The following is a 144,179-nucleotide window of genomic DNA, read 5'->3' as shown; positions in this document are numbered from 1 at the left end:
AAGGAAAGAATATTTCAGAACAATACACATTTAGCTATTTCTGGCTAAATCATAGAAACTAAAACCATATACTTTTATGCTACATATTTAAGTATGTAAATACTGAAACAGAGGTCTTGAAGAACAATAAGCCAGCTTTTTACAGTGATTCCCTGTGAAAAGGAAAATACATATTTGTACCTTCTTCTTAATTTTGTTGTAAACTAAAACTGCTCTAAAAAAATAGTCTGAAAAATAAAGAGAACATTGCAACTAGAGGTAAGAAGAGGTGTATCTATGTATTTTTTTTACTTACTATATGTTTTGATAATTTGAATGTTTACCATGAGAATATATTCACATATTTAGTTTAATTAATAAATGTATTTATTATTTATTAGATCAAATGTTTTAGTGCCAGCTAGAGACCCTCCACTTTTCCTTTGAGGCACTTACCTAAACTATAGTACTTGAAATAACTCAAGAAACTCTCATTTAATTTCTACAATCCCCTTGGCCCTTTCCTTGTGGTGACTTGAAAAGCTCCAAGCATTGTATCTGTGTTTAAGGGAAGAAGAAAGTAAGAAGGAATGGTGCTGGCTGTATCTGTCTCTTATTAATAAGGACATAGGAATTCCCAGAAGCCCACCAAGAAACTACTGCTTACAACTCACTCTATATAACTATGTTACACGGACAAGTCTAGCTGTAGAGAAGGGCTACGGAAATTAGTATTTCATTTTCCAGTCTTTATACTTCTATGGAAGGGGGAAAAATGTGAAGGGCTGTTGGGTCAGCATCAATCATATCAGACTTTGAAATTTTTACCTGATAATTTAAATTTTATCTAAATTCTGTTGATTTCATTTAACTGATAGCATAAGATATCTGTACTTTAAATCCTTGCCAGATAATATAATTTCTACCTCACTGCCTCTAATTAAGTATGCATGATTATACATAACTGGGGCCAAGAGAACCATTGTTTAGGAAAGATTTACTGGAGGATATAGCCTGTCTATTCCAAATACTTAAAGTTCTACTGTGTAAGTAAGCCACGTAGCTCAACACCATGGACTCTCCTACTTTGATCCTTTTGCTTTCAAATGTCTTTAAATCATTTTTCTCAAATTTATCTTGGCATTGATACCATCATCCATTCATGAAGAATATTATAAGAAACTACCCTGTGAAACTAATTACTATGTTTTCTTACATATTATATATCTATAGTGTTGCAGAATTTAAAACTCTATCAATTACACAATTGCTGTATTTTGAATTTTTTTTAATTTAAGGATAAACACTAAGTATATATTTTTTTTCTGTGAGATCGTGTAGTTTTCAACAACATGACTTTTAATGTCTGTGGGGTTTTCTTTGTTGTTGTATGGTTGTGGCATATGCCTCATTTAGCTAATTCTCCCTTGATCGCCATACGGCAGTTTCCAGTGTTGTTGCCATTATAAGTTTCAATGAACATGCTTGTCACTAAATATTTTTGACCCTCATTAACTATTTCCAGAAATGGATCAATGAATAAGGATGTGTTTAAGTCTTTTAATTTGCAATCAAGTGGTATCTTAAGAGAAGTGAGTGACACGAACTGGTAAAAAGGTGGCTAGGGAATATTTTATTTGAAGGAACTGCAATGATTAAAGAAACAGCAGTAAGTCTAATTTGGCATAGCAAACATATTGATTTGGTAGGAGTGATGATAATGTTGGAGAGTTGAGGATTGAAATGCATTCATAAAACATACTGACAAGCAAGAAGACAGGTGTGACAGAGGTGATAAACAAAATCTTCCATCATAGTTTGAATGAATTGGACTGGATTTGCAGATGGTATACCACATTTGATGCCATTTGAGTAGAAGGATGATAATGCAAACACAGGTTTGGAGGAAGTTTAAATTCACCACAAGGCATGCAGTGAAATTAAGTTATATGAAGAGCAACTGGAAGACTAGAAGCATTATGTGGTCATTACTGGGATTTGTATTAAATTGCATGTTAATGCTGTCTTTTTTTTCCTTTTAAATTTTTAGCCTTTTACTTTACATCAGGAAGACATGTATGAACAAAGCATATATGAATGCAAAAAGTGATTATATATTTGTATCTTTATCATAGTATTTTCTTTGACTCCCCCTTCTTAATTCATACTATAGTATATTTTTTCTTCATATGTAAATAATCCTACCTATCTCTAAATGTACACAAAACCATGAATGTATACTCAAAGACAAACTTCAAATACATATACATATACAATACATGTCAAGGTTTTTTTTAATGGGTTTTAGAAAGGAGATCAGTTTTACATAAATATTTGAAACTTGGTTTTCTCATTCAGTAGTACCTCATACAAACCACCTGAGTCATCTGGAATATTTCTAATTCTTTTTTGTTTTTTCAACTGTACAAATTTTCTCATTATATGAATATGCCAGAATTTATTCAACCATCCTTTCTGAGCACTGGCTTTATTTCCTTCCCCCCACCCCATTACTAACAATAGTGCCTCAAGCATTCTTGCTCATGTCCACCCCAGACCTAATATATATGACTCTGTAAACTTCCTAAGCCCCACTTGCACTCCCCATTCCCCAAACTGGCTTTTTGCTCCAGGGAAAGTCAAATGACCACCATTACTTCATATCTTCATTATAGATTCTTGAAGCATCCTTTGAGGGTTAGGGTGGGTTTCCATCACACCTGCCATGAAAGAAGAACTGATGTCCAATGTTGTAACTTTCATTAAGAGCTCCCAGAGGAAGAGTTCAGAATACACATGTGGATGGATGGCATGGGGTGCATGCAGACAGGAGAACTGGATGGAAAATTCATCACTTTTCCTTACTTTCATCCATGACTATTCAGAAGACAGTAGTTTTATAGAACCTCTAAATAGATGTCGCTTGTGATTGAGTAAAGGACTATGTTTCCCATGAGCCTGTAGCTAGCTTGATAACACAACACTTTACATACACTTTCCCTTCTTCCCTGACTCTTACTGCTCTGGATTATACCTTCACCAACCTGTTAAAACTGTGCCATGGCTTCTCCTTTGGTGGAGGGATTGAGCTAAGGCAATGTCTTTGCATTTTATTTAATATAAAATTTTATTTATGTGTGAAATATTTGTATGTATATATGTTTTCAAATTACTTTCAAAAATTACTTTATGTTTTCACCGTCAATGCATGGGTCCTTTTTATTCCACATTGCTATGATGGGGTATTGTAGCTATTTTAATATTTTGCTGGGCAGTTTATTTGTTTTTTGTTTGTTTGCTCATTTGTTTGTTTTAAAACATTAAAAATAATTCCAGTATAGTTAATATACAGTGTAATATTAGTTTCAGGTGTACAATATAGTAATTCAGCAATTCCATTTTGTTGGAATGGACACCCACAACAAGTGCACTCCCTAATTCCCATCACCTATTTCACTGATACCCCACCAAGGACCACCTCCTCTCTGGTAACCATCAGTTTCTTAGTTTCTCTCTCTCTCTCTCCCATTTTCCTTTGCTTATTTTTTGTTTTGTCTTAAATCACACATGCGAGTGAAATCGTATGCTATTTGTCTTCCTCTGACTTATTTTGCTTAGCATTACATTCTCTAGCTCCATCCATGTCATTGCAAATGGCAAGATTTTATTCTTTTTTTATGGCTGAGCAATATTCCATTGTGTGTATATGCCACATCTTCATCCATTCTTCTACTGGTGGACACTTAGGCTGCTTCCATTTTTAACTGTTGTAAATAATGCTGCTATAAACATAGGTGTGTGTGTATCCCTTTGTATTAAAATTCACTCATTTTAAGTGTACAGTTCAATGATCTTAGTAAATTTATAGAGTTGTACACCACCAACATAATCCAATTTTAAGACATTTTCATCCCATCAGTAAGCTACCTTGTGCCCATAAGCAGTCACTCTCAAACCCTTCCCTGACTTCCAGACCCAGGCAACCAGTACACTAATTCTTTCTCTATAGAATTATTTATTCTGTCATGGCATATAAATGAAGTCTTAACAATATGCCCTACTATCTGACTGGCCCAATTACTTAGCAAAATGTTTTCAAGAGTCATCCTGTTGTTTTAAGTATTCATAACTTGTTCCTTTTATTAGAAAATGTTGTATTTTATGGACATACCATATTTGTTTAGATATTTGTCAGTTTGTGGTTGCCAATGTTGTTCTTACTTTTTGGCTATTATGAATAATGCTACTATGAACATTTACACCAAGTCTTTGTGTGGATGTATGTTCATCTCCCTTGTTTAGATATTTAAGACTGGAAATTTTAGGTCAAGGGATAAATTTATGTTTAACTTTTTAAAAAAATATTTATTTATTTATTTGAGAGAGAAAAAGAGGGAGTGACACATAGTGGAGAAGGGAACAGAGAGAGAGGGAGTAGAAGAGTAGCAGATTCCCTGCTAAATGTGGAGCCTGATGTGGGGCTCTATCTCACAACCCTGAAATCATGACCTGAGCCCAAATTAAGAGTTGGATGCTAAACCAACCAACTAAGCCCCCCAAGGACCCCTATTCAAAATTTTATGAAACTATTAAGCTTTTCTTTTTTTTAAGTGGTTGTGCCATTTTATGTTCCCCCCAACAATGAATGAGGTTCCTGTTTCTGTACATCCTTACAAACACTTGTTACCACCTATCTAACTTTATTAAAGCTATTCTTGTGCATGCTGACTGATGTCTCACTGTGGTATTAATTTGCATTTTCCTACCAACTAATAATGTTGAGCATCTTTTCATGTGTTTATGCTCATTCATACATGTGCTCTAATGAAACGACTTTTGGAATATCTGTACATTTCAATGGGTTTTTAATGTTACTAACTTGTAAATTTTTTCCCCCTTTTTTTCTAATAATCTGGATACAAATTCTCTATTAGAAATATGTTTTACAAATACTTTCTCCCTTTCAGCTGCTGGTCATTTCACTTTCTTAGTGGTAGTTTTGGAAGTGCAAATTTGAAGTCAAATTTTAATTTTGATAAAATCTAATTTGTTATTTTTTTCTCTTATAATTTTTGCTTTTGGTATTATATCTTAAGAAATCTAAATCAGGTATGTAGAAAATAAGTAAGGATATAGAAACAAAAACTATTAACCAAATTGACCTAATTGAAAAATATAGAATGTTCCAGTCAACACCAACATAAAATACATTCTTTTTAAGTACACACAAAATATTTATCAATTTAAACATATTCAAGACCATAAAACAAATCTCCATAAATTTAAAGTAATTTAAATCATAAAAATATAGATTCCTTGGTTGAAATGGAATTGTTAGAAGTCAACAACAAAAAAATCCATAAAATCCCAAATATGTGGAAGCTAAATAATATACTCCCAATTAGTCCATGAATCAAAGAAAAAATTAGAAAGGAAATTATATAGTTTTGTGAATTAACTGGAAATGAAAATAACAACATATCAAAATTTGTGGCATGTTGATGGAGCTGTACTTAGAAGGAAACTTAAAATATTGAATGCCTTTATTAGAAAATAGAAGTTTTAAGGCAATTATTTCTTCCACTTTTTAAGAAGCTAGAAAAAAGAAAAGCAAATAAACCCAAAGTAAGTAAAATAAATAACATAGTGAAGACCAACATGCAAATCATTGAATTCCAAATCAGAAACACAATAAAAGTAAATTAAGAAACTAAAGATTGAGGAGATCAATAAAATTGATAGACCTGTATATAGATCGTTTGACAAATTGATCAGGAAAAAATGGAAAACACGTACTTTCTTAATATCAGGAATGAGAAAGGTGACATCACTAAAATTTACATATATTAAAATGACAATAGGGGAATATTATGAACAATGTCTAATTAATAAATTTACAACTTAGATGAAATGGATGAATTTCTTCAGCAACACAAGCTTACCAAAGCTCACAGTAAAAATGGATAAATGCAATTATAACTATTAAAGAAACCAGAACACTCCCCAGATAACTCTGGGCCAAGATGGCTTCACTGGGGAATTCCACCAAACAATTAAGGAAGGAAAAAAACCAAACAATTCTAAGTAAACTTTTTCATAAAATTTCACAGGAGGTAATATTTCTCAATCCATTCAATAAGGCCAGCATTACTATGCTACCAAAAGCTGATAAAGACATTATGAGAAACAAAAATAATAGAACAATTACTTCATGAACATTGATGCCAAATTCTTAAAATTTTCACAAATCTAATGCAACATTTTATGAAAAAGATAATACATGATGATCAAGCAGTATTTATCTGGGAATACAAATGTTATTTGACATTTTAAAATCGACGAATTCTCCTTTCCTTAAGTATGGGCTGTGCACAATGACTTCCTTCCAAAGAATACAATATGAAAAGGAGGGATAAAAATGTAACTTCACAGTAGAGAAATCTGACAAACACAACCTCAGTCAGGCGAGTAAGGTCAAGATCAAGTCATAAGTCATACTGATGACATGTATCCTGATATGATATGGTGAAAATGGCAATTTATCTCCCTGATTGTGTGCCAAAAGCCCGTAATCCCAATCTAATCATGAGAAAAATTGCACATGAATTTCAGTAGTGGGGCCTACTAATGAAATACCTGACCACTACTCCTCAAAATTGTTAAATATATAAAAAGTCAAGTAAGAGAAACCGTCACAGCAAAGAAGGACTCTCAGGTAACATAGTCTATGCTATAGAATGCATGTTTGTGTCCTCTCAAATTTCATATATTGAAACCAGATCCCCAATGTGATAGGATTTGGAGGTAGGGCTTTTGGGAGCTGACTAGGTCATGAGAGTAGAGCCCTCAAGAATGAGATCGGTGTTCTTATAGAGAACTTCCTTGCCACTTCTACCATGAAAGTTATAGCAAGAAGACTCATTTATGAACCAGAAAGCAGGCTCTTAGCAGAAACTATATCTTCCTATGCCTTGGTTTTGGACTTCCCAGCCTCTACACTGTGAAAAATAAATTTGTTGTGTATAAGCCACCAAATCTGTGATATTTTTGTTATAATAGCCGAAATAAACTATGACAATCACCAAATGTAATGTCATGTCCTGGATGGGCTCTTGGAACAAAAAAAGACATTAGGTAAAAACAAGGGAAACCTGAGTAAGCTATGATTTTAGCTAATAATATGTCAGTATTTCCAGTAATTATGACAAATGTATCATACTATTGTAAGATTTTACAAAAAAGAGGAAATTGGGTGGGGAATATGTGCAAACTCTTTGTAGTATATTTTCATATTTTCTGTAAATCTAAAACTATTCTAAAAATAAAGTCAATCTATGCAATTCACTGTATAAATATACTTAAAATGAAAAACCAGATGGTCATCTCATTAGATGCAGAAAACATTTGACAAAAATCCATCATCTATCCCGAGTAAAACTCTTAGCTAATCAGAAATATAAGGAGACTTCCTCATGCTGATAAAGGGTGTCTATGAAAAACAGCTAACATCATATTTAGAAATGAATTAATGCTTTTTACATAAGTAAGGCAAATATGTCCTCTCTCACCACTTCTTTCATATTGTCCTGGATATCCTAACCAGTGTCTTATGGTAAGAAAAAAAGAAAAGGATCTCAATTGGAAAGAAGAAATAACACTACCTTATTCACAGAAGATATGTAAAACAAACAAAACAAGAAACAGAATAACAAAAACAAAAAAAAAACACACTAAAAAGAAAACCTAAAAACAAAGAAATACAGTAGAATCAAGTAACTATACCAAAATATGGTTATATAAAATTCTGTTGTATTCCTATACCAGTAACAAACAATGGGAAATTGGAATTAAATAATCATTTCTGATGATATAGAAAATATAAAATATTTAGGATAAATATGACCAAAGATATGTAATACTAATGCATCAAAATTTATAAAACATTGCTGAGAGAAATTAAAGAATTAAATAAATGGAATGATATACTGTGTTAACAGATGAGATGATTCTATATTTTTTAAGCCAGTTATTCCCATAATGATATATTGATTCATCCCAACCCCAATCAATATTCAAGTAGAGTTTATATAAAATTGATGAACTAAATTTCTAAATTAATTTCTAAAATTCATATGGGAATACAAAGGATCTAAACAAAACAGGATTGAAAAAGATCAATGTTGGAGGATTCACACTTTAAATATTATTTCAAAGGTTCATTGATAAAGGCTACAGTAGAAAGGTAGACAAATAGTTTAATGGAAGAGAAAACAAAGCCCAGAAGCATACCCTTCCTTAAATGGTCAATATATTTTTAACAAAAGTTTAAAGGAAATTCAAGGGAGAAGGGATAATCTTTTCAACAAATAGTGCTTGGACAATAGTGTCTATCCTCCTGAAGAAAAAAAAAAAAAGAAGAAGCCACTTCCATCCAAACTTTGCATCATATGCATACAATAACTCTAAATGAATCATAAACATAAACATAATGTATTAAAATTATAAAGCTTCTACAAGAAAATATAAAATAAAATGTTTATGATCTTGGTTTAAGCAAAGGTTTATTTGGTACAACAAGAAAAGTCCAGTCTTCGATTGGTTGATTCATTGATTTGTTTTTGGACTTTAAATTAACAACTAGTTAAAAAAAAAAAGAAAAAAGAATTAAAAGGTGAAAAGATAAGCCACGAACTTGGACTTGTATCCAGAATGTATAAAATACTCTGAAAACTCAACAATAACAAACCAAACAAATCAATTATAAAAACAGGTATGGATATTGAACAGACACTTTTTCATTTTCAAAGGTATTTGACTGGAAAATAAATATCTTCAATGATGCTCAGAATAATAGTCCTCAGGGAAATAAAAATTAAAATCACAGTGAAATAACTCAAAGCACCCATTTGAATGTCTAAAATTGTTAGAAGTGACCATACTCAATATTACCAAGGAAGTAAAGCAACTGGTAAGCCTGTATGCTGCTGGTGGGAATATAAAATTGTGCAACCACTTGGGAAGATATTAATCATATGACCAAGCGGTCCTACCCTTGGGCATTTACCAAATGAATATATGTGTCAACACTACACTTATACACCAATATTAAGAGAAGGGTCATTTGTCATTTAATTGAAAAGCTGAAAATTTTCCAGATATCCTTCAGTAGGTGAATGGATGAACAAAATGTGGTAGATACAATAGAACATTACTTAGCATTAAAAAGAAAAAGTAACGAACAATGACTATTGATGCACACTGCAACATGGATGGATCTAAAAATAATTATGCTGAATTCAAGAGCCAGGGAAAAGTACATAATATATGATTACATATGCTGTTGATTGTTGAACAATGGGGAAGTTAGGAGCAATACCCTAACCCAGTCAAAAATCTATATATAACTTTGAACATCCCTGAAACTTAACTACTAATAACCTACTGTTGACTGGAAGTGTTACCAATAACATAAACAGCCGATTAACACATATTTTGTGTGTTATAGGTGTTATATACTGTTTTTTTACAATAATATCTAACTTTTTCTTAATTTTTTTGGTTTTACCATGAAGTTTTTTTTTCAAATTATCACAGATCTCCAAAAATTTTTTCCAATATATTTATCAAAAAATATGTTTATAAGTTGACCTGCACAGTTCACATTCATGTTGTTCAAGAGTCAACTGTATATAAAATCCTGTAACTAAACTATAAAAACTATATAATGTATACTATAGTATACTATAAAACTCTATACTATATACTATAAACTAAACTATATAAAATCCTGTAAACTAAATCTATAGTGATTCTCAAGATTCTGTAATCTTTAATTAATTTTTTTTATATTTTATTTATTTATTTGTCAGAGTGAGAGAGAGGGAGAGAGAGCGAGCGAGCACAGGCAGACAGAGTGGCAGGCAGAGGCAGAGGGAGAAGCAGGCTCCCTGCTGAGCAAGGAGCCCGATGTGGGACTCGATCCCAGGATGCTAGGATCATGACCTGAGCCGAAGGCAGCCACTTAACCAACTGAGCCACCCAGGCGTCCCCTCAAGATTCTGTAATCTATAGAAAACAGATCAGTGGTTTTCTGGGAATGGAGAGTGGAGGGGGCAGTGTTTGATAAGGATAGGGCATGGTGATTACCAAGGGGCATGAGGAAACTGAGGAATAATGCTTATGTTTATTTACAGGCTTTTGGTGATGGATCCCCTGGTGTATACTTAACTAATCATAAAATTTTAAATATATGCAGTTTATTATATATAATTTACATTTCAATGATTCTATTAAAAAATTAAAGACAGACTGGGGGATGAGAAAAGAAAAGGTTGAAGGGGTGTGTGTGAGTGTGTGGCTATCTTGCACTTTAATCTTAAAGTATTCTTCATATATACCTTTGTTTTTGTTTCTCTTATTGTTGTTTTCATTAGGTGTTTATCTTGTTCCTGTAGCAGTTCTGTTTCACTAAGTATTGTGATTACTCTACCTGATTTTGATCTTGCTGTTAGGACCCCTGATATAGGATGGTATTGTTCACTTCTTCATTGGGCTCAGCCCCTAATATAATATAGGGAGTGTCCTATATAGGTATCCTGTGGATGGTGGATGCTAAAAGATCTTTTAGGATCAAGTTTTATAGGGAAGCTATCATATCCTAGAATGGCACCTTCCTGGCCTCCAAGAGGAGGAGACCTAACAGTTTTTAACTTTGGGGGCTCAAGGAGATCCTTGATAATTTTAGATTAAAGTTCAGACATATTCACAAATGCTTAATGGTGACCATTCTGCAAGAGGTTCACAGTTTTCTAAATTGAAACTTTTACCTGAATGCACTGTCTTCTTGTCCCTCATCTGATGGTCCCCTCATCTCGCTCAAGCACTTTTGGGAGGAAATCTCTTTATCATATCTCTGACAATATCCCAGCAGAGCCCAAGACATCACCACACCCAGTTAACTGCATGTCCAAATAGTTGGTTGGCCCTGGAGTATGTTAGAGTTAGACGTGCAGATAGGGGCAATGTTGCCATAATTTCTCAAGTGTTTCAAAAGATATGTTTTCAAATAAAAACAACGGCCGTGGTCTAAATGGTTTACAAACTTCTCCTGGGAGTACAGCTTGGACTGCAGACTGAGACATGCTGCCCATGAGAATGAGAAGTCTTAAGACTTCTCATTAGAGCCTTATTTTAAAAAATAATTGGCCCTTTTAATCTATAACAGAACATGGACTCACAGGGTGTCAGCGATAAAAATTAAACCTTATTTGTCTTTAACATAGTACTATATTCTTGTGTAATTGAGTAGGAATTCATGCCAGTTGTGTGATGGACAGTAAGCTTATCTAACATGACGGAGACAGATTTCTAAGAAGACGGCTTCGGTGTTTTTGTGTACAAAGGGGATGAGTAGACCATATCAGCGGCATTTAATTATTCTGTATGTAATTATTCATTTGAGGAACACAACTTTTCAGAGAAAAAGAAAAGAAGACAGACGAATACAATTACTATTTGCCTAAGTACACTGTTTGGTAGGAAATTGTAATTAGTTTTTCATTAAATTTGCCTGAAGTGATTTTTTAAAAAAATAGCAGGAGGAGTTAAATGCATGTATCTAAGAACAGAAAGTTTAGATATGAGTTAACCTTATACTATGAGCTGGCTTTTGGGGCAGAGGTACAACAAGTGTTAATTTCTCAGATTTAAATTAAAAGCTAATGAGTTTTAAAAAGAAAGTCACTTAAAATGTAAAGTTTTATGAAATATATTCTAAAAAACCAGTAGGAAATTTCATTATGGATACTTTCTAGTCTTGTGGGCTAAATTTTGTTTGTACATGTGACTTTATGAAGGCTCAGTTTCTTTTTTTCTTTTTTTTTTTTAAGATTTTATTTATTTATTGTACAGGGAGAGAGAGAGAGAGTGAGAACAGGAAAACAAGCAGGGGGAGTGGGAGAGGAAGAAGAGGTTTCCCACCCAGCAGGAGCCCAATGTGGGACTCAATCCCAGGACCCTGGGATCATGACCTGAGCCTAAGGCAGACGCTTAACGACAGAGCCGCCCAGGTGCCCTGAAAGCTCAGTTTCCATATTTAATATTGTGTCTCTAGAACATTATGTAATTGTATTTTGTTTGCTAAACCAAGTTTATTAATGTCCTCCTACCAGTATTAACGGAGAAGCATTATTTGTGAAACGTATGAGCTACACCCAAAACCTGTGCCCTTAAGTAGAAAGATTGCCACTATTTAATTTTAAAAAGCAGAGAATCTTTTCCAAAACGTAGATTGAATAATTGAAATTGGAAGATGGATTACTCCACTCATACATCTCAATTTTGTCTTGAATTAGCTTCTTTCTAGGTGAACATTATTGTATTTCTCATCATTAATAATTTTTAAAGACTTCACATCACAGACCAAAGGCCATTCTCTTTGGATCACACAGATGCTGTTACTCTCTAATACTCACCTGGCAAAACCATAACTTTTTAAGTGCAACTAGCTAACAATACCACACCCAAACCTACACAATTGAACACAGGTGGAAACTCACATGGCTGCTGGCTGCTCTCCCACCTTCCCAACTGTCTTAAATCTCTTATTTTCTCAAACCTCAATTCTTGCTTCCAAAACAAGTAGTCAGAAGAGCATTTCTACAGCTCTCACTACCATACATCCTGAACTACCTTCGTTAGTGCCAATATTCTGCCTTCTGTGAATGAACAGTGATCGCAGCTAAGGCCAAAGTGTTTACTTGTGCATAGGATCCTTCCTCCTCTTGCATATGTGAGTATGGATGTCTCCTCCAGCATTGCTGCTCTTTGTCCTATATTATCATTTTTCCCTTTTAAGAAAAATTATAGAAACTTGGAAATTAAGTAAGATTATGTTTTCCTAAACTTACACTAGACCATTTTCTAATAATCTTGCTTAAGAATCACCTAACTGTTGGGGATGTATTTTTCCTATGAAAGTTTTAAAAATTATAATATTGCAATTAGAGGAATTTTGCCATGAGTAAAATATACTTTCCTGTACCTACTTTACCACATATTACTCCACCAGTTTACCCCACTTTTGTTGATGCAGGTGAGCAAAGCTTTTCATTTTTTCTAAAAGAAAGAGTTTTGTTTGAGCCCAAGGTAGGACAGGTGCCCGGTTTACACAATCTTCACGAAGAGAGTGCTCCCGATAAGGAATGTTTGATACAGGGTTATATATATTTTTTACATCAAGAATTACAAATCATCGGGACACCTGGGTGGCTCAGTGGGTTAAGGCCGCTGCCTTCGGTTCAGGTCATGGTCCCAGCGTCCTGGGATCGAGCCCCGCATCGGGCTCTCTGCTCAGCAGGGAGCCTGCTTCCTCCCTTCTCTCTCTGCCTGCCTCTCTGCCTGCTTGTGACCGGTCTGTCAAATAAATAAATAAAATCTTTAAAAAAAAAAAAAAAGAATTACAAATCATCATGACATAAGACACTCCAGAAAATTACAAACTTTATCTTAGCTTTTAGATTGTGCAAGGTTGAAAGCTTCAGAGGCAGGGGAATTTAGGGAGATTCTTATTTTTATGTTTGAAATGGTTCTTTTTTTTTTTTTTAAGGTTATTTGCTAACAAAGCAGAAGTACAATATGTGCTTCGGGCAGAAATATAGCCCATGCTTTGAAGTTTGGTCAAGTCATTTTGACCTTGGTAAAAGTTAAAAATGCAGTTTCCCTGAGAGCCCAGAAGCAGAGCCCACATTGAAAGTTGAAATTTTCTTTGTCACTATCTATCCATTTATTGATCTTATCTTTAGTGCATTTTAAAATATTAAAAAGGTACAATTTTGTTTGATGTACTATTTACAATTGATTATGGCCCCAAACCTGTAAACTTTGATGTTAACTTGTAGAATTGATAAACTGCAAACCATTTCCATCTGGAAACATTCAAATGTTTTTCTGTCCTACAGCTTAAAAAAAAAATTATATATATATATATATATATATATATATATGTATGTATACACACATGCACACACACATATATATATATTCCTGTAAGATATTAATTTGCTTTATGTAAAACTGTGCATGCAATCTTACCCTACATTCTCTTTTTCCAAGCTCTCCTTTTTCTGAATTATCTCTACCATTATGCTGGTTCTCTCATTAATAAGTTAAATAGAATTGATAATCACTATATATTTATATGAGACTAATATTTTTTAACTTTTTTATTTGTATTTTCATAGTCTCAATCAAAAACATTTTTTAACTTTTTTATTTGATTTTCATAGTCTCAATCAATTTCATAGTATCAAATCTTTCCTATTACACATAAATATGTTATTATTTCCTCTCTAAATAGCCTTCTCTTGATCCCATGTCCCTTTTTAAATATCACTCCATTTATTTCCATTTTAGAGCAAAATTCATCCAAAGATTTAATGTTCTCATACAGTCTAGAACTCACATTAATTAGGCTATTTCCCTCAACTGTTTATCAAATCAAACTATCTTATCAAGATTATCAATCCTCTCCACAATAGTGAATACAGTTTTCCCATTCCACGTATTACTTGTCAGTAACATTTCTCACCATTTGTCTTTGACTGCCAGCATACCATTTTCTTTTGGTATTCTTCCTCTCTCATTGGATGCTTTTCTTAATTTCTTTGGCTGGTTTCAATGGATTTTAATGGATTTTGCATGTGCTATACCTTAAATCTGCATGTAATCAAATATGATGATGCTTTTTTTTTTTTTTAACTCTCAACTGGCTACTAGCAATTTTAGAAATATGTTGTTGATTTCTTGCATTCTCTGTGTGTATAGATCTCTATAAAAACCTTAGTTTTTGTAGAGCAAACTATAAATACAGCAAACTTAAATTAATTATATGAATCCAGAGATATATTTATTATACTGCAACTTCTAATATAACTGAATACTGGTCTACCGTATTTAGAAATAAACTTGAACTTTTATTTTATCTTTATCTTCCTCCATTATCCTCACAAATAACAGACTATTAGAATTTGCTCTGTTGTTTTGTAATCTGAGACTAAATAATCACAATAATGTTTTCTTCAAAACAGTCTTTTTTATTGTACTTTTAAACATCTAGTAATTTCAACAAAAATTATCCTTTAATATATATTCTTTAAAAAGATCAGAAAATTTATTTCAACATTCATTAGGAGGACTTTTACATAGTCTTGGAAATTCCTTGGAAAACCAAAAGGGCAATTTAATTGTGATTTTTAATTCTGTGACTTCCTTACATCACAATTATAAACTATAGTGCCATTTTGCATTTGAATCCCTACTTAAAGTCTCTAATCCTTTTAACTAAACTCTAATTACTGTGTTTTTGATTATAGATGGGGGACTTCAAGTAGACAGAATAGTCCTACTGTGGCCATTTTAACCAGAGTCCTAATTCCCTCAGGAAATATCTGGGTTGTTTTGGGAGCACAGAGCTTCTTAGAGATCAGAATTTTCTTAATAACTTCAACATAAGTAGTGGAAGGTTCTATTTCATCACACTCATGTGATAACACCTTAGACTTCATGAACATTTGTCCATGTAACTCTAAACTAATGAGGGATTAATAATCCTTATATTTGAATATGTATGTACAAATGAAGAGTATGCTTCCAAAGGATAAAAATAAGGTTTAGACATTTTCTGGTTTTGTTGCCATTATCTCATTCATTTATTAAATTCTTGAGCAGTTGTCTCTGACTTATTTATGAGCTTAAATAAAAATCTCATTGCAGATAATATAACTTTATTCTATTTCTTTTAACCTCAGCCATATTTCATGTCTTCTAAATTACTCACCTTTTAGTTCTGGATAACTAAACTATTTGTGTAAAATGAAATACTTAAGGACAAATACTTAGAAAACTTAAAACATTTAAATATGTACTGTGAAGGTTATTCCCTAGGAAAGATGACAAATGTATTTTGAGCAAAGACAACATCATTGAAAAGACAAACGTATTTTGAGCAAAGACAACATCATTGGAAAGTCTCTCAATATACCTCTTAATACATTGATATACTTAGATTTCTTATTTCTGGTGTATTTGTTCTAAGAGTAATCATTTCTCATATCTACTCAAAAGAAGTGTTGTGCATCTAAATTTAAGATTATGTTCTTCAAATATATTAACACACTCTTAGAATTTGGAGACTGGATGATGGGCTCATTTTCCATTAAATCATTTCTAGGCCAAGGAAAAACTTAATACACTGGTTGAGTAAAGCCAACCACCTAATTCAGTCATTGGGTTGAGGGCTTCTAGATCAAAAATGTTCTCATTTTTTTTTTTAAAGATTTTATTTATTTATTTGACAGACAGAGATCACAAGTAGGTAGAGAGGCAGGCAGAGAGAGGAGGGGAAGCAGGCTCCCTGCAGAGCTCAGGACCCTGGGGTCATGACCTGAGCCGAAGGCAGAGGTTTTAACACCCAGGCGCCCCAAAAATGTTCTCATTTTTATTCCTACAAGAAACCCACTGCAAACCCAGTTTGCAAACCCTGAAATGAACACATCACTGCAATGCATAATGGAAAGTGAACATTATGAAATGTATGACTTAATTTCAGTGAAACTTCGTTGGAACCTATTGATCAGGCCACTAGTTCTCTCACTGACAAAAATACCACATTTAGCAGAATACATCTTAAAACACCAGTATTGTGGATTTTGTTTTAATATGAGAGAATTACCTTTCCTGGCACCAAGTACAAGAAATATTTCATTACAATAGCCCCTGAGAATCTTTTAAACACATTTTATATTTACACATATTTTATCTTTCTTTTTCAGTAATTAGATCATATATAATCAAAACAAAATTTTTTAAAAAAATATTTCAGTCCAGAATTCATATATTTTTAAATAGAAATCATAATAGTAATAACCCATTGATTTAACATGAACATTCAGACGATGAAGGGCCATAGAGTCAGGGGAAAAACCTTAATAATTTATTCTTGTGTTTTGGGAGTTGATTTTAAGTAGATTTTGATTTGTTTGGTTTAGGTTGAAAACTCAAAACTGAACTATATTTTCAAAAGTAAATTTTCCTGTGAGTGCCAGTTATTCGATAATTTAACTGCATGGGCAGAGGGGCAGAGGATGGAGGCTCTGGGTGGAAACTGATAGAAGTTTTGTAGTATATTAGCTTTTCCTCCTCTTATCCATGGGGATGTGTTCTAAGACCTCCAGTGCATGTCTACAACTGCACATAGTACCAAACTCTATGTTTTCTTTTTCCTGTACCTACATACTTATGATAAAATTTAATTCACTAATTTGGCACAGTAAGTGATTAACAATAACTAATAATAGAAGAATTATAACAATGCACCATAGTAAACATTATGTGAATTAGTCTCCTTAGTCTCTCTCCCAAAATAGCTTCTTGTTCTGTACTCACCCTTCTTCTTGTGTTGATGTGAGATGATAAAATGGCTCTGCGATGAGATGAAGTGAGGTGAATAATGTAGGCATTGTGATGTAGTGTTAAACTACTGTTGGCTTTCTGACCATTTGTCAGAAGGAGGATCATCTGCTTCTGATTGTGGTTGACTATGGGTAACTGAAACCACAGAACTCAAAACTGCTGATTGGGAGGGACTACTGCAAAATAAGAATACTGTAATCAGCATGTGGGTGACTATTTTTAAAGTCAGTAGTCAATGAAATGAAAAATGGAAAAAAAAATCCCAGGTATCTGATGAATTACCAAAAATCTGAATTCAAATTCAGAAAACTATTTTAGCCTCTCCACAATCATTTGCCCAACAACAAAATGGGTGAAAGCTGGGCAACCGCCTTTTTTAAATTATCACATTTTTTTTTGTGAGCAATAACATGTGGTGCTGCTTTTTTGTGATACAGTCATTGCATCTGTAAATATCAATTTGTAGATTTTTTTCAGTGGTAGGAAGGTTTTGTTTTGTTTTGTTTTTGCTTTTTCCCCTTCCAAAGAGGGTTTTTAAAAACTAATAGTGGAATATGCAACCTGTATTATCAGAGGTTATTTCTTAAATATTCATATTCCCTACTCAGGTATGATCCACTAGCTGGTGCCAATCTAAGAACTATTTATTGCTGATCTGTAATGAGATGATCAGAAGTTAAGAACATCCATTTAGAACATTTTATAGCATTTTGGCATTATTGTGGTATTCATGTGCATGATCATTTTAGTGGCAATTTACTTATTTACAAAAATATCAGTATGCAACTGACAGAAAACTAAAAAAAAAAAAAAGCTGGTACTTTTTCACAAGGTCTGAGAACCACTGTTACATAGGTTTTGAATGTTGTTATGCATTACAGAGTCTGGTCCTCATGTAGAGACTATTTAGGCCACTGCATCTTTTTGCTTGTCTTCTGCTTTGTCCCTCACTCTAACCCCAATAGTACTGGGACAAGGACAAAGCAGAATAAAGTGAAAGGAAAGGGAAAAATAGTGTTCTTTCAATTTTAGTTAATAATTACATTATTATCAACTACATCCTCTACTTAAAAATCATAACTTTTAATCCTCCTAATTATTGTTCTCTCGGGATCCCCACAGGAAGAGAGCTCAGTTTGTTAGATTACACTTTTTTTCCGAAGTGGTCACTCAATGAACCAGTGTCATGTAACATTTGAAATTAAAATCCCTTAAGTACTTAATGTACATTTATTGGAATAGCTATATATTTGAGAATATTTGTTAAAATATAAAATGTGTTAGGTTCTAATAAATACCATGCTTGTTATTTTCTGACTCCACTGGAAGGAGGCCTCTGAATTCAATCAGCTGATCTCTTTGGCATGAAGGGATGCCATAGTGAATGCAAGTGTAAAACTAAACAACCTACTAGGAAGAAAGAAAGAAAGAGTTCAATAAGCATCTTAAAACTCAGTTTCAATGAAAGAAAATAAGGAAGAAAGATCCCTGATAGCATCATCTCTGGGGAAATGAGAATATTGCACAGATCAAATTTTATACCAGTCCCACCCTCTGTGTTTCTCCAAACTCTACACAGGTAAAATCACATGAAAATGCAAATGGTGTCATGTTCCAAAGGTAGCCAAGGGACATGGAACAGAAGAGTAATTGGACTTTGGCGATTTTAGGGAGGTGAATTAAGATTGATGGATTGTAATATGTTATAGCCACTCATTCCACCTATAATAATTTTTAAACTAATCCAGAGGATAAATAAATGTTTAGATACAACAATTTCCAAAAAAGTTGCATGTGGCTTTCTGCATGTCCTTGTTGTATTATAATGGTACAAATTAAGCCACCTCAAATACACTTTTGGAAAATAAAAGAGAGAATGAACAACATAATAAAATGTCCATTGTTAACGTGAAACTGTTTCCAATTCTCTCTCTCAAAATGTATGTTTAGTATTATACCACTATTTAATATCTATGATTTACTTTATAACTTCATAAATGAATACCACCTCCAAACTTAAATTCAATAAAGAAAAATATCCTTAGTCATAATCGTACAAAGGTACCCGGGGCATGTCACCATCATCACCATATGAATGAAAACATGATCTGTAGATCAGCCTATCTAGGTAATAACATTGAGGAGTTCTTTGGCCTGGAAGGCTCATATTTACTTAGAAATTATACAATTCTCTAAGGAATACCTGAAAGATTATATTCAGTTAATTCCACTGTTCACTTTTTAATATACTCAGTGTGGTAACTTAACGAAGTTTGCTAATGTTGGGGACCATTATCAAAGGAACGAGACTGAGACAAAGTGAAAGTTATGCAAAGCTTTATTCTATGCCAAGCATTAGAAGTCAGATTGACCGGCCAAGGCTGCCTCCGAAGAGAGCGACCCCGTCCCGATCTCACAGGCTGGTTTTATAGAGCATAACCGCAGACCTCAAGGTACGTGACTTCTGTTGTTAGGGCGTTTACTCCCGGAATCGATACCCGGAACCAATACCAGGAACTACTGGGGCATTTATTTCCGGAATGAAGTCCATGGATATAAACAACAATATGGCTACCTAGGCAAAATGGAGTCACTCTGGCTAAGCAGGCCCTAATAGTTAAACAGGTTTTAACATTAAATCGGCCCTAACAGCTAAGACCCAATCTCCTTTGAGAGTAACCTAACAAATTTTTAGAAGTTTCAAGTAGCTACCTATAGATCACAAAAGCAGTATTATAATAATAGTGAACTCAGTTAATATCAACTCAGATAATATCAACAGCTATTGTATTTTGAACATTTATTGTAAGTCAGCTACCTTTTTAGGAATAAGAGTAGTTCTTTGATCATAGGATTGTCAAAAGGATTAAATGAGATTCCATGTTCAAAGAACTACTTTTATTCCTATTTTATAGATGAGGATGCAATGGCAAAGAAAAATTAAATATCTTGTTGAAAATCAAAAAGATAGCAAAAAGGAAAAACTAGGAGGGTGCTGAGTTTGGGCCAAAGCTGGGTCATATTTTTCTCTATTTAGCAGAGGAAGGAGGATAGATTTTCAAAGAGATTCTAAGAGAAAATAAAAAGAACTAAGCCCTAGAAGAAGAAGGAAAGAAAGGTGGGAGGGAAGGAGAAAGAAAGGCACTTTTATTATTTATAATGTCTTAAAATTTGTCAGGATTAAATGTGACATTTAAGGAATAGTTTGCTAGTAAATGATTTAGTTTGTTACATCCCACTTTCTTGACACCATACCTTTGTTTGAATTATCATTATTCCATTTGCTTTAACAGAGTTCTGTTTGAAATGTTTTAATCATTTCATCACATGTTCAATGCTTATCAACTTTTTAGGTATAGTCACCAAGGGGGATTAAATATTGTGCATTTAAGGCTATTTTGTTAAACTTGTTGCATTTTGCTAACATTTATTTAAAAGGGGAAGTATACTATTAGCTATGATACCAATTAAAAACAAAAGTAAATCCACAGTATCTTTATACAGGTTGAGTTAATTAAAGCAAGATAAGAGACGTCATAGTGAATTAATTGTCCAAACTGTGGATGAAATCAACCTACTATGGTAAACATAGTTTACAAATTTTAAATGAGTACAAATATTTTTCTACAACAAATATTTTTTTTTTAAGATTTTATTTATTTGTTTGACAGAGAGAGAGAGAGAGATCACAAGTAGGCAGAGAGGGGTGGGGAGGAAGCAGGCTGCCTGCTCAGCAGAGAGCCCGATGTGGGGCTCGATCCCAGGACCCTGAGATCATGACCTGAGCTAAAGGCAGAGGCTTAACCCACTGAGCCACCCAGGCGCCCCTACAACAAATATTTTAATATTTGTTTGATGTTGTTTCTTATAACAAATATTCAGACTCACCTATGAAGAATAAAACAAAAACAAGAACAAAACACACACACTTCCAATATTTAAACAAAATGTTGTCCTGCTAAACAAGCAAACTTTTACAGAACTTAATTTCATAATAAAATAATACATTGTAAGAGCAGACTTCACCTACATTGTACAGTAATTGGTATGTGAGTATTTGCTGATCCCTTTTCTCCTTTTAATCTCTCTAATATGCTATAATGTGTATCTCAAGCTTTTCCAACTCAAAACACTATGTCAACAAATACCTATCCTTTTAATGTTATCTATTACTCCTGAGATCAATTTGTTCTTGTTTCAGTTACTTTGTAGCCAGTGTCCTCCCAGTCAACTTCCCATGTGTCTTTGTTCATATGAAATACTACAATCATATTTTTCTGATATTTCCATTTTTAAAAACGTACCCTGTTTTATTGATTAATGATAGATAATTATTTTTAGCCAGCTGGGGTTTAAGTTTAAAAAACAATTGCTGGGATACAGCACCATCTTAAACTCTATTGAAGTGTTCTTGCAAATTGCTACTGAATGTATGTGTGTGTGTGTGTATATGTGTGTGTGTGTATATATATATATATGTATATATATATATAATCAGTCTATATATTTGGCTTATATATTTGACTTGTATTTATATTGTGTATATTGGTTTGTTCTATTCAATGTTTAAAAAATTAATTCATTGTCAACATTTAAAATGTAGCTCATTTATATAAAATGAGAATATCCATATTCTCTTAAGGAATCTGAAGATGTGGTCCAACTGGGCCTGCATTCAATTTCAATGTGGCAAATATTGACCAGAATTACATTGTAGCATCTTCCTTTAAATGGATGGAGGGACCTTCTACTTCATTCCTTTTCCCATCTCTCCCCCATAGCAATTGTAAATCTCTCCCCCATAGCCTTTGTAAAAATTTGGGCTTGTAATCCCCCTTTTTTTAAAAAAATAACATTTAATATGTTTTCTCAAAAAACAATGAAGTATGTGAATAATACACCAGTGATGTTACACTTTATTCACAGAGAAATAATGAGAAACTTAGAAAGTACTCTGTGGAATAAAGCTATTCTATGATAGGTATAACTTCTGTGAACCACTTAAGACCTTCCCAAGTATAAGTCTCCAAAGAATAATAATATCCAAAACAGGAAGGAAAACAATAAGCCCATTTGTGAATTCTTGGTTTTAATATTATTTTTTCAGGTATAATTTGTTAAATTGAGACTTCTCTTTATCACAGGTTTCAGTATATCAGCCTTTCTACATGCTAAGCTCTGAAAAATTTCTGAAAGGTATACCTCTGGAATGCAAATTAATGGTCATTCATTGTTAAGCAATAATAAAGATAGGAAGTGATAATAAACAGTTAAATATAAAATGAGGAAATGAAATAAACACAAGATTAAACTTGCTAAATTGTTTATTTATTCATTTATTTTTGTATTTTTTTCTATTCTAAATTTTGGCCAACTTCACAGTTGCATAGTCACAAGTCTATAAGTATGTATATGACCCATAATATAGCATCTTACTGCTCTTTAAGAATGACTGTTTGTACAATGAATTGAGCACCCTATCTGCATTTTTAAAATACAGACCAAGGATTCTGTTCTAAATTTAATGCTAACATTAAAGGCTGTAACATCAGCCTCCAGTGTTGTAAAATTGCTGAAGACTAAACTTCTTGATTATGAATTGTATCATGTTCCAAGTGACTGAAAAACTTGAAATGATAAAACAATATTAAGTATAAAAATAAATTTGCAATATTGATGAAACATGCAGTAAGAAGAATTATGGTGTGATTTCTGCATAAAATCAACAAGGATGTAGAACAATAAACATAACTCTCTTTTCTAGTTAGTAATTTCCTTTATTTACATTATTACCCATCAGGAGAAATATTTTGTTCTTTCCTTTATATTTAATGCTTAATTAATTTACTCCATTTAAAAATAAAAATTATTGCAGCTTTTCCTTTATTACAGCTTTTCTTTATTTTACAAATAAGCAGTTCAGCATATCACTTGAGAGAACAAAGAACACATGAGTTGCAACCCAACTAAATAACAGTGTAAACTTGGACAAATTAATTCATTTCCCTGGATGTCAATTCTTTACCTCTTGGGATAATGTATATAATGCGTTTGGCTTGGCTTCTTTTAGATTTACATATTTATAACTGTGTCTCTGTTTGCATATCTAAAACTATTCTTTAAAAAGCACTATAGGGACGCCTGGGTGGCTCAGTTGGTTAAGCAGCTGCCTTCGGCTCAGGTCATGATCCCAGCGTCCTGGGATCGAGTCCCACATCGGGCTCCTTGCTCGGCAGGGAGCCTGCTTCTCCCTCTGCCTCTGCCTGCCACTCTGTCTACTTGTGCTCACTCTCGCTCCTCTCTCTCTCTGACAAATAAATAAAAAAAAAAAAATAAAGAAAACCTTAAAAAAAAAAAAAAAAGCACTATATACATATATGCTGTTTTTGTAATCTAATTAAGTTCTGGGAATTACAAAAATTTTTTTTGTTGTTTTTTGTTTTTTGTTTTTTCTTTTGCAAAATATTTTTATCCAACATGCTTTTGGTAGTTGACTGTTCTTTCATTTATATGAACTTATCACAATTTTTTTGAATCTCCTGTTGTTAAATGGTTAGGCCATTCCTAGTATTTTGTTATTATAAACAAAACTGGGATGAACTTTCTTTTGAATATATTTCTGTGTAAATTTGATGTAAAAATGACATTTAATACTGGATCATGCTTATAGGTATTACAGGATATAATGTATGTTAAAATTATACATATGCACACATACATAAGTGTATATATATACATATATATACACTAATACAGAGAGATATAAACAGTATATGCACAAAGTATGAAAGTGTGTATAATATATAGTGTATTATATTTGCATTTTCTTTTCCATGAAGTAGATCTTAAAAAGTTAGAAAAGAGTTCTCAAAGAGAGAAATAAGATACTTTAAGAAATGTCATTTTTATAAAGAAAATATATTATTCTCCTACCTTTTAATTAGTAGATTTATTTTTTTATGAAGACAACAGTTGGTTCAGTGTGATTAGGCTGCTAAAATGTTTAATTATATTATACCAGTTGAAGTGATAGTGATTTTGTATTAATGTATAGGACCACAACTCATTTATCCTCAAGAAATGCAGTCATTGTTGTTTTTGTGAGAATCTATTTTATAAGCTATCTCTACAACATTAATGTACTGGTAGAATTTTTAGAGTACTGTATTTCAAAATACTGAAGGAAATACTCTTTTATATAGAGAAAACACTTTTTGTGGAGAGCAACTGACATAGCAGTTTTATATTTTAGCATTATATCATGCATTAGAAAAAATATGGAAATCCCTGCACAGTTTTAAATAGGGCATGTCAAACTTATCAGTTATTTGAGAACAAGAAACTAACCAAGCATGGGGGAAAATATCAGAAATTGAATCTCAAATCGGAAAAAATTATAAAGGCTCCACACAAGTGTTGACGGTTCAAAGAGAAATATAAAGTGATTAATTGTATGATCCAAGGAAACTTTTTAGTACATACATTCATTAATAAAAATGTAAATGTATTGGCACTTATTGTTAATAATGATTACAACAGAGAAGTTTTAAATAGCATGAAGAATGACAAAATAAACATATATTCTAGCATTGCATGATTTTGGGTTTTGAAATAAATGAGTCCATAGTTGTGGAACTGTAGTCCATTAACACTAAGATGTCTGGATATACACCTCAGAGTAGTTCTCTTTTTAAATTTGTGTCAACATTAACAGCTGACTTCAGTAGTAATTATAAAGAGAAAAATACCTCTAACCTGAAAATATTTAAAGAAGCTAAAAGTAAATACAATGCCCTATAATAGCAAATACTCATATAGCACTTACATATACCAGGTGTATATTCTTAGCACAGGAACTAACTAATGAATTTTGTTTAATCTACAAAACAGCTCTATGAGATGGGTAGTATAATGGGATCAAACACTCTCTCCATTTAACAGATAAGGAAATTGAGGGGCAGAGAGAATAGATCACCCAGCCCAAGGAGTGACAGATAGGAAGTAGAAGAGCTGGAATCTGAACCCAAGCAGCATGATTCCAAAATTTATACTCTCACAAGTAAGCTGTACAGTATTTTCCAACAAGTCACCATATTGAGCCACATGAAACTATTGATGCTAAACACTAAATTATTAAGCTGTGCTCTAGTGAGGGGAATTGAGGTGAAATAAGCTTATGAAATGCAACATTCTCAACTCCTGTTTGGAAATTCCCATTTTGAATATTTATCTACTCAAAAACAACAATGACAACAAAATATTCTTGATGCCATACAGCCACAAGTACTTGATTTCATCCAGAAATAATCAATCTTTTTGAATGCATTGACTGAAATTGATTGACTGAAACTAGCTATTTAAAGATTCTATGTAGTTACTTACTTGAGAGACAGAGTGACAAAGAAAGAGAGTGGGGGAGGTGCAAAGGAAGAAGGACAAGCCAACAAATAGACTTCATGCTAAGCAGAGAGCCTGATGGAATGCTCTATCCCAGGACCCAGAGATCATGACCTGAGCTGAAATCAAGAGTTGGTTGCTTAACTGACTGAGCCACCTAGATGCCCCTAAACTAGTTGTTTAATCAAGAGACTGAACATGTCATTAAATCAGTGGGGGGATTTATTACGTTTTTTCCTTAGGTGATGGCTGATGTGTCTTGGCTCAGTCAATAAGATGCACAACCGCCGTTAATCTGAGGACACATACAACAAGATGCAATCTAGTTCAGGTTTCATATTCTCTCCTTCAAGTGTCTGTGGGAAAGGAGAATATGGATATGAACAAAGGAGATTACTGAAACTACAGAAATAGTAATTATATATTCTCAGTCATTGGGGGTGTTTCAAAAGAATTAGAAAATGACAAAACATGTCAAGCTTTAGGGTCTCTGACTCTTTAGCCCATGTACTTATTCTAAATTGTGTGATTAGCAGCATATTTACAGTTTCACTTCTGATTTTCTCATTCTTCCCTTAAGTTTTCAATCTTCTAGTGACATAAATTATGGCCAGAAAGTTATTCCAAAGTGAAATAGGAAAAAAATGAATATGAGATTTTTAATAGTATAAAATAAAATATTGTTCCATTAATCTTCTAGGTCAGATACACTTAACTTGTGATCCATGGATATTTTAAAAAATAATGTGGTGTACACATATAGATGTGTGGTGCATGCTATTTTCCAGGGGAAAAAAAATCTGTAGTTTTCATGAGAGTTTTCTATTTCCTGTCATCTTCAAAATATTTGCTACTCCATATATTGAAGAGAAAATGTAATCTAAATTAGATGGACAACATTTTTTTTAATTTTTAATTTTTTTTAGTATTTTAAAGAAGATATCTAAACTTGGGACGAAATAGAATAAAAGCACATTTAAGAGAGAATAAATTTAAAAAATAGCACATATTTTTGCTCAGAAATGTATTTCTTTTATTTAGGATAATGCCTTCTTAGGCAGATCTTATGAACTAGATTGTTCTATATATTATGAAAAAATATAAAACTAATAATATATTTAGGTTTTTATGTATTAAGTATTTTTAATTAATATGTAATATATAAAAGGTGTCACAGGTTTGTTTTATTCACTGTAATTATAGACATAGTAGTTCATTATAAAGCTGTTTTTTAAATATGTGGTTACTTTATTTTTAGCGTTTTCTGTGTATTTGAACATATAGGACTACTTTGATGTTATCCTTGATTTGGTAACAAAATAAAATCTTGCTAATACAGAATTTACTCTAACCTGCATACATACTTTATAAAGTCCACATGCAAAACCATCTGGACAAGTGGACCTAGCAGTTTAATGATGTTGTATAAACTCAGCATTTATATTAAGGTAGCATGATCTCATTCTAAGAATTTTTGTAGTCATTACGAGGATAAAATGCTCAAGAAGGTGAAGAAGAGAGGATGTTTTCATTATGAAGGAGTACTTAACAGCTCTTGCTTAAGCACATTACTAGACATTTTAAAAGTTCATTTGTCTGTCCAGAGCAAGTGAACATAGAACCTAAGTCATTTCAAATCACCAGGCTTGTGAAAGCACGATTGTTCTAAGAAGGATCTTATATAAAACCCTACCAGATTAAGGCCTCATTCCTTGGGCATGCTTTGGTTTTTCAACAAGTAATAGAACTTCCTGAGATGCTGGTTAAATATTGTGTTTATGAAGTTTAATTTTTATCAGCACTAATAGGTCTTACAGTTTTGAAATGATCAGTTCACTTTTCTAAACTCTTAATCTTTAATTAAATCTTTTTTTATATGATTCTTTCCTTTTTTTCTCTAACAAAAATGATTGAAATACTAATAAGACTTAACAGCATTCTACGAAAGGTTAGTGTAATCATTAGGTGAGGAGTTATATTAATGCAGGGAAAACACTGTTGTCTCAATATCTTTTGATTCTCTTAATATTTTTCTTTTCAAGTAAATATTAAATAACCACATTTAATTAGAAAAAGGAATCTTGTAGAGAACAATTGAAAAATCAAACAAGAACAGCAAACTGATGTGATAAGCAAAATACTCTTGAATTCCAGAAAGCTGAGTAAAATAAGAAAACAGGAGACAAATAATATTCAGGAAGATAGGTGCTGAATACTGTCACATATCTTGGAATGATTTAGTCAATGTTATGACCGGTAGTGACACTCATAGAACAGATTTCAGCTTTAAAATGTAACTTTGTATTTGATGTTATTATGACACTTTTTCTAAGACTCTTTAGTCTTTCGAAGACTCCTTCATGCCAAGAGACTGGAAATCAGTAGCATGAATAATACTTATGTTCCAAAATAAAATAATTTTTATTTTAATTTTTTAATTTGAGTATAGTTGGTACAGTATGTTCCCTTAGTTTTGTGCTGTTAAGCTATATTCACCACAAGTGTAGCTAAAATCTGCTACCATACAATGCTACTACAGTATAATTGACTATATTCCCTATGCTGTACCTTTCAAAATAAAATTTTAAGATGTCAAAAAATAAAACAATAAAAAAAAAAAACTTCTGAATAGTTATCAGGTCATTTACCTTGTTTAAATTAATAGTCCCCAAACTGGATTTTTGAGACATCATTTCTTTCACCATACTCTCTTTGAATTTATACTGAGAAATTGAAAGTCACTGTTTTTTTTTAAATTTTTTATTTATTATCATTATTTTTTATAAACATATAATGTATTTTTATCCCCAGGGGTACAGGTCTGTGAATCACCGGGTTTACACACTTCACAGCACTCACCATAGTACATGCCCTCCCCAATGTCCATAACCCCACCCCCCTCTCCCTCCCCCCCTCCCCCCAGCAACCCTCAGTTTGTTTTGTGAGATTAAGAGTCAATTATGGTTTGTCTCCCTCCTGATCCCATCTTGTTTCATTTATTCTTCTCCTACCCCCCCAACCCCCCATGTTGCATCTCCACTTCCTCATATCAGGGAGATCATGTGATAGTTGTCTTTCTCTGATTGGCTTATTTCACTAAGCATGATACCCTCTAGTTCCATCCATGCCATGGCAAATGGCAAGATTTCATTTCTTTTGATGGCTGCATAGTATTCCATTGTGTATATATACCACATCTTCTTTATCCATTCATCTCTTGATGGACATCTAGGTTCTTTCCATAGTTTGGCTATTGTAGACATTGCTAATATAAACATTCAGGTGCACGTGCCCCTTCGGATCACTACGTTTGTATCTTTAGGGTAAATACCCAGTAGTGCAATTGCTGGATCCTAGGGTAGTTCTATTTTCAACTTTTTGAAAAACCTCCATGCTGTTGTCCAGAGTGATTGCACCAGCTTGCGTTCCCACCAACAGTGTAGGAGGGTTCCCCTCTCTCCGCATCCTTGCCAGCATCTGTCATTTCCTGACTTGTTAATTTTAGCCATTCTGACTGGTGTGACATGATATCTCATTGTGGTTTTGATTTGTATTTCCCTGATGCTGAGTGATGTGGAGCACTTTTTCGTGTGTCTGTTGGCCATCTGGATGTCTTCTTTGCAGAAATGTCTGTTCATGTCTTCTGTCCATTTCTTGATTGGATTATTTGTTCTTTGGGTGTTGAGTTTGCTAAGTTCTTTATAGATTTTGGACACTAGCCCTTTATCTGATATGTCATTTGCAAATATTTTCTCCCATTCTGTCAATTGTCTTTTGGTTTTGTTAATTGTTTCCTTTGCTGTGCAAAAGCTTTTGATCTTGATGAAATCCAAATAGTTCATTTTTCCCTTGCTTTCCTTGCCTTTGATGATGTTCCCAGGAAGACGTTGCTGCGGCTGAGGTCGAAGAAGTTGCTGCCTGTGTTCTCCTCAAGGATTTTGATGGATTCCTTTCTCACATTGAGGTCTTTCATCCATTTGGAGTCTGTTTTTGTGTGTGGTATTAGGAAATGGTCCAATTTCATTTTTCTGCATGTGGCCGTCCAATTCTCCCAACACCATTTGTTGAAGAGGCTGTCTTTTTTCCATTGGACATTCTTTACTGCTTTGTCGAAGATTAGTTGACCATAGAGTTGAGGGTCTATTTCTGGGCTCTCTATTCTGTTCCACTGATCTATGTGTTTTTTTGTGCCAGTACCAGCTCCAATCCAGGAGCATGAAACATTTTTCCATTTCTTTGTGTCTTCCTCAATTTCTTTCATGAGTACTTTATAGTTTTCTGAGTTAGATTCTTGCCTCTTTGGTTAGGTTTATTCCTAGGTATCTTATGGTTTGGGGTGCAATTGTAAATGGGATTGACTCCTTAATTTCTCTTTCTTCTGTCTTGTTGTTGGTGTAGAGAAATGCAACTGATTTCTGTACATTGACTTTATATCCTGACACTTTACTGAATTCCTGTACAAGTTCTAGCAGTTTTGGAGTGGAGTCTTTTGGGTTTTCCATATATAGTATAATATCATCTGCGAAGAGTGATAGTTTGACTTCTTCTTTGCTGATTTGGATGCCTTTAATTTCTTGTTGTGGTCTGATTGCTGAGGCTAGGACTTCTAGTACTATGTTGAATAGTGGTGGTGATAATGGACATCCCTGTCGTGTTTCTGACCTTAGCAGAAAAGCTTTCAGTTCTTCTCCATTGAGAGTGATATTTGCGGTGGGTTTTTCATAGATGGCTTTGATAATATTGAGGTATGTGCCCTCTATCCCTATACTTTGAAGAGTTTTGATCAAGAAGGGATGCTGTACTTTGTCAAATGCTTTTTCAGCACCTATTGAGAGTATCATATGGTTCTTGTTCTTTCTTTTATTAATGCGTTGTATCACATTGATTTGCAGATGTTGAACCAACCTTGCAGCCCTGGAATAAATCCCACTTGGTCGTGGTGAATAATCCTTTTAATGTACTGTTGAATCCTATTGGCTAGTATTTTGGTGAGAATTTTCGCATCTGTGTTCATCAATGGTATTGGTCTGTAATTCTCTTTTTTGATGGGATCCTTGTCTGGTTTTTGGATCAAGTTGTTGCTGCCCTCATAAAATGAGTTTGGAAGTTTTCCTTCCATTTCTATTTTTTGGAACAGTTTCAGGAGAATAGGAATTAGTTCTTCTTTAAATGTTTGGTAGAATTCCCCTGGGAAGCCATCTGGCCCTAGGCTTTTGTTTGTTTGGAGATTTTTGATGACTGTTTCAATCTCCTTACTGGTTATGGGTCTGTTCAGGTTTTCTATTACTTCCTGGTTCAGTTGTGGTAGTTTATATGTCCCTAGGAATGCATCCATTTCTTCCAGATTGTCAAATTTGTTGGCGTGGAGTTGCTCATAGTATGTTCTTATAATTGTTTGTATTTCTTTGGTGTTGATTGTGATCTCTCCTCTTTCATTCATGATTTTATTTATTTGCATCCTTTTGCTTTTCTTTTTGATAAGTCTGGCCAGAGGTTTATCAATCTTATTAATTCTTTCAAAGAACCAGCTCCTGGTTTCGTTGATTTGTTCTATTGGTTTTTTTTGTTTGTTTGTTTCTATTTCATTGATTTCTGCTCTGATCTTTATGATTTCTCTTCTCCTGCTGGGTTTAGGCTTTCTTTCTTGTTCTTTCTCCAGCTCCTTTAGGTGTAGGGTTAGGTTGTGTTTGAGACCTTTCTTGTTTCTTGAGAAAGGCTTATACAGCTATATATTCTCCTCTCAGGACTGCCTTTGCTGTGTCCCACAGATTTTGAACCATTGTGTTTTCATCATCATTTGTTTCCATGAATTTTTTCAATTCTTCTTTAATTTCCTGGTTGACCCATTCATTCTTTAGAAGGATGCTGTTTAGTCTCCATGTATTTGTGTTCTTTCCAAATTAACTTTTGTGATTGAATTCTAGCTTCAGAGCATTGTGGTCTGAAAATATGCAGGGAATGATCCCAATCTTTTGATACCGGTTGAGACCTGATTTATGACCCAGGATGTGGTCTATTCTGGAGAATGTTCCATGTGCACTAGAGAAGAATGTGTATTCTGTTGCTTTGGGATGAAATGTTCTGAATATATCTGTAATGTCCATCTGGTCCAGTGTGTCATTTAAGGCCTTCATTTCCTTGTTGATCTTTTGCTTGGATGATCTGTCCATTTCAGTGAGGGAGGTGTTAAAGTACCCTACTATTATTGTATTATTGTTGTTGTGTTTCTTTGATTTTGTTATTAATTGGTTTATATAGTTGGCTGCTCCCATGTTAGGGGCATAGATATTTAAAATTGTTAGATCTTCTTGTTGAATAGAGCCTTTGAGTATGATATAGTGTCCTTCCTCATCTCTTATTATAGTCTTTGGCTTAATATCTAATTGATCTAATATAAGGATTGCCATCCCAGCTTTCTTCTGATGTCCATTAGCATGGTAAATTGTTTTCCACCCCCTCACTTTAAATCTGGAGGTGTCTTTGGGTCTAAAATGAGTTTCTTTTAGGCAACATATTGATGGGTTTTGTTTTTTTATCCATTCTGATACCCTGTGTCTTTTGATTGGGGCTTTTAGCCCATTAATATTCAGGGTAACTATTGAGAGATATGAATTTAGTGCCATTGTATTGCCTGTAAGGTGACTGTTACTGTATATTGTCTCTGTTCCTTTCTGATCTACTACTTTTAGGCTCTCTCTTTGCTTAGAGGACCCCTTTCAATATTGCCTGTAGGGCTGGTTTGGTGTTTGCAAATTCTTTTAATTTTTGTTTGTCCTGGAAGCTTTTTATCTCTCTTTCTGTTTCAATGATAGCCTAGCTGGATATAGTATTCTTGGCTGCATGTTTTTCTGTTTATTGCTCTGAATATATCATGCCAGTTCTTTCTGGCCTGCCAGGTCTCTGTGGATAAGTCTGCTGCCAATCTAATATTTTTACCATTGTATGTTACAGACTTCTTTTCCTGGGCTGCTTTCAGGATTTTCTCTTTGTCTCTAAGACTTGTAAATTTTACTATTAGGTGACGAGGTGTGGACCTATTCTTGTTGATTTTGAGGTGGGTTCTCTGCACCTCCTGGATTTTGATGCTTGTTCCCTTTGCCATATTAGGGAAATTCTCTCCAATAATTCTTTCCAATATACCTTCTACTCCTCTCTTTCTTCTTCTTCTGGAATCCCAATTATTCTAATGTTGTTTCATATTATGGTGTCACTTATCTCTTGAATTCTCCCCTCATGGTCCAGTAGCTGTTTGTCCCTCTTTTGCTCAGCTTCTTTATTCTCTGTCATTTGTTCTTCTATATCACTAATTCTCTCTTCTGCCTCATTTATCCTAGCAGTAAGAGCCTCCATTTTTGATTGCACCTCATTAATAGCTTTTTTTAATTTCAACTTGGTTAGATTTTACTTATTTTATTTCTCCAGAAAGGGCTTTTATCTCTCCAGAGAGGGTTTCTCTAATATCTTCCATGCCTTTTTTGAGCCCAGCTAGAACCTTGAGAATCGTCATTCTGAACTCTAGATCTGACATATTACCAATGTCATATTGATTAGGTCCCTAGCCTTTGGTACTGCCTCTTGTTCTTTTTTTTTTTTTGTGGTGAGTTTTTCTGCCTTGTCATTTTGTCCAGATAAGAGTATATGAAGGAGCAAATAAAATACTAAAAGGGTGGCAAAGACCCCAGGAAAATGCACTTTAACCAAATCAGAAGAGACCCCAAATCGTGGGGGGGAGAAGGGGGATAAAAAGAAGTTCAGAAAAAAAAAAATTAAAAAAGAAAACAAATAGAGAAAAATATAAAAAAGAATATATATATATATATATATATATATATATATATTAGATAAACTAGTTAAAATGTTAAAAATGGAAAGGGTAAAAGTTAAAAAAAATTAGCAGAAGAAAAAAAATAAAAAAAAATTAAATTAACTGCAAGACTAAAGAATCATGGGGAGAAAGCCATGAATTCCATGCTTTGCTTTCTCCTCCTCTGGAATTCTGCTGCTCTCCTTGGTAAGTGAACTTGGTCTTGGCTGGATTTCTTGTTGATCTTCTGGGGGAGGGGCCTTGTTGTAGTGATTCTCAAGTGTCTTTGCCCGAGACGGAATTGCACCGCCCTTACCAGGGGCCGGGCTAAGTAATCCGCTCGGGTTCATTTTCGGGAGCTTTTGTCCCCTGAGCGCTTTCCGTAGAATTCTGGAGGATGGGAATGAAAATGGCGGCCTCCCAGTCTCCGGCCCGGAGGAGCCGAGAGCTCAGGGCCCCACTCCTCAGTGAGCCCTCAGTGAAAAGAGCCCAATCTCTCCCGTCTCCCTGGCCTCTGGCCACGCTCCAATCTCACCCAGCCTTCGACCAGTTCAAGGTGACCCCGAGCTGAGAGCTCACTCCTCGGCTCTGTCTCTGTAGCTGGCTGCCCCACTCTAATACCTGCGAGCTCTGCGACACTCAGACACCCCCGATCCTTCCGTGACCCCGCCAGACCTGGGGCCACACTGGCCCCGCGTGGGCTTCCCCCCAGTTTAGCCTCTGGAGCGATGTCCCTCAGTGGACCAGAGTTTTAAAAGTCCTGATTTAGTGCTCCGTTGCTCTGCCACTTGCCGGGAGCTGGCCCCTCCCCCCACGGTCTATCTTCCTGTCGCTTTGGATTCTCTTCTCCGCCAGTCCTACCCTTCAGAAAGTGGTTGATTTTCTGTTTCTGGAATTGCTGTTCTTCTTGTCTTCGATCTACCATTGGATTTGTAGGTGTTTGCAGTGGTTCGATAAGCTATCTAGCTGATCTCCTGCTACCTGATGTAGTCTCAGCCTGCTACTTCTCTGCCATCTTGACTCCCCTGAAAGTCACTGTTTTAAGCAAATAGTTGAAAATAGCTTGACACTTTCAGTGATGCATAATTTTTGAAGGTTTAATACTGCATTATTCGATGGCAAATTTAATATATTGTAATGACTGGCCAATGTTGAAAAACTGATTAGAAAATTACTCAACTGTTGTTCCATGGACCATTCTTTTATGGAAATTAAAGGATATTTATGTGGTATATCCAATAAGTAGATGTTTCCTTAAAAAAAGCTTATAAACATTTGTAGTTACCATCTACCAATTTATCAAAGAATTAAGGTTGCTACCATAATGGAAACAAAAATGTTTTATTTTTGAAGGACTATTCTTTGTGAAATGGGGGCCAGGAATTGGATTCAAGGTCTTATTACTGAGCAGTAGCAATCCTATGTGGATGGCTTCTGGTTGGGAGGTGGGGGAGGAGGGTTTGACAGGCAGCAACAGAGAAAATGAGTCCAAAGAAGAAAATCTGTGTGTAGTTTCTGGGAAGAAAAACAGGGACTATTTATTAAGGGCTTATTTTGTTAACCCAACATGGTTCCATCAACCAGAAAGTGGGTTATAAGTAAATATCGCAGCCATTTTTTTCTCAGTGACTTTGTAAAAACAGATGCCTAGGCTGAGATATTTTGGAGCCCAGAAGTTAATAATAGAGTTACAGGAATGGACAAGTGCCCCATACTTCATCCCCTCTCTTCTGTGGACTATACCATGATTCCTTCTCTGGAAAAATGAGAGGAAAACAATACCTTTTGTCAGTTTAAGGAAAGCATGGATATGCAGTAGGTATCATGGTATTAAAGAGAACAAAATTGTATTTCTAAATAGCACAAGAAATATAGTCATCGATTATAAACATTGATCACTTTTTCAATATAAACATGTGCCAGTGGTGGTGCATATGTTGAAGTTTTTATATTCAAAGGAGTGAAGGCTGAATTTCCTACTGTCCTTATGTAGAAGAAATTGGTTTTTGCTTGAATAAAGATCAAACAAACCCTCTTTTGGCACAACAGCACAAGTTCTGTAGTGGGTAAAGAGAATCAGTAAAACACCTCCCTTTAAAATGTGATAAGGTTTTCAATAAATCAGCTATTTTATTAGACTTACTGTGTCATTCACAATGAAATAGCATAGCTGTATGTCCCCACCAATATTTCATAGTTTTATTTTTAAAAAGTATGATCTCTAGTGTTCTGCCAGTATTGTATGATTTACTGTTCTATACTCAATTCTGAAATATCCATCTGCATCTCAGCTATTCTCTTTTTGGCACCAGGAAAGATTTTGTTTCAGGTTTTATTTATTCAGAGCCTGTTAATGTTGTAATTTTTATATCACTGTCATGTCATTTTGCAACTAATGTCATATATCTGATAAAAGAGCATAGGGAGAGGAGCTGTGTACTTATTAATTAGAGAGGTCTGAAAAATGGATTATCTTATTTAGTAAGGAAGTCCTTGACAAGCAGGTGAATACAGATAGGCATATTAATGCTGGTTTCCTGATTTACTGCTGTGCTAACCTGACTTTTATTTACTTATTTTTGGGGGTAAATTTCTGAACATCTTCCTGAAACTTGCCTTAACAAATATAAAGTTATTGAGTGATGACCATGAATTATTGTATATGCTATATTCACACAAATTATTTCATTTGACTATTTTAATTGGCCCTATAAGGGGTGACCTGTTATTACAATCCCCATTTTACAGATGGGGAAACAGACAAAGCAAGGTTCTAGGAATATAAGATTTCATGGCTAATAAAGGTAGAGTTGCAATGAGCCCTGGTAATTTTCTTTGAAGATGCTTTCTTTCTTTCTTTTTTTTTTTCTTTTTTTAAGATTTTATTTACTTATTTGTCAGAAACAGAGCACAAGCAGGGACAGGGGCAGGCAGAGGGAGAAGCAGGCTCCCTGCTGAGCAAGGAGCCTGATGCAGAGCTTGATCCCAGAACTGAAGGCAGATGTTTAACCTACTGAGCCACCTGGTTGTTCCTGAAGATATTTTCTTGCCCTACTTACTGCCTTTGATAATGTTTACCTCCTATAATTTCTCATTCTGACCTTTTGGCAAATATATAAATATTTAAATTAAATATAAATTTTGGTAATATATATATTTAGGCTTTCATGTGGATTTTGCTCTTATATTATTCATTGCTCAATGATGAACTATGCAGATTTTTGCTTCTATTCTGTAGCATAATGCTAGCTTGCTTACTGTGTATTTGATAGAGATTCCAACTAACGGTGTACTTTAATATATAAGAGAATGTTATCAAGATTTACCTTTTTTTGTATGGAAAAATGTGATTTCCATTCAGTGCTGTAATTCAAATAATTTCTATTTGAAGATGATCCATTTTCTTCCTGCAATCCTCTTTATTTTCTGTTGGCCCATTCACTGACAAGCTGCTCACCCAGGAAGTACATAGGAATAATTAGTATCTTACCCCTATATTACAGCTCTTCTATTTTGATATGTAGCTGCTGGAACCTCCCTTAAAACACATACTCATGCTCACACAAACACACACACACACTCACGTGTGCACGTACACACACACACACAGACACACACACATACACATACACCATTGGGTGTTAAGCATTCATTTTAGGAAAATACATGTAAAATAGCAGAAAAGTATGACAATCCTTGGGTAAATATTGTATTTGTGTGTAAAACCTATTCAAGAGGAATTTCAAGAAGAAGGACATGTTTATTTTGAAAGCAGGATGAGATACAACTGTAATCATTTCTAGGTGAAGCTCAGTTGTGTTCCTGGCTGTTGAGTGATTCTCATTCATCTGGTCACATCCTAATCACTGCCACATCTTCATGTCAAGGATGTCGAGATTCATAGCATGTTAGTGTCAACCCCTGTCCAACTGTGACCAATTTGGATTCCATGATACTTTATTCTGAAAAGCTCAGCCACATTCCCCAGTCTCTCAGAGAAGTTGCCACAGCTCATAAAAATGGTCAGAACAGAAGTGCATTAGGCTTTCATAGGCCTAGCCCTTTAAGTTCCTCTGACTTGTTACTTCTATTTATTTGTGTGACTACTCTTCTACTTCATTTTCCTAACTCCCAAGGGACTTCAGTCCCCCTCAAAGCCATAACCACTTTGGTAGGGACCTAACAATGGCCAATAAATTCTTGGGTCCTTCTCCCTATTTTTCCCATTGCTTGCTGTAACTCTGCTCATCCTAGCAGGTTGATTTACTGAGAGACTCAGGGCTATATTGCTTTGATGTTGAGTATTATCACTTACAAAAACCCTTGCTATCCTCTCTACTAGCTTACAACCTGGTGGACATGGTCACTGGCCTAGATGAAATCTGAATGGGCTAACTTCCTAGAGGTAAATATTATCTGTTAGAGCATTACTAATGGAGCTCAGCACTCAGGATAATTTGTTTATCTGCTACTATCTATCTCAGCTTCCTCCCCTTCCCTGTCAGCTCAGTCCACCAAGTTCCCAGCATGTCTATGAACTGAGTCCATCCAAGGAACAAAAATGAATATGTAGCTTTTCTTCTCCAGGAACTCTGGCTGATATAAGATGTCATACTAAGTGTCAAATCACAGTTCCAATAAACAATACCCATCTAGAACTTCCAAAAGCCTGGAAATGAAAAGAGGAGAGATTGCCTTTGCCCAGGGCCTGGCTCTACTAGGGATTAGCTCAGGTTTGAATCTGTTTCATTGTGATTTGGCATTTTGTACATTGTCTTCCTGCCTCTTACATTGCAGAACTTTAAGTGTGTATCTTAAATATTTTCACATTTCCATCCAAACTTTATGAGAAATAGATTTCTCCACCATCCAAGTTTTACTGAAGAAAGCCTTTTAGAAATTCTTGTAGAGGATAAAAAGCCATACTTTCATTGCCATAAGCACTTCTTTCATAATTTTCTTTTTTGCTTTTCTTTGCTTTATTACAAATATACATATTGGGAATCTCTCTACTCAACAAAGCCAAAAAAACAAAAAAACAAAAAAACAAAGCAAAAACCCACCCCTTTTAAAAAATTATTTACAGGGACTCTCTTTTATTCCTTCAAGTTGTACAGGCTTGGACATATGGTAGATAGAAATATTCTGAGGTAAATACTTAGAATTCGGAATTATTTTGTGTAATAACAAAGTGTCCCAACAGTTTCTTACAGATTCAGCTGACTAATTACTAGAGATTTGGTTGCAACCCAAGTCACTTTAGTACCTTACAAAAACTGAGGTGCTTCAGGCAAGATTATCAGCATGAGAATAAATGAGTTAGCAAGCATTAATAAACCTGGAGAACCACAGTGTTAAATGTTTTATGCATCATTTGAGTATGTGCCACTGCAGAAAATTGAATGAACAGCTTTTTCGTTATGAATACTGGAAGTAAATTTTTTAGCATTGTTTTGCATTTCTTTTAGCGAGAGACTTATCAAAATGAACATTTTCTGATAGAGAATGCCTTGTAGGCATTCTCTCTCTTAGAGTTTAGCAGTGTGTGTTAAAACTCCAGTCAGTCACCCTTTGTATTTATCTTTCTTCTCTCATGATGAACCATTCACCCGCTGAGCACTTACTGAATGTGGATTCTGTATTGGAGATAGGGTTACATTGTGCTCACACTTAGGACTACAACAATGAAGGAGAATTATGCCATATACTCTAAAAGGTCACCAAGAACACTGTTGGTTCTGAGACCATTTTTAGCATTCAAATTTTATTGGATTACTGAACTATGAATGATAGCATGATATAAATAATTTTCTTAACAGCAAAGAATTGCTGAATAACTATCATGTGCATAATGCTCTGCATATCAGATATAAATGGCAAATGCACAATTCCCACCCTTAGAAATGGCATTCTAGTTAGTTTACATACAGATTTTTTCTCCTTCCACACAGTTCCAGTCATATAAGAGGAGAAGGAGGAAAAGCAAGAGCAGAAGTGGAAGGAGGAACTGGGAGAGGGATCGTTAACAATGTGTGTGTATATAAGAGAGAGAGAATCTAATGTGCGCTAAGAATTGTTTAAATTTCAAATGAAGTATAATGTGAACTCTTAGAAATTACTCCAAGCTGGAATGAAACTATTTACTGTGTTTTTCCTATGTGTTTATTATTATAAAAATAATAGCATGTATTGAGAAGAAACTAAGTGCTTTACAAGGATTATCTTTACAAGGATTATTGTATCTGATCCTTTATATTATTTTCCAAACCTCTTTTACATATGTCATTTTATCTAATCATCTCCAAAGCCGTATGAGGTGTTTGTCCCCCTTTTAAAGATGAGGAAACCCAGACACGGAGAGACTGATAAAGTGCCCAGATTCACATAGCTGACAAGATAGGGAGCCAGGATTTAAATTCAAGCAGAGAAAGATTTTCCATGAAACTAATAAAATTTAAGATTCAAGAACACTCACTTTTACAGGCTCCTTCCAAGGATTTATATTTAAATTGTATTTATAATTTTGCATTTTTTATCATAAAAGGGACCCTAAAAAGTTTATAAGCTTCAGGCCTCAGGCATTTGGACTTTATATGCAACTTCAGCTTCCTGTTAAATAAGTATAACCCTATCAGCTTCTTGAGCTGTCTTTTCCTTTCCTCCTCTGACTATGGGGGAAGTGTGCTGCCTGGAAACAAAGGGCAGTCTGTCTATCTCTCCTCTGGAGTTTCTTTTCTCTCCATTTCACAGACACTATTATCTGTTCAGTTATATTTATTTTAATTCTCTCTCCTTAAATCTCTGTTATCATTCTATTTCTCTCTACTGTATTGGCCTCATCAGTATTCAAACTGCTCTAGTTTCACCATTAAAAAGAAAGATTTAGAAAAAGGAAAAAACAAAAACAAAAACAAAAAAATGCTCAAGTCTCCCATTTCCATTCTAGCTATTTCCATACCATTCTACTCCCTTTACCAACTACCAAAAGACCTGTTGAACACAGTCTATCTTCACTACACTCATTCTTTCATTTACTTAACAAATGTTTATTGATATCCACTAGATGTCAGGCATTGTGCCAAACCACAGGATTAAAACAAAGAACACAGGCTTCACAGATATACTTACTTATAATAGGAGTTTATATCTTATATGTCCTATTGTCTGAGATGCACTCAAGAGATAATAATAAGGATCTTCATTTTCTGGTGACTTATCTCTTAGCAAATAGGTCCATGTTTTAAAGTCTTGGTGTGCCCATATGCAGATAACCACCAATGCTTTTTTTTCTTTTTAAAATTCAAATGTTTATTTTATTTATTTCTTATTTCATATGTTATAGTCTTATATATTTATTATTACTTGTATTTATTTTTACCCTATGTATAAAATGTATGTTGGATATACTATTATATATTCTTTTTTCTTTTTGTAATTATTTTTATTAACATATAATATATTTTTATTAACATACAATGTATTATTTGGCCCAGGGGTATAGGTCTCTGAATCATCAGACTTACACATTTCACATCACTCACCATAGCCCATACCCTCCCCAATGTCCAAACCCAACCACCCTATCCCTACCTCACCCCCAGCAACCCTCAGTTTGTTTTGTGAGATTAAGAGTCTCTTATGGTTTGTCTCCCTCCCAATCCCATCTTGCTTCATTTTTTCCTTCCCTAACCCCACAAACCCCCCACCCTGCCTCACCTATCCCTGTATCAGAGAGATCATATTATAATTTTCTTTCTTTGATTGACTTATTTCGCTCAGCATAATACCCTCTAGTTCTATCCACGTCATTGCAAATGGCAAGATTTCATTTCTTTTGATGGCTGCATAGTATTCCTATATATATATATATATATATATATATATATATATATATATATACACACATACTACTTCTTCTTTATCCATTCATCTGTTGATGGACATCTAGGTTCTTTCCATAGTTTGGCTATTGTGGACATTGCTGCTATAAACATTCGGTTGCATGTGCCTTTTTGGATCACTACATTTGTATCTTTAGGGTAAATACCCAGTAGTGCTATTGCTGGGCCGAAGGGTAGCTCAATTTTAAACTTTTTGAAAAACCTCCATGCTGTTTTCCAGAGTGATTACACTAGCTTGCATTCCCACCAACAGTGTAGGAGGGTTCCCCCTTCTCCATATCCTTGCCAACATCCGTCATTTCCTGACTTGTTAATTTTAGCCATTCTAACTGGTATGGGTGGTATCTCATTGTGGTTTTGATTTGTATTTCCCTGATACCAAGTGATATGGAGCACTTTTTCATGTGTCTGTTGGCCATCTGGATGTCTTCTTTGCAGAAATGTCTGTTCATGTCCTCTGACCATTTCTTGATTGGATTATTTGTTCTTTGGGTGTTGAGTTTGATAAGTTCTTTATAGATTTTGGATACTAACCCTTGATCTGGTATGTCATTTGTGAATATCTTCTCCCATTCTGTCAGTTGTCTTTTGGTTTTGTTGACTGTTTCCTTTGCTGGGCAAAAGCTTTTGATCTTGATGAAGTCCCACTAGTTCATTTTTGCCCTTCCTTCCCTTACCTTTGACAATGTCTTTAGGAAGAAGTTGCTGAAGCTGAGGTCAAAGAGTTTGCTGCCTGTGTTCTCCTCAAGGATTTTGATGGATTCCTGTCTCACATTGAGGTCCTTCATCCATTTGGAGTCTATTTTTGTGTGTGGTGTAAGGGAATGGTCCAGTTTGATTCTTCTGCATGTGGTTGTTAATTTTCCCAACACCATTTGTTGAAGAGACTGTCTTTTTTCCACTGGACATTCTTTCCTGTTTTGTTGAAGATTGTTGACCATAGAGTTGAGGGTCTATTTTTGGACTCTCTAATCTCTTCCATTGCTCTATGTGTCTGTTTTTGTGCCAGTACAATACTGTCATAATGACCACAGCTTTATAATAGAGCTTGAAGTCTGGGATTGTGATGCCACCAAATTTGGCTTTCTTTTTCAACATTCCTCTGGCTATTTGGGGTCTTTTCTGGTTCCATATAAATTTTAAGATTATTTGTTCCATTTCTTTGAAAGAAAATTGATGGTATTTTGATAAGGATTGCATTAAATGTGTAGATTGCTTTGGGTAGCATAGATATTTTCACAATATTTGTTCTTCCAATCCATAAGTATGGAACATTTTTCCATTTCTTTGTGTTTTCCTCAATTTCTTTCATGAGTACTTTATAGTTTTCTGAGTACAGTTTCTTTGCCTCTTTAGTTAGATTTATTCCTAGGTATCTTATGGTTTTGGATGCAATTATAAATGGGGTTGACTCCTTAATTTCTTTTTCTTCTGTCTTGCTATTGGTGTACAGAAATGCAACTGATTTCTAAGGTTTGATTTTATATCCTGATAGTGTACTGAATTCCTGTATGAATTCTAGCAGTTTTGGAATGGAATCTTTTCAGTTTTCCACATAAAGTATCATATCAGCTGCAAAGAGTGAGAGTCTGACTTCTTTGCAGACTCGAATGCCTTTTATTTCTTTTGGTTGTCTGAATGCTGAGGCTAGAACTTCAAGTACTATGTTGAATAGCAGTGGTGATAGTGGACTTCCCTACCATGTTCCTGACCTTAGGAGAAAAGCTGTCAGTTTTTCCCCATTGAGAATGATATTTGCTGTGGGTTTTTCATAGACTGCTTTGATGCTATTTAGGTATGTACCCTCTATGCCTACACTGTGAGGAATTTTGTTCAAGAAAGGGTGCTGTACTTTTTCAAATGCTTTTTCAGCATCTATTGAGAATATCATATGGTTCTTGTTCTTTCTTTTATTAATGTATTGTATCACATTGATTGATTTGCGGATGTTGAACCAACCTTGCAGCCCAGGAATAAATCCCAGTTGCTTGTGGTGAATAATCCTTTTAATGTACTGTTGAATCCTATTGGCTAGTATTTTGGTGAGAATTTTGCATCTGTGTACATCAAAGTTATTGTTGTGTAATTCTCCTTTTTGATGGAGTCTTTATCTGGTCTTGGGATTAAGGTAATACAGGCCTCATACAATGAGTTTGGAAGTTTTCCTCCCATTACTATTTTTTGGAACAGTTTCAGGAGAATAGGTATTAATTTTTCTTTAAATGTTTGGTAGAATTCCCCTGGGAAGCCATCTGGCCCTGGGCTCTTGTTTATTGGGAGATTTTTGATGACTGCTTCAATGTCCTTACTAGTTATGGGTCTGTTCAGGTTTTCTATTTCTTCCTGGCTCAGTTTTAGTAGTTTATATGTCTCTAGGAATGCATCCATTTCTTCCAGATTGTTGAATTTGCTGGCGTATAGTTGCTCATAATATGTTCTTATAATTGTTTGTATTTCTTGGTGTTGGTTGTGATCTCTCCTCTTTCATTCATGATTATATTTATTTGGGTCCTTTCTCTTTTCTTGTTGATAAATCTGGCCAGGGGTTTATCAGTCTTCTTAATTCTTTCAAAGAACCAGCTCCTAGTTTCATTGATTTGTTCTACTGTTCTTTTGGCTTCTATTTCATCAATTTCTGCTCTTATCTTTATGATTTCTTTTCTGCTGGGTTTAGGCTTTCTTTGCCATTCTTTTTCCAGCTCCTTTAGGTGTAGGGTTAGGTTGCATACTTTTTTTTTTTTTTTAATCCATTCTGATACGCTGTGTCTTTTGATTGGGACATTTAGCCCATTTACATTCAGGGTAACTATTGAAAGATATAAATTCAGTACCATTGTATTGCCTGTAAGGAGACTGTTACCATATATTGTCTCTGTTCCTTTCTGGTCTACTACTTTTAGGCTCTCTCTTTGCTTAGAGGACCCCTTTCGATATTTCCTGTAGGGCTGGTTTGGTGTTTGCAAATTCTTCTAATTTTTGTTTGTCATAGAAGCTTTTTATCTGTCCTTCTATTTTCAGTGATAGCTTACTTGGATATAATATTCTTGGATGCATATTTTTCTCATTCAGTGCTCTGAATATATCATGCCAGTCCTTTCTGGCCTGCCAGGTCTCTGTGGATAGGTCTGCTGTCAGTCTAATATTTCTGCCATTGTATGTTACAGACTTCTTGTCCCAAGCTGCTTTCAGGATTTTCTCTTTGTCACTAAGACTTGTAAGTTTTACTATTAAATGATGGGGTGTGGACCTATTATTTTAATTTTGAGGGGGTTTCTCTGTGCCTCCTGGGTTTTGATGCTTGTTCCCTTTGCCATATTATGGAGGTTTTCTACTATAATTTTTCCAATATATCTTCTGCCCCCCCTTTCTCTTTCTTCTTCTTCTGGGTTCCTAATTATTCTAATATTGTTTCATCTTAGGGTATCACTTATCTCTCAAATTCTCCCCTTATGGTCCATTAATTGTCTCTGTTTTGCTCTGCTTCTTATTCTCCATCATTTGGTCTTCTATATCATTAATTCTCTCTTTTGCCTCTTTTATCCTAGCAGTAAGAGCCTCCATTTTTTATTACATCTCATTAATAGCTTTTTTGATATCAACTTGGGTAGATTTTAGTTCTTTTATTTCTCCAGACAGGGATTCTCTAATGCCTTCCATGCATTTTTCGAGCCCAGTTAGCACCTTGATAATCATCATTCTGAAGTCTAGTTCTGACATATTACCAATGCCCCTATTGATTAGGTCCCTACCATTGGTACTACCTCTGTTCTTCTTTTGTGTGTGTGTTGAGTTTTTCCACCTTGTCATTTTATCCAGGTAAGAATATATGAATGAAGGGGCCTGAGTGGCTCAGTGGGTTAAGCCTCTGCTTTCAGCTCAGGTCATGATCCCAGGGTCCTGGGATCAATGCCCACATCGGGCTCTCTTCTCGGCAGGGAGCCTGCTTCCTCCTTTCTCTCTGCCTGCCTCTCTGCCTACTCGTGATCTCTCTCTCTCTCTGTCAAATAAATAAAATCTTTAAAAATAAATAAAAAAATAAATAAAAAATAAAAAAAGAATATATGAATGAGAGAATAAAATACTTAAAGAGTGGCAAAGACTCCTGAAAAATATATGCTAACCAAATCAGAAGAGACTTGAAACCAGGGGGAGAAGATGGGGGGGATTAAAATATATATATATATATATATATATATATATATATATATATATACATACACACACACACTATATACACACATATATATATATGTGTGTATATATATATATATATATATATATTAGACTGGTGAGCAGAAGAGAGCCACCCACTCAATTTTGGGTGTATTCTGGTCTCTTAGAAGAAACTACCTCCCAAAATTTTAAAGAAAGAATAGCATATATATATATATATATATATATATATATATATATACAAAAAAAAAAAAAATAAGGGTAAACACAATGACTGGATGGACTCTGACTGTGAAGATGAAAATTTTAAAAGATTCTAAAAAAGGAATTGGTAAGTGTGTTGGAAAAAGAAAAAAAAAGGAGAAAATGTGATCAGGCTGGAGCTAGAGTTAGGATATATTTTAATTAGAAGAAATTATACCCCGAATTTTTAAAGGAAAAAAAAAAAAATATATATATATATATATACACAAAAAATAAGGTTAAATACAATGAAGGGATAAAATATGCCTGTAAGTATGAAAATTTAAATTTTTTTAAAAAGGTATTGATAAGATAAAACAGGTAAAAAACATTAAAAGAGGGAAGAGGAAAAGTTAAAAAAGAGAATAAAAAAATGAAATTAAATTTAACTTTGTTAGACTATGAGGATCGTGGGGAAAAAAGTCCATGAATTCTATGTATTGCTTTCCCCTAGCTCTGGAGTTCTGCAGGTCTTGTTGATAGGTGAACGATGGTCTTGGCTGGATGTTCTTGCTGATCTTCTGGGGGAGGGGCCTCTTGCAATGATTCTCAGGTGTCTTTGTCTGAGGTGTAATTCCACCACCCTTGCCAGGGACCAGGCTAAGTAATCTGCTTGGGTCCACGTTCAGTAGCTTTTGTTCCCTGAGCACTTTCCATTGAGCTCTGGAGGACAGGAATGAAAATGTCAGCCTCCCAATCTCTGGCCCAGAGGAGCCAAGAGCTTGGGGCCTCACTCCTCAGTGTGCGCTCAGAGAAAAGCAGTCAATCCCTCCTTTGTTCCTGGTCTCCGGCCATGCTCTGTGCTCATCTGGCCTGTGAACGAGTGGTTCTGTTTCTGGTGCACAGCCCTGTTTGGAGTCTCCAAACCCAGCAGATTCTTGCCACACTCTCCCACACCACTCCTCCAGAGGAGGGAGGAGGGGATCTCTCCAGATCTTCCACTTGTGGGGTCCCTGCTCAAAGAGTAGTCATCTGACTGTGCCTTGGATCATGGTTTAAGGTAACCCAGAGCTGAGAGCCCCCACGTCAGCTCTCTCTCTCTCACCGGCTTCCTTGCTCCAATACCTAGCAGCTCTGCCACACTCAGACCCCCCCCCTGTCTTTCTGTGACCCCATGGGTCATGAGACCACACTATCCCCACGAGGGCTCCACCCCACTTAGCCTCTGAAGTGATGTCCCTCAGTGGAGCAGACTTGTTAAAGTTCTGTTTTTGTGCTCTGCTGCCAGCCCTCCCCCAGCAGTCTATCTTCCTATAGCTTCAGAGTCACTTCTCTGCATGTCCTACCTTCTGGAAAGTGGTTGATTTTCTGTTCCTAGAATTGCTGCTCTTTTTCTATCTCCTGTTGAGTTTGTAGGTGTTCAGAATGGTTTGATAACTATCTAGATAAACTCCCGGGACCTAATGCTATTTCAGTTTCCTACTCCTCCACCATTTTGCATCCTCCCCACCAATGCTTTTTTTTTTTTTTTTAAATACTATAAAATGTTGTGGAACTTTTAGGTTCCAAATTTGGCATTTGTATCTGAAGCTATCTAGCTCTACTGTCAACTAAGGATGATTTATTTTAAGATGTTAGCTTCACCTAATTATTTAGATATTTGGGTGACTAAAGTGAATAACAGTTATCATTACCAGGTGCCCAAACAAGGTGGCATTGCCCCACAAAGTGGTATTTCTCTGGACATTTCTATTAATATGGGTATGTTTCATGGATCCCCATTTCATGGATAATATAAGTGAGCAATGAGGTAATGAATAAACTTTGAAATCTCATTCACCAAAGTATATTCAAAAACAAGATTTGAATATAGTTCCCTTTGTAAAGTCTAGGATCTTTCAAATATATTTTGCAAATGCACCAAAATCAAGAGACATAGGATAGGTGAAATTGAATGGGGGCAAAAGGATCACAAAGGGGAGTATAATATGGAGCATGACAAGGAAAGGAATGGAAAGGAAGAATGGGGACAAAAGGGAGACAAAAGTGTCACAAAGGGGAGTATAATACAGAGCATGCCAAAGGAAGACAAGGGAAACAGCTGTATGAAACTTTAGGTAGAAAATATATAGTCATTTATGTATGAGTAGGACAGAAAACCCAGAATAGGAGTGTCAGTAGACTAACTTTGTGTCTGTTGAAATCTTTGTCTTCCCCTTCCATAGGTATGGAAGACAGATATTTTAAAAATTTCATCAAAGAGACCTCAATTGTTTAGGTGGCTTCTTGAACTATTGATAAATTGTATGCTTTGTTGTCATTTTCCATGTTAGCAGATTCATAGTGTTTTGTTTGTAGAATACTTACAAGCTCTTGCCTTTTTTTTTTTTTCTATCAAACTATTGGATTCTTTTGTTACAGGAGGAACATTTTAAAGGGAGGATTTGTTACTAGTTTCCTTTAGCTGAATTTAAGTTTATATGAAATTTTGTGTGATTTAGTGTTCTGCAGAGAGTTTTGTTGTGGGTTTTTTTTTTCTCCCTTTAATTTTAACTTGAACAGCTTGATGAGAGTTTAATAGAATTTGTTTTAAAGTTATTGCTGACCTTGAATTAAGTGGAAGCCAATATATCCCCATGCAGGTGTGGGCTTCAATTTATGGCAAATATGTTTGTCTTTACAGTTATACATAATTTCCAAATTCTAGAAATTACTTCTGTTTTATAGCTATACCTTCTAAACCCATCATAAGGAGGGCTCTGTCAGCATTTCTATTACATTCTTTACAGAGGTTTATAACATGGTCATAAAACTCACTCCAGGATTAGTTTTGGCAGATAAACTCTCATCTAGGCAAGAAAGGTGTTATTTTTTTACCAACTGTTTAAAAAGAATATGCTGGCTTGTCTCCTCTCATAGAGTTCATAGACTCCTTTCTTCCTGCAAAACCTCTTTCTCTAATAAAAGGATCTCTTAATTAGCCTTTTTATATTATATTTGTGTGTTAGAACTTCTCCTTTTTCCTCAAAAGGAAGAGCTACATAGCTTTAAAAAAATAGCTTGCTTGAATGCTGGAGTTCAACAGACATGAGTTCAAATCCCAATTCTATGACTTAACGGGAGATTGTGAATGAGCTACTTACTGAATATAATAAGCACTTAATAAGGGGTAGCTGTAGAGGTATATACTGTTCATTTTCTTAAGTCTTTTTATCATTTAGGAACTTAATGAGCTCCTTAATCAGATGCATATCTCTAAGTAATGAATTAAATTTGTTCCTTCATTTACTCATTCAATATTTATTGAGCATCAGACCGGATACTAGAGATACAAAGGCAATATAACACAGCCCTGACCTCAAGGGATGTGTATCTCAGTAGGTAAGAGTCAGACTTCTAAGGAGACAAAGTATAGAATATTTAATGCTTCCCTAGAGTCTTGGACATCTTAGAGCAAAGTCATTTTATTCAGAGTAGGGCATCATTGAAGGTTTTGTTAGGACGTAGAAGGGCAGGTATTTCTGTACTGAATACTAAAGGATAGTTAGGAGAGATAGGCATCCTTGTGTCATGGGAACAACAAGTGCAAAACATAAAGAGGAAAAACATGGCATAAACTAGGAAATATAATGTGACTGCAGTTAAAAGTATAGAGGGATATGATGGTGGCAAAAGGTAAAATGGAAAACTATTTTTAGTTCTTCTCCATCATGGTAAACCTACTAGGCTCTCTCTTGAGTCAGAGATCCTGCATGACTTATAATATTCTATTTCAGTTTACACCCTTATTTTGATGAAGCATTTTCTTCAGTAATGTTAAAAAAAAAAAGTGTAAGAGGTATAATTTTTTAAATCTCTTTTTTGACTTAAACTTACTTTATATCACCTTCTCCTTAGACATATACTTTAGCTCAGTATAGTATTTTAAGTAGGAAATTATTTCCTTCAAAATTTTGAAATATCGTTTCATTGTCTTCAAGCATTGAATAGTTCTACTGGGAAATCTCAAGCCCTTTTGATTTCTAATGTTTGCCTATGGCTTATACTTTCCCTTTTAGAAGATTTTAGAATATTTTTTTGTCCCTGTTTTTCTGGAATATCATCTTTCTTTTTTTTTTTTTTTATTTCACCTGTTTTTACTAATTGTTCTGGCCAGTCTATTGGACATTTAATCCAAAACCTCACATCCTTTAAAGCTGAAAATTTTCTCAATACATTATTTTATTATTTTTCACCTTTTTTCAGTGTTTTAGAACTCCTCTTATTCACATGTGAGATAATATTGGTATGTGCTCTAATTTTCATATCCTTTCTCTCATCTTCCATTATTGCATCCTTTTGACATGTTTTCTAGTTGTTTCCTTAATTGTATCTTTGAATACTGCTATTGATTCACTTTTAAAAATTTTTTCATTATGTTTTTCATTATCTAGAACCACTTTTTTCTGTAAGTAATTCTTCAAAAACAATAATATAATTTTGCCATTTTGAGAGGATGTTCTCTCTTATTAATCTGAAGATAATGATGATAGTTTTCTTTTCTGAATAATTTCTGTTTCATCCATGTTTCATTATATTGACTATTTGTTTTTGGTCTCTATCTTTCATATTAGGAGATTTCTTCAGATGTTTTATAATCCTCATTGTTCATGATTAAATTTGGAAACTTAACAGTAATTTGAAGCTATGAATATTTAGGTGATATTTTTTGACTTTCATCTTCACTGTGTACTTCACTGGGAAAGGCATTTTTGGGAACTTACTTAGATCAGCATTTTTTAGTATTTCTTCTTAGATTGGTCAGATTTCCCAGAGAAAGCTCTTTCAAATTTTTACTAGAGAGTAGAGGTCTAGGTGCTGGTATTATGGGAGCTAGCATTCTGGATAAAGTGTTGTGATTCTTTGATATAAGCATTCCAAATACAAACATTCACCAATCTGAGGTATGTATAAATCAGGTTGGTTTCTGAAATTTTCCCTGCCAGCGTGCAATTCTTCTGTCTAAGGCCGGGTAATTTTTTTTTTTTTTTTCTACTCGTTTATCAGATTTCCAGCTTCCACAGTGTTGCTGGTTTCTTTACTCCTGCTCTTTCCATTTTATGGGTTTATGTCTAAACAGCAAGCAAATGAACAGACACTCTGTTATAGTTGTAGTGGTGTTTGGGAGGAAGAAAATTTGTGTGCATGGGTTCAGTCTACATTTCTTTCTTTTTTTTTTTTTAAGATTTTATTTATTTATTTGACAGACTGAGATCACAAGTAGGCAGAGAGAGAGAGAGTGGGGGGGGAAGCAGGCTTCCTGCTGAAGCAGAGAGCCTGAAGCAGGACTTGATCCCACGACCCTGGGATTATGACCTGAGCCAAAAGCAGAGGCTTTAACCCACTGAGCCACCCAGGTGCCCCACAGTCTACATTATTTTTTTTTTTAAGATTATTTATTTATTTATTTATTTGACAGACAGAGATCACAAGTAGTCAGAGAGGCAGGCAGAGAGAGAGAGAGGAGGAAGCAGGCTCCCTGCTAAGCAGAGAACCTGATGTGGGGCTGGATCCCAGGTCCCTGGGATCATGACCTGAGCCAAAAGCAGAGGCTTTAACCCACTGAGCCACCCAGGAGCCCCCTCAGTCTACGTTCTTAACTTGAGATCACTCCTTTCTTGAACACACATCATTCCAACTTTTCCCTCCAGAGGCGTGATAAGCTGTATTTGTTGAGGTCACTAATGAATCTACATTGCTAAACCCAGTGTTTTTGTGGGTTTTTTTGTTTTGTTTTTTTCTTCTCATTCTCATACTTGGCCAGTTAGCAGCTGTGACAGGTGAACAGTGTCCTCCTTAATATACTTTCTAAAACTGGCATTTAGGAAAACATAGTCTCTTGGTTTTACTTCTAATTCTGTGACTGCTTAGTCTTTCACATTTTCAGATTTCTTATCTTTTCATCCTCTCAACAGTAGAATCTCCCAGGACTTAGTCCTCAGATCTCTTTACTTTTTTTTTTCCCCCCAATCTCTGTCTCTTCATGTTCTTATCTAGTGTCATGACTGTAAGTACCATTTATATGATGATGACTCATAAACTTTTACTTACAATCTGGATATCTCTCCTGAACATCAAACTCAAATATTCAATGTCTGCTCCTGGATATATAAAGTTATCTCAAACTTAGCATCAACCAAATTGAGTTCTTCATCTCCTTCCCCAAATCAGTTTGTCTTTCCTGGAATGTTCCTCATTGTTGTATATAGTAAATGTGTTCTGCCAATCACCCAGCTCAAAGTTTGAGTTGTCCTTGACTTCTCTTCCTCATACACTTCTAATATTAGGCATCTGCTTACTTCTCATTATTGCTATTGCTATCACTCTCATTTAAACTACCATTTGGTTTCTCTTGATTATTATAATAGCTTACCAAGTGCTTTCCCAGCTACTTCTTTTGCCTTCCTCCCAACACAGAGGTTTAACTGGTATGTTAAAGCACTCCAGTGTGTTCCCATTTCACTCAGTGTAATAATAAAAATCTTTGTTAAGGCTAATAAAGCCTTGCATGACCTCTTTCCTTTACCTCCCGTCCCACATTACCTTTCTGGCCTTCTTTTCTATTTATTCCTGTTTTGCATCATTCCAACCATTGTTTTCTTATATTTCCTTGAACATGCTCTCTTGCCTCCATCTGAGCACCTCTGTACTTGCTGTTCTCTCTGCCTGGAACATCCTCCATTCCCACCCCTACTCTTTACCAATGGTTACACCTTCTTCAAATCTCTGATTAAATGGCACCTTCTCAAGAAAGCACACCCTATCTAAAACTGCAACTCTCTTTTTAAAATAGCAACTCTCCTCACCCACTCATTATTCTATGTATAATTTGCTTTCACCTTTCATCAAGAACTAACATAGTACGTGTTTGTTTGTTTAATAACCACTAGATTATAAGACCTGTGTAAGAATTTTCATCTCTTTTGCTCACTGATATACCTCCAGTGCTTACAACATAGCCTGACACAGAATATGATCTTGATAAATAAGTGTTGGGTACATAATTGAATGAGGTATTTTAGTTTCATTATCATTTTGCACTTGAGGAGATTAAAACTCAGGATTAAGTAACTTGCCCAAGGCCTCAAAATTCCCTAATGTGTGAGACACAATTTAATTCAGATCTCTCTGGCTTCAGTGCCTATGCATTATCTAAAGAGTAAACTGCAACTGATAAGTAAGTAAGATAAAGATTAGAAATTGTCTGGTAGACTTAAAAACAAAGAAATTTTCTGGTGGGCTTGTCAGCAGCAATCCTAGGAAAGTAATGAGATAGGAGCCATAATGTAATAGGTTTAGGAATGAATGGAGACAAGTTTAACTGCTTCTTCAAGGCCGTAGAAAAGGGAAAGGGGTACATAGGGAGTTTCTTTCTTTCTCTTTCTTTCTTTCTCTCTTTCTTCCTTTCTCTTTCTCTTTCTTTCTTTCAGAGGGAAGAATCATGAGTGCGTTGAAGTACAAAAGATAATGAAAGCTAGTAGGGAGTGGATAAGGTAAGAAGGAGGGAAGAAAAATGATGAAGAAAAACCACTGGGTGAATGGGAGAGAATATGACAGGAAACATAGACAGAAAGGTTTATTTGTTTAAACAATTTTCATAGTGCTGTTATTGTATCCATTCACTTAATCTTCCAATAAATATCAACATACAAGGCCTTATGCACTGTTATAGGTCCTGAGCACAGGGTGTTAAATAATAATAACATTACTGAGACTTTTGCATTATTTCATCCTATCATTACAACAACCTTATGAGATATATGGTGTTTTTAATCCCCCCCCTTTTTTTTTCAGTGCAGGAGATGCTGAATTTAAGCAGAAGGATTTGCCCAAAGTAATTCATGTAGGAATCATTAGTGTCTGAATTACAATCACAGCATTCTGACTTACAACCCATGCCTTTACTCACTTTTTTCCCACTACTTAAGAAAACAAAATTTATATTCTGGTGAGGGAGAGAGAAACAAACAAGAAATCATTAAATACCCTACAGAGACAATTTTTCATTTTACAGTGAGATTTAACATAACATTTATAAGATAGTGTCTGGGTAGCTACTTGGGTGATCAGAGGACATTTCTCTGAGAAGATGATATTTAGGCTAAGATTGGCATATAATAGCCACGAAAAGACTTGGGGGAAGAATATTTATTTTTTTGGAGTTCGGGGAAGAATATTTCAAGCCCATAGGAGAGCTAGTTTCAGGGTATTTGTGGATTTAAGCTTTGTATAATTAAGAATGTTAAGAACATTAGTGTGTACCTGGAGAATGGGGAGTGAAGATGGAAAATGTTCACATCTCTGGTAAGTGTCAAGAGGTATGTAGGGCCGAGATTAAGTGGGAGTTTGTGATCCTGTGGAGTTTAGATTTTATACTAAGTACATTGATGTGCCACTGGAAAGTTTTAAGTATATATTTAGTGTGATGTAGTTTATGTTATTGAATGATTATTCTGATTTTAGAGGGCCCTACTGATCAGATATCTTAATGGGTAATGTATATTAGAAATTGAAGTTAGTTTCTGTTTTAAGCATGTCTTCCAACCTACTGGTTTATTTACTGCAAAAATAGAGCATATAAAGCCATATTTATCCTTTCACTTGATGCCTATAAAGATGTTCACATCTTCTTCCTAGTTATTGGAAATGGCAAATGGCTAAAAATGCTGGAAGAGAATATTGGTTGGGAAAGTAAATCCATCCTTAATTTTGCCAGTACTCACTAACTACTTACTGAACTCCATACTAAGTGCTGGAGAAAGGAGAGCCCTAGGGAAAAAAAAAAAAAAAAAAAAAAAAAAAACGTGGCATGTGCCCACATGGGGATGAAAATGGCCCTCTGAATGGACAGTAAAATAGTAACCAAATGTTGATATTGTAACCACTCACTGTATTTACCAACTGAATTAGAGATGTAAGTTGAACAAACTAATAAAAAGGAATTTAATTGGTTAAACCAAAGGATCTTGACTGACCATCTTATTAATACTTACTTCATACAGACCAAGTAAAGAAAATAAATTTCCACGAAGGATGAAAATATCATCAGTGTGGTCCCAAGATGTAGTCAGTCAATATGATAGTCTAAGCAGAGCACACACACACACACACACAAAAGAAACAAAGTAATATAGAACAAACAAAATAATGAGATTTAGGAGCTAGGATGACGAATGAGAGAATTAAGTGCTTAAAAGAGTGCCATTTAAAAGTATAGTTCAAAAAGATGAAATGCAACAATGATTATATTAAAGGTACAATTTGTTTAAAGTCTTTGTTTTGGAGACATTTTGCTATTTGCAAGTTTTTTTCCCCCGAGGAAGCTAGGCAGCTCTCTCCTTCAGAACAAAGAACATTGCCATGGGAAGTAGTGTGGCTTGTTGATTAGGAGCATGGGCTCTGGTCGCATTAAACAATAAGCAACAACAACAACAATCTGGATTCAAATCCTGCCTCTACAGTTTATGATTTATGTGAACTTGAAGAAGATAATCACAACAGAGTGACCCCCTTTCCAAAAGAAAGATAAAGATTTCAGAGCTAGAAAGCAACTTGAGGTCATTTACTTCAATCCTCTTATTTTACTGATAAGAAAATGTTTGGTAAATTATTCGTCTAAGGTCACATAAACTGCTAATATTCAGAGCTCCACAATCACAGACATTCTGAGGACACATTCCCTTTGAGAACAGAGATGACAGCCCTACTGATGTCTGGAGTGCTTAGAAAACTTTCAAGTATCCCAATGAAAATTAAAGCACATCCACAGAAAAACCCCAGATGTTGCATTTGATTAGTTTTCCTTTCAGGTCTTGGCCTTGCCAGTTCTTGAGTGTTTCTTTCTTCAGTTCCCTGCCTGAAATATAACTTATTTGTGACTTTTTTCAACAGGCCTGCAAACTTACTGAAGTACACTCTATTTTATTTCTGTCTGCATTTCCTATTGTTCCCTTCCATCCCTTATAGTTGCATATAGAGGTGGGAAAAACTAAATCTATATCTCCAGTTAGCCTACTGCCAAGTATATGTAGAACCCTAATGAGATAAATCAGTGATCCACAACACAAGATCCATGTCAGTCTGATTCATTTGAATATCCTTCATATTTATTTGCTTCAAGAGAATACTTGAGTTTAGATGGGAATGGATGCAAGTGATTAAGCTAGAGTCAAAGTTTGGGGTTCTCTGATCCTCAAACATCAATACTGGCTTCATACTCCAGTGACGTTTCTTGGAACACAGATATGCAGAAAGGTACACTATAAATAGCAAAACATCCTTCTTCCTGCTCTGTGGTAAAACCGCAAATGTATTGGCCTTGTTTTTGTCATATCAAGCTTTAGTGCCAAAACATGAAGTCTATTAAAGACACTTGCCATATCCATAGAGTGATTTGAACCCTTTTTAAATTTGCTCATCACTGACTTAATGCATAGTAACTAGCCAATTAAAATGATTTTAGAATTGGCATATAAAATATGTGGCCATTACAGCCATCTTTTCAGAAGAGGGAAAAACTCCTGCTGAAGCTACAGCTGAAAAATAATTTGCTGAAAAATCGGCTGAAGCGGGAGGTTCCAGCTCATTGAAACTCAATTTATTATATGCTTAAATGACTCCTGGAACAGAAGAGTATGTAGGCAGTACAACTAGACAAGGCAAATTCTGTGCTGATAACAAATGTGTAAAACTTCAATACCTATTGGAGAAGTGATAGCAGCCAAATTCTTTACTTGCCAACTAGTAGAAAATGTGAACATGCTGTTAGATAATTAACATTTTCCTTGTTATGCAGGAATGGGTAGTGAATACATAACCCAACTCTTTTTTCCCTCTGGATAAGTTGCAACTCAAAAAAGCCTGTGATTAAAGCAAAGCACAGTTTTCTGAGAAACTTTGTGATATGTGCTATAAAGTTATGATACATTAGACTGTGGTTCTAAGGTAACAGATGTGTAAACATGGACCTTGGCTAATAATATCAGACGGATGGTACCTTAGGTGTTTTATCTTGCACAAGTCTGTTAAACTTGAAACTGACTAGTATTGAAGATTTACTATGCTGATGTTACACCCCATATGCCATGTTTTACCATTGTGTATGTGCAAACAACATTTGATAGGAAATCTCAAAGCTATACAATGTAATGTATAATTCAAACTGGCCAATGATAGTAATTATTAATATTATGACTTTTAGATGAAATATTTTTATAATTAATTTGAATTTCTAACACTTGTATGCTCAATATTGAGCTCAGTCTAAACTTTAGAACTCCCAACTATATAGCCTGCTTCCTCTCAACATTGCAGCAAAGTTTCAGAAGGCTGTATCGTATTTTTTTAAAAGTCACAGAAGTATTACTCAGTATTCTTTTAACACTAAAAAGATTAGAGTAAAAAGTGAAATACCTTCTTCATCCCATAGCACTGCAATTTTCACTTCCCTTCACCAGGATTTTTTTTTTTTTTTTTTTTTTTTGAGAGAAAGTACTAGTGGGGAGAGGATGGAGAAGGGGAGGGGTAGAAGGAGAGTGAAAGAATCCCAAGTAGACTTCTTGCTGAGACCAGAGCCCAATGCCATGACCCTGAGATAACAACCCCAGCCAAAATCAAGAGTTGGACACCTAACCTACTGAGCCACCCAGGTGCCCCACAGAAGTGTTAGATTTATTTTCTTATGCTTTTCTTACATTTTCCATCTAAAAACATCTGTTTTTATAGTGCATTTACAGAAATACACTTACAGAAATGTATAATTTGGGGTTTCATGTGTGTTTGTGTGTGGATATGTGAATCTATGGGTGTTTTTACATAAATGTTTTTGAACCATGGTATTGTACTTTTTTTCAATTTAAATTACCATATGGAGAAATTCCATAGATATAGATAGCTACATTGATAGATTTATTGATAATGTAAATTATCTCTATGTATGCTTCAATCCTATGAAGACCATCTTGCATTACAGACAACAGTTTTTTAAAGCATTCTTCTATTCATGGCACTTAGAATATTTTCTTTTTTTATGTAAATAATAGAAAGAATGAACATCTTTTCCCCTGACTAAAGCATATCCCTATAAGAAACCTACAGCAGGATTGCTGAGGAAAAGGGGAATATGCTTTTTAAATTTTGATAGATACTTAAAACTTGGTTTCCAAGTATGTATGAAAATTCATTCCTGTACATCTTCATCAACATTAGATATCTTCATTCTTACAGATATTTCTTTGTTTTAATTTGCATTTTTCAGATCACTTTTATTACCCATTGTTTACCTTCTTTTATAAATTTCTTACTCATATACAATTCCATACTTTTATTGGCTAAGGTGTATTTATTCTATTGACTTTTAGGACTCCTTTTATGTTCTGGATATATTTGTGAATGTGTATTTGAAAAATTAATACATGTATGAGAGAGAAATGTTACAAGTATTTTGGCTTATATAATTATTTTGATCAACCTTGGTGCCACATTGCTTAGTGGAAGCCTGGTAAATTTTAAGGTAATAATATTATTTATCAGATTGAATATTATTAAGATAGTGAGTGCTGAACTTTGTTCCTTACACCTATCTCTATTTTTTTAATTAAATTTATTTTATTCAGATTGGAATGGATATTTATACTTTATAATCATGAAAACTGAGGTTTGGTGAGATGATGTGATTTATCTAAAGTCAAACATTAGACAATAAACAAATAAGAATTCCAATGAAATTATGGTGGCTCTCCTTATTATATTGTGCTACCAATATCTATATAAATCACAATATTATCTATTACCCATATCTTTTTTAAATCATTTAATCTATACCAAATGTTAAGCTTACACATGGTGCTGACCTCAACTGCCTTGGTGAATAAAAATCCAAGGAATTTGGCAATATACTGAGTTTTACTTGGTGTATGGCAGAGTCTAGAGACTAAACAACATGTCACAATACATGTAAACTTTCTTCCCAATACATTAAGAAAACACTCTCATAAACACGGATCCATCTATATCTGCTATGTTCACTTAGCACATGGTTAAAATATTTTACCTTACGTATTGTACATTTCATTATTCTACATTACAAACTCAGCGGATTCTTTGGAGGTGATCCATTATACAATTTAGTTTGATATTGAAAATCCCAACACAATAAAGAACAAGCTACAAACTTGAAATGAATTTTAAATAATACATCTTGCTTAATATGTGTGCTGATTTACCCAACACCTCGAAATGAAGTTTGTCAGGTATTCATTTGATTGTTAGGAAAACTGTAAATAAAATTGTTCAGCATATTTTCAGATATTAAAACTATTGTTTGTCTTGATTTGACAACTTTGAGATTTGAAAATGGGCCATATCTGTGTTAGAGTAGGTCAGTAGATAGCAGAGTGAAGGAAAATGCTGTCTGCCATGGATGTGGGTCCTGGCCCCTATTTGCTAAATTTAGGAAGACTGAAAGGAAACTTTTCTTCCCCACACTGACCTTTCTCAAATTAATAACACATCCAATCCTGATTACATTTTATCTGTCATTTTCCAGTATTAATTCCTGTGCAGTATGGTTGAATGCATGTGATCTTGTCAGCCTCATTTTGTAAAATTAATTAATGGTGATTAGATGTATGAATTTCAAAAATTTGGAATATGTTTACTGATTAAAATGTATTTTCTAGCATGCAATGTTTTTATTGTGACAAAGTTTTATGTTTCTCCTAAGACCCAGAGAAGCTTCCAAATATATATATGCAATGTTTGCATAGCATACACAGATATACTGTGCATTATATGCAGTACTTACTGCAGATATAAAGGACTAAACCTAAAACATAGAAAAGGAAGAAAACTACTTGTTTCAACCAAAGTATCACAGGACAGATATTATATTATTTATTTTTAAGGGTAAGCCAGGTTCAAAGTTAATATCAAACATAATTTTGTATTCAAAATTTGAAATATGTGATTATCCTTAGAGAAAATCTTAGAACATGTCTTCTTGCCAAATTTGTATTTGCATAATAGTGAGGTATAAGGTTATAGATCACTTTGTGGCAGAGTGCCAACCCATAAACTGCTTGGTAAAGCTACTAAAAACTTCAATCTGAAATACATTTATCTCAGTTAGGAGTTTGAATCCTCCATAAAAAATGAAATGCACTAGAGTCTCTTAGTTGTTAAAAAAGAGAGAACGAGCAAATTCCAAATTCTGTTTATTTCCACATTTCTTCCTTTAACTGTTGCAGACATAAATGCAAAATGAATGTTGACATATTTGTTTAGCATCCCTGAACAGATTAAACTGCTTTAGAAGTTCTTCTGTAATCAGGCTTGAAAAATGGAAGCTAGCATTCACATCCCTGGATAGATTAAATTGTTTCAAAAGTTTCTCATTAATCAGACATGAAAAAAAAATATTATCAAAGTAGCAATAGGTCCTTTGAAAAATACTCAAAATCTTCCTTACAACAAACTTTTTTTGCAGCCTCACTCTATGATGACTTTTTCGGTCATGCATATATAAAATATTAACTATATAACCTGTTTATGTTCTCTATAGGTGAGTTGCTAAGTACCAACAAATATTGATCCATTGTGAAGTACATTTTGTGTTTATAAAGATCCGTCATGAAGTACATTGGGCCAGCTCTGGAGCTGTCAGTTGCTTATATGCATCTTTGGGCAAATAAAATAGGAAATTTAATTTTAAAAAATTTGAACTTTGGGTGAATTGCAAGTAGTTGAGTGTTATTCTTCATAATAATTCTGTAAGTTTTCCTTTGTACTAATTTTAGAGATGAGGAAACTAAATTTCAAAGATAATAGTTGATTTGTCTCATATCATAGCAGTTAGGTAGTAAATATTCAATGTTAGTCCTATCTCACCCCAAAGTTTCTATTCCTCGCATTCTGTACTATCTCTCTGAAACTAGCTTTCCCCTTTGTAAAGTGAAGTGACTGGATTATATTATTAATATGTTTAGATTTTCTGTAGCTCTCATGATATGGTCTCTGATTCTTGATTTGATTTAATCTCCCCTTTCAAGTTTGGGTCTATCACCTGAGTGTTACATAATACAAATAAGTGAATTGTGACACTTACTCCATTTCCCACTTAAATCCTCTAAATTCCTGCCAAACAGGCACTGAGACAGGATAAGGAATGATTCATTTACTATAGAAATGGATATTATTCCAGCAGTGTGAACTCTTGACTTTATTTTCATCACTCAGCCAATGAGTATAAATGACTTGAATTTGATAGGCACCATGCAGGCAAAAGACATACATTCACACCATTATATTTTTAGTACATTTGATAAATGTACTCATACATTTGAAGACAGTCAACAATGAATCACCACTAGTTACATTAGTTCCTTACAGGTTTTGCTTTTCACACATTATTCTTTCTATAAAATTACATGACATTGCCAAATAGTGATCAAAAAGGAGCGGTCATATTCTCTTACACTCAAGGTATGTTTTTAAAAGAAAAATCTTCATAAATGAAATTTAACTTCTATTTTTCCCAACATGCAAAAAGTTACTAGATGCATCTCATTCATTGAGAAGGGTATATTTAGTATGACTTAGCAACAACTATGAGTTTTCTTTCAAAGAAGCATTTGTATTAAAGAGCAGCTTGAATAGTCAAAGATGAGGTCACAATTTTAGTCAAATATTTTATGACACAAACTATGTCAAAATTATAAAGATGTCATGGACAGATTTATGATTTCCAACCATAATAGAGTAATGGGTATCAGACTTGCCTCTATAAACAATATGTAATCAGATAAAATATATGAGGCCATATTTTAAGATCGAGAATAATAGGCAGCATGCAGAAGAAATCTTTGAAAAAGAGAAATGTAAAAGATGTGTTTAGCTTGCATTCCAGATTTTTACACAAAGATACTTTCTAAAATGTGACACAGAAAAATGAAACTCAAACAGAAACCAGAGGCTTCAATAACTGGGGACAATAGAAATCAGAGTTTGGGGCTGCTCAGGTGCTGAAATTTATGGAATGGGGTATTGGAGACAAGAGATCTGTGCAGAGAAGGAGTCTTAGAAATTTGCAGAAGGTTCCACTTGAGTATTTAACCAAATATTAATATTTGCACATGATGAAACACTGAAAGACTTGGAAGAATAGCTGTTGAATGGCTGTGAGCTGGAAAAAAAATGTTTTTTTCAGAAATTACACAATACTGGAAGACATTGGTATTCTTACTATCAATAGAGAAACATTTCTGAACTTACCAAACATTCAGTAGATTCCATTGAGTGCCCATTCAGTTTCGCAGAAAGGTCAAACCTTAGCAGAATGTCTAAGTAAATATATTCTAACAGTGCTTAAAACAAAACTACCACAGGATAAAGGGATACAACTCAGCAACTATTAAAGAAAGAAAACACAATTTAGTCAGACATAAAAGTAGTAACCACAATATTGAGAATACCTCTAAAAAGAGTAACCCCACTTCCTCTCCCCTTGAAAAAAACCAAACAAATCAAAAATGAACTGTGACTATGAGAAAAAGGAGTCAATAGAAATACCACCAGAGATTCTACATATGTTGAAATCAGCAGTCAAGAACTTTAAAACAACTGTTATGAAAATGTTTAATACTTTAATGAAAATGTGTATAAAATGAATGACAGATGGAAAAACTCAATAGAGAAATGAAAAATATGATACAGTATGAAATGGCTGTTCAAAAACTTAATTTGAAATATCTGAAATGAATATTTTTTGGTATAGCTCAACTGAAGATTAGACACTAGAGAAGAAAAAAACCTTCAAAAGACATAAAGGCATTCAGAAGAAATGAAAACAAATGAAAGGGTAGACAGAAAAAAAAAACTAGAATAAAGCATGTCTAGTGACTTATGGGGGAAAAAAATTCATGTTGTCTAATGTACATGTAATTAACGAAACAGAAGGAAAGGAGGACAGTCTTTCAAATCTGATAAAACATAAAACTCGTAGATCCAAGGAACTTATCTATAGTCACATTTCAAAAATAAAAACAAGCAGAAAATATCAAAAGCAGCCAGAGAATAAAAAAATATTATATATAGCCAAACAATGAAAATAATTGCTGACATCAAATATAGTGTAAGTCAGAAAGGAATAATATTTTTAAAGGACCACAGAAAAAAAGTTATGTGGAAACTTAATCTGATAGATTATATAATTTAAAAATGAAGGTGAAACAAAGACTTTTTCATTTAAGCTAAGGCTGAGAAAATTTGTTACAAGCAGAGTTTTGTTAAGGAAATATTAAAGAAGATTCCTCAAGGTGAATAAAAATGGTATCAGAAAGAACTTCAGATCTACATGAAGAGATAAAGAGTACAGGGAACTGTAAATATGTAAATAAATAATTTATTAAAGCGCTTATATCCAATTTATTAGCAAAGTGTTTTAGACATAAAACATATGTAAAATAAATATGTATAATATCACAAGGAACTAGATGGTGACAAATGGAATTATATTGCTGGAAGCTTCTAAAATACTATGTGAAGTTGTATTAATCCTTAATATGTTTTAGTCATTATGGCAACCACAGAAATTAAAACAAAGAGGTATACCAAAAAGGTATATATACCAACAAACCAAGAGAGAAGATTAAAAGAATGAACATCAAACAACACCTGACTCATTTAAAAAGAGGCAGGACAGGAAAAAAACCAAGAGTAATGAACAGAGGGAACAAACAGACATAATAAAGCTGATGCTAGACTTGAAATCAACCCTATCAATAATTACACAAAATACTAATTGACAAAACTTTCCAATTAAAAACATTAATTGCCAGACTAAATAAAAACAATTAAGACCCAAATATATTCTATTTACAGAAAAAAATTAAATTTTAGTTGAAGGAGTTAGAAGTAAGATAAAAAAAAATATTCCATATGAACACTAATCAGAAGAAACTTGAATTGGATATAATATTACCAGAAAAAGGGCTCCTGGGTGGCTCAGTGGGTTAAAGCCTCTGCCTTCAGCTTAGGTCATGATCCCAGAGCCCTGGGATCGAGCCCCGCATCAGGCTCTCTGCTCAGCAGGGAGCCTGCTTCATCCTCTCTCTCTGCCTGCTTCTCTGTGTACTTGTGATCTCCATCTGTCAAATAAATAAATAAAATCTTAAAAAAATATATTACCAGAAAAAGTAGACTTCAAGACAATGCTTTCTACCAGCAAAATAGAGGAGTATTTTTGAAGGATTAAATTTATAATTTATCAAGAATTTATAGTAGTCCTAAATTTGTGCCTAGGAAAAGAGTTTCGGAATATATAAAAACCGAAACTGACAGAACCAAAGGACAAATTCACACCCAGATTGAATACTTCATATCTTTCTAAAATGGATAAAGCAAGGTGACAGAAAATTATTAAGATATATTTAAACAACCAACTTGATAACTTATCAACCAACTTGAGCTACTTGACATTCATAGATGAATCTAACCATATTAAAAATACATATTCTTGGGCACCTGGGTGGCTCAGGTCATGATTCTAGGGTACTGGGATGGAGCCCCGCATCAGGTTCCCCGCTCATCAGGGAGTCTACTTCTCCCTCTCCCTCTGCTCCTCCCCCCTGCTTGTTCTCTCTGTCCCTCTGTCTCTCTCTCTCTCAAAATAAATAAAATCTTTAAAAAAGTATATATTTTTCAAATGCACTTTATATTTTCCACAAAACAGGCCATATAACATGTTCAAATTTTAAAATATTGAATCCATCTACAGTATGTCTTCTTTTTTTTTTTTTTTTAAGATTTTATTTATTTATTTGACAGACAGATCACAAGCAGGCAGAGAGGCAGGCAGAGAGAGAGAGGAGGAAGCAGGCTCCCTGCTCAACAGAGAGCCGGATGCGGAGCTCGATCCCAGGACCCTAGGATCATGACCTGAGCTGAAGGCAGAGGCTTTAACCCATTGAGCCACCCAGATGCCCCTACTGTATGTCTTCTGATCAAAACAGAATTACATTAAAAATCAGTATCAGAACAATATTTGAAAAAAATTCTCAAAATTTAGAAGTTAAACTAATATTCTGAAATTCCTAATATTCCTAAGTTACCTTTGGGTCAATGAATAAATCAGAAATAAAATTAGATAAAAATATAAACAGAAAAAATATATATCAAAATTTGTGGGATGCAGCAAAAGCATGTTTAGAGAAAAATACGTTGCTTAAAGTGATTGCATTAGAAAAGAAGAAAGTATAAAATTCATGATCTGAAGTTTCATCTTAAGACAGAAACAGAAAAAAATAAATGCAATTTAAGTAGAAAGAAAAATAATAGATAATACAACAATATAAAATATAGAAACAGTGGGAAAATGAAAATTTAAAATTGACATTTTAAAAGTTTGAAAGTATTTAAAATTACTGAAATTTTAGGATGCTTGGATGGTATGGTCAGTTAAGCATCCAATTCTTGGTTTTGGCGCAAGTCATGATCTCAGGGTCTTGAGATTGAGCTCAGTGCAGCGTATACTTGAAGAGTCTCATTCTCCCTCTCCCTCTACCCCCTCACCCAAATCTCTCTCTCTCTCTCTCTCTCTCTCTGTCTCAAATAAATAAATATATCTTTAAGAAAATCAAAAATAGAACTACCTTATGACCTGACAATTGCACTACTGGGTATTTACCCCAAAGATACAGATGTAGTGAAAAGAAAGGCCATATGTACCCCAATGTTCATACCAGCAATGCACACAATTGACAAATTGTGGAGAGAGCTGAGATGCCCTTCAACAGACCAATGCATAAAGAAAATGTGGTCCAGTGCTCACTTCGGCAGCACATATACTAAAATTGGAATGATACAGAGAAGATTAGCATGGCCCCTGTGCAAGGATGACACACAAATTCATGAAGAAGATGTGGTCCATATATAAATGGAATATTACTCAGCCATCAGAAAGGATGAATACCCAACATGGATGGGACTGGAGGAGATTTATGCTGAGTGAAATAAGTCAAGCAGAGAGAGTCAATTATCATATGGTTTCACTTACTTGTGGAACATAAGGAATAGCATGGAGGACATCAGAAGAAGGAAAGGAAAAGTGAAGGTAGGGAATCAGAGGGGGAGATGAACCGTGAGAGACTGTGGACTCCGAGAAACAAACTGAGGGTTTGGGAGGGGAGGGGGTTAGGAGGATGGGTGAGCCTGCTGGAGGGTATGTATTGCATGGAGCACTGGGTGTTATACGTAAACAATGAATCTTGGATTTGTAATTTGTATTTGATGAATGATCAAAATACAAAATGCAAAATACAAAATGAATTTGTATTTGTAATTAAGAATTTTCCAACAAAGACAAGTTTAGACCCAGATGTATGTAAAAAATAAATAATACCAATTCTATATAATTTTCTTCAGAAAATAGAGAAAAATGGGAATACTTTCCACCTTACCCTGATCATAATGCTAAAATCAGTTAAGAACATTACACAAATAAAAAATAAGTAATATCTTTTTTGAACATTCTTGTGAAAATCCTTAAAATATTAGCAACTTGAATCCATGCAAAGTTTTGGAGAGGACATGATACATCCACTTTGGAAAACAGTTTATTTCTTATCAATTTAAATGTATGCTTATCAATTAATCTATCCATCTATATATTTATTTACCCAAAAGAAATGAAAACATATTGACATGAATAAAAATGAATGCATAACTTGTGCATGAACATTAATAGCAGATGCATTTATATTTATAGTAGCCCAAAACTGAGAGAAAAATGCATACAGTAGAATGAAAAATGCATAAGTATGATTTTACAAAGGTAATATTGAGTGAAAGAACTTGATAGCACTTCTGGAGGGTTTTAATGGTATTGTTCTTGATTTCACTGCTGGTTAGAGAACTTTATTTTGTAAAAATCCATTGTGCTGTAAAGCTATATTTTCTGCTTTTTTTCTTTATGTTATTTTCAAAAATTGCTCTAAAAACCACTGGATTTCAGAAAGGGTCATACAAGCTGGAGGCAAAATTGGAATTTAGTTTGTTTTTTTTTAATTTTATCAGAATTATATTATCCCAATATTTTTACTCTGATGGTCATAATTTTGTATCTATCATCTAATATAGTGATTGGAAAATACAAGGCATACAATAAGTGGCATTAATTGTTTCAGTAATAAAATTCTAAGGGAGTGAATGAGTGACTATTATATGTAAAACCAACTATAATATTTATGGTTATTTCCACAAAAAGAAAAGGTTATGGGAATAAAAGCACTGTGAGACAATCAGAACAACATATTTTTCTTAATGTATTAACTACTCTCTTAATATAGCAGAGTATCTAGATAATCAGTGAAACATGTAGCTTACATCACACACTTATCTACTTTTAATTATTTTTCTTCATAACAGTTCTTGAGAAGTCATACTGTTTATTCACAATAGCTCTTGTTTTCAGTACCATGAAGTTTTCCATCCTAAAATATACTAAGTACACTATAAAAAGTGGTATTTTCGGCGCGCCTGGGTGGCTCAGTGGGTTAAAGCCTCTGCCTTTGGCTCGGGTCATGGTCCAAGGGTCCTGGGATCGGGCCCCACATCGGGCTCTCTGCTCTGCAGGGAGCCTGCTTCCTCCCCTCTCTCTCTCTGCCTGCTTCTCTGCCTACTTGTGATCTCTCTCTCTGTGTCAAATAAATTAAAAAAAAAATTTAAAAAGTGGTATTTTCACATGGTTTTAAGCAATGGGACACTAATCCATTTTAATGACACAATAGTTTGTATTCTGAGCATACCATATGGAACTAAGTTGAATTGTGCACCATTCAATTTCGAGTGATACTAACGTGCTTTTCTTTGTCTATGTGTGATTAGCAATAAAGAGGTAGAGGTAGAATCTTCTATAAATATTTGTCTGTTATCCATGTATGTTTTCCACAGTTCTTTTGAAGTGCCCTCATGTTTGTTCTTAGATTTGCTCCAGAAGTGTCTTAACTTTATATTTAAATACAGGTTGAGTGCAAGATGACTATGAGTCTATAAAGCCTATAAAATCGGTGAAAATGTATCAAGCAGAATTTATTTTTCAAATAAATTACTCCCTTAGGCACGTTTTCTGCCAGTCACCTGCCACTAATATGTATCCTGCTTTGGAGAGTACAATATATGTTCAATATATTATGTGTTGTGTACAAACTACAATGTTTCTTTATTTTCAGATTGTTATTCATCACTTGTATAAACTTGTTTTTATTGTTAATTGATATATTTTTCTATCTATAAATATCATGTGTCTTGGATTACTTTGGACTGTCGCATATTTTTTTTCATTACAACTAGAGGAAAATATATTTTCATATCATGACTTTATCACTTAGCAAGAGGGGTTTTAGGAATAAATTGAAGTGACTAAGCAAGGTATGGTGTGTATGATCTTCCAAGAAGACTGGTAATTTTAATCACAAACAACAAAAAAATTACTGCCGCTATTTTCTTTTAGGAGTTTTATACTTTCAACTCTTATCTTTGTATCTTTAATACATTTTGAGTTTATTTTCATGTGTGATGTAAGAATGTGGTCCAATTTTGTTCTTTTGTGTGTGGCTGTCCATTTTTTCTAGCACCATTTATTGAAAAGACTGCCTTTTTCCCATTATATATTCTTTCCTTCTTTGTCAGAGACCTAGTGAACATATATGTGTATCAGATTACTTCTGGAAAATCTATCCCAGTCTATTGATCTATGAGACTGTTTTTGTGCCAGTACCATAATGTTTTGATTACTATGACTTTGAAGTATATCTTGAAATATGGGATTGTGATACCTCCAGCTTTATTCTTCTTGCTCAAGATTGTTATGGCTATTTGAGGTCTTTCATGGTTTCATACAAAGTTTTGATCATTTGTTCTAGTTTTGTAGAAAATGGTATTGGTATCTTGATAAGGATTGCACTGAAATGTAGACTGCTTTGGATAGTACCGAAATTTTAACCATGTTAACTCTTCCAATCCGTAGTATGATCTTTCCATTTGCTTGTGTCATCTTCAATTTTTTTCATCGGTGTCTTAGAGTTTTCATAGAAGACCTTTACTTTACTTTACTAAGACCTTTACTTCCATCTCCTTGGTTATTTTTTCCCTTGGTATTTTATTCTTTTTGGTGTAATTGTAAATGCAGTTGTTTTCTTGATTGATCTTTCTATTTCTTTATTATTAGTGTATAGAAACATAATTCTGTATATCATCATTATATCCTTTAGTGGATTTATCAGTTCTAATAGCTTTTTGGTGGAGACTTTAGGGTTTTCTGTATATAATATTGTGACAGTTTTACTTACTCCTTATCAATATGAATGGCCTTTCCCTTGTTTGATTGCTGAAACTAGGACTTTCAGTAACAAGTTAAGTGGACTTGTTTGTCTTATTCAGACAATTCTTAATATAAGAATTAACATAAATTCTTATATTAAGAGAGTGGACATCTTCATCTTATTTCTGATCTTAGAGGAAAAGCTCTCAGTTTTCTTTCTATTGAGAATGATGTTAGCTATGGGCTCTTCATATATGGCCTATATTATGTTGAGGTATATTCCCTCTAAACACATTCTGTTAAGAGTTTTTAATTATGAGTGAATGTTGCAGTTTATCAAATGCCTTTTCTGCATCTGTTGAGATGAGCATCTACTATTTTAAATTTTGTTACACACTAAATATTTTCTGTGACACATTTTGCCCCATCTATGCTTTCAATAAAACTGTAAAACGATAGGCCACTACCAAACAATAATTTTTGAAGTTTTATTCTTTAAGCGTATCTAAGAGATTTTAGCTAACCACACAAATAAAATAAAATTTGCATGTTCAACTACAGTAATTTTTTGTAGAAATCAGAAGGCTTATATGGAAACTGAATCACTATGCACATGAATCTGATGCGATAAGGGAGGGTTAACAGGAAAAAAAAAGAAGTGAGAATTTTTGCTAATTCAAGTGTGAACTTCTGGATTTGCCCATGGCAAATTGTTGATCACATTCTTTAATGGCACTTGAAATATCAATTTTTGAATATATTACTAAAATATTCACTGCATTGACAGGCAGAGAGAGAAAAAAGTAATTTACATAGAGGTAAAATTTATTCTTAAAATAAGTCACAAAACAATTTTGACATATTTACTGAAATTCTTGACAGTACTATTTAAAGTTAGCACTTTATGAAAACCTCAATAAAGAGTGATATACATATATGTGAATAGTAGTACATAGATGTCTGTATAAATCAAATCACTAACATAATGAAAATTGGCCACCTTGTTAGGTTAATGAGAATATATATTTTTGTTAATAAGTGAAGATGATGTGTTATGTTTTTAAAACTTAAGCTTGTCCAAAAGATTTGAAACATAATTAATTGAGTTTGTTTCTGTCTTAGTTTTTATTTTAAAGATTAAAATTTCCCCTAAAAAATCAACATTATTATATCTCCTGGATCTGTAAGGGATTAAGTTTCCTATGCCTCTTAATTTTTAAAAATTTGATTTAAATTTGACTTTGGTGTAAAATATAATGGACAGAAGGAGATGCTGCAGAAAGTTCTTTGAACAGGATTAATGCAAATCTATATTTGTTATTCTTGCCTTAAGCATAAAATCCAGAACTCCATGATGACATGCACTGTCTCAGAACACACTTTTTAATACATCTATTTTGAGTTATTTCAAAGTTTTCAAAGTGTGAGTATTAAAGTAGGAGTCTGATTCAAACTAGAAGTCTCAGAAGTAAGTATCCAAAACACTTTCTTAGAAGGCAAAGATCAGAAGTAGTATGGATATACTTGGGTTCAGCTCAGGATATCCCTTGAGCTTTTTAAAACAAAATATTATTTAATTAAGGAAGTTTTGGCTTGATAGTCCAATATTATAATAAAATAAACTATATTTTCCAGTCTCCATTCCTCTTTGGAACTTGTTTGGAGTAATTATTTTGCTTATTACCTCTCTTCTTGATGGTAGTCAGATTTTCATATTTTTTTCTTGTCTGGTGTCTTATATGAGTTTTTTTTGGTTTTGTTTTTTGGGTTTTTTTTTGGTTACAAGTGACAGATACCTCTGTCAAATTAGATTGTGTTGAAAGAGAAAGACAAAATAGCAGAATTTCCAGAATACAGGCTATCTCAGTCAAAAGTGAGGAAGTATAGTTCTTCCTTCAGAAAGGAATGAACAAAGAACTGGAATGACAGAAAGGTATTTGTCTCTCTGGTGCTATATGTTCTTTTACCTCTACTTTCCTATGGACAAGTGTTTACTTCACTCCTCACACATTAGCTTTCTCTGCTGTGGTGCCCTGGTTTTAGGGAAACATAGACTCTCATCACTACATTGAATCTCTCATTCTAATTCTAGACACCAGGTAAACAAAATATGATCCAATTTGAGTAAAGTGGTGTGTGTGGTTGTGGCCAAGATAGATAAGGAAGTGGGTACACTGTTGATTAAACAGAAGTTTTAGGATCACAGTCAAAGTAGGAGACTTAGGGACAGTGGATGTGGGTAATGAGGGAGGGGGACAGGTGTATGCCTAATAAACACTTTTAGGTAAAAGACACATAGACCCAAGAGGCACACAGAAATATTCTTTACATTCACATTGACAGTGTTCAGTTGCCTGGATAGGTAAATTTGAATAATTCCTTTAATAAAAAATTTGCACTCATCATGAAAAGTTACCCACATATGCATACCTCATTCACATCAATAGTCTTATAGGTTTTTAATACTATGAATTTTATTACAAAATTTAGTTTGCTTGTACAGAATTTAAGAGTTCTGAAACAAATTCCCTGAGATCCTTTTAATCATTAACAAATAAGTGATATATATGTATATATACATATATATATAAAGTTATTAACAAATAAGTGCTGTATATTTATTTAACAAAAAAATATAATCAAATAATCATTTATATAACAAATAAGTGATATATATACATCACTTATTACTTTATATATATATATATAAAGTAATCTTAAATAATTAAGATAGCCATAAGGCCTTTGGCAACCTGATATAATTGAAAGAATAAAGCAATGATAGAAATGATAAACTGAATATTATACAGAGTACACGAGTTTATTTTTATTTGAATTTTATGGGTGATCTGAAGATTTCTTTTCAAGTTGAAGCCAGAGGTGCTAGCGTGGATCAACCATGCTTCACTTGAATGAAATTTTCCATGTTTTCTTACTAGAAGGAGAAGAACAAAAACCCAACCTGGATTTGTTCAGCTCCCTCTTCAACTCCCGAGACAAGCCAAATGCTTCCAGGTTCTCAGAAACAGGCAGAATGTTGTCAAATGAAAATGTCTACAAACTCTTGCTTTCTCATTTCAGCTGCTGGCCTTGTGGAGTCAGCTCTGGTGGAAACCTCTTGCTACCTGTTGTATGAGTTTCTCATTGTAAGGAACTTGTGGGTCAAATGTGTATCCAGCCCTCAGTGATAACAAAGGTATGAGAATAGTCTTTGGATGACTGAATCAGAATTCATTGCAGGTTATATTAGTTTTCCCAACTACTCAATTTAAATTTTGAATTAAGAAATAAAATGATGCTAAGTGTTCTTTATTTTTCCCTTTTAACTTTAAGTGGCCAGAACCACATGCACCTTGATGGTTTCATCTTAAAATGCTATAAAAAATCAACAGGCTTCTGGCTCAGTAGTTGTCCAGTGATGAGATACTTCTCAAAAATGAAATTCAAAGTCCTAGGGACAGGAAAGAATGTGACTGTGTAGGGTACTTTGTTTTTTTTTTTTTTCTTTTCCTGACACCTGCAAATAATTCCGAATGGCATTTTTATTGCATTTGAGTGAAGTACTTTATCCCTTTTTTAAATAAACACATTTGGCATCTGAAGATATTATCTTGGCCTCTAGTGACACAATTTCTCAGCTCCACTGTTAATTTAAGAGCATGGAATAATTTAATGTATAACTATACATCAGCTGGTGAAGGAAATATGAACAAAAATTTGACTGTTTTGAAAAATTAAGTTCTAACATCTAGACAATGAAAATCCCCTAAATGGATCCCCTAAATTCTCTATTTTGAAACATGAACAGCCACTTGGTGTTGCGTGCAAGCAAATCTATCTTGACCAAATTAATGTCTTCTTAAAAACAACATCTTGGTAAGGAAGATGCTAAAGAGAAGGCCAGGTTTGTTTTATATTGTGAATAAGTCAGAAAAGGTGATAAAATCCAGGACAGTTTAATGCATGAGAAAAGGAATTTCTATTAAGATCTGTAAATCATATGGAATCGCCAAGTTGGGAGGTCAAATTAACTGAAAGAAAACTTAGTCAAATTTTCTTACTTTTACAAAGAAGGTAATTAAAAAGTTAAGAGTGGGGAAAGTGCATTGCATTAAACACAATGTGAATTATGCTACATACTTCAGTGTCATTGAAGAGAGGTAATTTGACAGCATTTATGCTTGTTACACAAATTGTCCATTGCACATAATATTAGATCATTTGTCACCACTTAACTGTTTTTTAAGATTTTATTTTAATTCCAATTAGATAAAATACAGTGTGATATAAGTTTCAGGTGCATAATGTGGCTATTCAACATCTGGTGCTCATCACAGGTGTACTCGTTAATCCCGATTCCCTGTTTAACCCATGTCCCACACCTTCCCCTCTGGTGACCATAAGCTTGTTCTCTAGAGTTCAGGGTCTTTTTATTTGCTTACCTTTCTCTTTTCCCCCTTCACTCCTTTGTTTCTTGAATTTACATGTGAGTGAAATCATGTGATATTTGTCTTTCTCAGACTGACTTATTTTGTTTAGCATAAACAAACATTTTACCTTCATTCATGTCATTGGAATGGCAAGAATTCATTCTGTTTTTATATTTATATTTATATTCATTCTGTTTTTATATCCATATATCTCTACATAGATTTATATTATGATATATATATACCTTCTTGATCCTTTCATCTCTTGATGGGCATCTGGGCCCTTTCCATATATTTTTAAAAAGATTTTATTTATTTGACAGAGAGATAGATCACAACTAGGCAGAGAGGCAGAAAGAGAGAGAGGGAGGAAGAAAGCTCCCTACTGAGCAGAGAGAATGATGTGGGGCTCAATCCCAGGACCCTGAGATCAGGACCTGAGCCAAAGGGAGAAGCTTATCCCACTGAGCCACCCAGGTGTCCTCTTTATATATTTTGGCTATTGTGTTCCTATTTACTGTATTGTTAGATACTTGTATTATTGAGTATAACTGTGGCCTTTAGACTTCAACCTGCAGTTAATAAATTATTTGTAACAAAAAAAGAAATAAAAAGAAAAATTACCACCAAAAAAAAAAAAAGTGGGGCAAATGACCCAACATCATAGAACTTGCCCTTAACCTACTGTTTTGTTCTTTCATATTCTTCTAATAAGTCCTGCTTTGGTTAAATACGTATAAAGATTTGGGCAAAGACAAAGTACTAGCCCTCTAATAGTCCAGTCACATTCTCTTAGGTGTCTTAGAGCATGTGTCTTTCTTATTTTTTTCCAAGTGGGAATCATGATACTCAAAGAAGTAGTAGAATGCTTCTTTTAACACTAAATAAAGGATTCCAGTTAAAGTTGTGTTTCAATATAATGTTATTTTCTAATGTGGAATCAGACTAACAGGGGATTTTGAAAAAAAAAAAAAAAGAAAGAAAGAAAGAAAGAAAGAAAGAAAGAAAGAAATTTTCAGACTTGTTATTTAACTAGATACAATTTGTTTTCCGAAGGTTGTATAGTACTGGGGCTTTACTTGGCTTAATATTTTTTATGACACTTAGTAATATTGAAGTAGAGCCCTGATGAGCATGAATAAACAAACTCAACCACGCTTCAGCTCTGTGAAAAGGAAATTTGATAAGCAGAATGATCTTGAACTCATGGGGATATTTTAAACTTTTCTTTCAGTGAAGCTTTCATGGTAACACCATTTTACCTTTCAGTTTTTACAGTACATAGAACAGCTAAGTCAATAGACATTTATCTAATTCAGGCAAGCTAATATTGTAATACTATTACGCTTTCTAAAACACTTTCTGTGAGTTTGTTTTGTAAATTCATTTGGAATAACCATATTATATTACTAAATCTGTGTTCATTTCTTTAAACTGAAAATTAAATAGAAGTTGCTAATATAAAGGTGCATGGCTATTTGTTTGTAAGAACTATAAATCAATTAAAAAATATGTATTAGATTAGACATTTGAATCCATGCCAGAGATTTTATACCCCAATAATTTATTTTAGGATAATTAACATTTTATTAATAGCAGTACCACTAATTTTGATAGTTAAAACATAGTGAGAATTTGGGCGCCTGGGTGGCTCAGTGGGTTAAGCCGCTGCCTTCGGCTCAGGTCATGATCTCAGGGTCCTGGGACCGAGTCCTGCATCGGGCTCTCTGCTTGGTGGGGAGCCTGCTTCCCCTTCTCTCTCTCTGCCTGCTTGTGATCTCTCTCTCTGTCAAATAAATAAATAAAATCTTTAAAAAAAAATCATAGTGAGAATTTATGAACCTTTGTTAAAATGTATTTCTATCACCTTCTTGAAAAAAGGTATCCCAAAACTACCAGGCCTTTATATGTCATCCTATAAGCCAGCCATACAGATTGTCTCATTTTAATCATTACTGTCTTCAAATAAAAGCTTCTTCCAGATGTACTAAAGGAAACAGTAATCAAACCTAAGCTTCACCATCTCTAATATATGCTATTCCACTTGGATTTTTTTCCTTTGAATTCTTAATTAAAAAATATTTTAATGAGAGGCAGCTTGAGTGTGACGCTGTCAGTTCTACCCTTGTCCTTGATGCATACCAAAAAAAAAAAAAAAAAGAGAGAGAGAGAGAGAGAGAGAGATTTCGCTTTTAAAAGAAGCTCCACTTTCTTGAAACATTTGTATTCAAACAGGACTCTCTCTTTCTCCTTCTTTCTCCTGGGAAAACAGCTCTACTCTTCAAATGAAAAAGAAATAATAAAACACATCAGGAACAGCAGACCTCAGACCTAACGTTTCTCTCCTTGTCTTGGAATGTTATTTCCATATAGAAAGCTACTCTAATGGGACACTTGTAAATGGCAGGGAATTTAGCCCTTGTGGAGTCCTCTCCAGAAATTGGATTTTTGCTTAAGCAAACAGCAAACCATGCAGCGGGGGAAAAGCTATTTATTTGGCTGCCTGTTGAAGAGCCTTACAAAAATACAATTCAGTCTGTTCTGACCGTTGAGTCAATCAGCATACACTGGAAAACAAAATCCAGTTACTTGTGTAAGGTATCAGATGAGCTCTTTCATGTAACAGTTAATCTCAAATACACTTTAATGATATTTTTCTTGATTACCCTTTTCTTAGATATAATGGCTTTTGCAGTTTACTTTCACATTAAAGAAGGGTAAAAAGCTTATACAAGCTGCCAACTTCTACCCAGTCTTTTAAGGGATTATTTAGAATCTTTGCTGTACAAATATAAGCAAATTTATACTAAGGAAAGTTAATCTTCAGTTTACAACATTTAATAATGTCATTCGAAACTCCTTATGACAACACGTTTACCTTCTTAAATCAGATTTAGATTCTAAAATGTTCTTATGATTTATATGAAAAATGTTTCATAAGCTTCTCATTTGCTTCATAACTTAAGTATCAGACATCCTTCTACACAAACTGATGCTTTTCTTTAAGCAAGTAACCCCCACCATTAAAAAAAAAAAAAAAAATCTCTTCTCATGTCTCCAAAGTGCCATTCTGAAGGATAAGAGGAAATATCTCCACTGAAGTATCTTCTTTTAGGCATAAGAAAGATAAAGGTAATTCTTAAGAGGAGACAGACCCACTAATTTAAGTTTTGTGAATATTCGTTTATACTTGCTGACATTTTGGTGTGTCCTTTGCAGTGAATAGAGTTTCTTTCACTGTATTTCTCAGAAACAGCTTTTCTACACTAAAAACAATTTCCATCTTTCTCCTAACACGTTTTATAGTTAAATATCCATGAAGAAAATGAATACATCTCCTTGCTTTTTCTTTCTCCTCACCTCCCAACCTATGAAAACTTGGTATTTTACTGAAACCAGCATTCTGTACTTTGAGGGAAAGTATAAAATAATGACAGCTTTTTAGCCAAATATGTCCATGATTTAGGAAGGTGGAAGAGTCAGCTCTCTCCCATCATTCCGTGAATGACTCAGTCAGGCAGAGATCTTTGTTAGTGAAAAGCATTAGAACCCAGATGATTTAGAACTAGTGTGGCTCAAGGTTACCTAGGCATTTAGGCATTATGGAGGCATTTGCCAGGGAGATATTTTGTCTAAACTTTGATTATATTATATGCAAAACAAGTGTTATATAGTTGAAATCATTGAAGAACATTTAATATTATAAACTGGACATTTTCTAATAGTTTATAATATTTGTTCATTTAAAAAATATATTTTTATTTGAAGTGGTTATATATGCCTATAGTAATATACATAAACTGCAAAAGGTATGCATTGGAATATACCTTTATTTAACATTATACCAAGAGCCATAGTTTAAGTTGAATTAGTAGGAGGAAAACATTCACTCTACTTCTTTATTTCTTTCTGCCATAAGAAATAAACTATAACAAGCCTAAACCTTCAAATAATGAGTAAAAATTTTGCACAAATTATCTTAACTGGCATTTCCAAATTCAGATGTTCCGTTCTAAGCTATATATTTATTATGCAATAAGAATTGTTATCCTTGTTGTTGTAGTTGCAATCTTATTTCTTTTTTTTTTAATTCAACTAGCCAACATCATTAGTTTTTGATGCAGTGTTCAATGGCTCATTAGTTGCGTATAACACCCAGTGCTCATCATATCCTATCACATGCCCTCCTTAATGCCCATTGCCCAGTTACCCTATTCCCCCACTCGCCTCCCTTTCTGCAACCCTCAGTTTGTTTCCCAGGGTCAAGAGTTTCTCATGTCTCCCTTTCTGATTTCTTCCCATTCAGTTTTCCTTTCTTTCCTCTATGATCCTCTGTGCTATTCCTTATTATCCACATATGCATGAAACCATACGGTAATTGTATTTCTCTGGTTGCAACCTTATTTCTGAGATGAAGTGTATAGGTAATAGTTGATTTCAGAAATATGGTATAAAACAATACATGCACATTTGGAAAGTTTTATTTCTAATTATTGGGTTCATACTTGTTCATAGTAGAGATATTTAAAATTACAAAACAGTGTAAGGAAGAAAATTAAAATCACATCCAATCATATTTCACTAATCACCAAAAATATGCTAATTAAAACCAAACCAAACCAAACCATACCTCTACAGGCCCACCACAGTGGCTGGAGGGAAAAAAAAAAAAAAAAAAGAAGAATGTCAAATCTTGACAAACATGTAGAGAAACAAGAATCCTACTGGTGGTAGTATAAATTGGTGAAAATACTTTGAAACTTATTAGCAGTATTTAGTAAAGCTGATCATATCCATGCTCTATGATTCTGTATGTCCACTTCTATAAACTATAACTATAAACTATAACTCATAATGCATATATACATCCTCTGCAAAACATGAATATTGAGGATCTTCATAGCAGCACTATCAGTGATAACTAAAACTGTAAACTACTCAAATGTTCAGCAATAGTAGAACTGATAAAAATGTAAGATGGTGCATTCACAGAGTGAAATGCAACAATGAAAATGCTTTATTGAAAATTGCAACTTCGCATACCAACATGGATACATTTCATGAATATGTTATTGAGTGCAAGTACCAGACAAAAGAGTGCACTATTCCATTTATATAAAATTCAGAACAAGACAAAACTAATTAGAAGTCATGATAGTAACTAGGTATTTTCTGATGTATGACCTGGAAAAGGTTCAAGTTGATTTCAGGAATTTCATCAAATTCTATGTTTAGGATAGGGGAATTTTCTTAATGTATGATAATAATATTTACAAAAGAAAACCACATATACTCAAAAATATGCTTTGATTATTTATTTGCAACCATTTAAAATGCTTAAAAAATAGAGTTTTTAACATAAAATTTTGAGTCATAACATATACATTATTTTTTAAATTTAGTTATGTTTATCTTTGTTTTTTGAGGACAATGACTTTTAATGGCTATATAGCATCCGATTGTATAAATTAAAAAAAATTAAAATATATTTTCTCTTTCTGAATAGTTTTTGTGCATTTTCAATACTATAAATAATTCTGCAACAAATATCTTTCTGTATTGTTGATTTTCTTCAGGATTAAATTTAAATGGTGTGATAACCAAGTCAAAGAATATGATCATATATTCTGGACTTTGATAAATTTATCACATTGCTTTCAAAAAATATTTTATTAATATATGATCCCATCAATTGATGGGAACAAAAAAATAAAGTTTAGCAATCTTTGCTCAGTGGGCAAAATAATCTCATTATTAAATTAGAATATTTTTTATTTTCATATAGTTTAATTTTTAATATGTTTAATGAATAATTGTTTTCTATAGCTAATTTTGATGCATGATCCATTTTCATTTTAGGTAAGGGACTTTTTCTCTTTCTTGCTTAACTTTTTTCTTTTCTTGATTTAAAAGCATTTTTTATTATAGTAGTACTTTGTTTATTACATATATTCTTTCAAATTACTGAGTACCCTATCATTTTTGTATATTTTTTGTAAATAAAGGAGTTTGAGGTGGATATTTAATAATCTTACTGAATTTTCTTTTAAAACTTCTTGAATTTATTTTGACATGTACAATCGTTTTATCACTTACAGTAATACCACAAAGACATGTCAGTTGAATTAAGATATTTTTGATGCATATTTATCACACAGTAGTAGTTTATTTAATGAAAGAATTGAGTCTTAAAATAAATTAAGAGCTTCATCAGAATTTCATAGAGGAGCAAATGCAGTTCTTAATATAAGAAGAGGGTTTATTTAAGTAGACATTTTATGATAATAAATTTTAATAATTTTTGAAATAATATTGAAGGTTGGGAACCAAATTTTAGCAATTAGCTGGTTAAACCTATCACAAGATGACTATATTCACTACGTCTTGTTCTTCAGTTTGTCTTTACTTACATTTGGAACACATGACTCAGAATTGTAAATAACACTCTAAACATGGTCTCTGGCTTTAGGCATGTCTAGATCCTAGTTTAAAACAATGCCATTAGGAATCCATGACTCATCAACTCCCAATTTGGCTTTCCTTTATGTTGGCATGATCCTCTGGTAAGTTCTTCCCATAGGATCTAAAATAGCTGCCAGAAGTTCCAGATGTATATTCCTACAGCTGAACAACCTCAGTAGTATCTTCTTCTCACAGCTTCTGGCAGAAATCTTAGAGATGATTTGGTTCATCCGTCTGTGCTACATTCCTACCTCTGTACCAATCTCTGTACCCAGGGATACAGCTTTCTCACTGTCTGCCTTGATCACATGCTCACATCCTGGGGTCTGAAAATGGGGTCAGACATCAAGCATCAGATATTGGCCTAACAGTTGAGCAAACTCGTTCTTTGATGGAAAACCATGGTACTTTTAGATGGAGAGTAAATGCATTTGGGGCATGCAAAAAAAAAAAAAAATGTTTGCTGCAATTACATATACATGTATGTATTCCATACACATATATACCAAGTCTCATCTGTTCTCTACTTTTATAGTTTATTAATAGATCAAAGTGCAGGAATTACATTCACTGATTAAGTATCATCATTAGATTTGATCTGTCATTCTCATTATTAGATCTTCCAAATTAGGGTCATATGCAAATTTAGCATAATCATCATTGGGTTAATATCCTTATGTAACTCATCTAGAAAATGTTGACTGGTAGAAGGACAAGTTCACACAGACTTAGAAGTGAAGTTATATACCACAGCACTAGATAATTTTTTTCCAGGTTGTCACCTATCCTTTTATCAGGACCCTTAAGATAAGGATTTAGTAACAACTGTAAATCTACCTAACTACATCATTATCAAAGCATGTTCTGTAAGAATCTCATGAAATATGTTGTTAAATGCCTTCTTAACTCTCTATATACAGTATTTATATAATTTTCTATAAGTCTGGTTCCATTACCAAAAATTGTAATAAGCTAATCATGACACAAGCATTTTGGTATTGCATATTATTCCTTGCTTTTCTAAATACTCATACATCATGCCTTTTGACATTTTCATAGTCAGTTACAAGCTCTCTGGCCAACACTATTTCATCCCAGATTTTTCATGTTTTAGAAAATATCCTCATATAGAATACTTCTTAGTGGTGCCTGGGTAGCTCAGCTGTTAAGTGACTGCCTTTGGCTCAGGTCATGATCCCAAGGTCCTCGGATGGAGCCCTGCACCGAGCCCCTCATCGGGCTCCTTGCTTAGTGGGAAGCTACTTCTCCCTCTCCCACTCCCTCTGCTTGTGTTCCCTCTCTCACTGTTCACTGTGTCTCTCTGTGAAATAAATAAATAAAATTTTTAAAAATGAAATGAAGTGAAAGAAAATAAATAAAATATTTTTAAAATTTGCCTATCTGCCAACAATCACATTTATAAGTTCTTTCAGGACCCTGGAATGCAACTCATCTGTATCTGAACTCATTTAGATAGGTTTAAAAGTAATTTATCCACTTAACTGAACCTCAATTATTGCTATATATTTTCCAGTCTGAAGATCATTTTCTTGACAAATAATATTGAACAAAAATAGTATTTGACTATATTATACCATTTGCACTTCATCAAGCATCAGTTCTTTGCCTGGTAGTTCCTATATTGAAATTACAAAATTGCCAATTGTTATATTTAGCATTACTCACCAGCTTAATTCATTTTGAGCTTTAGTTTTCCTATTACCATTTTTATAATCCAGGCAACCACTTCTCTTCATTCCTAAAGGTTCTGATCCTTTTGAATCCTGTTGTGGAGTTCATTTTCAATGAATTCCTGATTTCTTCTTCGTTAAGACCTAGCCCAGTTGTATTATCACATGTTAATTTTCTAAGTCTCTCAGAACTCTTGCAGTAGCTTCTCTAAAACATTGGGTTATGCCTACCATTTTTTTTTCCTGTGATTTTTTGAAATCAGATTTAAATAGATTTAACTACACCCCAAATTCCCTTACTTGAATATAATAACCTTAAAGTAACATGTTTTATTTCATAATGTAGACTAGAGGAAAAACTTATTAGCGTAGAATTTCAAAACCAGAATTCAGATTCTTGGTGGCTTCTGTGTTAGAGCTGTGTTCAGGGATGTATCATTGAATAACTCTGATTCTAAGATAGGAATAAATATTAAGTCACATTAATAATACAGTATGGAAAAATCCTGTGGAAAAGAAATTAAGTCAGAAAATCAAAATGAGGAAGAGAGGGAATAGATAGAGAAAGCAATCACCTCACTTTCACTGGCCCAGCTAGCTCTGTATCACTCAGAACAGAAGTTAACTTGCTTTTTCTCTGTATTCTATAAGGTAGAGTTGTTGGCAAGTCATTACTTTATTATAAATGTCATTCTTATTAAATTTAAGAAACATTTTTCCTGAATACCAAAATAACCCTCATATTACAAAATGAACACAGAAAACATAACACAGAAATTTAAATATTTCCATAATCTCACTCCCAGAGATAATTGTTGATTACAGCTAATAGTTTCCATGTATAGTTAGCTAGGTTTTTGCTGTATATGATCACTAATAAACAGACTTTTATAAAAATGAGACCAAATTTAGCAATGTGCTTATTTACTTCACTTAATACATCTTGAATATCTTCCATATCATTTTTTTGTTGATATGTTCATTCTTTCTAACAGGATTTACTTGCTGCTAGTGAAAGGAAATAATGTGTTAAGAGATAACTGTAAAGTCCACTGGAACCTATTCTATGCCAATTTAGTGGAGTGTTCTATACTATATTTCCACAAAAATATAATTTCTGGTTCTCTATCCTTTATTCTCATCTTTCCTTTTTTTGGTTGACTATATGTAATTGCTAAAAATCAACAAGTTGGATGCACTGAACAGTTGTTTTCTTTTATTGCCAAGAATTGCTTAAATTACTACCTCCCAAGGCCAGTTTAGGACTCTCTAAGACATGGCTCAACAAGTCTCCTGTGTTTCATTGTATGGTGATAGGATAAGATATAAGAGAAGGTGCTCATACCTGCTGCTAAAAGGAAGTTATCTAATAGAAAATTATTCCCAAATTGCGATAATTTCTCCCTTACTAGGGAACCTCACCAATTCAAAGTTATGGAGATATATTTACTCTTCTTTCTCCTGCTCTGCCTTCTCCAATTCTGCAATAAGGTGATTTTTTTTTTTTTTTATTTCAACAAGCCATGCGACTTCAAAGTCTAAAGCTATTGGTTTCAGAGGCTCTGTTCAGCCTCAAAGGTCACAGATCCTTCCACCCTGTCCAAGCTTGTACAGATCAGGTTCTTTGTAGGATTCTTTTGCTTTGATCTTTGATGGATTACTGGCCAGATCAGGATTTCCATGGAAGCAGATTTGAGAGCATTTTGTTGTGGAAAGAAATTTTGGCAAGGCTTCTTTAAAAACTTTTTAGATATAGAAGGATAAATCCACTCTTGATAAAGTATTATGTAGTATATTATTGGCCTCAATAAATATTATCAATATTATAATTTAATAATGGTAATGAAAGTGGTTTCCATATATTTAGAGAGTATGATATAGATCATGTTGCTAATAACTGATAGAGAAACATAGTGTCACATATTACTTCCTGACTGAGTGGAATAACTATTATTTTTCTCTTTTAAATTATATCACACTCAAATGTCCTATATGCAAGGAGTTTCCTAATTCTTTTATACAAAAGGATAGATTTAGTGCATCTGGAATACATCTGTTTACTTCAGTCAAAAACAACTAATTGACATTTTATGTGACTTTAAATTGCATTTTTTAAAATAATTCTACTCTTGTTTTATTTTAATTTTCTAGTGGTCTTTTGATTTGTTTTTAGTATAGCACAAAACTTGCTTCTTTGTACATTATGCTAATTTGAAAAACATAATGAAAAATTCATTTCATTCATTTTTCATTGTTTTATATTAAGCATCCCCATGTGGATTTACATTTTGTGTTTCAAAACAGATTAGCAAATGAGAATAATGGGAAAAATCTTTTTCATTTCCAAATGTCCTTAAATCACTTATATTTCTACCTTATACATTTGTTACAGTAGTAGGAAACCATGACATACTTTGGCTATAGTTAAAACAGAAAATATTTTAATCATGGATGTGGAAAAATCTCTCCAAAGATTTCTTTCTGACCAGTTGTGGTATTTAAGGACTGATTCAATTAGAGCTAAGTGAATATTCACCAGGACAGAAAGTGGACTTATAAATTTAACCAAGAAGCAGGTGATTATTAATTTCCTGCCTTCTTTCCTGCTTGATAGTAAATTGACTCAAGTACCTTATAGATCAAAGAGGCAGACCATTGGAATTCCCTCCTTGATGGAAGGTAAGGAAACAAGATTGTATTTTCTTACCACTCATATAAAAAAATCATGATTTTGCTTCTTTTCCTCGGCATCTGGTCGGGGTGGGAGGGGGTGGATAACTCACAAGAGACCACTGAGAATGCCTATTAATTTGAGACCTGAATTTTTGGGTAACTGATATTATCCTATTATGCAAAATAGGATTATAAGAATACCTTTAAAACTTTTTAAAACCTTTATTGAAAAATCCAAATTCATGTATGGCACTTAGTAAATGAAGTGTCCCTAATGTGGAGCATTCCATTTCTTTTCTCTTTCAACTAATTTCCCTAGTTCTTTTCCATGGGAGTGGGACTGTGCTACATATTATACCTTAGATTGTATGGGTGTTTTCCTTCCAACATAAAGAATATTTTTACTGTATCATATCCTTAATGAAAAAGAAAACCAAAGGTTACTAGATAATAAGATGCTTAGTCAAATTGCCTCAAGTCACTTTTTCTCTAAATATTTTCAAACTCTTATGAAATGATGTGTTATGTTCTTTAAGATTTTTGAGAAATCTTTTGGGCAGTTAGATTTGATCTAATAGTAGTAACAATAATAGTGAGTATTTGTGGAGTATTTAATGTATGCTAGGCCCCTTTTCTAAGTGTTGGGCATATATCATCTCATTTAATCCTTATAGTAACTTTATATAGCTGATATTACTTTATATTCAGTTTTTTAAAGTAAGATACTAAAATCTGAAAAAGAAAATCCAAAATTCATAAGACTATTTAATGATGGATCTGAGATTCATATCCAGGAAATGTAATTCTGGGTCCTGGAATCTTAACTACTGCATAAAAAGAGGCCTTCTCAGACCACTCTGTGTGAAATAGTGATTATTCCATCCACCCCACTACCATTAAATTGGCATTTTACATCCTTTTATCATGTCCCTTTTTCTCCTCAGCTATTATAAGCCCCTACATATATTGTATTTATTTAGTAGTTTATTTATTTTAGCCTCCCTCTATTTGAGTATGATGTCCTTATGGGTCTTATAAATTGTCTATTTTTGGTTATATCTCAAGTTCATAGACCAATGCCTTGCTAAAGTAGTACCCTAAAAATAAAGTTTCTAAGGAATACAAATCTTTGGGGACTCCCACCTGGGCTGAAACTGAGACGGTTCAAGTGTCTAACACTCCAATGGTGGGGGAGGAAGGGTTGTATAAAGAAGTGATTAGATGAGATGGGATGAGAAGAATTTCAGGACTAATGTCCTTTCTGTAGCCAGCAAGTGGGATGAAATGAAATAAAGGCATGTTTCTTAAGCCAGAGCTAAAAATATGTACAATAGCTGGTATGGCAGGCTAGAATTCTGCTTCTATGGCAAGAATCATAGATGTTCTAAGAAATCCCTTTGTTTGCCCAAGATCTGAAGTTAATGATGCCCTTTATCCTAGGTCTTTGCTGTCTGTTTGGCCAGCTCTAAGCTAGACAAATTCTTCTCCTTCTTGAAGAAAGAGCTCCCTGTTATCAAAGACTGTACTTTCAGCAACAAAGACCTTTGGTTTTCTCTTTCTTTACATTGGAGAAATCAGAGATTTAGTCTTTTGTGTTCTCTGGTTCTTCTCGTTTAAGTTTTCCTTTGCCAGTGGAATAGATCTGAATCACTCATATTCTTTCTTTGATGAACAAGACTATTCCTTCATCACTACAAAGCAGAATAGAAATTATCTGTGGCAATAGACTATCAGGCTACAATGTCTGTCTGAGGCTATAAATGGAAAGATGGATTACTAGTCAATTGTATATTTTTTCAGTTTCAATTCAAGACATTGATAAGAATTTGAAGTAAAATACAAGAGAATATTTTGGTGTCTGCCATCATTACTGCTGTGGCTTACATTTTAAAAGAAGATCTAAGAATGTATAAATTAATAACTCCATAACACAATAGAACATAATCGAATAGTATAAGGTACTATAAGCAACACTCAATACAAAAAAATTGATTCAACTAGAGTACTCTCTTCTGGGTAAATTCCTTGAGTTTGAGTGAGGCCTTGAAAAATGGGTTAACAATAAATAGGTAGAGAATGAGAAGGAAAGTATTCTAAGTGAGAGAAAAGAGGAACATAGTATGGGCATGTGGACAGTTATTGGCATTACTTATTAATGTCTACTTTACCTTTAGACTATAACTTACATAAAAGGCAGAATCTTTTCTTGTTTTTTATACCACTAAACTGGTACTGAGATAATTGTACATGTTAGGTGCTCAATAAATAGCTGTTGAAGAATTAATAAGGAAATAAATATTTGAAAACTTATAGAGAATATTTCTGGATATTGAATAGAACTGTTTGAAACAGATAATAATTAATAATATTTTTTTTGTTGGGCCTATATCATGCATTAGGAACCGATCTAAACACTTTGCATTTGTTAACTCTTTTTGCTCTTATGATATCCCAATATAGTAGGTACTTAAATTATCTCCATTTTGTAGTTGAAAAAAATGAAACAGAAAAGTGAAGTAACTTTTCCAGAGTCACAGAGCAATTACTGGTAAAGCAGTAATTCTAACCCAGTCTGTCTGTACAATCTGTGCCCTTAGCCCTATGCTATACCTTCTCTTGTAGATAAAGTTGTAACATAGCTATGTTTTGAAACATTTTCTTTGAAGGTAGTTCAATGCCAAAGTAAAAGAACTTTGAGGGTTATTTGTTTTTTGTTTTCTCTTTTAAAATTGCTTTATTTTATTTTATTTAGCTTTCTTGAACATAATTGACAAATGCAAGCTAATGTATTTATGGTATATAAGTTGATGTTTTGGTATATGATATACTGTGAAATAATCATTACAATCAAGCTAGTTAACATATCCATCACCTCACAGTTACTTTTTTCCCCTTTTTTTCTGTGATGATTCTCTTTTCTTCTCCCCCCCCATTTTTTTTTTCTTTTCATTTGTCTGCTTCCCATTTTTAATGGAGGGATTTTGTAAAAAGGTGCAACTGCCGAAAGACATCTTGCAACACACAAAGTAGATCAGGGGAGAGGAATGGAACCAATGATAATGTAGCCATAAAGGGTTAAGCATGTGATGCAAGTGATGGCAATAACTGAAAATTCAAGAAGGAAAGTGTGATATGATAAGTTGGAGAAATATGATTCAAAGATAATTCCTCTTTTCAGAATTGATTGTCAGGGAATATGCTGGAATATATTCTAATTATTGACCTACAGAGCACATTCCTTGAGGCCAATTTTAAGAAAAATATTAAAGTGGATAAGACCTACTGACTTTGCAGTAACTTCATAAAATCTAAACAGATGTGAATAGCAAGTGAATAGCACATAAAATACAGATGGTTCCATGGTTATTCCCATGGTTAAAAAGGAAATTCCTGTTCCTTCAGGAACCTAATTGTTATTTTAGGAAACTTACAATTAGACCTTAGACATAGGAAATGAAAATTAACATTTGTTTCTGGGAAGAAAAAAATATCCTAGGGAGAAAATTTTGGATATTGAACTGTAATTTTAAAACCAATAATCCAGGGGCACCTGGGTGCTCAGTTGTTTGAGTGTCAGACTCTTGGTTTTGGCTCAGGTCACCGTCTTAGGGTCATGGGATCAAGCCTCTCCCCCTCCATTGGGCTCCACATTCAGCTTGGGGTCTGCTTGGGATTCTCTCTCTCTGTACCTCTCCCTTCGCCCCCTCCCCCGAATTGTGTGTACACTCCGTCTCTCAAAAAAATAAATAAATAAAATCTTAGAAAAAAAAAAACAACTAAAATCCACTTTAGCAATAATCTGGTACACAGAGCACATTTTAATATTAAGATATATGAGGCCTTAAGAGATTAAGAAAAATTTAATGAAGAATAGCATTAATAGTAGGTTGGGAGAAGAAGCCAGTTACATTCTCCCCGTTCCCAGTAGTTACACCAGAAAACAAAGTACACACTGATGATGTCCTTTGTCAAGCAAACCCCTACCTTTGTCTTCCTGCCTATAGCCAATGCTGTTGTTACCCTTCCCACATTATTTGTGTGACAGGAAAACTTTCCACCAGCTGTTGCAGTTATTGATGCTAATTGGCTTGCAGAAGTATTTTTCTCTGGAGAATTGCCCTTGCCTGAAGGGAGTCACTTTGTACAGAGACACCTATGAGTTTATGCCCCGCGCCCTGCTACCATGGATGACAATAGTCAGTATATGACTGGTAATCTCTGGACCCCTTGTGTCAAGGTGGACTAACTCTGTGATATTCCTCATGATCCAGAGCTCCCTGTGGGATCAGGCTGAGGGTAGATTTTAGCTACATTCTGCTTAGTTTTTTTTTCTCTTTCTGCTCTTCTTACTTTCATGGGTTTGTGGGGGTTTTTTGTTTATTTGTTTTTCGGGTTTTTTTTTTTTCCCCCAAGAGCATTCACTCAATAAATCATCCGCACAAGCCTCCCTTTTTCAAACTACTTCTCAGGAGCCCAGGCTAAGGCAGTAACTAAAACTGAGACAGCATCACTAATGACTGTTGATTTCTTCTTCTTCCTTTTTTTTTTTTTTTTAAGATTTTATTTATTTATTTATTTGACATAGAGAGAGATAGGGAGAACGGGAACACAAGTAGGAGTAGTGGGAGAAGGAGAAGCAGGCCTCCTGTGGAGCAGGGAGCCAGATGCAGGGCTCTATCCCAGGACCCTGGGATCATGACCTGAGTGGAAGGCAGATGCTTAACGACTGAGCCACCCAGGCACCCCATGACTGTTGATTTCTAACACAGAACTGTTAGGTGATGCGATCTGTCCTGTTTTTGTTAGGAGTCCGAATAGCTGATCTCGGAGTTTGTAGAGGCACTATGACTATGAGGAGTTGACTGAGAGCTTGGGTTCAGGAGTCACATAGTCTGGATTTAAATCCCAATGTGGGACAAGTTACTCAAATCTCTCTGTTTTTAAATATTCTACTCACCTCATAGAATTTGTCTGAAATAATAGGAAGAAAAATTACAGCTTAGTCATAGTGATTTTGATGAATAATTAATAGCAATAAAAATAACACTTCTACCCAGATTATCTTAATAGCCACATAATTATAGTATATTTACTTAACATTAAAAAATAGTTCAAATCAGTGATACAGCCCTCTAAATACTAGTTGGTAATTTTATTTTTAAACTGTTATTCTGTTCTTTGTGGGGCAGGGGTTTGTCAGAGTGGGAACAACAGAAAAAAATCAGTTTTCTTTATTGCTTACCCCACAAAAACAGTTTTGCTTGTCTTTGATGGGTGGATACATTGGCATTTTCAAGGATGACTTAAGTATAAATTTTCTAAAAATGGTTCAATTGAGAACTGAAACATTTCTGATTCAGGAGGCTAGATTTTGTGAATATTAGTGTGTGCATACATTGCTTATTGTTTGATTTTTCTCAATCTACTGAGTAAGAATTTTTCATCCACAAGTAATGGATATTTTTGTGTGTAAGTTTTAGAGATGAGAAAAGAAAACAATTGGCAGTAAGTGACCTAAAATGTTAATTTCCAACTTGTAAATTGCATTATCACAGCGTTTAGGGTCATTAACAATTTTTCTAGCTTGAATCGAGATGAACAAAGAAAGAAAGAAAAGAAAAACACTATCAATGAATATGATATAAGTGCCCATCTGGTCAGAAGATTAAATCAAACTTATTTAGAAAATGTATCTTCTAATCAGCTCTCTTGGGTGGTTTATTTTTAGTCATCCCTACGCCTTTACTACACAGTACCTGGTGCCTGATCAATTATTAGTTTGAGCATGGAGCGCCGCTTTTTAGAGCGTTATCAACCCCCTTGAAGTAAATTGTATCCTGTGGCTAAAATTTGACATGGTTCAGGAAACACATACATCGCATATTCTTCAGTGGTGCGTTGCTATTTCTCAGACCCCTCAGAGGCATTTACATCCTTAGTGTTTGAGCCAAACTTTCCAGGGCTTAGATTCTTTGAAAACTTCAAATGCTCTGTAGTGTTATCAGACCAGTGGTGAAACTGATCTCAAAGTCCACTATTAAAACTCCCCTCAAGGACATTTTCATTAGAACTTTGTACATGGGCAGTTCAAAAGATCCAGCTATTGATTTTTGTTCAGAAGTCCTGTCTCCACTTTCATATTACGCAACTTTTTTGACAGACTTTCAAAAACCACAAACTGTGGGCTGCCTGCGATTCCAGCCAGGATTTTATGCTGCTCATTTGATTTCCTCAGGCCACATCCTTCTCGTGTCCTTGTCAACACTGCAAGGAGAAGAGCCGTCTTAGAAGATTTGCTAAAAAGCAGAAGCAATTTCACAGCAATGGAAGAAAAAAAAAATCTGACCTTTCAATGCACACAAAAATCTCACTTAAGTAAATAACCTTTTTAGCTGTAAAATTTTGTTGCAGCATTCATTTATCAGACATATAGGTAATCAGAGTGTTTATTTCTTTTCGCCATTTAAAATTTCATGAAAGGAGTTTGGAACCGATGTGTGTAAATTGCAGCAAAGAGCCTCTAGCATATGCGCTCGGCACATTTAATGGAATTATCTATTGTAGAGTAGGTGGCAGAGGCAGCAGAGGAATTAATTATTGGGATAGATATTTTATATCTATCTGCCAGTGCAATGTGAAATAAGATTTGCCTCCATATTACTTCTGTCACTTGGTATGGCCTTTCAAAAGTGACAGTTTCTAAAAGGAGAGAATTGAATCATGTGTTTGGTCCTGATCCGTAGTGTGAACATTTCATGGCCTCCTAGTTCATTCTGAATAGAGCAATTTTGGTAGAGTTTGTCGAGTTCAATTGTAAGATAGCTAAATGGAGGGGCTGAAGGGACAGTTTACACAGGTAGGGACCTCACTAGTTTCAAACTTGGAAATGACATACAGATGTAGCTTTACATGTCAGAATAAAATGTAAACTCCATAGAGAACCCTATGTAGTTCTTTCTCCACACATATGAGTTTTCTACGAATATTACTATTACTTATCATTTGGGATAACTTTTTCCTGAGTGGTCACTATTGAAAGGCACTGCACAGTGGACTTCACCCACATCATCACGTTTTGTTCTCAAAACAGCTACTTGAAGTGGGTGGTATTAATATCTCCATATGATGGATGAGGACACAGTGGCTGAGAGAAAATAAGAAAATCACTCAAATTCTATAAATAGTAAATTTTGAAGTAAAACAAGCTGAAAGTTCTACTCCTATGCTTAAAAAGATTGAGCCAGAGAATATGCAAGATCCAAAGACTGACACAACAAGAGTGCTGGAATGCCATCTCCAAGATCATGATTATAATATCACATGCCACTAGGGGGCAACATAGACTCTCCATCTGTCTGAGTCCATTTGTTCCCAAAATGTCTAAACAAGGCATGGAACAAAGACCAATGAAAGGACATAAACCAAACACTCCAATATTGAAAGCAGAAATAATACCTTATTAAAATATTAAAACATGTTGTCTCTTATAGATACAAAATGTTGCCTTATTTATCAAAGAGAAAGTAGATTTTTCTTATTGAGATGAGTGCTTTAATTACATGCTTTATCTTTTTCTTTCCTGAGCCCACTTCCCCGCCCCCCATACTCAACTTGCACTCTACCATACAATGACAACCAGGCTGCGAAACATGGTCTCATTTGGGTTTTCTTGTCAACCTTTTCAAGGAAGTATTGGAGTGCAGTAGGTTTACCTTACACAAAGCACTATATCCAAGGCCAATTTTAAAATGTCAGACAGCGAAGAGTTCCATGCTGCCACAATTCAGGATGCAAGTGGACACTGGTGAACAGTCAGATGTGTCTCTTTTAGATCAAATGTAGAAAATGTACTGTTCCTATAAAAAGCTGTTAGCAAGTTCGTGAACTTGACAGCACAGGGCAACAGCTTCCTATTGTAGGAAGAAATGAAAGCGTGCGATACTTGGTTTTCCTGATGCTTCTCTCTTATTTGATCCTTTTGAATTCATTTTCATACTCCCCCTGCTGGACTTAATCAGGCCTAAACAAATGAGTTTGGGTGGTTGCAGCCTGTTGACCTATGGATGACACATTTCACATCAAGTTGCCCAGGAGTTCGGTTCTTTTGTGCCTTGTTGAGTAAAAATCAGTCATTTGAGGCCAAAAACCATCTCACCCTTTTGGTATTGTGTGTTAAAACTTATAAAAAAGGGGGGGGTGTTGCTAAATTCAGTACTGTCTGAATTAAGCAGTTTCAGTTCTGATAAAATATCAGAAACAAATTAGGTGCTCCTGTAAAATACTATAATAAGGGTCAAATTTAAGAAATTTATAAAACAGTTAGTTTTTTTGAACTCTTGGGGACCAAAATTTACACAGAGTAAGTATATGAGAGAGAGAAAATCATGTGGATTTTTAAGAGAAACAGTATCCAACATATTTACCTTTTTAACTACCTTAAAATAAACACACTATTTTGGTGTTCAAAATAAACACAGAAATAGAGATCTCTTCATTCTTGGATTACTACAATACTAGCTATTTACTGAATACCTTCTGTGAATCAGGCTCCAAATCATGCTTTCCAAAAATAAATAACTGCAAATCCAACTATCATGAACACTCACTTGGGTCCTGGGTGATTTAAAAAAAAAAAAAAAAAGAAAAAATCTTGGAAGATTTTATTGATGACATAGTTCTTGGAGGTCTCTTGCCCTCGATCAATAACTGAATCGTGAACATGTTACATGTAAATTATAGGAGATTCTTTTTCCATTGTGACATTACATCTTCTAGATCCTATATCTTCTTAGCAAGATAATATCACTGAGAAAAGGAGAGTCATGACTTGCCACTTCTGTTTTCATTCCTGAGTTGGAACTTTGCCCTTGGAAATTTCTTCTCTTATCCTCCTGATCTGTGACACTGTGTGTAATTTATACCCTCATAACATTACTGGTGTTTTTAGTATGTTTCCTATGTTCCCAGGGTGTATTGGAGGGTCTTCATTGAGCTTCAATGGCTGTGACAAATGCCATGACCCCATAGATCCTACATATCAACTAACGAAAGGGACAAAAAAAAGTTGTTCTGTTTAAAAATGTAGAAATACAGGGGCACCTGGGTGGCTCAGTCAGTTAAACATCTGACTCTTGATTTTGGTTCAGGTCATGATCTCAGCATCCTGGGATGGAGCCCCACCTGGAGCTTCATACTTAGTAGGGAGCCTGCTTGAAATTCACTCTCTCCCTCTGCCCCTCTCTCTGCATTATCTTTCTCTCTCTAAAATAAATAAATAAATCTTTAAAATAAAAATAAAACTGTAGAAATACAGAAAGATAGAGTGCTCAGTGAGTGGAAGGGCAGGAGAACATGATATTAACAGGAAAAACTTAGATTTCATACCCCTATACTTAAATAGAACTCCATATTAGCTACCTTTTTTTTTTTTTAAACAAACTCAACATATAGCCTCATGTACTTTTTCAGGTCATCCTATGGAATTCATGTGAATCCCAATATCAATCCCTATCCTCTTCAGAATTTGTCAGATACTTTCTGGCCGTTGTATTGAAAGAACATCACCTTCATTTTTTATGTTTTTCAGTTGTTTGATATGATTCAGTTTTTTTTTTAATTGTTTACTAAAACAAGCTCTGAAATGAAGTGGTTTTTGTTTGTCTTCCTGCTATTTATTTAGCTATTCATTTATTTGCTTTTAAAAATATTTTATTTATTTGTTTGAGAGCGAGAAAGTGAGCGGGAGAGCAAAAGCAGGGGGAGTGGCAGAGGAGGAGGGAGAAACGGGCTCCCTACCAAGCAGGGAGCTTGATGGGGGGGCTCAGTCCTAGGACCCTGGGATCATGATCTGAGCTAAAGACAGACACTTAACCCACTGAGCCACCCAGGAGTCCCTGATGCCTGCTTTTCAAAAAATCTTTCCTTAGACAAGTTCTGCCCATTTTAAAAATGTTCCCCAATTTTATTGAGATATAATTAACATACAACATTTTATTTATTTAAACTGTACAACATAATGATTTAATATATATCACAAAATGATTACAATAAGTTTAGTTAGCATCAGTGACCTCACATAGCCGTAATTCTTTTTCTTTTTGTGAGAATTTTTAAGATTTACTCTCTTAGCAACGTTCAAATACGTAGTGTTAGTAACTATAGGTGCCTTGTTGTACATCACACCTCTAGCATTTATTAATTTTATTAATATAAAAAACTGAAAGTTTGTACCTTTTGACCATCTTCACGATTTTCTTTACGTCACCTCCTACCTCTTTCAACCATCAAGTTTTTCCTTGTTGCTTGAGTTTTGCTTTTGTGTTAGAGTCCACATATAAGTGAGATCATATACTATCTGTCTTTCTCTATCTGATTTATTTAACTTAGCATATTGCCCTCAAGGTCCATTTGTATCATATGGCATGAGTTCCTTCTTTATTGTGGACGATTAATGCACCATTGTATATTTATATCACATCTTCTTTATCCATTTATTCACTCTTTATCCATTTATTTAGCCTTTATTCACTCATGGAGAGAGGTTGTTTCCATGTCTTGGTTGTAAATAATGCTGCAGTGAACATGGGCTTACAGATATTTCTTTGACATAGTGATTTTGTTTCCTTCAGCTATATACCCCAAAGTGGAATTACTGGATCATACAGTAGTTCTAGTTTTAATTTTTTCAGCAACCTCCATATTATTATCAATACTGGCTGCACCAATTTATAGTCCCATCAACAGTGTATGCTCACCAACACTTCTTATCTCTTGTCTTTTGCTAACAACCATTTTAACAGGTGTGAAGTGATATTTCACTGTGGTTTTGATTTGCATTATCCTGGTGCTTAGTGATATTGAGCACCTTTTCATATACCTGTTGGTCATTGACATGTCTTTGGAAAAATATCTCTTGAGCTTCTCTGCCCATTTTTTAAGATTTCTTCCCATTTAATTTAGGTGTCCAGAGCACCTGGGAGGGTACTACGTATGTTTTGATACTGAATAAATTTGTTAAATCTATTGTATTTCCATTAGTTGGGACAATAGAAAAACAGCAGATAAATCATTATACCCAAATCTAGATATTCACATTTAATCCATCTGGTAAAGGTCATCACTTTTACAAAAAGAATGGAAAATCTTGTGACTTTATGTTAAACATTAGCCTCTAAACCAATAATAGTAATAATAAAGATTTAATGGACGCTTACAGCTTGTCAAACCTTTGTACATTATGAAACATTTGTAGTACATTATTTCTTTGAATACTTAAAACATACATGCATTTTAATCGGAAGAGGATACTGAATCTTAGAAAGATGAAGTGACTTGCCTAATATCACTTGGCTTCCAAATGCAATTGACTGTTCCAACCTAGGTCTGTCTCTGAATTATTCTTTTTATCACCTCTCTGTGACCCTGCAGGATCCCCTTTTAACTTAGAATATTTGAAATCATTCTTATCTCATCTCTGACACTCACATTCACTGAGTCACACACTTCTATATAATCTCTCTCAGAAATAGCTCATAAATCTCTTCTGTACTATTTACCCTGCTCCTCTCCCTTTTGTAATTTATGTTCTCTTTAATTTTCATCTCCATTATTTTGACAGCCTCACGCAGTTCCCTCAACCTGAACTCTCCCAGTTCAATTTTTATTTTGTTTTGTTTTGTTTTATTTTACTTTCATGGGGTTCCCAGAACTCGTGCTTCTTCAAAATGTGGCCACAGACTACCTCTTCAAACTTACCTCTTCCAATATCACAGTGAAAATCCTACCAAGCCACAAGGAACTTTTTAGAAAGTGTCTAGGTTCTTCAGATGAACTGTTCATCTTATGCCATGTTCTTCACATGAGTTACCTAGTTGCCTTTAAAGTCCTTGTGTAACTTCTCTACTGTGAAATACTCTATTAACCATCAAGCACATGTTCAAATATGAAGATTTCATGGATATTTTTAAGGCACCATTATTTGTTTATCCCCACATCACTAAGCACATAATAACCTCTAATACACCATCTTTCAGATTTACATATGTGTGTCATGTTTTGGATAGTCACGTTTTATTCATCATGTATTTCCATTAAATATTATAGTCCTAGCCACATACTTTGTTAAATGTTTTAGGAATGAACACATGAAGTTACATATTTAGTCAAAAATTTAGGTAGGCTCAAAATCCCTTAGAGGAAAAAAAAATGGGACAGTGACAGAAACTTTTTATCAAAAAGATTTTTATATTCAAATTTTGGTATTAAAAAACAGGTGAAAATATACTGGGATGAATGTACAGGCCAGCTCACTTGGATTTCCTCTTACATCCTAAATAACTGGCCTACAAATAACACAAATATTATATGCAACTTCATGTAAAAACTGCAGGCACATCATGCCAAGAAACTTGCCTGAATGGTTATTTTTTTGTTGTTGTTATTTTGGCACCTTATGTTCAAAATTCAGATTGCTTAAAAGAGCTACTTTTTCTCCCTAAAATGCATTTGTGCGATATTCTTCTTGATTTGAATTTCTCTAAAATCTTTTCATTACTGAATTTGTTATCTGCTTTTATAACAAGTATGCGAACACTTATCATGAGACTTACATGTAACCCACCTGAGAAAATACTAAAACAATGTTGAAATTCTTTCTCACATGTACTTGGATCCAGCTAGGAAAACCAAAAGCAATTTGGGAAATGTTTTGTGAAAGAAAGAAACCACCCCCGGTGAATTAAGAAAAATATGGGTGTCTCTATTTTAGTAATTTACTGTTGAATGCAAACAGTCACTTACATGGAGACTGTGGCTATTTCTATTAGACTGCTTTGAAGTTGAGGTCTTTCACTTAAAAAGCAGTAGTTGGATTCAAAATATTTCAAGTAAAAAAAATACTTCAAGAGAGTAATTTTGAATTTGTAGAACTCTTCACTTGTAAATGTGAACATGCTTTTATTCTCTTATTAATCCTATTCTTGAATTAAAATTTACTACAATTTATTAACTACCTACCAAGCACCAGGAATCCCTGGTTGCTGGTCCTTGGGTTATTATAATGAGCAAGAAAGGTATTTTTTTCTGTCTTCATATTGCTTAGAATCTATTATAGAAGACAGATACTAAATATATAACATCCAACAGAACTGGAAGGAAGTACTATGGAAATACACGATTGTCAAAGCCACCTATCCTGTACCTATCCTGTAGAGAGGCTCTGGAATGAACTCCATAAGGAAATGACACATTAGGCTGAGACTTAGAGAAAAATTGCATTTAGGCCAACTGAGGGAGGGAGCTGGGAGTGATCCAGGAAAAGTGGAAAGAAGGTGACAATTAATGACTGTATAGATTTGTAACAATTTAAAGTAATGCAAAATTTCATTACCTAGAAATGCAAAGCCATTTTATTTATTTATTTTTTAAGATTTTATTTATTTATTTGACAGACAGAGATCACAAGTAGGCAGAGAGGCAGACAGAGAGAGAGGAAAGGAAGCAGGCTCTCCGCTGGGCAGAGAGCCTGATGCGGGGCTCGATCCCAGGACCCCGGGACCATGACCCGAGCCGAAGGCAGAGGCTTTAACCCACCGAGCCACCCAGGTGCCCCTGCAAAGCCATTTTAAATAAAGAAAAATAAGTTGCATAAGTTTGTTTATTGAATCATCTTTTTAATAGTAAAAATTTAGTAAACCATCTCTATGTCCAACAGCATGAAATAGACTAGAAAATTCGGGTATATCCTTTCAATGGTCAGAACATTTTAAGCAGTAAAATAATTGCACTGAGGACTGTGAAGCAAAGTAGAAAATATTTATTATATAATATCATGTGGAGACAAAGAATAATGTTATAAGTCCCTCATAATTATACACATACAAAATAAATATTTTAAAAAAACTGGAAAATATATTGAAATTATGTTTATAAAAAATATTGGTTCCTTTGCCCAAAAATGTATGTTTTAACTTTCTACAAAGTAGTAATATAGCTTTTTTTTTTTTTTAATATTTTACTTATCGCTTGGGAGGGAGAGAGAGCGGGAGAAGGGTGAGGGGCAGAGGAAGAGAAAGAGAGAGGGCTGAACAGATTCCCCTTGAGCAGGGAGCCCGTGGGGCTCCATCCCAGGACCCTGGGATCATAACTTGAGCCGAAGGCAGAGACTTAAGGGACTGAGCCACCCAGGAGCCCCAGTAAAACATCTTTATAAAAAACACTGGATAAAGAAAAGAAAACACTGGATAAAGAAGTTCTGCCTTAAAACTAACTACAGTAAAAAAACAAAAAACAAAAAACAAAAACTAACTAACTACAGTAAAGCAAAGTAAATCCCACTTTGAAATGAATATCATGAAGAAATTTTTTACAAATCAAGAATTTCAACTCCAATAAACAGAGTAAAGAGAGGCTTATCATTGTTCATTTTAATGAAGCCAAATAATAGCATATATTCAATTTTACTGATTTGATAGAGCATTTCACAGAATGGTAGAACTGGAAATTTCCTTCATGTTAATCTTACTCTATTTCTTCTCTTTGTAGCTAAGAAAACTGAGAAAGGTGACATAAATGTATTTGAAGGGGCATTGTGAACCTATCTATTGGGGTACCTGCGAGCCAGAAATGTTAAACAAAGGGAAATGAACTTGTAAACTCATTTGCCTGTTCTCTTTGAGATTATAATTTATAACAAGAGGGAAGATGTAACACTTCACTCCTAACTCTCATTTCCCAGGCACTTCTTGCTTTTATTTCCATCATGGTTGTAAAAATGCAGAAGGGTTTTTAGAAAGCAAACCATGAATTTCCTATTTGTCTAACTACCATTTCTCCCGTCATAGGACAAACTGACAATCTGTGCAGTATTACACATTCCTCACTGCCACGATAACAAATGGCTCTAAAAATGCCATACGAGTCCTCTTCCTGCTCCCCTTGTTGGGAACAAAACTGATACAGAAGGTTTGGGCTGTGAGTCAAGAAAGTAGATAAACAAACCGAACTAACAGTTGGGAGTAGGATTAGAGAAAATGTTCTCCTGGGATTTCTATTGTTAGAAGAGTAGATAAGACTGCTAACAATGAAGGGAAATAAAGCAATATGCATACACAAAGAGACAAAGTCTAAACATGTCGACAACACATAGGGCAAAAGACAAAATTGGGTTCAGTGGGAGAGGACTTTTTTGTTACTTCCCTTGAAAAGTATTGGAACCACTTGTATTTTTTTTTTTTATTCACCTTCCCCTTTAATGTTATATGTTAATTTGGTTTATAAAGTGACTATTTATTCAAGGCTATCCCTACACATCTCCTTGTTGTTTGTGAAGTCACATATCATTCAGGCATTTTTTTATTCTACTTTTGGCCCATTCTGAGGCAGGTTAAATGAAGTGAGAAGTTGTCATTTACTGATGAGACTGATAAATCTGGGAGCCAAAAAAGATAATTTGATCTCAATGCACATTTTCTGCAAGATCTCCCTTAGAGGGTAGAGTAATTTAGAGGGTAGAGTAATTTTCCCAATTCGTCTGAATACTGATTACAATAGTCAATTCGAACAGGTAGTCAAAGATAGAAAAATCTGTCAAATCAGATTATTTGAAATCTTACAAATAACAATACCAGCAACTGCTAGATTAACATGTAAATTGTGCTTTGCAAAAGGTGAGGTTCTAACTCATTGAAGGCCTTTGTTTTCCATTCTCTAAAATGATGCATTTGGATTAGATTATCTACAAACTTTTTTCTACCCCTAAATTTTGTAACTTTTTAATTAAAATATATTTTTGACTATTGTGATGATAAGAAAATGAGTTGAGCAGGTAAACTGAATTTCTCACAGCAGAATTTGACATCTTGCCTAGATGGTTGGCCTTACAGTATAAATACTGCTAAATTTATAATTGATGATATTATGTTTCAGACTAAAATACTTTATTTTTAATTTAATCTTATAGCTCACATACTGTTTTAAATTAACATTTGCATATACATATTCATAAGGTATGTAATCTTCCCCCCCCCAAAAAAAAGATCAACTCAGCCAAACAAATATCAGTTAAAATACAGCTTAAAACAACAATTGAGAAAAACATATATTCTTTCCTTTAGTGAAGTGCACTACAGAGGCACTTTGGCATAAATTTATGTCAAATTGTTTAGTATTTTTACCAAATATAATTTTAGACAAAGGAATAACACATTTCTACTAAAATTAACAAGAAGTTAGAGAGGTCCTAGACCTTAATTAACAAGGTGCCTCCCTGGTTCTATTAAGCTCCTGAAACCCACGTAAGACCAACCAGAAAATTATCCTAACAGTCTTAACTTTTAGCCTGGTAAAGTCCAAAGAACAATTTTGCCTTCCATGTCCACTTATTTTCTAAAAGGAAGAAAGAAGTTCTCTAGATTACAAGGAATTGAAGAATACCAATAAAAGGGCAGTTGTTGGTTGTGTTAAATCTAAGCAGGAAGACAAATAACTACTCCTTTAGTGGGGCACTTTGTTATAGGAGCTGAATAGATTAAATCAGACATTAGGCTCTGAGAATCTTTTTTTACAGATAGGTAGCCAGAAAGGAAGTATGTTGTTATAAAAATACATAAAATAATTAAGTAGCTTAATGGATTACAGGTCATGTGTATGTGTGTGCCTGTGACTTTTCTCAATAATGTGACGACTTGTACTTTGGAGCTGAAAGCAAATCCCGAGTTAATTCCTTATGGAGTATTTTATTTCCACCAACAGAGGTAAGAAGAGAAGTAAGGTCTAACCTGTGGCTTTTTCATGAGTTTGAAGATTTTATCCAGATCCTTTTCCTTTCTACTGTGTAGCTTTCAGTGTATCAGTATAATTAACACTTTTCTAAAATATTTTTTTCTGGCTGTTGCTTTAATTATTTGTTTGCCACTAAAGTTTTAGACATGATTCATTGATCTTCTAATTGTCTTACCTTTTACTGACATTTTTTTCACATCATGGAGGAGGTTAGTTTATTTGTATAGACTATTTCTTTCTTGTCAGAATGACATCTCATCAGCATTTCTTGGTATATTTTCCAAAGTAAAATTGCTAAACATACCCATTTTTTTTTTTTTTACAATGTAGATCTATACCTGCTTTAATTTAACAAGATAAAATGTTCCTCTTTCTCACCTTTAATGTGTTATAGATGGCTTTTTTTTTTTAATTTTACATATTTATTTGTCAGAGAGAGACAGTGAGGAGTACAAGCCAGGGGAATGGCAAGTAGAGGGAGAAGTAGGCTCCCTGATGAGAAGGTGCCTAATGCGAGGCTCAGTCCCAGGAAGCTGGGGTCATGATCTGAGCTGAAAGCAGACCCTTAACCAAAGGAGCCACTCAAGCATCCTTGTCATAGATGTATTTTTGTTTGTAACTCTTTTCCCTCCTATCTGATATAAAAGACAACTATACAGAGCAATAAGTACAGATTCATGTTCATGGGCACATAATGTATAATATGTACCTTGTAGGATAATAAAAGCAAAAAGAAGGTGGGAAGGAATGACACTATATAGGAGCAAAGTTTTTTTGTTTCTGTACTGTTTAAATGAAGCTGGTGTTAACCTGAACTAAAATGTTATAAATTAAGATGTTAATTGTAATCCCCAGTGCAACCATTAAGAAAATAACTTTTAAAATATAAATATTCATCAATATTAATTATTGATTATTGATAATAATTAATGATACTAATAATTATGTCATATTATATTCTCAATCATATAATTATATCATATTTTATTGTTATAGTATTACTAATAAATATCAATACATCAATTATTAAGAATTAATGTTAATAATTAATATATCAACATTACTATATTAATGATTAATGATTGATATTAATCAATAAGGGAATTAAAGCAGTATAGCAAAAAACAGAATATATATATGCATATACATATATATTTAACAGAAGAATAAAGGGATGGAGAAATAGAAAGACATAAGACATATATAAAAGAAATAGCAAATGGTAGACATAAATTCTATTAGTATTTTATACTTATCAATATAAGCATAAATATCAGTAATTATGTTATATATATATTAATTAACTTCTTTATTTGGTTTAATTAATTAAAACTCCAAATAAAGGCAGATATCAGCCAAATGGATAAACATAACATGACCCAACTATATGGTGTCTACAGGATACACACTTTACTTTTTATTTTATTTTTATTTATTTTTTTCCACTTTATTTTATTTCTTTTCACTGGTCCAGAATTCATTGTTTATGTGCCACACCCAGTGCTCCATGCAATAGTGCCCTCCATAATATCCACCACCAGGCTCACCCAACCCCCAACCCCCCTCCCCTTCAAAACCCTCAGTTTGTTTCTCAGAGTCCACAGTCTCTCATGGTTCATCTCCCCCTCCAGTTTCCCCCAACTCACTTCTCTCCATCTCCCAATGCCCTCCATGTTATTCCTTATGCTCCACAAGTGAAACCATATGATACTTGACTCTCTCTGCTTGATTTATGTCACTCAACATAATCTCTTCCAGTCCAGTCCATGTTGATACAAAAGTTGGGTATTCATCCTTTCTGATGGAGGCATAATATGCCATTGTATATATGGACCATATGTTCTTTATCCATTCATCCATTGAAGGGCATCTTGGTTCTTTCCAGTTTGGCGACTGTGGCCATTGCTGCTATGAACATTGGGGTGCAGATGGCCCTTCTTTTCACTACAACTGTATCTTTGGGGTAAATAACCAATAGTGCAATTGCAGGGTCAGAGGGAAGCTCTATTTTTAATTTCTTAAGGAATCTTCATGCTGTTTTCCAAAGGGGCTGCACCAACTTGCACACAACAGTGTAAGAGTGTTCCCCTTTCTCCTCATCCTCTCCATAATATGTTGTTTACTCTCTTGTTAATTTTGGCCATTCTAACTGGTGTAAGGTGGTATCTCAATGTGGTTTTGATTTGAGTCTCCCTGATGGCTACTGATGATGAGCATTTTTTCATGTGTCTGTTAGCTATTTGTATGTCTTCTTTAGAGAAGTGTCTGTTTATGTCTTCTGCCCATTTTTTGACATTATTATCTGTTTTGTGTATGCTGAGTTTGAGGAGTTCTTTATAGATCTTGGATATCAGCCCTTTGTCTGTAGTGTCATTTGCCAATATCTTCTCCCATTCCGTGGGTAACCTCTTTGTTTTGTTGACTGTTTCCTCTGCAGTGCAGAAGCTTTTGATCTTGATAAAGTCCCAAAAGTTCATTTTTGCTTTTGTTTCCTTTGCCTTTGGAGACATATCTTGAAAGAAGTTGCTGTGACTGATGTCGAAGAGATTACTGCCTATGTTCTCCTCTAGGATTTTGATAGATCAGGATGCACACTTTAGATTCACAACCATAAACAGGTAGTTCCTCAAAAACCTAAGATAGGACTACCATATACTCCAGCAATACTACTTTTGGGAATATATCCAAAGGAAGCAAAAACACTTACTCTAAAAGATATAACCCCCATGTTTATAGCAGCATGATTTACATTAGCCAAGACATTAAACAACCTAACTGTTCATCAGTGGATGAATGGAAAAAGTTGTGGTACATATATATAATGGAATATTTTCAGTCATAGCAAATGAGGAAATCTTACCATTTGTGACAACATGGATGGAACTTAAAGGCATTATGCTGAACAAAGTAATTCTGACAAGGAAAAACAAATAATATATTATCTCACTCACTGTAGCATCTTAAAAAACAAACAGCCCCCTTCAAAACAAAACAAACCAGAACATCAAACTCTCAGAAAAAGGGATCTCATTTGTGGTTACCAGAAGCAGGAAGATAGGGAGTGGGTAGACCAGAGGAAGGTGGCCCAAAGTAAAAACTTCTGGTTATATATAGTATAGAGATGTAATGGACAACATAGTAACTATAGTTAACACTGATGTATGATATATAGGAAAGGCAAAAACAGTAGATCCTAAAAGTTTCTCTATCACAGGGAGATTTTTTTTTTTTAATTGCATTTATGCGGGATGATGGATGATTAAACCTATTGTGGTAATCATTTAGCAATATATGTAAATCACACCGTCATGTTATATAACTTAAAATTATAAATCAATGTATGTCAGGTACTTCTCAATAAAATCAGAGGAAAAAGAGACATATATATGTTGATAGTGAAAGGGTAATAAAAGATATGCCATGCAAACAGAAAGCAAAGAGCTGGGGCAGCTATAACAATTGCAAACAAGATAAATTTTGATACAAAAATAGTTCCTACAGAAAAATAAAACCATTTATAATGGTAAGGATCAATTGATCAAGAAGTTATAACGATTATAAATATATATGCACCTGACAACAGAGATTGAAAATACATAAAGCAGACATGAAAAATTGAAGAGCAAAATAGATAATTCAACAGTAATAGTTTGAAACTTAAAATTCCTACATTTAATAAAAGAACAATTAAAATATCAGCAAGAACATAAAAAACTTGGACAACAGTATAAACCAACCAGATCTAACAGATATGTGTAAAAGTCCTTTTCTGAACAGTAGAACGTGCATTCTTCTTGATTACACATGGAACATTCTCAAGGGTACAGAATACACTGGACCATAAAACAAGTTTCAGTAAATTCAAAAATGATTGGAAATCATACAAAGTATTCTCTATTACCATAATGGAATTAAATTAGAAATCAATAACAGAGGAAAACTTGGGAAATTGGAAAATATGTGGAAATTAAACAACACACTTCTAAATAACCAGTATTTAAAGGAAGAAATAACAAAGAGAATTAGAAAATATAATAGCATGAATGGTACAAAACAAAACAAAATAAAAAATAACTCCAGTATCTGAACCACCTATACACTGCTTTTATTGTCTATATTTTTCTTTCACTTATCAACCATATTTTCTTGCAGTTTTGAACAACTGTTAGTTATATGCCAGAGCTTATGTGTGAAGGAAAGTAGAAACTTCTGGTGATGTTATCTAGTTCCAGAGAGACTTTTCTTTTTTTCTCTCTGTTAAGTAAGTAAGGTGAGAGAATGATAACTTCAATTTCATCAAGAATTAAGCTGGTTTGGGGCTAGGTTTGGTTCTGGTAAGACAATTTGTCCCAGTTTTGGTTTTGTTTAGGGATTAGCATTCCTGGACTTTTATTTGAGAGCCTTCCTTGTGTGTGTATCTGCAGCCCTGAAATTCTCTGGAAAATTTCTTTCTTCTTTCTCAAGCTCCTAACCCATCTTTCTTTGGTTGTATCAAATGAAACCTCAAAATCAGATGCCTATCTTGAGGAAAGGACAGGATAAATGCTTGAGATAGACCCTTCTCCCTAGCAGGTCTGTTTTATAATTACTATGAAGAAGCAAGATGTTATCTTCAATCTTTTAGATGCTTTTAACATACCCTAGTTCCTTGACTCATGCACAGCCTATCTCAGCAAATGTCCCCTAGATGTATCTGGATATACGTTTAAGACCATTTAAAATCATATTTTTAAATTTATTATTCCATTTTCATGTGTCCACTAGATGGTGTGTGTGTGTGTGTGTGTGTGGGTGGGTGTGGGTGTGTGTTTTCTCCCCACTGACAAAGGCTTTTGGTATATGATTGCTCTGATCTTCAGTCTGTGTCCATAATCAGCAGAATGTCCCCAAGAAGACAATTGTTTCCTCACTTAAGGATTTTATTTAATCTGGTCCTCTTTGCTTTCACAGACCTCTGATATTTTTACAAATATTTTTAAATTTTTTATCTAGAATGTTATTTCAGCAGGATCATTGGTCGTTCACAACTTATTTGGGATTTATTATATGTTTTAGGACCAAATGCTTTCTATCTTAAATAAAATGTTTCAGAAATTAAAAAGGAAGACAGAGAGAGAGAAAGAGAAATATACATTTGTCCAGCTCATTGTAAGACTGGTAAAGAAAACATTACTGAGAAGATGACATTTAGCAGAACTGACAAATAATGGAATAAATGATGCAGCTATCTGAGTAAGGAGACTTCCAGATAGAGGGAACAGCAAGTGTGGGTTCTTGAGGTAGGAGTGGTCCTAGAACTTTGAAGGAACAGTCAGAGGAGAGTGTGGCTTGAGCAGAGTGAGGAAAGAGGGAAATGGTAAGATATGTATCATCAGATAAGAGAATAACAATAATGAAGTTAATATTGGGTAACACAGATAACCTCATATTCCTCAGGAAAGCTAGACTCCTAAGGCTTTTTGAAATAAACTTAATCCAGCTTGTCTATTTCATAGATCTGTAATACAAGATCAGAGAGGAAAATTTACCTCCATGCAGTATTCCCTTTATGTTTTCTTTACCTAAGATTTTTTGGATATGGGTTCTTCCACTTCCACATAGAATCTCTGACAAAATCACCTCCTCTATTTAGTTTAGTTAAGGTGGCTCCTTTGGCTGTTAAGATACAAATTTATCTGGCAATCTAGCTACAAAACATATTTGCTTTTTGTACTTTATTTTAGTTTTTAGTACAATGACCATTTTCGGCAAGAGCAAAACCATATAATGTGCACAGTCTACACAGTCTAATGAGCGCTGATAAATATTGCATTCCCTTACAGTGAACAAATTCTTGCCCCCCGCTGTTTTCCTAATAGCTTACATTAGCAGGCCATGATTGCTGGAGTTTCATTGCTCTTCATCAAAGAAATGGCTGAGATCGTCTTTTTCCCACATTGCATCCATTATATAGTCTGAGCTGTAAATACAAACCATTTCTATTACTAATGGCCCAGTCTGTCTCATATTAACTGTCTTCGATTTTAGCAATGCATCTCTTTTACTTGGTTATCCTATTACTTTTAATTGGTTATCCTATTATGTACTATGCTAGTTCCTACAATATACTCTTTACATATTTTAATTCTCCATTTAATTCTTACCAATTCAACCCAATTCTTATAGGTTACACATTGTCATACTAATTTTTCAGATGAAGAATTAAAGGTCTTAGAGACTTTCTGTGTCAGAACTGAGATTTTCATCCAATTCTGTCTCCAAAACCCATACTCTATCCATTCTTCTGTGTTGCCTTCTTCCTGTTCGGTTCTTAAGGCTTTGTTTTCTCTGTGGGTCCTGGAATGTCTTTAGAATGAGAAAAGCCAATTCTAGAGCATTTACCTTCATACTATAATTCTGAAGCATATGATTACTCTATGCAAAATTGTTTGTGGAATCCTGACTTGGGTCACAAGATCCAAGGGACAAGAGAAAAAGAGTTGGGCATACTTAGAAAGGGATTGCTATTGATACTGGTGCATAAAGTTAAAATAATGTTTACATTGTATCAGTCAAAATTTTCTTGGGGCACCTGGGTGTCTCAGTTGGTTAAGCAGCTGCTTTCAGCTCAGGTCATGATCCTAGGGTCTGGGATCAAGCCCCAAGTCTGGCTCCCTGCTTGGCGGGTGCCTGCTTCTCCCTCTCTCTCTGCCACTTCCACTGCTTGTGCTCTACTGCTCTCTCATTCTGTCAAATAAATAAATAAATATCTTTAAATTTTTCTTCAAAATTTTCTTCTTAAAAATTTTAACTACACAAAAAAGTAAAAGATAGGATACCAAGTATCCATGTACCCAGCAGCTAGACTAAATAGTTATTTTGTGATATTTTATGTATATATCTACCAATGTATATATGTACCTATGATTTTTATGTATATATCTACCTATGATTTGTATCATTTGTTTTTGTGAATGCTTTTCTTTTCTGAACTGTTGAAATTGGCACAGTTTTAAGACAACTTTACTCCTAAATATTCCAACATATTTCTCTTTAAAGTTTTTCTATATAAGTGCCATGGCATCATTATACAAAAATAATAATATCACTTAAAAATCACTAATATTATCTAAAATCCAGTACATATTCAAAGTTCCAAAATGTCCCTAACAGCTATTTTTGTTTGCTCTTTTACACTGAGATAAAATCAAGTTTGTTCCCTTTAGGTTATATCTTCTTAGGCTAATAATTTTACTCTTTATATTCTTCTCACCCATCCATCTTTTTTTGTTGTTGTTTCCATGACACTGACTTTGTAAAGATGCCCAAATAGTTTTCTTGTAAAATACTTTACATTTTAGATATTTCTGATTATCTACTGTATCATTGAGGCTTGCCTTTGTCATATACCCTCTACCCTGCAAGTTAGATCTAAAGGTGGAATAGATTAACTATTTTGGGGAAACATAGATTTCAGGTGATAATATCTACTTTATATTGCGTCTCATTGGACTACAAAAAATGTCACATTTCCTAACAGTGTGGGACGATAAACTTGATTACTTAGTTCAGGGGGCAATCACTAGAAATAGTTAAACATTTTTTCCCCTTTGAAATAAGCTTTGTGGCTAATAGTTGACAACAACTAATACTTTTAATGTTTCATTAACCCTTACTTGAAATAAAAATTTTACTGAGAGTTGCAGAGTGATCTTCTCACTCCAGCTTCTGTAGTTCAAAGGAAAATGAACTACCATACCTCTTCAAAAGACAATAGATAAATGCCCCTTTCTTACTTCCCATTACCAATTTTCATAATAAGGAGTTGCTATAATACTTACCCCAATGAAAAATGAATTTATCTTCATTTTTTCTGTTTTTTTCCCTCCTATATTTACCACTGTTAACTAAAGGATTTTATTTACTTCATGTGTTACAGTCCCTTTACAATGCCTTTTTTTTCTAACTCAGAACCAGAATAAAATATTTCTCAAGACCTGGTTCCTTTTATTTATGTATGGTATATAGAAGGCAAGGTCTCAGTAGTAGGCATGCTCATTGATACTGAATTGTCATTTCTCTGGGCTCTTTCAATAACAGGGGGAAATTTAAAAAAACTCTACATATGTGTTTATCTATATATAGAATATCATTGTTTATACTGATACGCCCATTTATTTTCTAATAGAATCATTCAATGAGAATTTTTTTTTTAATTTTGATAAGATATGATTTAATGTTTTGGTTTCTATGTCCTGTCTAAAAACCCATGTTACTCTCAGGGCGCCTGGGTGGCTCAGTGGGTTAAGCCTCTGCCTTTGGCTCAGGTCATGACCTCAGGGTCCTGAGATTGAGCCCCGCATTGGGCTTTCTGCTTAGCAGGGAGCCTGCTTCCTCCTCTCTCTCTGCCTGCCTCTCTGCCTACTTGTGATCTCTGTCTGTCAAATAATAAATAAAATATTTTAAATAAATAAATAAATAAATAAATAAATAAATAAAAACCTGTGTTACTCTCAAGTCAGGCAGATGTCCCCTAGTGTATTCTAATAATAGCTGTATAATTTGAGATGTGTTTAAGTCTATAAATCCATCTCTAATTAGCTAATTTTTGTGTATGGAGTGAAATGGGAGTTGAGGTTCATTTTCTTACAAATAAAGTTGTTCTAGAACAGTTTGTAAAAAATAATTTTTTCCTCCATTTTATTAATTTGGCTTTTTTTTAATTTATTTTTTTATAAACATGTAATGTATTTTTAGCCCCAGGGGTACAGGTCTGTGAATCGCCAGGTTTATACACTTCACAACACTCACCACAGCACACCCCCCCCAATGTCCATAACTCCACCACCCTCTCCTGACCCCCTTCCCCCTAGCAACTCTGTTTGTTCTGCAAGATTAAGATCCCATCTTGTTTCATTTATTCTTTCCTATCCCACAAACCCCCCACGTTGCATCTCCGCTTCCTCATATCAGGGAGATCATATGGTAGTTGTCTTTCTCTAATTGACTTATTTTGCTAAGCATAATACCCTCTAGTTCCATCCACGTCATCACAAATCGCAAGATTTCATTTCTTTTGATGGCTGCATGGTATTCCATTATATATATATATGTATATGTGTGTGTGTATATCTTCTTTATCCATTCATCTCTTGATGGACATCTGGGTTCTTTCCATAGTTTGGCTATTGTGGACATTGCTGCTATAAACATTCAGGTGCACATGCCCCTTCGGAACATTACCTTTGTATCTTTAGGGTAAATACCCAGTAGTGCAATTGCTGGGTCATAGGGTAGCTCTATTTTCAACTTTTTGAGGAACCTCCATGCTGTTTTCCAGAGTGGTTGCACCAGATTGTATTCCCTCAAACAGTGTAGGCGGGTTCCCCTTTCTCCGCATCCCCGCCAGCATCTGTCATTTCCTGACTTGTTTATTTTAGCCATTCTGACTGGTGTGAGGTGGTAACTCACTGTGGTTTTGATTTGTATGTCCCTGATGCCGAGTGATGTGGAACATTTTTTCATGTGTCTGTTGGCCATCTGGATGTCTTCTTTGCAGAAATGTTTGTTCATGTCTTCTGCCCAGTTCTTGAATGGATTATTTGTTCTTCGGGTGTTGAGTTTGCTAAGTTCTTTATAGATTTTGGACACTAGCCCTTTATCTGATATGTCGTTTGCAAATATCTTCTCCCATTCTGTCAGTTGTCTTTTGGTTTTGTTAACTGTTTCCTTTGCTGTGCAAAAGCTTTGGATCTTGATGAAATCCCAATAGTTCATTTTTGCCCTTGCTTCTGTTGCCTTTGGCGATGTTCCTAGGAAGAAGTTGCTATGGCTGAGGTCGAAGAGGTTGCTGCCTGTGTTCTCCTCAAGGATTTTGATGGATTCCTTTCTCACATTGAGGTCTTTCATCCATTTGGAGTCTATTTTCATGTGTGGTGTAAGGAAATGGTCCAATTTCATTTTTCTGCATGTGGCTGTCCAATTTTCCCAGCACCATTTGTTGAAGAGGCTGTCTTTTTTCCATTGGACATTCTTTCCTGCTTTGTGGCAGATTTGTTGACCATAGAATTAAGGGTCTATTTCTGGGCTCTGTCTTCTGTTCCATTGATCTATGTGTCTGTTTTTGTGCCAGTACCATACTGTCTTGATGATTACAGTTTTGTAATCGAGCTTGAAATCTGGGATTGTGATGCCACCAACTTTGGCTTTCCTTTACAGTATTCCTTTGGCTCTTTGAGGTCTTTTCTGATCCCATATAAATTTTAGGATTATTTGTTCCATTTCTTTGAAAAAAATGGATGGGATTTTGATAGGGATTGCATTAAACGTGTAGATTGCTTTAGGTAGAATAGACATTTTCACAATATTTGTTCTTCCAATCTATTGGAATGGAACATTTTTCCATTTCTTTGTGTCTTCCTCAATTTCTTTCATGAGTACTTTATAGTTTTCTGAGTATAGATTCTTTGCCTCTTTGGTTAGGTTTATTCCTAGGTATCTTATGGTTTTGGGTGCAATTGTAAATGGGATTGACTCCTTAATTTCTCTTTCTTCTGTCTTGTTGTTGGTGTAAAGAAATGCAACTGATTTCTGTGCATTGATTTTATATTCTGACACTTTACTGAATTCCTGTACAAGTTCTGGCAGTTTTGGAGTGAAGTCTTTGGGGTTTTCCACATGTAGTATCATGTCATCTGCAAAGAGTGATAGTTTGACTTCTTCTTTGTCAATTAGGATGCTTTTAATTTCTTTTTGTTGTCTGATTGCTGAGGCTAGGACTTCTAGTACTATGTTGAATAGTAGTGGTGATAATGGACATCCCTGCTGTGTTCCTGACCTTAGCGGAAAAGCTTTCAGTTTTTCTCCATTGAGAATGATATTTGCAGTGGGTTTTTCATAGATGGCTTCAATAATATTGAGGTATGTGCCCTCTATCCCTATACTAATTTGGATTTTTTTTTTAATCAAATGGCAAAGAGATTCTATTTTGAGCTCTTTATTTTGTCATTGATATATTAGTCAAAATTTATTCCAGTATCAAATTATCTTGATTACTGTAGCATTGTAAGATAAGTCCTGAAATCAGGTAGTGTAAATCTTCCAACTGTGTTCTTTTTTTAATTAATTAATTTATTTTTAATTAATTAATTAATTTATTTTAATAAACATATAATGTATTTTTATCCCCAGGGGTACAGGTCTGTGAATCGCCAGGCTTACACATTTCACAGCACTCATCATAGCACATACCCTCCCCAATGTCCATATCCCCACCACCCTCTCCCGTCCCCCCTCCCCTCAGCAACCCTTAGTTTGTTTTGTGAGATTGAGTCTTTTATGGTTTGTCTCCCTCCCAATCCCATCTTCTTTCATTTTTTCTTTTCCTACCCCCCAGCCCCCCCACATTGCATCTCCACTTCCTCATATCAGGGAGATCATATGATAGTTGTCTTTCTCCGATTGACTTATTTCGCTAAGCATAATGCCCTCTAGTTCCATCCACGTCGTTGCAAATGGCAAGATTTCATTTCTTTTGATGGCTGCATAGTATTCCATTGTGTATATATACCACATCTTCTTTATCCATTCATCTGTTGATGGACATCTAGGTTCTTTCCATAGTTTGGCTATTGTGGACATTGCTGCTGTAAACATTCGGGTGCACGTGCCCCTTCGGAGCACCACATTTGTATCTTTAGGATATATACCCAGTAGTGCAATCGCTGGGTCATAGGGTAGCTCTATTTTCAATTTTTTGAGGAACCTCCACACTGTTTTCCAGAGTGGTTGCACCAGCTTGCATTCCCACCAACAGTGTAGGAGGGTTCCCCTCTCTCCGCATCCTCACCAGCATCTGTCATTTCTTGACTTCCAACTGTGTTCTTTTTCAGACGACAATGATAGTATGAGTTCTTTGCATTTGCATATACATTTTAGAATAAGATTGCTGATTTCCAAAAAATAAATAAAGACTGAGGAGATTTTAGTTACACTTGATCTTAGCCAAAAGGCCAAGAAGCGATTGGAGATTTTAGTTAAAGTTGGTTTGAATCTACAGATCATTTTGGGGTGTATGATATTTTAACAATATTGAGTTATTTAATACATGAAACAGCTATATCTACCTATAGGCATACCTCATTTTACTGTGCTTTATCTTATTACACTTTACAGATAATGCACTTTTTACAAATTGAAGGTTTGTAGCAAACCTGTGTTGAACAAGTCTATTGACACCATTTTTCCAACAGCATTTGCTCACTTCATGTCTCTGTGTCACACTTTGGTAATCTTCATAATATCTCAAACTTTTTTTATTATTACTGTTTTTGTTACAGTGATCTGTGACCAATGATCACAACCCACTGAAAACTCAGATGATGATTAGCATTCTTTAGCAATAAAGAAGTTTTAAATTATGGTATATATGTTTCTGAAGACAATGTTATTGCACACTTAAAAGACCATGCAGTTTAGTGTAAACATCCCTTTCATGCAGTTTAGTGTAAACATCCCTTTTAGGAACCAAAATATTCATTTTGCTCACTTTATTGTGACATTAGCTTTATTAAAGTAGCCATGAACTGAACCCACAACCTCTCTGAGGGATGCCTGTTTGTGCATCTTCTTTAACATCCCTCCAGAATTTTTTATAGTTTTCATTTTAGAAGTATTGCATGTACTTGGGAAATTTCTTCCTAATTCTTTCATTATTCATTTGCTTTTGTAAATAGCACATTTTTTAAGCCATACACTATTAAATGTGATTGACTATTTTCTCTATGCTGTACTTTTAATCCCTGTGACTTATTTATTTTATAACTGGAAGTTTGGACAGCTTAATCTCCTTTATCCATTTCACACTTGTACCCCTACCTACCTCTGCTCTGACAACCACCAGTTCATTCTGTGAATTGTAGTCTGGCTTTTGTTTGTTTATTTGTTCATTTATTTTGTTTTCTCTTCCACATAGGAGTAAAATCATATTGTATTTGTCTTTCTCTGCTTGACTTATTTCACTTAGTATAATATTCTCTGTGCCCATGCAAATGGCAAGATCTCGTTCTTTTTTATAGCTGAGTAACATCCCATTGTGTATATATAGCACATCTTTATACATTCTTCCATGAACAGGCACATAGGTTGCTTCCGTGTCTTGGAGAGTTTAATTACTGCTGCAGTAAACACAGAGGTGTATATACCTTTTTGAAGTAGTGTAAATAACACCTTTTAAAATGTAATTTGTCAAAATTTATGACTTGTACATAAAAAATACATCATGTCTTATATTTAAACTTAGGTCCTATAAATTTTGTAAATCCAGGTGTTAGCTAGTTCTCCTAGTTACCTTGTAAATTGCCTAGGATTCTGTATATAAACAGTTAAGTCATAGACCTATAATGGCATCTTAACGTCTTCCTTTCCAAACTGGTGCTCTTAATTTCTTTACCTTGTTTTAATTCATTGGCTGTCATCTCTAACAAAAATGAATCAAAATAATGAGGGGGTGGGGATTCTTCATTCATAATCTTAAGAGAAAACTATATGACATTGTAAGGACTCTTCTGTCTACATTAATGAGGCATATTAGAGAATAACTTTTTTTCATGCCTTATTTGTCAGGATTTGATAACTGCATAATTTTGATTCATGAATGAAATATCTTTGAAAAGTAGAAGGTTGGTGTCATTTCCTCTTTTGATATTTGAAAAAAAAAAATTCACCAGTTAAGTCAGTTGGATCAGAAATTTCCCTTTTGCAGTGACTTTATTAGTGTTGCTTTTTTTTTTTAACATTTTATTTATTTATTTGATAGAGAGGGAACACAAGCAGGAGGAATACTAGAGGAAAAAGCAGGCTCCCTGCAGAGCAGAGAGCCCAATATGGAGCTTGATCCCAGGACTCTGGGATCATAACCTGAGCCGAAGGAAGACGCTTAATGACTGAGCCACCCAGGCACTACTTAGTATTGCTTTTTAAGAAATTTGTACATACTATTTCTTAACAAATTCATTGATATAAAATTCCTTATTACTTCTTTATTATCTAATGGTTTTCATTCCTGGGATGCCTGGGTGCCTCTGTTGGTTAAGCATCTGCCTTCTACACAAGTCATGACCCTGGGGTCCTGGGATCCAGGCCTGAATCAGGCTCTTTGTCCATCAGGGAGTCTGCTTCTTCCTCTGCCTGCCTCGTCCTGCTTGCGTGCTTTCTCTCTCTCTCTCTGACAAAAAAATAAATAAATAAAATCCTTTAAATAAATAAATAAATAGATAAATAAATAAATGTTTTGATTCCTGATATTGATATAATGTATTCTAATTTTCTTTGATAACCTGGAGATTTATCAATTTTGTTGCTCTTTCTAAAGATTTATGCTTTCATATAATTCTATATGAATGATATGAATATATCTTTCATATATTTCTATAACTGTATGTCTCCTTAGAATCACAGGTAATTGCTTATAGATCTTTCATTTCTAATAAAACTCTACTTCTCCCCAACACTTATTTCTTCCTTCCTTCCCTCCTTCCTTCTTCCTTCCTTCCTTCCTCCTTCCTTCCTTCCTTTCTAATTTTCTTTCTTCCTTCCTTTCTTCCTTCCTTCCAATTCTTTCTTTCTTTCTTTCTTTCTTTCTTTCTTTCTTTCTTTCTTTCTTTCTTTCCTTCTTTCCTTAATATATAATGTATTATTTGCCCCAGAGGTACAGGTCTGTGAATCATTAGACTTGCATATTTCACTGCACTCACCATAGCACATAACCTCCCCAATGTCCATAACCCAGCCACCCTATCCCTACCCACCACCCCCCAGGAACCCTCAGTTGGTTTCCTGAGACTAACAGTCTCTTATGGTTTGTCTCCCTCCCAATTCCATCTTGTTTCATTTTTTCCATCCCTACCCACCATGATCCACACTTTCCCTTTCCCAAGTCCTCAAATCAGAGAGCTCATATGATTGATTGTCTTTTTCTGATTGACTTATTTCAGTTAGCGTAATACCCTCTAGTTTCATCCACATCATTGATGGCTGCATAGTATTCCATTGTGTATATATATACTACATCTTCTTTATCCATTCATCTCTGGATGGACATCTAGGGTTTTTTCCCATAGTTTGGCTATTGTGGACATTGCTGCTATAAGCATTTGGGGGCACATGCCCCTTTGGATCATTATGTTTATATCTTTAGGGTAAATACCCAGTAGTGTGCTTGCTGGGTCATAGTTTAGTTCTATTTTCAACTTTTGGAGAAACCTCCATACTGTCTTCCAGAGTGGCTGCACCAGCTTACATTCCCACCAACAGTGTAGGAGGGTTCCCCTTTCTCTGCAACCTTGCCACCATCTGTCATTTTCTGACTTGTTAATTTCAGCCATTCTGACTGGTGTGAGGTGGTATCTCGCTGTGGTTTTGACTTGTATTTCCCTGATGCCGAGTGATGTGGAGCACTTTTTCATGTGTCTGTTGGCCACCTGGATGTCTTCTTTGCAGAAATGTCTGTTCATGTCTTCTGCCCAGTTCTTGATGGGATTATTTGTTCTTTGGGTGTTGAGTTTGAGCAGATATTTGTAGATATTGGATACTACCCCTTTATCTGATATGTCATTTGAAAGTATCTTCTCCCATTCTGTAAGTTGCTTTTGGTTTTGTTAACTGTTTCCTTTGCTGTGTAAAAGCTTTTGAGTTTGATGAAATCCCAGTAGTTCATTTTTGCCCTCCCTTCCCTTGCCTTTGGTGATGTCTCTAGGAAGAAGTTGCTGTGGCTGAGGTCGTAGAGGTTGCTGCCTGTGTTCTCCTCAAGGATTTTGATGGATTCCTGTCTTACATTGAGGTCTTTCATCCATTTTGAGTCTCTTTTTGTATGTGGTGTAAGGAAATGGTCCAGTTTGATTCTTCTGCATGTGGTTGTCCAATTTTCCCAACACCATATGTTGAAGAGACTGTCTTTTTTCCATTGGATATTCTTTACTGCTTTGTCGAAGATTTGTTGACCATAGAGTTGAGGGTCCATTTCTGGGCTCTGTCTTCTGTTCGATTATCTATGCATCTGTTTTTGTGCCAGTACCATACTGTCTTGATGATTACAGTTTTGTAATCGAGCTTGAAATCTGAGATTGTGATGCCACAAACTTTGGTTTTCTTTTTCAGCATTTCTCTGGCTATTTGGGGTCTTTTCTGTTTCCATATAAATTATAGGATTATTTGTTCCATTTCATTGAAAAAAGTTGATGATATTTTGATAGGGTTTGCATTAAATGTGTAGATTGCTTTCGGTAGCATAGACATCTTCACAATATTTGTTCTTCCAATCCATGAACATGTAAAGTGTTTCCATTTCTTTGAGTCTTCCTCAATTTCTTTCATGAGTACTTTATGGTTTCTGAGTACAGATTCTTTGCCTCTCTGGTTAGTTTTTTTTTCCTAGGTATCTTATGGTTTTGGGTGCAATTATAAATGGGATCAACTCCTTAATTCCCCTTTCTTCTGTCTTGCTGTTGGTGTATAGAAATGCAACTGATTTCTGTGCATTGATTTTATATCCTGACAGTTTACTGAATTCCTGTATGAATTCTAGCAGTTTTGGAGTAGAGTCTTTTGTGTTTTCAACATAAAGTATCATATCATCTTCAAATAGTGAGAGTTTGACTTCTTCTTTGCTGATTGAGATGCATTTTATTTCTTGTTGTGGTCTGATTGTTGAGGCTAGGACTTCTAGTACTATGTTGAATAGCAGTGGTGATAGTGGACATCGCTGCCATGTTCCTGACCTTAGGAGAATAGCTCTCCGTCTTTCCCCATTGAGAATTATATACACTGTGGGTTTTTCATAGCTGGCTTTGATGGTATTGAGGTATGTACCTTCTATCCCTACACTGTGAAGAATTTTGATCAAGAAAGAATGCTGTACTTTTTCAAATGCTTTTTCAGCATCTATTGAGAGTATCCTATGGTTCTTGTTCTTTCTTTTATTAAATGTATTGTATCACATTGATTGATTTGTGGATGTTGAGCCATCCTTGCAACCCAGGAATAAACCCCACTTGGTTATGGTGAATAATTCTTTTAGTGTACTGTTGGATCCTATTGGCTAGTATTTTGGTGAGAATTTTTGCATCCATGTTCATCAGGGATATTGGTCTGTAATTCTCCTTTTTGATGGGGTCTTTACTGGTTTTGGGATTAAGGTAATGTGGACCTCATGAAATGAGTTGGGAAATTTTCCTTCCATTTCTATTTTTTGGAACAGCTTCAGGAGAACAGGTATTAATTCTTAAATGTTTGGTAAAATTCCCCTGGGAATCCCTCTGGCCCTGGGCTCTTGTTTGTTCAGAGATTTCTGATGAGTGCTTCAATCTCCTTACTGGTTATGGGTCTGTTCAGGTTTACTATTTCTTCCTGGTTCAGTTTTGGGAGTTTATATGTCTCTACGAATGCATCCACTTTTTTCCAGATTGCCATATTTGCTGGTGTATAGTTGCTCATAATATGTTCTTATAGTTGTTTGTATTTCTTTGTTGTTTGTAGTGATCTCTCTTCTTTAATTCATGATTTTATTAATTTGGGTCATTTCTCTTTTCTTTTTGGTATGTCTGGACAGGGGCTTATCAGTCTTCTTAATTCTTTCAAAAAAACAGCTCCTAGTTTCTTTGATTTGTTCTACTGTTCTTTTGGTTTCTATTTCATTGATTTCTGCACTTTATTATTTGGCTTTTTTTTGCTGTTCTCTCTCCAGCTCCTTTAAGTGTAGGATTAGGTTGTGTACTTGAGACCTTTCTTGATTCCTGAGAAAGGCCTGTATTGCTATACACTTTCCTCTCAGGACTGCCTTTTCTGTGTCCCACAGATTTTGAACAGTTGTGTTTTCATTTTCATTTGTTTCCATGAAATTTTTCAGTTCTTCTTTAATTTCCTGGTTGACCCATTCATTCCTTAGTAGGATGCTCTTTATCCTCCATGTATTTGAGTTCTCTTAACTTTCCTCTTGTCATTGAGTTCTAGCTTCAGAGCATTGTGGTCTGAAAATATGCAGGGTAATGATCCCAATTTTTTGGTACCAATTGAGACCTGATTTGTGACCCAGGATGTGATCTGTTTTGGAGAATGTTCCATGTGCACTCGAGAAGAATGTGTATTCTGTTGCTTTGGGATAGAATGTTCTGAATATATCTGTGATGTCCATCTGGTCCAGTGTGTCATTTAAAGCATTTATTTCTTTGGTAATCTTTTGCTTAGATGATTTGTCCATTTCAGTGAGGGGGATGTTAAAGGCCCTTACTATTGTTGTATTATTGTCAATGTGTCTCTTTGATTTTGTTATTTATTGGCTTATATAATTGACTGCTCCCATGTTAGGGGCATAGATATTTAAAACTGTTAGATCTTCTTGTTGGACAAACCCTTTAAGAAGGATATCGTGTCCTCCTCATCTCTTATTATAGTCTTTGCCTTAAAATCTAAATTACCTGATATAAGGATTGCCACCCCAGCTTTCTTCAGATGTCCATTAGCATGATAAATTGTTTTCCACCCTCTCATGTTAAATCTGGAGGTGTCTTTGGGTCTAAAATGAGTTTTCCACAGACAGGATATCAATGGGTCTTTATTATTATTATTATTATTATTATTATTATTATTCATTCTGCTCCCTGTGTCTTTTGATTGGGGCATTTAGCCCATTTACATTCAGGATAACTATTGAAATATATGAATTTAGTGCCATTGTATTGCCTGTAAGGTGACTGTTACTGTATATTGTCTCTGTTCCTTTCTGATCTACTACTTTTAGGCTCTCTCTTTGCTTAAAGGACCCCTTTCAAAATTTCCTGTAGGGCTGCTTTGGTGCTTGAAAATTCTTTTAATTTTTGTTTGTCATGGAAACTTTTTATCTTTCCTTCTTTTTCAATGACAGCCTAGCTGGATATAGTATTCTTGGCTGCATATTTTTCTTGTCTACTGCTCTGAATCTATCATGCCAGTTCTTTCTGGCCTGCCAGGCCTCTATGGATAGGTCTGCGGACAATTTAATATACCTACCATTTTATGTTACAGACCTCTTGTCCTGAGCTGCTTTCAGGATTTTCTCGTTGTCACTGAGACTTGTAAGATTTACTATTAGATGACAGGGTGTGGACCTATTTTATTGATTTTCAGGGGAGTTCTCTGTGCCTCCAGGATTTTGATTCTTGTTCCCTTCACCGAATTAGGGAAATTCCCTACTATAATTTGCTCCAGTATACCTCTGCCCCTCTCTCTCTTTCTTCTTCTCCTGGAATCCCAATTATTCTCATATTATTTCATTTTATGGTATCACTTATCTCTCAAATTCTCTCCTCATGGTCCAGTAGTTGTTTATCTCTCTTTTTCTCAGTTTCTTTATTGTCCATCATTTGGTCTTCTGTATTACTAATTCTCTCTTCTGCCTCATTTATTCTAGCAGTAAGAGCCTCCATTTTTTTAATTACACCTCATTGATAGCTTTTTTTGATATCAACTTGGTTAGATTTTAGTTATTTTTTTTTTCTCCAGAAAGGGATTTTATTTCTCCAGGAAGGGATTCTCTAATGTCTTCCTTGCTTTATTTGAGCCCAGCTAGCACCTTGTTAATCATTATTCTGAACTCTAGTTCTGACATATTACTAATGTCCATATTGATTAGGCCCCTAGTCGGTATTGCCTCTTTTTTTTTTTTTTTTGAATGGAGTTTTTCTGCCTTGTCATTTATCCATATAAGAATAGGAATGAGAGAACAAAATACTAAAAGGATAGCAACAACCCCAGAAAAATATACTCTAACCAAATCAGAAGAGACCTGAAACTGGGGGAAGAACGGGAGAAAAAAGAAAAAAAAAAAATATATATATATATATATATTAGACTGGTGACTAGAACAGAGCCACACACTTGATTTTGGGTGTATTTTGGTCTGTTGGAAGAAACTGCCTCCCAAAATTTTAAAGAAAGAAAATCTTATATATATAATATATGTATGTGTGTGTATATACATACATACACACACACACACATATATATATATATAAAATGTGTAAAACATTTTTAGATGTATATTAAATGCCCTCTGCAATGCATTTTGTGGTCTTCAGTGTACAAATCCTACACATTTTTTGTCAGATCCACCCCTAAATATTTTATATTTTTAATGCTATGATAATAGCATTTTCCAAAAATTTCAAATTTTGGTTGTTCATTGATAGTATAGAGAAATAGTTGTTTTTCTTTTTGTTTGTTTGTTTGCTTTATGCATTGATCCTAAGATCCTACAAGCTTGGTAAGCTAACTTATTGCATCTCATGACATTTTTTGTAGAATCCTTTGGAGTTTCTCCAAACATAATCATCCTAGTTGTAAATAATAGGAATTTTGTTTCTTTCCAATATGCTGTGTTTTATTAATTTTGGATCATTTATTTCACTGTCTAAAACTCCCACTAAATTGTCGAAAAGAAGTGATGAGAAAACATGTCCATGTCTTGCTCTTGATGTGAAGGATAAAACAATCTTTCTCAGTTATATATCATGGTATGTGTAGGATTTTTAGATAACCCTTGCCAATTTGAAGATATTCTCTATAATTTATGGTTTGTTAAGAGTTTTTCTCTATTTTCATGAGACATACTGGTTTGCAGTTTCCTCTGACTTTTTTTTCTGGTTTTAGTATCAGAATAACATTGATTTTATAAAATAGGTGAACATTCTCAGTTTTCTGGAAGAGTTTAAAATTTTCCTTTTTGTATATGCTTTATCAACTTTTATATTATATCATACTCATTTCAAAAAATAATTTGGCAGTTTGTGTTGTTTTTCTCTGCTTTGGTGCATAGCAAGTAGCATTGGAGTTACCTGACTTGGGAAGTTTTAGTAGATTTCTTTTGTGATTCCATTTGGTGCTAGTGCTTTGTTTCTGATATCATAACTTCCTTAACATTTTCTAGAGTTTTTTTTTTTTAAGATTTTATTTATGGGGGGAGGAGTCAAGATGGCGGAGAAGTAGCAGGCTGAGACGACATCGGGTAGCAGGAGATCAGCTAGATAGCTTATCTAACCATCGTGAACACCTAAAAATCCAACAGGAAATCAAAGAGGAGAAGAGCAACAATTCCAGAAACAGAAAATTGATCACTTTCTGAAAGGCAGGACCTGTGGAGAAGTGAATCAAAAGCATCGGGAAGACAGACCGTGGGGGGAGGGGCCGGCTCCCGGCAAGCGGCGGAGCAACAGAGCACAACATCAGGACTTTTAAAATTCTGCTCCCCAGAGGAACATCGCTCCAGAGGCTAAACCGGGGGGAAGCCCAGGCGGGGTCAGTGTAACCCCAGGTCCCGCGGGGTCACAGAAGGACCGGGGGTGTCTGAGTGCCGCAGAGCTTGCAGGTATTAGAGCGGGGAAGCTGGCTACAGAAACAAAGCCGAGGAGTAAGCTCTCAGCCCGGGGTTACCTTGTGTCAGTCACAGGTTGGGTGGGCTCGGAGCGCGACCGGAGGCCACGGAGACAAAGCGACCAGGCGCTGTTCTCCAAATGCCAGCAATTGACTGATTTCTTACAGGCGTGACCGCAGGCCAGGGAGACGGGGCAGTTGGGCGCTTTTCTCTGAGGGCGCACTGAAGAGCAGGACCCCAAGTTCTCGGCTCCTCTGGGCCGGAGATTAGGACGCCGCAATCTTCATTCCCGTCCTCCGGAACTCTACGGAAAGCACTCAGAGAACAAAAGCTCCCAAAAGGGAACCCGAGCGGATTACTTAGCCCGGCCCCTGGCAAGGGTGGTGCAATTCCGCCTGCGGCAAAGACACTTGAGAATCTCCACAACAGACCCCTCCCCCAGAAGATCAACAAGAAACCCAGCCAAGACCACCTTCACTCACCAAGAACAGCGAAATTCTAGAGGAGGAGAAAGCAAATCTTAGCTGGGCAAAATGACAAGGCGGAAAAACTCACCACAGAAAAAGGAGCAAGAGGCAGTACTGAAGGCTGGGGACCTAATCAATACGGACATCGGTAACATGACAGATCTAGAGTTCAGAATGATGATTCTCAAGGTTCTAGCTGGGCTCGAAAAAGGCATAGAAGATATTAGAGAAACCCTCTCCGGAGGGATAAAAGCCCTTTCTGGAGAAATAAAAGAAATAAATCTAACCAAATTGAAATCAAAAGAGCTATTAATGAGGTGCAATCAAAAGTGGAAGCTCTTACTGCTAGGATAAATGAGGCAGAAGAAAGAATTAGTGACATAGAAGATCAAATGACAGAGAATAAAGAAGCTGAGCAAAAGAGAGACAAACAAATACTGGACCATGAGGAGAGAATTCGAGAGATATGTGAAACCATAAGACGACACAACATTAGAATAATTGGGGTTCCAGAAGAAGAGAGAGGGGAGCAGAAGGTATATTGGAGACAATTATTGGAGAGAATTTCCCTAATATGGCAAAGGGAACAAACATCAAAATCCAAGAGATGCTAAGAACGCCCCTCAAAATCAATAAAAATAGGTCCACACCTCGTCACCTGATAGTAAAATTTACAAGTCTTAGCAACAAAGAGAAAATCCTGAAAGCAGTCCAGGAAAAGAAGTCTGTAACATACAATGGTAAAAATATTAGATTGGCAACAGACCTATCCACAGAGACCTGGCAGGCCAGAAAGAACTGACATGATATATTCAGAGCAATAAATAAGAAAAACATGCAGCCAAGAATGCTATATCCAGCTAAGCTATCATTGAAACTAGAAGGAGAGATAAAGAGCTTCCAGGACAAACAAAAGCTGAAAGAATTTGCATACCCCAAACCAGCTCTACAGGAAATATTGAAAGGGGTCCTCTAAGCAAAGAGAGACCCTAAACGTAGTAGATCAGAAAGAAACAGAGACAATATACAGTAATAGTCACCTTACAGGCAATACAATGGCACTACATTCATATCTCTCAATAGTTACCCTGAATGTGAATGGGCTAAATGCCCCAATCAAAAGACACAGGGTATCAGAATGGATAAAAAAACAAAACAAAACAAAACAAAAAAACCATCAATATGCTGCCTACAAGAAACTCATTTTAGACCCGAAGACACCACCAGATTTAAAAAGTGAGGGGGTGGAAAACAATGTACCATGCTAATGGACATCAGAAGAAAGCTGGGGTGGCAATCCTTATATCAGATCAATTAGACTTTAAGCTAAAGACTATAATAAGAGATGAGGAAGGACACTATATCATACTCAAAGGGTCTGTCCAACAAGAAGACCTAACAATCTTAAATATCTATGCCCCTAACATGGGAGCAGCCAACTATATAAACCAATTAATAACAAAATCAAAGAAATACATCGACAGTAATACAATAATAGCAGGGGACTTTAACACTCCCCTCACTGAAATGGACAGATCATCTAAGCAAAAGATCAACAAGGAAATAAAGGCCTTAAATGACACACTGGACCAGATGGTTTTCACAGATATATTCAGAACATTCCATCCCAAAGCAACAGAATATACATTCTTCTCTAGTGCACATGGAACATTCTCCAGAATAGACCACATCCTGGGTCATAAATCAGGTCTCAACCGGTATCAAAAGATTGAGATCATTCCCTGCATTATTACAGACCACAATGCGCTGAAGCTAGAACTCAATCACAAGAGGAAAGTTGGAAATAACCCAAATACATGGAGATTAAACAGCATCCTTCTAAAAAATGAATGGGTCAACCAGGAAATTAAAGAAGAATTGAAAAAATTCGTGGAAACAAATGATAATGAAAACACAACAGTTCAAAATCTGTGGGACACAACAAAGGCAGTCCTGAGAGGAAAATATATAGCAGTACAAGCCTTTCTCAAGAAACAAGAAAGGTCTCAAATACACAACCTAACCCTACACCTAAAGGAGCTGAAGAGAGAACAACAAAGAAAGCCTAAACCCAGCAGGAGAAGAGAAATCATAAAGATCAGAGCAGAAATCAATGAAATAGAAACTAAAAAAACAATAGAACAAATCAACGAAACTAGGAGCTGGTTCTTTGACAGAATTGATAAGATTGACAAACCCCTGGCCAGACTTATCAAAAAGAAAAGAGAAAGGATCCAAATGAATAAAATCATGAGTGAAAGAGGAGAGATCACAACCAACACCAAAGAAATACAAACAATTATAAGAACATACTACAAGCAACTCTACGCCAACAAATTTGACAACCTGGAAGAAATGGATACATTTCTAGAGACATATAAACTACCACAACTGAACCAGGAAGAAATAGAAAACCTGAACAGACCTCTAACCAGTAAGGAGATTGAAACAGTCATCAAAAATCTCCAAACAAACAAAAGCCCAGGACCAGACGGCTTCCCAGGGGAATTCTACCAAACATTTAAAGAAGAACTAATTCCTATTCTCCTGAAACTGTTCCAAAAAATAGAAATGGAAGGAAAACTTCCAAACTCATTCTATGAGGCCAGCATCACCTTGATCCCAAAACCAGACAAGGATCCCACCAAAAAAGAGAATTACAGACCAATATCCTTGATGAACACAGATGCAAAAATTCCCACCAAAATACTGGCCAATAGGATCCAACAGTACATTATTCACCACGACCAAGTGGGATTTATTCCAGGGCTTCAAGGTTGGTTCAACATCCGCAAATCCATCAATGTGATACAATACATTAATAAAAGAAAGAATAAGAAACATATGATACTCTCAATAGATGCTGAAAAAGCATTTGACAAAGTGCAGCATCCCTTCCTGATTAAAACTCTTCAAAGTGTAGGGATAGAGGGCACATACCTCAATATTATCAAAGCCGTCTATGAAAAACCCACCGCAAATATCATTCTCAATGGAGAAAAACTGAAAGCTTTTCCACTACGGTCAGGAACATGGCAAGGATGTCCGTTATCACCACTGCTGTTCAACATAGTACTAGAAGTCCTAGCCTCAGCAATCAGACAACAAAAAGAAATTAAAGGCATCCAAATTGGCAAAGAAGAAGTCAAACTATCACTCTTTGCAGATGATATGATACTATATGTGGAAAACCCAAAAGGCTCCACTCCAAAACTGCTAGAACTTGTACAGGAATTCAGTAAAGTATCAGGATGTAAAATCAATGCACAGAAATCAGTCGCATTTCTTTACACTAACAACAAGACAGAAGAAAGAGAAATTGAGGAGTCAGTCCCATTTACAATTGCACCCAAAACCATAAGATACCTAGGAATAAATCTAACCAAAGAGGCAAAGAATCTATACTCAGAAAACTATAAAGTACTCATGAAAGAAATTGAGGAAGACACAAAGAAATGGAAAAATGTTCCATTCCAATAGATTGGAAGAACAAATATTGTGAAAATGTCTATTCTACCTAAAGCAATCTACACATTTAATGCAGTCCCTATCAAAATCCCATCCATTTTTTTCAAAGAAATAGAACAAATAATCCTAAAATTTATATGGAACCAGGAAAGACCTCGAATAGCCAAAGGAATATTGAAAAAGAAAGCCAAAGTCAGTGGCATCACAATTCCAGACTTCAAGCTCTATTACAAAGCTGTCATCATCAAGACAGTATGGTACTGGCACAAAAACAGACATATAGATCAATGGAACAGAATAGAGAACCCAGAAATAGACCCTCAACTCTATCGTCAACTAATCTTCGACAAAGCAGGAAGGAATGTCCAATGGAAAAAAGACAGCCTCTTCAACAAATGGTGCTGGGAAAATTGGACAGCCACATGCAGAAAAATGAAATTGGACTATTTCCTTACACCACACATGAAAATAGACTCAAAATGGATGAAGGACCTCAATGTGAGAAAGGAATCCATCAAAATCCTTGAGGAGAACACAGGCAGCAACCTCTTTGACCTCAACCGCAGCAACTTCTTCCTAGGAACATCGCCAAAGACAACAGAAGCAAGGGCAAAAATGAACTATTGGGATTTCATCAAGATCCAAAGTTTTGCACAGCAAAGGAAACAGTGAACAAAACCAAAAGATAACTGACAGAATGGGAGGAGATATTTGCAAACGACATATCAGATAAAGGGCTAGTATCCAAAATCTATAAAGAGCTTATCAAACTCAACACCCAGAGAACAAATAATCCAATCAAGAAATGGGCAGAGGACATGAACAGACATTTCTGCAAAGAAGACATCCAGATGGCCAACAGACACATGAAAAAATGCTCCACATCACTCAGCATCAGGGAAATACAAATCAAAACCACAATGAGATACCACCTCTCACCAGTCAGAATGGCTAAAATTAACAAGTCAAGAAACGACAGATGCTGGCGAGGAAGCGGAGAGAGGGGAACCCTCCTACACTGTTGGTGGGAATGCAAGGTGGTGCAACCACTCTGGAAAACAGTGTGGAGGTTCCTCAAAAAACTGAAAATAGAGCTACCCTATGACCCAGCGATTGCACTACTGGGTATATGTCCTAAAGATACAAACGTGGTGCTCCGAAGGGGCACGTGCACCCGAATGTTTATAGCAGCAATGTCCACAATAGCCAAACTGTGTAAAGAGCCTAGATGTCCATCAGCAGATGAATGGATAAAGAAAAGTGGTATATATATACAATGGAATACTATGCAGCCATCAAAAGAAATGAAATCTTGCCATTTGTGACGACATGGATGGGGCTAGAGGGTATTATGCTTAGCGAAATAAGTCAATCAGAGAAAGACAACTATCATATGATCTCTTTGATATGAGGAAGTGGAGATGCAATGCAGGGGGAATGGGGGGAGGTAGGAAAAGAAATAATGAAAAGGTGGGATTGGGAGGGAGACAAACATAAAAGACTCAATCTCAAAAAACAGACTGAGGGTTGCTGGGGGGAGGGGGGACGGGAGAGGGTGGTGGGGATATGGACATTGGGGAGGGTATGTGCTATGATGAGTGCTGTGAAATGTGTAAACCTGGCGATTCACAGACCTGTACCCCTGAGGATAAAAATACATTATATGTTTACTAAAAAAAAAAAGTAAGATTTTATTTATATATTTGTTAGAGAGAGAGAGATCACAAGCAAGGGGAGCATAGGCAGAGCAGGCAGAGAGAGAAGCAGTCTCTGCTGAGCAAGGAGACAGATACAGGATTCAGTTCCAGAACCCTGAAATCATGACCTGAGCAGAAGGCAGACACATAACCAACTGAACCACCCAGGAATCCCTCTAGAGAAATTTTTAACCTTAATCTTTCTATATGTGCAGTAGTTTAATTTGTTAATTCATATTTTCCTAAAAATTTTGTCATTTTATCAAGGTGTTAAAATGAATTTATTTAATAGTATGTTCTCTTAACTTCTTTTGTTCTAATACCATTTCTCTTTTGCCATTTATATTTTGTGATATATCTTTAAAAAGTGCTTGTGTCTATCACTTTTTCAGTACTGTGTTAATGCAACTTTATTTTTAATTTTTTTAAATCAAGTTGTTTTCCTTTTCCTATTTACTTATTATTAATTGATTTCTACTTTTATCTTTATTGTTTCCTTTACTCTGTTTTCTTTCTGTTTACTTTGCACTACTTTTTCCACCTTTTTGAGATGGATAATTAATTTTTTGTCATTAAAATTTTTAATAATGTATATATTTAAGGCACTGCATTCTCCTGTGATCTCTGCTTTACTTATGTTTTATAGATTCTGAAAGATGGTTTCTCACTGTATTTTTAATATATATGTGATTTTGTTCTGTAGTTTTTATAGATGAGAGCATTATTTAATAGAGCATTTTTAAATTTGTATGTTGTTCATAAAGTTTTGTAATTTGCTTCTAGTTTTATTACACTGTCAACAGAGAATATTATTCATGTTTTTCCAATATTATAGGAATTACTGTGATTTTTAGAGGTACATAATATTTTGTTAGCTTTTAAAAAGTACTTATATATCCTTGAAAATAAGCTGAACTATATATTGTTGCTGCATTGAATTCTATCTCCCAGTCTCTTTCTCAATAGATCCATGTAAATCCATAATACTTATGCTATCTAGTTCTTCTATATATTCCTAATTATATTTGTCCTCTTCTTTTATCATTTAAAGAATGAACCTGAGTCTAATTTTGTCCTGACATCATCTTCATATATTCTATTTGTTATATTTTTGATGGTTTATTCTACAGCATTCGTTTAGCACTCAGTATATTCCAGCACTGTGCCAAGGTCTGGGAAAATAATTTTTAAAAGGACCATTATTTTCCCATCTTTTATGGCTAATGGTGTCATGTGACTTCTTGGTGTTTGCATCTTCATGGTAACATCTTTTTCTCATAAAAGTCCTTCGGAGTATGGATCTTAAATAGAAGTTTCAGTCTAAAAGTGTGGCAATCTCCATGAAAAAAAAGATGACAGAAAAATGGACAGTCTTATTTATTCTGACCAAACCTCAAGCATTTCCCATAGAAAACATATGAACAGTTTCACAAAATGTTAATTATTAAACAGCATGGAAACTTCTTTCTTAAGCTGAGAAATAGTGTTTGGACAACATTTTAGAAAAAAACTGTAGGTTTTTTTTTTTTTAATTCCTGACCTCTTTGATATAAAGTGTTTCTATTTATTGTATTCTAAATTTATGTATGTTATACTCCTACCATTGAAAGCAGACCTTGTTCAAAAACTCTCTGTAATGAGAAATATTTAAATATGACACAAAAGTAGGCATGCCATTTAATTATTAGGTCATAGTTTATTTTTCATGTATCACTTAATGACATCATGATGTTCTTGTTTTATTTTTAAGCCATGTCATATCTATTTTACTGAAGAAAAAAATAAATGACTAGAACATTTATTTCACCTTTAATAATATCAGCAGCAGGTTATCTATATAGACATACTAGTTTTCTAGAAAATTTGATGATTTCCATAATTAAGTCCCACAAGAATATATAGATGTTGAGCACAATAACTCTGTTAAGTTTACTGAAAATAAGTTTCCATTTCAAAGCCTGTTTTGCCTTACAATATTGCACGTGTGTTAGAATAGCTCACAATTGCCATCAAAGAGGGGAGAAAATTACATATCATTAGTAAAACATGAATTTGGAATTTAAATTATGAGAAAATTAATGATTTTACAGCATTATCAGTCTGTGTGTTTGTGTGCATGTGTTATGTTAAAATACATATGCTTGGAACATATAAAAAAATCTTACGCAAGTGGTCAGCCCACAGATTTATCATTGAAGCCTCTTCAGTCTGTGTAAGAGCAGTCATGTACCATGCCCAGATAATGTGTCTCTAATGATAATTTCCAACTATTATAATTGTTCTCTAAATTTCTGTTTGGTGACAACCTTTGTGAGATAATTACACATCATCAGTGTTCTAATGAACTACGAGATACTTAATGCCTGGACATGAGGCAAAGTAGCTAAGAAACATGTGTCACAGGCAGTTTCGCAGGAACTAACATACAAAATGTAGGCTTCATTAACAGTGTTCAAAAAGACAGATGAGTCTCCATCCTGCCTAACCTAGTGGTTAATTTATTGACTGACTTTAACAGTGACGTCCCTTTGGAGGGTTTTTAATAGTTTCTAAGTTGCTTGCTGAGGTTTTAATAGACATTTGCCTCACTGAGTTCAATAAATATAGAGTGCAGTTTGAAATCTTGCAAACTAAAATGTAAGCAACTGACTGAATGAGGTTAGAAAGGATTTATATTTCTTCTAAATATACTTCTGAGCTGAAGTTCAAGTGAAAAAGATTTCCAAAATATCTACCTACTGTCTTGAAAAATTTCTCCTATTTTATGTTAAGACCTTTGGTGCTATAAAACAGAGAAAAATGTGTCAGGAATAGAAAATAAAAATGACTAAGCAATTCCTTTTGGTTTGTTCCAGAGTAGATTTTGGGAAGCTTTGTAGGAATTCAAGACTTAGATTGTTAACCATTCAGGTTAAGTCAAAGTAAGTGGCATATATTTCATTTCTCTGGCTCAAATTATTCGGAACCAAAGGCATCATGGTTTATAAAGACAGTGTATTATTTTTGCAATGCTAAAGCTTAACTATTTGGCCATTTATAAAGAGTGTTTTTGGCTACAATGTTTAAAATATGAAAAATAATAATAGTTGATGTGTATTGAATGCTTGCTCTGCGAGGCACACTGGTGTTTTCATGAATGTAAGTTTACTGATTCCTCTGAAGAATTCTAGAAGACAGCTACCATTATCAACCTTACTTTTTATGAAAACTATAAGGTTAATTTTCTAAGATCATAGAGCTAATAAATTTTAAACTTTGGGCTTGAACCTACATAGTTTATCTTTAGGAACAGAACTCTAAAATATCAAGTTACTATGTGAAAACACTTCTTTTTCAGGGGAAAAAAAAAACTTTGTTTGTTTTGATTTTAGGTTTGTTTTTGTTTTTACTAAATGAAGTCAATTTTGTTTACCATTATCAGGCAACTTTTAGTAATAATCTTGATTTTCCCATATAAATGGACATAAATGAATATAAATGTGGATCTATAAACCAAAAATTAAATTAGAGTTTTGATTGACTTGTGATTTTAAAATCTTCAAATTTTAAAACTTTAATTTGTGTTTTTTTTTCTAAATATATATATCTGGTCATGTTTATTTTTCATTTTTATTGATGTAACACATAAAATCAAGACCAGAAAATTAGAACAACTATTAATTTAAATAACAACTGTAATATGTTATGTTCTCAATTTTTATCATTAATTTCCAGAAATTAAATTAACATGGCCATTTACATATCATTTCAACTAGGTATTTAATGATAAAAAATTTTAAAACATCATTGTAAGATTTTGTTTTTCCATTATGGAGAAAGAGATTAGCAGTTCTGATTTTTTGAAAGATTTTATTTATTTGACAGAGACAGATATAGTGAGAAAGGGAACATGAGCAAGGGGAGTATGAGAAAGAGAACCAGGCTTCCTGTTGAGAAGGGAGCCCACAGTGGGGCTCCATCCCAGGACCCTGCGATTATGACCTGAGCTGAAGGCAGATGCTTAAGGGCTGAGACACTTAGGTGCCCTCGTAGTTATGATTTTAAAATAACCAAAAATACTGTGTGTTCATGAAAGGATTAATTTTATAGTGATTAGACTACTTTTTTCTGAAAATAGAAAAAAATGTGATTACCCTAAAACTGTTGTGTTACAATCAATATTCTCTAGACTGACAATTATAAATCAGGCCTACATTTAAATAGCAGTATCTACCTAATTTGAAAATCAGATCATAAAAATTATGATTTTGATAGTCATGATTATAACTGCCCTTTGAAATTTATACACATTTTTGTTGAGTTTAAAGCTTCAGAAGAAAGACTGGTTTTTTATATACTCTGGACCTTCAGGTCATTAATAAACTGACAATATGAAGTATTACTTTCTAGGAAAATACTTTGGATATCTCTTTGGTATCACTTTTCACAATTTCATTTTCCTTATGGGCATTTTCTTGGAGATTTCTTCATAATGTAGTGGAATGATTAAGAACAAACATTTGGAGTCCGTTTCCTCAGAGGTTTCTCTAAAGTGCAATTGATGTGTCTTTTGGGTATGCCACCTAATCTAACAGGACTGTTGTGAAGAGTCAATGATTTAATACATGGAAATCATTTATCCCAGTTCCTGGTACACGCTAGACACTCAGTATTGGTTAGGTATTGTGATAAGATTATAAGGTGTGTTGCTTCTTCTTTCCCTATTCCTTTACTTTGCCTACCAAGCATTTCCTGGGCTGTAAAAGTTTAAGAAAAGCAGCCTCTTCCTCAAACCTATTTAAGTAACATTTCTTAGAAATAACAAATATTGTCATATATTTATGATGTAGGTGGCTTAAAGATATGCTATTATCTCTTCCTCTTAAGCTAAGAAAAATATCCCGTGTGTGTGTGTGTGTGTGTGTGTGTGTGTGTATATATATATGGGATATATGACTTTCCCTAAGAATATATCTAAAATGTATCAGAATTGGTGGTCATGTTCTAATTCTCAGGTCCTGGAAGTTGAGAGAAACTCTTTTTCTTCTTTATTTCTCCAGAAAATATAGCACATGTGAAAATAGGATGTGGGAAGAACCCAGCTGTGTAATCCTTCTCATTTTTGTTTAATATTTTCATTCATATTACCTTTTATATCCTTTATAGTAACCCTAGAGCTAGGTATTATCACCATCCCCACCTCCTCCCCCACCTTTGGATAAGAAGCTGAACAAAGAAGAAAGGAAGACTCAGATGGATAAGATACCAAATTCAAAGTCACACAGCTGAAAAAAATACTAGGGTATTTCCTCTATTTTGCAAAATTTAAAACCATGTTTGTAGCCCAGAAGTTACTCTCTAAATGGTTATTAAACTAAACTGAACATCTAATAAAAGAGAATAATTATGCTTTTATGATATACCTAGACTCATACATATCTAGGTTTATTAAAAAAATGTGAAAAAGTAAAAAATATAGTAACATAGTTGTAAAGCAGTTTTTTGAGTGCTTATGCAATGATTCAAAGTCACTTAAAAAAAAAAAAAAAACAAGTAAATGAAGAACAAACAGGATACCAATGCAGTCGATAAAATTAGCCTCTCAGTTCAAACCAGACGTCAGTTTTCAGAGCTAATGATTCAAGGCAACATTAACAAAATCTCTGAGCAGTATTTTTGTGGTGCTTGGAGTTTGCTATGCAATGAAACTATGTATTTTGGAGTACTTATCCTCATATCCTTTCCTTCTGTGCCATGTGGTGATGATATCACTAGGCAGGCTCTCCACACTATGCAATCTTTGCATAATTTGTCACTTTCTTCTAAATGCTAATGTGCATACACCCACTGCTGACACAAATCCTCTATATATCTGTCTCATTATATATCTTGCATTGTCTACTTACACACTCCTGCTTAATGCCCCCACCATGTTTTATGATATGCTGTATACTTTTAGCAAAGAAGATGCATTGGACAAAGTCTCTTACTCTCTAATATAGAATTTGTACTCCCTAATACTTATATTAACCCTTAGATTAAATTATCTTAAGCAGTACTAACAAATATCAAAAATGTGTAGCATTACAAATTATGTAAATTTATTTTTTCTTGACAAATGTGAAGGATTTCGTCACAACATTGGCCTCCAAGGACAAGTCTCTTTAAAGTCTCTTTATAGCTGCAGCATAAGCTAGTGACCACATTGACCAATAACATGAAAACACTATTCTTCTTTACCAAATGGTACACATAATCAGGTTGCCAAAGAAGAGCAATTATCTTTCATACTAATTGGCAACTTGCATTTAACCTTTAATTAGCTGTGAATTTATAACCACTCTAAATGGTCTTTTTCTTTTCTTGTAGAAGGTCATAGAAACATTCTTTGTTATCTTTCTCTACTCTCATCTTCAGCCTACTAAGATATGATAGTTTAAATGGAAATAGAGGCTCTGCATCCTTAGGTTGCTGTCCTTGTGCATACTCTGAGCTGCCACATGCATGACAAACTTAAGTTGTTGACAAGCAGAAATTCCTTGTTACTTCTGGCTTCAAAGGGAAATCCAAGTAGATTTTTTCTTTTTCTATTTTTCATTTGTTTCTCTTGGCACAATTTGATGCAATCATTTTTCCCCCACTTGAAAGGTGTAGGACTGATTAGCATAGAGAGTATGTCTTCTTTGAGGGTCATTCTGTTCTTCATTTGGCAAAGATTACTATCCTTGAAAGATGCAGGACATTTCTTCCTTCTGTGATGAACACTTCAAATATTGTGTAGGGTATGCTACTTTGTTTTTGGGTGAATAATTCATCCTTTGATGTTTTGGAACCTATAAAAAAAAGAACTTTGTGGTGATGAGAGCACTAGTTTTTTGTTTTTTGTTTTTTTCCTTTTTAAAATGTTTACGAGTTGGGAAACACTTTGGCTCTTATAGAAACAGCCACTAAACATTCTCAAGAAGGCAGATATTCTTCAGACTGTTTGCCATAGTGATCCTGCAATATATTACTTGTCATTGTATGAAGATTCCTCCCTCCCATTGACTTTTTATGCTGGTTAAACCACTATGTGATTGAATAATTAAATGGTATGAAAAGTGGAAGGAGTTAGAAAACACGTAGTCTTTAAGAAGTTGTAACTCAATATGAAACACAATAATAAAAAGAAATGAGTGAGTTAATATCCACCGGAGAGTGCCAGCTCTATTCTCAGAATATAATGAAAGAGTTGCTATTTACTAAGATAAGCCATCCTTTTAGTAGAATTTATAAATAGCCCTAAAATAGTCCTACAATTATTATCTTTCTTTATTTTCCTTACTTGGCTCATCTATTCACTTCCAACCAATTTCTGCTGCAAATAGTTTACCTCTGTTCTCATAAAACCAACCAATCTGATTTGTGGTTTTATACAATGATCTCTATAGAAATTGTGGGTGGTGCCCTTCCTTATACCAAACCTTAGCATTTAAGAGCATACTGGCCAGATTTCTCACTGTCAGCACTTAAATTGCATGGTTAAAGAATATTCTCTTTCTGATGGGGGCTACTTTACCACCTGGGTAGTGATTAATAATCCCTCAGAATCAGTCCTCAAAGAATGACATTGGGGAATTGGGGTTTAAATATTCTAGATCTTCACCTCTTAGATAGGAGAATTTTCAGGTCTTAGGTTTGCATTGGCTCCCCAGATTATCTCCAATAAAATAGAACATACTTTGCTCACTGTGATATCTGACTGGATAACACATTTCCTTCTCTTTTTTTAAAAGATTTTATTTATTTGAGATAGAAAAATAGCACACCAGCAAGGAGAGGGGTGGGGAGGACAGCTGAGGGGGAGAAGCAGACTCCTGCTGAGCAGGAAGCCTAATGTGGAGCTTGATCCCAGGACCCTGATATCATGACCTAAGCCAAAGGAAGACGTTTAACTGACTGAGCCACCCAAGTGCCCTGATAACACATTTATTGATTATTTTCTGGTCTTTGTTTTTGCCTTCTTATTTAACTAGCTGTGGTTTCCTCACCTTCCAAATAAACCACTTGAATTGGAATCCTTCATCAGGGTTTGTTCTTATGGAAACCCAAACTAGGTTGTTCTCCTACTCCTCTTTAAAATTTATTTTTAGGATTGAGGGGCATAATTATGGACCATTCATATAGTACTTAAAATGTGGGACAGAAAAAAAATTAAATATTAAAAAATTTTTAAAAATGTGGGACAGAATAATTTGAATAGTAACTTACAACTGTGTTACTTTGGGAAAGCTACTTACCCTTTCTGGGTCTCAGTTTTTCTCTTCTGTGAGTTCACATAATCATAGGTCCTTTTAACAGGGGTTTGTGAAAATCAAATGTGAAAATGTATAAAAACCTAGAATATTATTAAAAGTCAACAAATAGTAAGCTGATAAAGTTTGTAACTTGGTGGTGAGTCAGGGAATGTTACAATAGGCTATGTGCTTGTTGCCCCATAACCCAGGTGCTTAGCGGGCACCTCACAGAGGGATGAGGACATCTGCTCGCTATTTCTCTGTACCCTATTCAAAAATATACAAATGTTTTAGTGGAAAAAAATTTCTAATGTTTGATGCCATCATGTATTATAGCTTTTTTTTTTTCAAGATTTTATTTTTTTATTTATTTGACAGACAGAGATCACAAGTAGGCAGATAGGCAGGCAGAGTAAGAGGGAAGCAGGCTCCCTGCTGAGCAGAGAGCCTGATGCAGGGCTCAATCCCAGGAACCTGAGATCATGACCTGAGCTGAAGGCAGAGGCTTAACCCACTGAGCCACCCAGGTGCCCCTGTATTATAGCTTTTAAGAGTTTTAAAGGAGGTCCATTTTCTTGCCTCTTTCTTCCTCTGAAAAGTGCATTGTTAGCAAATCCAGAGATGGAGAGTTATGCTTGTTTTTTTAAAAAAAACTGTATTATGGGCTTCTAGAATGCCATCAAGTGTTTTTAGGTTCTATTTGAAAATGGTAACATAGCAGCTCCTGAGCTCATCTCTTCCCATAGATACACCAAATCTGCAGCTTATGTATAGAATAATTTCCCTCTGGAAAAAAAAAAAAAAGTCCAGAAATTGACAGTGACTTTTATACATTGAACACGTGTGGAAAAAATGATTGACAAAGGAAGAGCAGAGACAAAGTTTTACCATAAACCTCGCCCCTGGCACAGCAACATACAATCAGGAGCAAACTTGCAACTCTTAGCTATTCCCTGAGGAGCAAAAAGTTTGGACCCAGTATCTAGTGTCTTGACTTTTAAGACTCCCACCTAAGAAATGGGCTCCCAAAACACTTAAAAACACTTGGTTCTGAAAGCCAACTGGGCTTGTGTCCATGTGGCCCCCAAGTCTATAGCAAGGTAGAGAAACCATTTTTAACAAGCTTGCATGGACATGAGGCAGTAGACTGAAATGCCCGTCTCCCCATCTTTTCCAGAAAGAAGACTATTTTTTTAAATATTTATTTGACACAGAGAGAGAGAGATCATAAGTTGGCAGAGAGGCAGGCGGGGGTGGGGGGAAGCAGGCTCCCTGCTGAGGGGAGAGCCCCATGCAGGACTCCATCCCAGGACTCAGAGACCATGACCTGAGCTGAAGGCAGAGGCTTAACCCACTGAGCCACCCAGGCACCCTGAAAGAAGACTATTTGTATATCTCAAGAGCTGCAGTCTCAAGAGCCAGACTCTTAATTTAACACAAAAGTAAGGGCTAACTGTAATTCTCAGTGAAGACTGGGGAAGCTAGTGGGCAACAGCATCATTCACTTCCTCTGCCCCACTCCAGTTCTCTTGTATCTCCCTAAAAGGAGCTTAGGCACACATCTGGCACCCTGGCTTTTGCAGTTGCTACTCAAAGGACACACTCCTTGATTATCAGGCTCTGATGGCTAGTGGTGCTAGAGTTTATGTGTCCCACAGGACTACAGCAAATGAAGAAGCAGTTCTCCCCCCACTCCCATCCCCAACCAGGGCTGAGCATGGAATGAGCAGCAAAAAATACTGTTGTTCTGGTATTTTCCTGAAAAAGGCCAACTTGCATACTTGAAAAGCTGCTACCTAAATGTCTGGGTTTTAAGAATACTGAGTTTTGGTGCTGAGATCCTCCCCTTTGGAATACTGACAAGCCTTGGTAAACACCCAACTACTAGAAACCAGTAAGAACAAGGAAAGCAGCTTGGACAATCACAAGATTTGAGAGACAACCAAGAGCTAGTGTCAAGTGGAATAAGATTCACCTACCTGAGATCATCCATTAAAAACTGGGGTTTCTAATGCACAGAAACCAACCAACACAGAGAGTCAAGGAAAATGAAGAAATAGAGGAATATGTTCCAAAGGTAAGAATAAGATAAACTCAAGAAACAGTCCTTAATGAAATGAGTTTCCTGATAAAGAGTTCAAAATAATGATCATAAAGATTCTCATTGAGGTCAAGACAATTATATATGAATAAAGTGAGAATTCTAGCAAAGAGTTAGAGAATATATAAGAGTACTAGACAACCATCATATTGTTAAAGAATACAATAATTAAACTGAAAATTCAGTAGAAGGGATTAACAGAAGACTAGATGAAGGAGAAGAACAAGATAAACATATTTAAAGAGGGTGGTTGGAATTCATCCAATCAAAGGAGAAAAAAAAAAAGAAGAAAGCAAGAAAAGCAGGAAGAGTGAGGATAAGAAACTTATGGAACACGAGGAAATGGACCAATATTCACATTATAGGGCTCCCAGAAGGAGAAGAGAGATAGAAAGAGGCAGAAAGACTATTTGAAGAAATAATAACTGAAAAATTCCCTAACCTGGGGAAAGAAATAGACATCTAGATCCAGCAAGTCTAGAGTTCCAAAAAAAATGAATTCAAAGATACCTACATCAAGACACATTATAATTAAATTGTCAAAACTTAAAGACAAGAGAGAATCTTAAAAGCAGTAGGAGAAAAACAACTTGTCATGTACAAGGGTAGCCCTATAATAATAATAGGCTTTTTGGCTGAAATTTTGCAGCCCAGAGGGAGGGGCATGATATATTCAAAGTGTTGAAAGAAAAAAACGATGTCAACCAAGAATACTCTACCTGACAAAGTTCTTTCAGAATCAAAGGGTAGATAAAGAATTTCCCAGAATGGAAATAACAAAAATCAAAGTGAAAATAAATGAGATAGAGACTAGAAAATCAATAAAGATGTCACTGAAACTAAAAGCTGCTTTTAAAAAATGGAACAAAATAGACAAACTTTTAGCTACACTCACCAAGAAAAGGAGAGTGAACCTAAATAAATAAAATCAGACACAAAAAAGATTTTACAACTGATACCACAGAAATGCAAAGCATCATAAGAGACAACTATGAGTAATCATAAACCAGTAAATTGAACAACCTAGAAAAGATGAGTAAATTCCTGGAAATATACAGTTACTAAAACTAAATCATCAAGAAATAGAAAATCTGAACAAATCAATTACTAATAAGGAGAGCAAAACAGTAATCAAAATCTCCCAACAAAGAAAAGTTCAGGACAAGATGACGTCACTGGGGAATTCTACCAAACATTTAAAACATAATATCAGTTCTTTTCAAATTTTTCCAAAAAAAAGGGAGGGAACTCTTCAGAATTTGTTTTATAAAGCCAGCATTATGTTAAAACAAAACCAGATAAGGATACTAAAAGAAAAGAACACAGACCAATATCCTGAAGAATATAGATGAAAAATCCTCAATGAAATAGTAACAAACTGAATACAGCAATACATTAGAAGGATCATACACCGTGATCAAGTGGGACTTATTCCAGGGTTGCAAGGATGGTTAAAGATCTACAAATCAGTCAATGTGATGCATCACATTAACAAAATGAAGGATAAAAATATCATTTCAATAAATCCAAAAAAATGCATTTGATAAGATTCAACATTCATTCATGAAAAAGGTTTCAACAAATTGGGTTTAGAAAGAAAATACCTCAACATAATGAAAGCTATGTAAGACCAACTCACAACAACACACTCAAACAATGAAAAGATGAAGGCTTTTTCTCTAGGATCCAGAACAAGACAAAAATGTTTATTTTCACTACTTTTATTCAATGAAGTATTGGAAGTTCTAGACAGAGCAGTTGGCAATTAAAATAAATAAAAGATATCCAAATTTGAAAGAAAGTATTAAACCTGTCTACTTTTGCACATGATGTGATAGTATATATAGAAACCCCTGAAGACTTTACCAAAAACTGTTAGAACAAATAAGAAAATCCAGTAAAGTTGCAGGTTATACAAAAATCAATATACAAAAATTGATTGCATTTTTAAACACTAACAACAAACTATCTGAAAAAGAAATTACAAAAACAATCTTATTTATAATTGCATCCAAAAAGATAAAATACATAGGAAAAAACTCAGTCCAGGAAGTGAAAGATCTGTAAAATGAAAACTATAAGACATTAATAAAAGCAGTTAAAGAAGATACAAGTGAATGGAAAGATATCCTGTGATCATGAACCGGAAGAATTAATATTGTGACTACCCAAAGCAATCTATGGATTCAATGCAATCTCTATAAAAATCCCTAGAATTTGTATAGAACCACAAAAGACCTCAAGAAGCTAAAGCAATCTTGAGAAAAATGAACAAAGCTGGAGACATCACACTTCCAGATTTCAAACTATATTGCAAACTATATTAATTAAAATAATAAGATATTGTCACATATTACAAACACATAGATCAATGGAGTAGAATAGAAAGCTTAGAAATAAACTTATACATATATGAACAACTAATTCATTACAAAGGAGACAAGAATATACAATGGGGAAGGCATAGTTTCTTCAATAAATGGTGTTGGGAAAACTGGACGGCCACATGCAAAATGGTGAAATGGGCCACTATGTTACACCATATACAAAGATCAAATAAAAATGTATTGAAGATTTGAACAGGAGATCTGAAAACATAAAACTTCTAGAAGAAAATACAGGTGGTAATTTCCTTGACATCAGTTATGGCAATGAAGTTTTGGATTTGAAAATAAAAGCACAGGAAACAAAAGCAAAAAGAAACAAGTGGGATAGCATCAAACTAAAAACTTTTTGCCCAGTGAAAGAAACCATCAACAGAATGAAAAAGCAACTTATAGAATGGGAGAAAATATTTATAAATCATATGAGATAAGGGTTTAATATCCAAAATATATAAAGAACTAATAAAACTCCATAATAAAGACAAGTGATCTGATTAATAACAGGGCAAAGAAAGTGAGTAGACATTTTTCCAAAGAAGACATAAAAATGGCCAATAGAAACATGAAAAAGTACTAATTAGGAAGACAATTAGAATCACCTCACACCTGTCAGAATGGCTATTAAGAAAAGGATAAGAAGTAATAAGTATTAATGAGGTTGTGGAGAAAAGGAAGTTCTTGCACACTGTTCATAGGAATACAAATTGGTGTAACCACTGTGGAAATCAGTGTGGAGATTACTCAAAAAATTAAAAATTCAATTATCATATGATCCAGCAATTCCACTTCTGGGTATATAAGTCATAAAAAGAAAGAGATATTCTGTGTGATCTCACTTATATATGGTATCTAACAAACAAACGAAATTTTTGGAAATTACGGATTAGTCGTTTCCAGAGGTAGGGGCTCAGGGATGGATAAATAGAGTACAAAAGGTGGTCGAAAGGTACAAACTTTCAGGGTACTTGGGAGACTCAATCGGTTAAGTGTCTGCCTTCGGCTCAGGTCATGATCTTGGGGTTCTGAGATCCAGTCCCTGTGTCAGGGTGTCAGGCTCCCTGCTCAATGGGGAGCCTGCTTCTCCAACTGTGTCTCCCCCCCACTCATGTTCTTTCTCTCTCTCTCTCAAATAAATAAAATATTTTAAAAATAAAAATACAAAAGGTACAAACTTCCAGTTATAAGGTAAATAAATCCTGGGGATGTAATGCAAATCATGGTGACTATAAGTAACAATACTGTATTGTATATTTGAAAGTTTCTAAGAAAGTAAATCTTAAAAGTTCTCATTACAAGAAAAAATAATTAGCTACATGAGGTGATGCATGTTAAACTCACTGTGTTCATCATTTCTCAATACATGCATATCTCAAATAATTATGTTGTGCATCTTAAACTAATATGATGATATATGTCATTTATATTTCAATAAAACTTGGAAACTAAGAAACAAGATGCTTTCAAGTGTTTAAAAAAATGTTCCTGATCAAATGTAAGAATACCAAACTGATTAAGAGAGATCTATAGCAATTTTCTTTCTTTCTTCTTTTTTCCTCCTTCCATTTATTTTGGATAAGGCTGTTTAATATCATACTATTAACAATATTAATTGTATGATAAGCCAGTGCTTTAATTGAATGTTTATTTTGAAGAAGAATATACATATAAATGTGTACAGCACATGGAGATCTTGTCCAGTGTTAAGAGTGTGATTACTTGATTTAAACTATACAGTTACAGTATTCTATTGCTTTAAAATTAGTGGAGTATCAAATTAAGATAAAAGAAAAAGCAAGTTGCTGAATTGCATAAGAAATGTATTAGAATATGTACTTTGGAAAAATATTTTGGAGAGTGTAACTCCTCATGCATCCAGAATTTTCATTGTAAAAATTGTCTAAGACACCAGACCACCTTTTCTGTCATAACTAAGAAGATACTTTATCCAACCTTTTCAGTCTCCATCACCAGGAAACTTTCTATGTTTTTAAGGTGAAATGGAGAGATGTGACAGTTACTGAAAATAGACAATGAACTCATGAGATCAATATGTCTGTCAGAGCTAATCAGAGAAAGAAAATCAAAAAGATATTTAAAGATATTTATTTTAAGGAATTGACTTGTGTGATTGTGGGGGCTGGAAAATCCAAAATTCATAGGTCAAGTTGGCAGGCTGGAAACTCCAGGAGAAGTTATTGCTGCAGTCTTCATACAGAATCTCTTCTCATAAAGGCACCAATCCTGTTGGATTTAGGGCCCATCCTAATCCAGTATAACTTCATCCTAACTTGATTACATCTGCAAAGACTGTATCTCAAAAGCATATGTTTCATGTAGATAAGAATTTGTCAGGGGACACTATTCAATCATGTAGAATCATTTTGTCATTGTTGTGATTATTGTTTCAAGTTAGAGAAAAAATAAAATAATAACAAGAGCAGAGAGTTTTGACACAGAAATACCTAGGCTCAAATTTTAATACTGCCACTGTCTAATATGTGTCCTTTTATTTAATCACTCTTAGTGTATCTTTTTCGCTCTGTAAAACCTGGACATAACACTTGCAATACATGGTTATTATCAAATCAAATTCAGTTATGCATATGAAGTCCCTAGAACAGAGCTATAAACAAAACTGTATTCAGAAAATGGTAGATATGGTTTATCTATTTAAGTTAATTATGAAAAAAATTAATTCTTATTAAAGAATATTCTCTCAATATAGACAATGATGGCATTATTAGAAAAGACAGAAAAAAATCCAATGAAAGCTTACAGAATTATGTTTTCTTCTTATAGAACATCATGAGGCTTCCCTGGAAGTAAAAGGAAAAAGTCCAGCACATTCAGTTTGATCAGATTTCTAGCCACTTATTAAATGTAGATTTTTAGAATTTTGTGTCCTACATATATGCCTATATGTGTATGTTCATGTTTGTGTGTAAGAGAGAGAGAAAGAGGGGCACCTGGGTGGCTCAGTGGGTTAAAGCCTCTGCCTTCAGCTCGGGTCATGATCTCAATCCTGGGATTGAGCCCCACATTGGGCTCTCTGCTCAGCGGGGAGTCTGCTTCCCCCTCTCTCTCTCTGCCTGCCTCTCTGCCTACTTGTGGTCTCTGTCTGTCAAATAAATAAA

Source organism: Martes martes, assembly GCF_963455335.1.
Source record: "Martes martes genome assembly, chromosome: 5".
NCBI lineage: Eukaryota > Metazoa > Chordata > Mammalia > Carnivora > Mustelidae > Martes > Martes martes.
The sequence above is the reverse complement of the archived record's forward strand: the minus strand, read 5'-3'. Positions refer to the sequence as shown.